Raw genomic sequence first — 144,179 nt, forward strand, 5'->3', positions numbered from 1 at the left:
CACCCCTTCAAACCTTCAGACAAAGTCACTTCTTCACCATGACCTTGAATGAGTGGGGTTTGGGGATAACAGATGTTGTTTCTTGTGAGTCCAGCCAGGGTGGAGGGCAGGGCACAGCTGCCAAGTAGTGAGATGAGGGAAGCAGAGTTTAGCACAATCGGCACTGCAGTGACAAGCAAGCCCCAGTGACTCCTTGAAGGTTGTAGGAAAGACTGGTTTTTCCCTTGTGTGTGAGAAGGCAGCGGGACCAGCTTATTTGGCAGGTGCATTAGGAATGCATCTTATTTGCCAAATAATCTGTTAGGAGTGACACTGAATAGGCTGGCGATTTTACTGATCTGCTAGGTCTTCCTAGTTTGACGGTCTTCATGAAATTTTTTCTCCGCACTTTCTCCCAATCTACTTTTGTCCTCTCCAGGGACAACAGTAAATGTTAAAAAGTTTTCCCTGGTGCTTTGTTTCAGTTTACAGATCCTTGGGAATCTGCATTTTCTGTATCTTGGCTTTCATCCTTCTTGCAGTTGATTCTCTGTGCTCTCAACCATCCTTTCAGTAAATTCCATTTCCACCTAAATGAGCCAATGACTTGCTCTGGTTTGTACTAAGAATGCCCCCCCCCCCCGCCCCCCTGCCACAGCCGTGGTTTCAGCATTAGGAAGCTAATGAAATATTCCAGGTAAAGTCACACCCCATCCTAGAACCAAAGGGGTAATTTTGGAGGAGGACAGAGTGGTGTGATGGGGGTGGGGTGGGGAGAGTATGAAAGAGCAAAAGTCGGATGCTAATAGTAGGGGAAACTGTAACCACTGGCATGTCTACTTGGACATGTTTATCTCCACAGGATGAAATTTTTTTCAACGTTTAAGAAAATGAGATACAAGTCACAACAAAAACTTCACCATTTTAAAGTACAATCCAGTGGTTTTCAGTAAATAGATGAGAGACGCAGTGTTTAGCAGAGTGTTGTTAAGTGTTGTGCTACAATTATCACACTGAGTTTTTAGAATATTTTCATTCCTTAAAAAACAACCCACAACCCAATTTTCCCCCTTGCCCTCCTTCTCAAGCCATAGGCAACCACCGATCTGCTTTCTGTCTGTATGGATCTGCCTGTTGTGGACATTTCATATAAGGGAAATAATATACAATGTGACCTTTTGTGACTGGCTTTCAATGAGCATGATGTTTTCAAGGTTCGTCCATTATCGCAGGTTATGGATACTTCATTCCTTTTAATTACCGAATAATACTCCATTTTACTCATATACACATCTTATCCATTCCTCTGTTGACAGACATTTGAGTTGTTTCCCTGTTTTGGGCTCTTGTGAATATGAATATTCATGTACAAGTTTTGTTGGCTGCTATAAGCTGCCCCAGAGAGGCATGTGGGAGGTTGCAAGTGGGTCCTTGCTCTCAAGGACTCCTGCCTGTGCCCAGTCCTCTGTGACAGAGGTGTTTAACTCTTTCCACCACCCTCACCTTCCCTGGGCTGTCTGCTCTTTGAGGACTGTTTGCAGAGTCCTCCAACAGGGACCTGCATCAATTGGGAAACTAAAGGAGAACACTCCTTAGTTGACTTATTGTATTGGCTACAAAGGATAAATGCCAATTTCTGGGAAGCTAATTTTGGGGTCTTGATACAAAGACTCCAAGAAACATTGGAGAGAATACCATTGTCCAGAATACCCAGGCTTAGGGAGTATGGGCTTCCCTCTTTATTATCTGCCAACCTGTACCTTGTTTTTTTTTTTTTAATATATATTTTTATTGATTTTTTACAGAGAGGAAGGGAGAGAGACAGAGAGTTAGAAACATCGATGAGAGAGAAACATCGATCAGCTGCCTCCTGCACATCTCCCACTGGGGATATGCCCGCAACCCAGGTACATGCCCCTGACCGGAATCGAACCCGGGACCCTTCAGTCCGCAGGCCGACGCTCTATCCACTGAGCCAAACCGGTTTCGGCCTGTACCTTGTTTTTACATCCCATTTGTTAAGTCAATGCTTAGAAGCTTTTAAAAAATAATGAGCCTTATTTCTCTCTGGTTCTAAGAAAGGATTAATATGTGGGATATGTTGAAACCTGTACTAACTGCCTGGAAAATGTGTTCTTCCGTTTCTCAATGGCTGCAGGTCCCTGGAACTTTGGAACTAAGTGGAAATGGATGTTGAGGGCTCTCTGCTAACAGCTGTCAAAGTGTGTTTTTAAAAAATCGATAATAATAAAAGCACAATATGCTAATTAGACTGGACATCCTTCCAGATGTCCTTCCAAATGAAGCCGGGCCTGCGAGGGAAGCCCAGGTCCTGGGTGCCAGATGGAAGCCAGTGCCAGCAGCTGGGGGAAAGAAGGCCTACTCTTGCACGGATTTCGTGCAGCGGGCCTCTAGTATGTAATAAAAACTCAAATATTCTTCTTGCCTCCTATGCTAGTTTACCACTTGATCAGGGTATAAAAAATGGCTACAAAAGCTCATCTTCTGGTTGATGTGGACAGGTTAGGGCTAACCTAGCCCTGAAGAGCAGTATAGCCTGACCCTGACAACCTGCTGTATTCTGAAATGAATTTATCATTGTTTCAGAACATTCTAGTGCCAGAGCAGCAGCCAGATGTCTAGAAAGAGAAGAGGAAAGGACCATACTTTTATTAATCCAGGGTGGTTTCCTGGCCTGTAAGACACCACCCTACAAGCCTTGTGGGTCTCAGGAGATAACCAACAGGCAGCAAAAGTACTTTGAACCTTATAAAAGCCTGTGCAAAGAACAGATGTCTTATGGAAGGATAGGGTAGATTGTAATAGCAACCTGCTGTGAATGGGAACTGGTGACTTCTTACCACATTTGTTTTCATTAGCAATGTAACTCAAATCTACATAAAGAAAAGAGAACTAGACATGGCAAATAAGGTTAATATAAATTAAAAACTACAAATATATATTTTCTCTTCACTTTTTTAAACAAGGTTATATAAAACAATATAACATTGTATTATTGGGTTTGCAACATAACAGACTAAAAGAGTAATAGTAACAAAAAAGAGAGGAGGGAATGGAGCTACATTGGAGCAGTTTCTCTATCTTACTAACTTTAGTATAAATCTGCAGTACTCATTCGGAAATTCCGAAAAAATGTATACTGTAATCCCTAGAGCAACCTTCCCTTATAACAAAAAAGTTTAAAATCATTAAAGGAATTAATGGTATACTAGAAAATATTCACTAAATACAAAATAAAAAAGTAAAGGATTAAAAAAAAGATGTGAGATATAGAAAATAGCAAAATGACGGGTAGGTTGACTGGCATTTCCATGAGTTACCTCATTTAATTCTCAAAACAACCCCGAGAGCGAGTTACTGCTATTACCCCATTTTACAGGCGTGCAAACCGAGGCCGAGTGACGGATGGTTCCCGCCTCACTCCTGTGTTCTCGGACACTTCTCGCCTCCGCACGTGTTTTCCTACCAAGCGGACATCATAGATGGCACCTACTTCCTCCGGGGACCGTAGTGAGACGAGTGGGCACGTGTTCTGTTACCATCATGGCTCTTAAAATCCAGCGCGCCAGGCAGGGACGCTTCGGGTACGGAGTTTCCGTTTGTGGGCACAGGGCGGACCTCGGAGCAGGCGGGGCCAGGCGGTCGGCCCCGCGCCTGCGCAGGCTCTGTGGACAGAGGGCGGGGCCCGCGGGGTAGAGGCGGGGCTTCAGAACGTGTGGGCGGGGCGGGGAATCGGCGCCGGTTCCAAGGTCGAGGGGCGAGGCCTTCCGGGGGCGGGGCTTCGGGCGGTGTCCGCGTCCGCGCAGACTCCGAGGGGCGGAGGGCGGGGCCTCCTGCTCGGGGGCGGGAGCCGCAGCGGCGGCTGGGCTGACGTGGAGGGTCACGGTTAGCGGGCACTACGAGTTGCGGGATTGGGGAGCGACGGCCCGGGCCGGGCCCTTGGGCCCTGGGCGGCGGCGGCGGCGGTATAAAGCTGGCGACGGGGAGCATGTAATGTCGGAATGCGGAGGCCGCGGCAGCGGCGGCGGCAGCAGCAGCAGCGACGACGCCGAGGAGGAGGGTGGCGGCGCCGGCCCAGCGGGCTCCTGCTCCCTCAGCCCGGCCCCGGCCCCGGCTGGACCGTCCTCGGCGGACCGGCTCCGTCGCCGACTGCGCGGCGCCTTCCTCATGGCGCGCCGGCGACCGGAGCTGCTCTGCGGGGCCGTGGCGCTCGGCTGCGCGCTGCTCTTCACCCTCAAGTTCACCTGCAGGTGAGGAGGCCCGCACCCCCGGGGCACCGGCCCGGCGCCTTCTCGGGCGGGCGAGCGGCGCGTGGCCAGGTCGTGGGTGGTAGCGGCTTCCGCGGCGTGAGGTCCGACCTGACTCCTCTCCCTCCCTCCCCCAGCCTGCGGCTTTGCCGGCCACCCAGCCATTTGGCGAGGTTTTCGGGTGCCGCCCGGCGGCGCCCCTTCATCCCATCTTGTGCCGACGGAGGTGGGCCAGGTTCCGAGGTGCTCAGTGGGGGTTTCTTGGGGGTGCACCTGTCACTTCTGCCTGAGCCGTAGGGCCCTCACTCATCGCTTAATTTGTGTCCTTTCTGCTTCGAATGTAGTAATGCAAAACCATTGGAGTCCCCCGACCCCTTTGAAAATTCATGCAGTCATTGACCTAACGATTAGTTATCCGCACCCACTGTGGAGCCCTCGGCCAGGAGAGCGGTGAAGATAAAATAAAAGCTCCTACTCGGGAGGGTGGGACAGGCAGTCAACACGGACGCTTCATTTTAAAGGGTGTCTGTCAGTGCTGTAGGGAGCGTGGGAGCAGCGAGGGTGGGGCAGAGAGGCTTTCTTTCCTAAGGAAGCCACACGGGACGCTTACACAAGAAGGGGAAGGGGCCAGCAGGGGACGATCTGGGGCAAGAAGAGAGTCCCACGTAGCGGGAACAACAAGTGCGACAGCCCGGAAGCTGGACGAGCCGGGTGTGTGCCTGGAACTAGGAGAGCCTGAGCAGGGAAGGTGAGAGTGGATGTGCCTCTCTTTGAGGAATGACCACAAATACAACGTTGACTTTACATTTCAGGAGCAGTGTGGGCCTCCCACACAGTGTATCTCTTGGGACTTAGTTTACGTCTGTGTTGCCACCGAGTGGCCTATTGGCCAAGAGGAAGGTTTCAGCTTGAAACATTGTTATTGAATGTGTTAAGTGCAGGGCCATCCTGTTCATTGTCGGATGTTTAGCATCCCCGACTTGTGCAGATGTGACACCGAAAAATGTCTCCAGACATTGCCAGATGTCCCCCCCGGGTAACAGAAGTGCCTGCTTGATAACTACAGCTTACAAGAATGCATTTATTAATATTAATATACTGCAGAATCTGAGGGCCTAGTGTGGATCATTTAAATTTCAATTCTCAGTAAAGTCTGGATCTGCTCTTTCTTGTCCTTCTAATTTATAGATAAAGGACTTGAGCCTTGGTCATGTTACAGAAACTTGCGCCAAATCACATCCACCAATTAAACCTTTATTGTCAGGTTCTAATCTAGGCTGTTAACCTTGCTCTTTATCAATAACTTCCTTCATCAAGGAAAATGTGGAAAATATTTTACAAGGTAGAATAATTGCAAGGTGGCATATGGGTTCAAATTGCCAAGAGTGGTATTTCCCCCCCCTCAAAGGCTGGGGAACTTAGTGACATTAGTTTATCTGTCTATAGAAATAATGACTTGCTAGGTAGGAAAGGCCTTTCAAATTTCAGGAAGAAGGAAGAGTGTAAATCCAGTTACTAGAGCAGACAGAACAAGATCCCTGCCTGCTTCAGCTAGGAGAGAGAGCCACAGCTTGTCTGTCCAGCTCCTTGCCGTGCCACTGGCAGATGTGACAGGCTTTTAATAGACTCAGATTGATATTTTTTAGAGTCCTATTTGATTTGATTGAATGGTGTCATGATACTATATTTTCACTGTACAACTGACCTGCATATTTCTGGCCCTCTTTTTCTATGTTACTTTTAAGATTTTTGTGTTAATGAAGACAGAGGCTTAATGAAGAGTAACATTTTTAAAATTTAATTGTTGTTAATAGCTCCAGACCTGAAATAAGGGAGAACCCTCTTCAGTGTCTGTTGCTTAGCTGAGTTCAAACCAGATAACATAAGAGAGGTTGATTTGGGGTTGAAACGCAACTAATAATTCTTTATTTCTGGGCATTTAACCTCTATCCTGTGTGCCTTTCTATGCATTGACTCTCCATGACTTCCTCCTGCTCACTTTCCTTTTACCCTGATTTGGAGGAAAATATTGTGTGTGTGTGTGTGTGTGTGTGTGTGTGTATATATATATATATATGTATATATATATATACTTATTTTTTATATATAATTGGGAGTTGCAACAGGCCTTGTTGTTTGCAATCAAGTCTTGAGTTTTTTGTACCTGAGACTTAGACTTGAAAGCTGCAGGAAATATTTGATCTATGTATAGTTTCTCAAAAAATGTTTAGCAAATTTAAGAGTTAAATAGAAACTTGTGAATGTGTCTGATGGAGCAGAAGCATATGTCTCTCTTCCCTGGTTAATGTTTGTTTTTTGATGTGCCACGTGTCTTATCTGGTGTGTTTACTCTGAACATGCAAAGCTGCAGTATTACGTTGATAATTATCCTTTGCTTGGCCATCATAGACATATAATTTCCCTCAGATTATGTTATTTAACACTTAACATGCAACTAAAATAGTAGAAAAATAATACCTCCAAAGAGCAGAATTTTGGAATTCTTGAAAATGTGTCACTGTTGAAACACAGCGCTTTTATGACTCTGCATGCTGTCTTATCATTCAGATCTCAGCTTAAAAAGATAACCACTTTTACTAGTTAAATTTCCCATATAGCAGTGATCATTTTGTGTTTTTATTGTTTGTTATTTACATATTTGATTGTTTGCTTGCCTTCCTCCCTGAGAAAAATAAGCCCCTGGAGGACATATCTTTACTCACTTTGGTATCTAGTCCAGTGCCTGCAGCACAATAAGGTTTGCTCAATGAACATTTTATTGAATTACAGTGGAAACTCAGAAGGCTGTTCAAAAATTGAGTCATTTTTTCTCATTAGAAACAATGTAAATTGAACTAATCCGTTTCAGACCCCCAAATGATTGCCTGTTTTAACCTTTCATATATATACTAGTGACCTGGTGCATGGATTCATGCACATTGAAAGGAAATTAATTAGAAGGTGGCCAGTGGGGTGGGACTGGGCAAGATGGGTTGGTCACACCCTGGAGCCAACCTCCTGCAGTCCCTCCTCCGCTGGCTTGAAGGGCATCTTTGGAGTGATTAGGGTCCCTCCAGCAGGTGGGTCCCTTGGCCTGGCCTGTGGGAATTGGCTGAAACTGGCTATCCAATATCCCCTAAGGGGTCCCTGGTGCGAGAGAGCACTCTGCAAAGTTGCTGTCGTACCGTGTGTAGAACACAAATGCAAGTGTGCAATAAACCAGATTTGGGGCCTAGAGTGCCCCAGCGCAGCCACATGAGGAGTCGGCTCCCTCCTCTCTGGTTCCAGGGTGTGTTACCCGAGAACTGCCGCTGCCAAGTCACAGCAGCTCGGCAGCTCCTGTGTTGAGTGTTTGCCTCCTGGTGGTCAGTGTGCATCATAGGTACTGACTGGATGGTCAGACGATCAGATGGTTGCTTAGCCTTTTATATCGCCATATATATAGAGAGTACATGTCTAATGTACTGTTTGATCCTATATAATAAAAGGCTAATATGCAAATAGACCAAACAGTGGAACATCCAGTCGCTGTGATGCACACTGATCACCAGGGGGTAGACACTCAATGCAGGAGGTGCCTCCTGGTGGTCAGTGTGCTCCCACAGTGGGAGTGCTGCTCAGCCAGAAGCCCTGAGCTGGGCTCATGGCTGACGAGTGCAGCAGTGGTAGCATTCCTGCCTCCGTAGCAGCGCTAAGGATGTCTGACTGCCGGCTGAGGCCCGCTCCTCTGAGGGGAGCGGGCCTCAGTCGGCAGTCGGACATCCCCTAAGGGCTCCTGGACTGTGAGAGGGCACAGGCCAGGCTGAGGGACCCCTGTGAGTGCACAAATTTCATGCACCGGGCCTCTATAAATGAACACTTTAAAAACAAAAAGGACTTGAAATATAAATGAAAATTGAACAAAAAGAAAAGGAAATGTGCAATAAAAAATGAAAATTTAGTAACAAGCAGCAACAAAAGCAAAAAAAACCCATGAAAATATTCACAGCACAGTATTCTGAGATTTTAACAGTAGTAAACTGACTCATACTCACACATTCTCTCCTTTGTTTGTTGCCTGAGAGCCTTGTGACATCATATAGCTATCAGCATGAAAAGGTTGTCAGGTTGAGAAGCAAATTGTTTGAGATGGGAGATGTTCGAGAATTGAGGTTTGACTGTATGTTGTGACTGAATTTTTTAGGTTATGAAGATATTTTACATAGACAAGCTCCCTGATTGCAAGGTTAAAATGTTAGTTTGAGTTAATAAATAGATTTGCTCTAACTTTTAACACATTTATGTTGTTAATAATTTTTTGTTAAAATAGTTAAGTGATGTATTTAAAACTGTCTTCTTAATTCAGGAAGTTAACACCTTTTAGATGCAAAGGAGAATGTGGGACTCTTTCCCTCATACTAAATGACCCAAGGCTCTTAGAGTAGCTTAGTTCTAGGTCTTGGGTGAAGATATGTTTCTTTTTTGCATCTGCTGCATATCTCAGACTTGTCAGCACCTTCCTTCACATTCCTCCTTCCTACTACAGTCTTCCTTTGGAATGTGCAGGGACTTGATTCCAGGACCCCCTTCGGATACCCAAGTCCTTGGATGCTCAAATCCTTTATGTAAAGTGGTGTAGTATTTGCATATAACCTACCTACATTCTTCCATATACTTTAAGTAACTTTAGATTACTTATAATATCTAATACGATGTAAATGCTATGTAAATAGTTGTTATACTGTTTTGTTAAGTAAATAACGATAAGGTAAAAAGTATATACATGTTCAGTACAGACACAACCATGGTAGGCCTAACTATGTAGTAAACATCAGTAACACTGTAATATTTTTTAAAAAGAATATTTTTGATCCAAGATTGATTAAATCCATGGATGTGGAACCCAGAGATACAGAGGACTGATTATACTTGACTATTTTCTGAGAAATCAGATTATCAAATTCATTTGCACACCTGTAAAGTTAGAGCGCAGTTAGGTGTCCTTTGGAATGATCCCTAGTAATGCATATGGGCCTTCTGACACTTTGATTCTTTCAGACTGTTCTTAATAATATATGTCTGTATGGATTTATGTTTCATTTCCTTTCACATATGTTCAGGTGAGGTAAGTAGGGGAGGTTTGTTCATTTCACAAGTTACTGAATTTCATAGTAACAGCAGCTACTAAACAATGAGGATCTAACAGTGTAAAAGATAGTGTCCTTGCCCTTATGGAGTTAATGATCTATCTTGTAGAGTAGATAAATAATAAAAAGGTAAAATAACTAACAGAGTTTGGTAAGAGCTATGAAGGCAACCAATAGGGAGCTGAGAGAAAAATTCCTCAGTACCTTTCTGTAGTTAGTTTCTACCCCACTCTCTACTCTAGATAACCACTGATGCTGATTATTTCATTATAGATTAGCTTTGTCTGTTTAGGGATTTCATATAAATGCATTCATATTATACAGGGTGGGCAAAAGTAGGTTTACATTTGTTTGCATGGAAAGTAATCCTATATATTAAAGAGCTAATATGCAAGTAGTCATCATGCCCTCATGCTGTCATGTGGTAATGGCTCAGACATTCAACACTGGGGGGAGAGGAATGGGGACCAGCCAGGCACAAATGAGCTCGTGAGAGAGGAATGGGGACCAGCCAGGCTGCGGCCCAGGAGGACAAGCTGCCCACCCTGTGGCCCAGGGTGCCAGCGGCTATGCCTGTGCCTGCGGCCCAGGAGAGGGACAAGCCACATGCCCCATGGTCTGGGACACAAGCGGCTGCGCCTGTGTCTGCGGCCTGGGAGAAGGACAAGCTGCGCGCCCTGCGGTCCGGGATGCCAGCGGCTGCACCTGCACATGTGGCCCGGGAGAAGGACAAGCTGCACACCCCACGGTCCGGGGAGCCTGTGGCTGCGGCCCCGGCGAAGCTGGCCCGGGTCCTGGGTGCCTGCGGCCAGCCAGAGGGAGGGAAGCCCGGGTCCCGGTGCCTGTGACCGGCCAAAGGAGGGAATCCTGGGTCCTGGGTGCAGGGTGAGGCAGAGGTGGTTAGGGGCGATCAGGCTGATAGGGGAGCAATTAGGGGCAATCAGGCAGGTGAGCGGTTAGGAGCCAGCGGTCCCGGATTGTGAGAGGCAGTCAGACATCCCCGAGGGGTCCCGGATTGGAGAGGGTACAGGCTGGGCTAAGAACCACCCCCCCCCCCCATGAATTTTGTGCACCAGGCCTTTAGTATAATCCTATCTAATAAAACAGAAACATGGTTATTAGCCATACATCTGCTACCCTTCCCATTGGCTAATCAGGGCAGTATGCAAATTAACTGCCAGCCAAGATAGCGGCCAGCAGCCAGGCAGCTTGAAGCGAACATGAGGCTTGCTTCAGTGACGGAGGACTCCAACATTCCCCGCCTGCCGCTGCCAGCCTCTGAGCTTGCAGTTTGAAACATTGTTACAAATATAGAAGCTAAACAAAACCCCAGAAACCTGCTTTCAGCCAGCCGGGATCTCAGAGCTGGAGTTGAAACAGTGTTTTGATTATAGAACCCAAACAAACCGGATACCTGCTTTCAGCAGCAGAGGCCTAAGAGCTGGAGCCAAGCCTCAGAGCTAAAGCTGGCCCAGAATAAAAAAAAAAGGAGCGGTTGGGAGCTTCAGTCACCCGTCAGCCTGAAAACAGCCCTCAGCCCCTCACCCAGACTGGCCAGGCACCCCAGTGGGGACCCCCACCCTGAAGCAAGTGTGACCAGCTGCAAACAGCCATCATCCCCTCACCCAGGCTGGCCAGGCACCCCAGTGGGGACCCCCACCCTGATCCGGGACACCCTTCAGGGCAAACCAGCTGGCCCCCACCCATCCATCAGGCCTCTATCCTATATAGTAAAAGGGTAAGATGCCTCCCAGCATCGGGATCTGCGGAGCCGCAAGGCCTCCCGGCATCGGGATCAGCGTGATGGGGCAGCGCCCAAACCCTCTGATCCCCCTGTGGCTCTGTGTGTGACAGGGGGCGGGGCCACAACCTCCCTATCTGCCCTGCTCTGTTCCTGACAGGGGAAGGCGCCCCAACCCCCTGATCACCCCTGCTCTGTGCCTGATAGGGGGGAGCTCCCTAACCCTCTGATCGCCCTGTGGCTCTGTGTGTGACAGGGGGCGGTGCTCCAACCCCCTGATCCGCCCTGCCCTGTGTGTGGCGGGGGCAGTGCCCCAACTCCCCTATCGGCCCTACTCTGTGAGTGACAGGGGGGAGCTCCTCAACCCCCTGATCAGCCCTGCTCTGTGGGTGATAGAGGGTGGCACCCCAACTGCCCCCCACGGGCCCTGCTCTGTGTGTGACGGGGTAGAGCCGTAACCTGCCCATCGGCCCTGCCCTGAGTGTGACAGGGTGCGGCGCCCCAACCCCCTGATCCGCCCTGCTGTGTGTGACGGGGCGGTGCCCCAACTCCCCTATCGGCCCTACTCCGTGAGTGACGGGGTGCTCCTCAACCCCTCCATCGGCCCTGCTCTGTGCATGACAGGGGGGAGCTCCCCAACCCCCTGTTGGGCCCTGCTCTGTGCGAGACGGGGGAGCTCCTCACTCCCTGATCGACCCTGCTCTGTTCGTGACAGGGTACGGAGCCCCAACCCCCCTGATGGGCCCTGCTCTGTGAGTGATGGGGCAGCGCCCCAACCCCCCTGATTGGCCCTGCTCTGTGCGTGACAGGGGGTGGCGCTGCAACCTCCCCATCGACCCTGCCTTGAGTGTGACGGGGCGGTGCCCCAGTCCCCCAATCGGCCCTACCCTGAGTGTGACTGAGGAGGTTGTGGCATCACAACCTCCCGATCCGCCCTGCTCTGTGCATGACAGGGGGTGGCGTCCCAACTCCCCAAACAGCCCTGCTCTGAGCCGGACCAGGGGCTGCACCTAGGGATTGGGCCTGCCCTCTGCCACCCAGGAGCAGGCCTAAGCCAGCAGGTCGTTACCTCCCGAGGGGTCCCAGACTGTGAGAGGGCACAGGCCGGGCTGAGGGACCCCCCCCCCCCGAGTGCACAAATTTTTGTGCACTGGGCCTCTAGTCCATATATATAAAAGGCTAATACACTAAGTGTCCTTCCCTCCATCCAGATAATGATGTCACATAGCAATGCCTGATTTCCTCTCCCTAGAGACTAGCCTCCTTGCAGTTTCTTCAGCCCAGGAACACAACTTGCTTTATAGCCAGGTGGAAACATTTTACAGTGTAAACAAATGTCTGTGAAGCATTTTCCCCTGCCTCATCTCATTTGATCCTCACAGAAGTCCTAGAATAGGTAGATAGGAGACTCGGTGGAATCCTATTTTCTTTTCATTAGCCGGAAAACAGAGATTTAGAAAGCTTAGAAACTTGACCCTACTGAAAAGAAGTAAGAAATGGTAGACCTTGAAAATGACTTGAGGTTTTCTCATTGCGTAGAATATAGTCAATTACTGCTGCAGTTAAATATTTTACCCTTTATTCTCCCTGTATGACCTATAATAATCTGCTTCGTGTTGATATTTACTGCTGTGTTACTGACAATTACGTGAAAGAGAAGTTGGGGTGCTTCACTGGACTCGAAAAAATTTAGCTAAATCAGAAAGCAGGTCTAATTAAGCAAGTTTGTCCTATATCTATAAAAAACTAAGTTGACTCACACATGCGCAATACATATAAAGCTCTTGCTGGCGCCAATTGCACGTGTGTTTCGATCTGTCATTGTCGATTGTGAATTTGGTTGACACTTATAGAGAAAGGACAAATAGCAATATTAAAATATTTCTTCTAATTAATTTCCTTTCAATGTGCATGAATTCGTGCACCAGGCCACTAGTAATAATATAAGAATAAAGTGATGTAGTCACAACTGTAAAGCTACTTTTGCTTAGCCTATATGTATTCTTTAGTTGTCTGATTTCTTTCATGCATTATCATTATTTTGAGACTCATCCAGTTATATATAGTACATATCATTTAATTGTAAGAGTATACCCCCGTTTGTTTATCCTTTCACCTAATTAGTTACTCCAGCTTTCTTTTTTTTTAAAAAATATATTTTATTGATTTTTTACAGAGAGGAAGGGAGAGGGATAGAGAGTTAGAAACATTGATGGGAGAGAAACATTGATCAGCTGCCTCCTGCACATCTCCTACTGGGGATGTGCCCGCAACCAAGGGACATGCCCTTGACCAAAATCGAACCTGGGACCCTTCAGTCCGCAGGCCGAAGCTCTATCCACTGAGCCAAACCGGTTAGGGCTACTCCAGCTTTCTTATGCTTACTATTTAGATGGACTGTTTTTCCCCCATCCTTACACTTTCATCCTATTTATGTCTTGATGTTTAAAATGTGTCTCTTTTAGATAGCTTCGTTATCCAGTCTGGCAATCTTCCCTCCCCCCCCCCCTTTTTTTTTTAACATATTTTTATTGATTTTAGAGAGGAAGGGAGAGGGATAGAGAGAGATAGAAACATCAATGATGAGAGAGAATCATCGATCAGCTGCCTCCTGCACGCCCCCTACTGGGGATCGAGCCCGCAACCCAGGCATGTTCCCTTGGCTGGAATCGAACCTGGGACCCTTTAGTCCGCAGGCCGACGCTCTATCCACTGAGCCAAACCGGCCAGGGCAATCTTTTCCTCTTAATTGGATGGTTTATATTTAATGTAATTGTTGATATGGTTGGGTTTAAGTCGACCTTCTGGCTATTTGTTTTCCATTTGTACTTTCTGGTTTTTGTCTTTTTCTTGATTCTTTTCTGCCTTCTTTTGGGTTATTACTTTTGCCTGAATGCCCTGGATAAGTGCAGGCCAACTCCAGCTAATACACTTTTAAGTTTTCTCAAAGTTGAGTTGATTGTAAGCATTTCCTATAGAAATCTTTTTTTAAAAAAAATATTTTTATTGATTTTAGAGAGGAAAAGAGAGGGAGAGAGAGAGATAGAAACATCAATGATGAGAGAGAATCATTGATCGGCTGCCTCCTGCACACCCCCTACTGGGGATCGAGCCCGCAACCGAGGTACATGCCCTTGACCGGAATCGAACCTGGGACCCTTCAATCCGCAGGCTGACCTCTATCCACTGAGCCAAACCAGCTAGGGCTCCTATAGAAATCTTATTAGCAGTAGCCACATGTGCTCCCTCCCCTTAATTCTGAGCAAGCTTACGTGGTGGCTCTGAAGCCCTGGAGATCAGTGGCTCCTGTGGAGAACAAGACTGCAGAGAGATGATGTGAATCTTGGGTGTGGAGGCAAGAATGTGGATTACTCAAAGACATTCTCCTCTGCTCTCCACTGCCCTCCCACTCCACATGTGGGAAGACAATATTATAGAATAATTTCCAGCATATATTTCATGTCTCTCATTTTCTCAGCCACATATTGCCTTATCGCAGAATATTTAAGTTTCATTCTCCTTCCACGTGAAGCTGTTGTTGGAAGAAAATAAACTCAGTGATCTTATTTGTGTTTACTCTTTTTTAGTCGAGCAAAAGATGTGATAATACCAGCAAAGCCACCTGTCAGCTTTTTCTCCTCGAGGTCTCCGGTTCTTGACCTCTTCCAGGGTCAGCTGGACTACGCAGAGGTTGTTCGCCGGCACTCAGAGGTGGTGCTTCTGTTCTTCTACGCCCCATGGTGTGGACAGTCCATTGCTGCCAGGGCAGAAGTTGAGCAAGCAGCGAGTCAGCTTTCAGACCAGGTAATGCTGACATTCGGCCTAAGAATCAAATGACTGTCAGTTCTGCTGCAGAGCAGATTGTCCCTATAGAGACATCTTACCAGCTGGCTGATTTTGCCAAGGTGAATACCAGGAGCACTTTTTTTTAAAAAAATATATTTTATTGATTTTTTACAGAGAGGAAAGGAGAGGGACAGAGAGTTAGAAACATTAATGAGCGAGAAACATCGATCAGCTGCCTCCTGCACAACCCCTACTGGGGATGTGCCCACAACCGAGGTACATGCCCTTGACCGGAATCGAACCTGGGACCCTTCAGTCCACAGGCCGACGCTCTATCCACTGAGCCAAACCGGTTAGGGCTACCAGGAGCACTTTTAAAATTCTAAAGCCTTCTATAAAGAAATAAAAGATTTCTGATTGTGATGATCCTAATCAGTTAGCAGCAGGATGGGGAACAGATTCTGTATCCTGTGACTAAGCCAGTGCTCATTCCCAGGTGCCATGCTGTTTAGTTTTCATGCTGAAGTAGGTGGGGGACTGAAAGTCCTAGTTGATTATCTCTTTGATATTTGCTAATTAGGTATTTTATTTAGGAGAAATTTATGCATCATGACTACAGTGTAGCTGATTGACGTTTTAAATACCCATACTTGGACCAGAACTGTATTTAACAACTATTTAATAAATGAATGCAACCTTTATGATAGGTAAGAGTGATATATAGGCAAATATTTGAGTTATCTGTGACAGTGGTTTTCAACCAGGTGGATCCTGATTGCTTTTTATAAAACAAGTATTTTATATTTATTCCTTTTTATGCCTTGAAAATGAATTCATAGATAAGGCAACCTTCCTACACATAAAATTTCAAAATAGTTCATCTAATGCACTATTTATAACAAAGGTAGAAGGGAGCAAAGTAATGTATAATTAAAAATCATATGTATTTCAGTTTGTAAATGCTTGGGCAAAATAGGTCCTTGTACCTTTATGTAGAGTTACTGTGGATGGAACAGTTACAAATGTAGATTGATAAAGGTATGTGTTGGACTTAGATACCGTGGGGGCATTGCACTCGGTGATTTGATTTTTCTAAACAATGAACAGGTCTTGGTAAAGTTTTAAACCAAACAAAGTACTTTTTGCCCTCAGTTGACACAGAAGTTGCCTTCCTGAGAAATTCAGTGTATAAAAAACCATGTTTTGGTTTCACATATAAAATGGAATTAGGTTCTGGGCTCTAATAATAACAAATGGATTTTCCTCAACATCAGTGTTGGGCAGGGCATTTAAAACTGCTCTGGGATGAATCTTCCCTTGCAGAGCAATTTTGAGCATTGCAAGATATCTACCACAGTCCCTGACCACCACCCACCACATGCCTTGTAGCCTCCCTGTCCCCACTGCCCCCTCCCTCCTTTCCCCAGTTATTGCAAGTCGCTCAAAAGCATCCACAGACTTCTAAGAGACTGCTGCTGGGACCTACTGATCTGACGTTACTTAAGCAGGCAGCTGAGTTTCAGAAGTTCATTTGGATCTCTCAGTTGGTTTTTCTTAGAAACAATGTTTTAAATGGTGACTAGGCTTCCTACTCAGCCTAGTAAAGCATTTTAAACCATTATATATCCCCGAATGTAGTACCAGTTACTGTTTAAATATAACTCTTCATTCCCTTAACACTGATTCTTTGGGGTGGGGTATGATTTTGTGTTCCAACTGTGGGTCAATAGATTTGATCTATTCCTGTCTTTCTTTTACACCCTCTCCTCCTTTCAAATGGCAAATAGTAACCACACTGGCAGATACTTCCAGGGAGGAAATAGGAAGTGTAATGGAGCACTGGAGGCAAGTAGTATATTAGCATAAAGGAAATCACCACTTTGCCAATCATTCCCCAAATTTTCTGAATTTAGAGAATAAGTAGAGAATAAGTAGAGTATATTAGGGTATCAATCACTTATTATCTTATTGTTAACTTAAGCAATATGCCCTTTAGAGTGGTTACATAGGAATAGTATTTGGGAGTGCCTGGCCCTATGCCAGTGATAGTGAACCTATGACATGCGTGTCAGAGGTGACACGCGAACTCACTTTTTGGGTTGATTTTTCTTTGTTAAATGGCATTTAAATATATAAAATAAATATCAAAAATATAAATCTTTGTTTTACTATGGTTGCAAATATCAAAAAATTTCTGTATGTGACACGGCACCAGATTTAAGTTAGGGTTTTTCAAAATGCTGACAGGCCGAGCTTAAAAGGTTCGCTATCACTGCCCTATGCTGTTCCTCACAACAGTTCTATAAGCTGATGCTGGTGTTCCTGTTCTTCTGAGGCAAGACCTCAGACTTAGAGGGCACAACAGTTGGTTAAACATCACAGGACAAATGATTGAGGTCATAGTGCCATAAACAATTGACCGGCACTGTTTTTTTCCCCCCAAAATTTTCCTAGCTCCTTTCCAAGTTCTCAGTAGGGAAAAGGAGCAGGCTTATTTTCAGAAACAGGCAAAAATCTTTTGAGCCACATTGCTTAATAAAATGAGGGACCATGGTAGATTCTGCCTTATATTTGGGTAAAAAAATGAGATGTCAACCTTACGTAAAGATATTTTTGCTTTTCTTTCTCATACATAGACTCCAAAAGGAGCTATAAAGAGCTTCCACTAAGTTTGAGCAATATTGCTATCTAGTAAGTATAAGGCATCTAAAAGTGACTTTTTATAGTCTTCATATTTTTTCAGTGTTATAAGTTTTTAAACATGTAGCAGAGGTGAAGGAATTTTCTGTATACCTACCACTTAAATTCTACTGTTAACATTTTATTATGTATTTACTCATCTTATCCCTCTAATCAGTGGTTCTCAACTAGTGGCAGTTTGGTCCCCCCCCCCCCCCCCCCCCCCCCCCGTCAGGGGACCTTTGGTGATGTACAGAGAGGGGTTTTTGGTACTTGAGAGGGGAACGCTAGTGGTATCGAGTGGGTGAAAGACTAGGGATACTGCTAAACGCTCTACACCATCCTGTGTTTACTTTTGTTGTAGGACAGCCCCCACAATAAAATCACACATAGCAACAAGGAAAAAAAGCCTCACAACAGTTTAATTCCAGAATTTCAATTCTGCCAAACTTGGAAAAATTTTGCTCCAATTTAACTATTAATCCATCTTATTTTTGGTACCTTTCAAAGTACATTGCAGACATAGGGACACTTCTTAAGTACATCCATCTATAAATATATACTTATATGTACTTAATCCATATTTTTGCTATTCAGTACTATATTTTAGAAAATAGCTTTAATCATCTGTTATTTTTATTAGTTTTTAATGTAATCATTTAAAATGGTCTTTTGAAATTTGTGATGTTTGATTTGTATATTTTTTCATTCTCAGATACTCAGTTTGACTGTCAAAAGACATATCTTTTTACCAAGTTTTCATGTTAATCATGCTTAGGAAAAGCTCTGATGCTCATTCACTTTAGAATTCAAAGGAAATCATTTTCCTCTTGGGCCAGACTCCAAATTATTTAGTCCTAGCTAGACACTATAGATAAGAGTCTTTTTTTTTTATTGTAGCAGTCAGTGATGACCTTCTTTGAACTCTTGAAACATTTTTTTTTACACTTTCTGTTTCAGAGAGGAATATTTCATATCTACAAGTTTATCTTTTAAGTCTTCGTAGTTTTTCAGTTGTTATTCATAGTCATTTGAAACCTTTTTTGACTCTGCAGGTGTTGTTTGTGGCAATTAACTGTTGGTGGAACCAGGGGAAATGCAGAAAACAGAAGCATTTCTTTTATTTTCCTGTAATATATCTATATCATCGGAGGTAAGACATTTTAAGTAATGTTTCTAATTCCAACTAAGTTTATCAATTTTGAAGTGATTTTTTTTCCATTTAAAATATTAGATAGATAAAGAAAACACGTGTAAGCAGAAATAAAAAAAGGATCTGCATATTTTATCAGCCATATGTAATCATTAAGTGTTTTGATTTATATTCTATACACACACACACACACACACACACACACACACGAGGCCTGATGCACGAAAATTCATGCAAGAGTAGGTCTTCCTTCCCCCGGCTGCCAGCACCAGCTCCCCTCCAGCACCCAGGACCCAGCTGCCTTCCCTCCAGCCCTGGCTTCGTCTGGAATGATGTCTGGTCTAATAGCATATTACCCTTTTATTATTATAAATACACCCTCTCCTTTAAAAATAAAAAAACATTACCCTGTAGTAATATTCTTTCCTAAACTTTTTGTTTTTCAATATATTTTTTATTGATTTCAGAGAGGAAGGGAGAGGGGGAGAGCTATAGAAACATCAGTGATGAGAGAGAATCATTGATTGGCTCCCTATTTTACGCCCCCTACTGGTAATTGAACTTGGAACCCGGGCATGTGCCCTGACTGGGAATCGAACCGTGACCTTCTGGTTCACGCTCAACCACTGAGCCACACAGATGGACTAAACTGGTTTTTCTTACTTTTCATGTCATTACATATATTCTAAAGCATTGTTTTTAATAGTACCAGTTACTCCATTGTGTGGCATACATTTCAAATATTCTAAAAGTGTTTTGTGGTATAAAAATACATAAAAGTCTTTATCCTGTTACTTGACAGGATAGCATAATCAAGAGGGTATCTTCCCATCTTTTCAACTGGGAAGAAAATTACTACAAGTACATAGTTTTGTATCCATAATTCTGAAATCCAAAGAGCTCCGGAAACCTAAAGACTTCATAAATTTTGTCCCCAAATACATTCATCTGGCCTAAAATAATAAGAGGTTGCCTATAGTCTTTATTTCACTTAAGGTGCCAGTTTATTCATTTTGCTGCAGAAAAATATTGTTGCTTGTTTTTGGAGTACTGCCTGACCATTGCTATGGGTGTTAAGTAATGTCTAAAATTTGACTTAAAGGATTTTGAAGACATTTGATGGGATTCTGGATTTTGTTCAATGTAGTTGTCTTAAAGTTTGTTAATGATGATAAATTGGGTAAAAATGATGTGATTAGTAAGTTTTACTTTTTAGATTTTATTTTTTCCCTCCTTCCAAACTTCTTGGACCTTAATCAATGGGGATTTATAATAAGCATCAACAAATTACCATTTGTGGATTATCTGTCATATTCCATTACATTTCCATGACTTTAACATAAAATGTTGTGTGGCACATAATTTTACTTCTTGGGAGCTAGTAAATAGCAAAAATATACTCTCCTACCCCATCTTCAACTTCAAATTTTCCTCTAGATATATGAATACTTTCTCTGAGGAACTTTCTCATAGTTCCTTCTTTTTTTTTTTTAAAAAAAATATATTTTTATTGATTTCAGAGAGGGAGAGAAAGATAGAAACATTAATGATGAGAGAGAATCATTGATTGGCTGCCTCCTACAAGCTCCACACTGGGGATTGAGCCCGCAACCTGGGCATGTGCCCTTGACCAGAATCAAACCCAGGACCCTTCAGTCCGCAGGCCGATGCTCTACCCACTGAGCCAAACCAGCTAGAGCAAACTCATGTTTTGCATGCGGCCCACAACGAATATGTTTGTGGCCCAGCCAATATAATGGTATGTAAGAAATGTTTTAACAAAAGTGTCGTAACAATTTTTACAGTATTCTGTTATACATAATTATTAATAAAGAACTACAGTGTTCGCTGGTGACTGATATCTATAATCACGCACCATTTCTCTCCACTAATACTCGCAGTGAATATTTTAGCAGCCAATTGCCATGTCATTAGTCTTGTACCAACTTGTTTGGTGTACACAACAGGAAATATTTTGCTTTCGAAGAACAAGAAAAATAGGTTTATTTGCATTATGCTTATTAATTTGTGCAGTTATTCAGTGTCTGGTAAGTTAATGTTCAAGAAAAATACTAATTTTTATTAAAATGTTCTATTATTTTATGTTAATGATTACTCATTTATTTTAGCCCTTTGTATTCAGCATGTCTCTATCAAAATAAACCTACGTTTCTATGAAAATTGAAGCTTTTGTTTTTTTGTGGCCCATATAAACTTAAGCCTTGTTTATTTGGCTTGTGTTAGCCTTTGAGTTTGACATGCTTGAGATAGGGCTCTCTTTTCTTTTTTTAAGGTAAGTATAAGGTGCTATTCTTGAAGGTTCTAAAACTCTGTGCTCTGTCAAATGGATAATGAGCTTGCCTCATGAAGGTCCCTGCGTTTCTTTTCTTGGAAATAGGAAATAGGACACAGATGCCTAGCAGGGAGTAAAAGACTTGCAACGATATATAACCAAGCCAGTTGCCCAGAGGTGGACTTAACTTGATTAAAATTAGAAGAATTCCCTTGAATAGAATACAAAATGTCATTTTGGTTTATGTGGAGTTGCAATGTTGTCTTACACTGCTTGTTTTCTTAGTTTTTTAGAAAGATTGAAAAGGCATGGAAGGAACTTTAGAAAAATCTAGTCCACTCCTCTCATTATATAGATGAGGACTTTGAGGTTAGTACTCATCTTGAAGTGCTTGCCCCTCATCTTTATCTGTTAAATTTTCACTTGGTAAGTCATTCCCAATGTCTCAAAAACAGAAGTAAGTGCTAAGGCACAGAAATATCTGAAAGGTAGCCTTTTCATATTCTATTTAAGAATCTTCAAGCCCTCTATTTTACATGAAACACATATGAATGAATGTGTTCCTCTAATTAAACTCTCTTCTGAGTATTTGGTAGTCTTGAGATTTTTTTGGCTAATGTGCTTGTAAATGTCATCCTTGAGTCTGTCTCATCACTGGATAGACTGTTGTGTGTGTTGTGTGTGTTTGTATAATGACTTACCTAGTTGTAGCTGCTTAAAGAAATTAATAGACTTCTGTTTTGTGAAACTAGATTCCACTTTTTTTAAAAGTATATGTGCGGCCAAAGGGAGCACAGATTCCACTTTTTTGGCTTGTATTAATACTAGTTATAAAGGCTCTGAGGCAGTAGTTTCTCAAAACACTATATAAAGTTCAGCAGCCTTAGGTCAGCTTGTCCTACAGCAATGACTATAGCATGTTGCTAAAATATGTCCCCCATCCTGCATTCTGGGATCTTCTCATTACAGGTCACTGGGACTCTATAACATCATGCCAGGAAATTCAGCAGAGTCTGTTTGCTTGAATAGATGAGGTTTCCAGATTGGTTGCCTCCTTTTTGCTGAATAAGTTATCAGATGATTTTTTATTTCTTCCTTTAAAAGTTATTTTTTGTTTTTTAAAAATATATTTTGATTGATTTCAGAGAGGGAGAGAGAGAGAGAGAGAAATATCAGTGATGAGAGAGAATCATTGATTGGCTACCTCCTGCACACCCCACACTGGGGATCAAGTCCGTGATCCAGGCATGTGCCCTGACTGGGTATCGAACTGTGATCTCCTGGTTCATAGGTCGATGCTTAACCACTGAGCTACACCAGCCAGGCCTTTAAAAATTGTTCATGGTTGCTGGAGTTGTTGATGGTTGTGAGTTTTATTTTTGTTTTATTTTTAATTTTTATTTTTTTTTGTTAATCCTCACCTGAGGATATTTTCCCATTGATTTTTAGGGAGAGCAGAAGAGAGGGAAAGACAGAGAGAAACATCGATGTGAGAGAAACACATCAATTGGTTGCCTCCTGCATGAGCCCTCACCAGAACCCAGGCTGGGGAGGAGGCTGTAACCAAGTTACATGCCCTTGACCGGAATCGAACCCGGCACCCTTTGGTCTACAGGCCAATGCTCTATACACAGCCATACTAGGTAGGGCTGATGGTGATTTTTTAAACTAACTGTTAAAATTAATTAATTAGTTGTAATAAGTCTTGAATTATAGAATTCTTAACTGTCTCCCAGTTGTGCACGTAGAATGCTATTTTTACTTTTTCATGCTAATATTTCTTTGCATCATTCTGCAGTGCACACTGAAGAATTGTGTTTATCGTATCACATTATATATTTGTGTTAATTTCTGTAATCAAATATTATATTATTATGACCATGGCATTTTTATAATTCTTAACTGTGCTCTGTCTATTCTTGCTATTAACAGTAAGCTTATGTCAATTTCTGTTTAGAGAGAAGAATGGTTATGGAGTTGCTGAATGCCATTCTATTTCCTATCCACTCCACATACCATCCAATTATATTTGAGCAGTATCTCTTGGTATTGGACAAAATCAAAGAAAGCCATTTGAGGATTCTTGATCAGCTTATTAGGAGATTAACCAAATATTAGTAGTATTCTTAGCAATACCAAATCAAATTCCTATGCATCCCCTAATACAGCTGGAATGGAAAATCATTTATACAGGCCCCTGACTTGTACCATCACATAATTTTTTGTTGTAATAAAGCTTTAACTGGGTTTAACGTTCAATTAATGATCCTTTGTGTAAGTGCCTATGTGAATATTTATTTATTTTTATTTAATACTAGTGGCCCAGTGCATGAATTTGTGCACATTGAAAGGAAAATAGTTAGAAGAAATATTTTAATATTCTCTTCATCCTTTCTTTATAATAGAAGTGTCAACCAAATTCACGATCGACAATGACAGATCGAAAGACACACGTGCGATTGGCACCAGCGAGAGCTTTATATGTATTGCGCATGCATGAGTCAACTTAGCCTTTTATAGATATAGAATAAACTTGCTTAATTAGACCTGCTTTCTGATTTAGCTAAACTTTTTCCAGCCCAGTGAAGCACCCCAACTTCTCTTTCAGGTAATTGTCAGCAACACAGCAGTAAATATCAACACAAAGCAGATTATTATTGTAGATCACGCAGGGAGAACAAAGGGTAAAATATTTAACTGCAGCAGTGTTTGACTATATTCTGCACAGTAAATCATTTTCAAGGTCCACCGTTTCTTCTTTTCAGTCGGGTCAAGTTTCTAAGCTTTCTAAATCTCTGTTTTCCGGCTAATGAAAAGAAAATAGGATTCCACTGAGTCTCCTATTTACCTATTCTAGGACTTCTGTGAGGATCAAATGAGATGAGGCAGGGGAAAATGCTTCACAGACATTTGTTTACACTGTAAAATGTTTCCACCTGGCTATAAAGCAAGTTGTGTTCCTGGGCTGAAGAAACTGCAAGGAGGCTAGTTGCTATGGAGAGGAAGCCGGGCATTGCTACATGATGTCATTACCCAAATGGACACTTAGCATATTAGCCTTTTATATATATAGATATTTTTATTGATTTCAGAGGAAGAGAGAGGGAAAGAGAAAGAGAAACATCAACGATGAGAGAGAATCATTGATCGGTTGCCTCCTGCACTGCCCCCACTGGGGATCGAGCCCACAACCCAGGCATGTGCCCTTGACCGGAATCAAACCTGTGACCCTTCAGTCCATAGGTCGATGCTCTATCCACTGAGCCAAAATGGCTAGGTTGGGGATATTTAATAACTGCTTTTTAGTAGGCCAAGGGCCAATTGCTCAGTGGAAAGCCTGCCCCTCTACATTGAATTGTGTGGTTCAGATCCTGAAATCCTTTAGCTTTTGGCCAGTTTCCAAGGTTGCCTTTCTGTTTGTTTTTTAAGGAAATATTGCGGGAATTAATTCGTTTTTCAGAGATTGCTTGTAATGGCTGCTGTATCTTTCCTCACATAAATGCTTCTTAATTGGCTCTCCAGTCACCTCCTGAGACAAAAAAGGCTGCTTAATGTGAACTAGTCAGGATCCTAAAGCAGGACATTTTCATTTATGTTGTTGATGATTTCAGTTACACATTACAGGTTTAATGCATGGTGTATTATTTTTATTTTTTATTTTTTGGTACTAGTTTTGGACCAATCGAATACAAAGGCCCCATGAGTGCTGTTTACATTGAGAAGTTTGTCCGCCGGGTGATGAAACCACTTCTGTACATCCCATCTCAATCAGAATTACTAGATTTTCTCTCAAACTACGAGGTACCTGTCTTTCATATCGCCTTATATTCCCAAGACTTCACCGGGTTGTATTGGATTGTGTGTATAGAAAAGTTTTTATACCTCCTGATTTTGTAGCAATTAAAAAGTTACGTTATAGATAAGCCCAAATTAAATGCTTTTTGAGATACTTGGTTATATAGATGGCTTGACCAAGTGAGTTTTAAGAAAATAGAATGCTTTGCAAAACCTTTATTTTTTATTTGGGAATTTTCAATAAACTTTCAATTTGCCTCACAATTAACTTAGAGTATGTAAGAATTAACTTACAATTTATATACAGCGGCAAATTTCTAAAAATTTTATTTGATGCTTTATGGCATCTTACTGATGAGGTATCTGGTTTTTCTTGTCAGTTGTAGTTTAGCCTTTCAAAGCAAAACAAAACTGAAAATACATTCCTTTATATTTTAAGTGTATAACTATTTTAAGGTCTTAACTGCTTTTCCATTGCCAATTTCAACACCTGATAAATTATTTTTATAGGATGTTCAGTGTATGTGCAGGACAGTTTATTATTGGGAGACCAGTATAAAGCTTAAAATAATCTCAATAAATTGTAAAAATAGTTTCACAAAAATTTATTGGAGCAAGTGTAAAGTCATATTTGGGTACTACAAGTGAAAGTGCTGAATCCACTAGACCCGTGGTCGGCCAACTGAGGCTCGGGAGCCACATGCGGCTCTTTGGCCCCTTGAGTGTGGCTCTTCCTAAGCCTTAGGAGTACCCTAATTAAGTTAATAACAATGTACCTACCTATATAGTTTGTTTAAAAAATTTGGCTCTCAAAAGAAATGTCAATCATTGTACTGTTGATATTTGGCTCTGTTGACTAATGAGTTTGCCGACCACTGCACTAAGACCAGTGGTTGGCAAACCGCGGCTTGCAAGCCACATGGGGCTTTTTGGCCCCGTGGCATGGGCCACGGAGTTTCAGTTGCACTGTACGTGCGCTCCCGCACGTGGTATTTTGTCGAAGAGCCACACTCAAGGGGCCAGTTTGCCGACCACTGTACTAGACCACCAGAGAACTAGCAAAAATGAAAAATGGTGCTTAGATACAACAAAATCAGGACCTTAAGTTATCAGATACAGATAAATACCATATGAAACCAGACCTCATAATTTAGAATTCAGTAATAGTGATGGATTGAATTTTTGTGCTATGTAGATTTTATGTAGATTGGATATTAATTTCTTTCACTAGAACATCATTAACAACTTTTTCAATCATGTTAGAAATACTATTTATATGTTAACTATGAGCAGATTCTCCAAGCAGCAGTATTAATATTTAGTTCTACTTGTAGTTCTCAGATATACATTAGAGCAAATTCTTTACTCTTAAGGTGGATAAAGAATGGATTTCCGTGGTCCTCACTATGTTGTCTCCCATTTTGCCTGGGTAGGCTGGTAGGCCCGAGCTACACTGGGAGGTAGGGCATTTGGGCCTAGTGTCTTTGGTAGCACTAACTAGGTCTGTTGATTTGATACTTGGAATCTTCTCTACTGTTGAATCTCTGTAAATTGTTATTTCTGTTAGTGTATGCTTAATTTCTGACTGGACCTTTTTCATATCTTTGACATTCTCACTAAGATCCTTGAAAGTTTCATGAAGATCCTTGAGTAACCTTATAACCAGTAGTTTGCTTGCTTCCATTTCTTTCATTTGTGACATTTCTTTGTCTCTGCATTTTGGCAGCTTCCCTGTGTTTGTTTCTATGTATTAGGTAGAACTACTATGTCTCCTGAAATTGGTAGAGTGGCCTTGTGTAATAGGTGTCCTGTAGGGCCCAGTGGCTCAGCCTCCTCAGTCACCTGAGTTGGGCACTCTAGGTGTGCTCCTGTGTGGGCTGTGTGCACAGTCTTGTAGTTGAGCCTTGATTGCTGTTGGCGTCTCTGGGAGGAGTTGGCCACCAGGCCAATTGGTTGTGAAGACCATCTGTGACTATAGTGAGAGAGCTGCTTTGTAGGAGGTGAGGCCCAGCTTAAAGCTAGGCAGGCTGGTACTAGTGCTTGGTCTTGGGCCTTTTATTGATAGGTTTGGGGCATGCTGTTACCTGCTGCAGCTTGTTTGATTGATTTTAGCAAAGCCTGAGCCAGGACAGGCCATTCATATGGAAAAGCTGCTGCAAACAGCTTGGGCAGGGCTGCACACTGGATGGGGCAGGGTCTCAGGGAATCCTCTGGTGGAGCAAATAGTGTGCTCCAGGCTGATTGAGACTTAGCTATGGCTGCCAGTCAGCCCTGCAACGGGGGAGGAGCATAGGAACAGTGACCCCTGTGAACATCCCTGTCTGCGAGAAAGCCACCCCTGAGTTTCTGCCCTGATGCCAGACAATCCAGTTGCTCCCCTTATGTGTCTGGGTCCCCCAGAGCTACCTGGTGCTGGAGCTCAGAGGTATCCAGTCTGAGTAAGTTTGTGCGCTGGCCCTTTAAAAGGAACAGCTGGGTCTCCAGCAGCCTTCGTGTTTCTTAGCCACAATCTCCGCTGGTTTTTACAGCCCGTAGACTTCTCCTCCCAGCTCTGGAACCCTGGGCTAAGGTCTGGTGTGGAGCTTGGACTCCTTGCTTCCCAGCCTCCGCAGGGACAATCTCCCTCCCAATTAAAAAATGGCACACATGGGTGTAGGACCAGCCTGTTCCGAGGCTCTGCCCCTGCTACCAGTCTCAATGTGCTTTCCTCTTTACTTCTCTAGTTGTAGGACTTCATTCAGCCAGCTTTCAGGTGGTTTGGAATGATGGTGGTTCTCTATTTTAGTTGTAATTTTGATGTGATTGTGGGAGGCGGCAAGTATAGACGTTTACTTATGCCACCATCTTGGTTCTCTCTCAACCTGCTATTTATTGGGTCATTAGCATTTATTCTGCAGAACTGGGAGTGTTCTATGTATGATAATCATAATATTGAGACAGAATCGGTTCTAGAATTTTCTTCCCAGATATGCACTAAAATCATAGCTACCTTATAAACAATGAATTTAGCGAAAACCTGAAGTGAACTTGCAATGCATACTACAGAGGGAGCTCAAGAGCTTTAAGTCATCTCATTGTAAACCATGTTAAGAAATTTTACTTCATTTATTCTAAATGTAGAATCCTTCTTCCCGGAGGTTCTTCTTGCCTATTTAAGATACAGACAGGAAAATGTGATTTATTACTTGTGGACAACATAGGGAAGCATATCCCAGTGTCATTTTTATTTTGGTGGATATGAAGTTTGGTGGAAAGGAGATAGGACTAAGTGATGGTAATGTCACTTTCAAAGTCATTAGTCTTATGGCTCTTCTAATTTTTTAAATTTATTGATTTTAGAGAGAGAGGAATCGAGAGAGAGAAACATCAGTTTGTTCATTTGTCTCTAATCCAGATATTTTGAACAGTTTAGAACATTTATGCATTCATTGATTGATTTTTGTATGTGCCCTGACCGGGGATCAAACCCACAACCTTGGTATATTGGGGATGATGCTCTAACCAACTGAGCCACCAGGTCAGGGCATAATTTTGGTATTTTTTTAGGTATCAATTGGTTATGGTAGCTTCTACATCAATAATGCTTCATTTTTTATTTTATTTATTTATAAATATTTTATTGATTTCAGAGAGGAAGGGAGAGGGAGAGAGATAGAAACATCAGTGATGAGAGAGAATCATCTATCGTCTACCTCCTGCACACCCCACACTGGGGATCAAGTCTGCAACCCTGGCATATGCCCTGACCAGGAATTGAACTGTGACCTCCTGGTTCATAGGTTGATGCTCAACCACTGAGCCATGCCAGCCGGGCTCTTTTTTATTTTTTTGTTAGAATCATCTGATTTGTATATTTTATTCTACCCACTAAGTGCCAACAATATTATTTAACTCTTATCTTACATATGCGGCCAAAATATTTTCTCTCTTTTCATGAATTTCTATAATTTATCCGTTTAAGAGTAGTGATTTTGCATGCGTCCATTCATTTATTCTTATCAGTTATGGTAAACCAAATTGTTTTACATTTAAACGGGATGGGAAAAGACTTGGGACTCTTTTGGAGGTGGAAGGATAGTGTTGAGTAAATTGCCAGGTGACAGAAAACCTGAGTATTTTGGAGAAACATCTAATAGAATGTCTGCTACCTGCTGTTATACTGTTATTTGTTAGTAAAAATATTCTGAATGTTGAGCAAATAAAGAGATATACTGTTTCTGTCAATTTATAGTTTTATAGCACCCTGGACTAAATAGTTTTAAGTATTCTAGGTGTGAGTTAACATTAGTGCAGAAATATTTCAATTGCCACTAATAAAAACACACCACTAGAGGTTGTATAAATCATTTGCTGAAATTTATGCCAAACTGCAAATAGTATTCACTTAGGAAATAAATATTTAATGCTCATGAGGATTTGCTGGCCTCCTATAGTCTATTTAACCTCATTTTAGCAGGTATTGAATATACTGTATATTATGGAATGGAATTAAAAACACAAAGGAGGTCAAATTATAATGTGGCATTCATTATGTTATGTTTTTTGCTAAATTGTAAACTTGATAAAAGAGTATTGTCTTATTCATGTTTTTGTCCCCATTCATTTATTAACAAATGTTTATTTTGTGTCTGCTCTGTGCTAGAAACATGGTGATGAACAAGAGAGAGCCTCTGTTTCATGGAGTTCTAAAGTGGAGATAGATAACAAAGGAAAACAGATAAACAAGGTGTAGGGGGTTGAGTAGTGTCCAGTTTGCAGTTGAGTTCCCGTGGCTGTTTACCTGATAGCTGTAAGAATCTGGGAGTGGATTAATAGAAACACTGCAGATGGAATCTGGTGTCAGGTGATCTTACACATGGTAAGCAGCAGAGTGAGGAGGGACAACTTTTGTACCAGCAGGGCTTGCACCCCAACTATATAACCCAGTGTCAGGCTGGCTTATGTGCTGAAAGAGAGCCTCAAAATATATTAGGCAGGGTTATAGTTGTGCTTTGAACCAGCCCCTGGTTTATTTGCAGCTGAGCAAACAAGGGACCTTGACCTAGAAAGATCTACATATGTCAATATGCATGGGTTATATTCCCCAAACTCCCCTTTTTCCAGATTTAAGAAAGAACTGTGGAAGGAACTCTGAGATATGTAATCACCTTTCAAATACAGCTTCTGTTAGGCAAGACTGAAACTTTGAGGAAATGGTTGCAAAATTTGTTTGATCTTAAGCAAAACCAGAGCCAGTTTAGTAACTTTTAAATGATAATTTGTAATAGAAATAAACAGATAATTAACACTTTATTCTTTTTATTATTTTGAAATATTAATTTTAAGTTACATTCTCAAACAGGCCAATTTTCAAAACTTATACAGATTGTCACAGCATGGTGAATATTTTAAAAATAATACTTAAAATATATTTTGTCTGGTTTTTTTTTTTTGGTATGTTTTAAAATAGCTGGTATACAGCTTTAAATTGTCTCATAGTTGTTGAATCTTATCTGCGTTTTTGACAATGAAAAGAAAATAATTTTGCATATGATATTACTTGCTTTGTATTGTTTATGAAATTTCTTTGGTCAAACTACTTGAAAAGTTCAATACCAGTTCTTCTGAAGATAGGCTCCTTTGTCCAAGCTCTGTAGCCCCTTGGAAAATTGCAGCAGTGATGCCGTCGACAAGAATAAACCTGTAGAAATGTCCACAAAGGACCCCTGCAAATGGTCCAACCTTTGTACATTTTTAAAAATATATATATTTTATTGAGTTTTTACAGAGAGGAAGGGAGAGGGATAGAGAGTTAGAAACATGGATGAGAGAGAAACATCGACCAGCCGCCTCCTGCACACCTCCTACTGGGGATGTGCCCGCAACCAAGGTACATGCCCTTGACCGGAATCGAACCTGGAACCCCCCAGTCCACAGGCCGACGCTCTATCCACTGAGCCAAACCATTTAGGGCTCTCTCTAATTTTTAAGTTTGTTATATTTTTAGTGTTCAGTATATTCACAGAGTTCTGCAAACATCATCATAATCAATGAATTTTCATGTACTGGGCCTCTAGTTTTATAAATAAATAAATAAATAAATAAATAAATAAAATTTTATGAGAGTAAGCATGTGATTTGGATTTGAAAGACAGTATGTTCCACTACAGATCAGAAATTTTCTTTTTTTATACAAATTACTGATTTAAAATTTTACCAACAGATGAAATTCCTACCTTATCTTTTGGGTCTGATTTTGCCCCAATGATCAAATCAGCTCCACAATTATTTATTAAGAGCATGATGTTGCATGCTTTAGGGCTAGAGAGAATGCTTTACATTTGCCTAGTGCTGTATAGTTCATCAAGCTCATTCTTCTCAGTAACCCTATGATGAATTGACCCATTTGCTATATAAGGAATCTGAGGTTTCTCTTTGAAGTGTTCACCCAAGATCATTTAGCTTTTGGACTTGAGCTTAAGTGTTCTGACTCCAAGCTCAGCACTCTTTCCTCAGGGATCTCAGTTTGGCTTTTAAGACAGATACAATCATTTCAGAACAAAACCAGAGAGAATGAGTGCCACAGGGCCTTTAGTGATGGAAGGAATTATTCTGAACAGGAAGGCAGGATGTATATGGAAGAGATAATTTATTGGTTCAGCAGAATGGAGGGGAATTCTGTCCTAAGCTTAGAGAAGTTGAATGAACAGGTGGAAATAAGTTTGTGGGGGAAGAGGAGCAAGAGAGTAGGAGATGGGCCCTTTGCAGACTGATCTGACAAGAGAGGAGGGTTTTTATGGTAGAATGCTGGGTTCTGAGTGTGGGGGAGAAAAGAGCCCCTCAAAGAACTACCTGGAACACAAGTGGAGCAAATCAGATTTAATCTGATTTCCAGTAAGTGGGATGCGAGAAAGCAATTTGAGGGAGAAATAAATCTAAGAAAGATTACGAGGAAATTGACAGCTTGTCTGGAGTTGCCAAACAGAAGTAAGTGAGTACTTGTACTTGATGGTGAGGTTTTGAACCAGGGACCTAGGAGAACTGTCAACAGAGAGTGGAAAGACCTGCTTAAGAAGAGGGAAGGAAGTTTCTGCTCTGAATTAATTCCCCCTGTAAAAGCTGCTGCAATTGTATCCCTTAACCCTGTTGTCTAAATGGAAGGAAAGGTCCACCCTAAACCCAAAATTTTTTCATGTGGTTAGGCTTTTAAAAAAAATGAAATGCAGCAAATGACAATTGTCAAATTATAATGCCATGTTCTTTCTTGTTTTAAAATGTCCCCATTGCACAATGATTAGTGATACCTCAGTCACCTAATTCTGCTCTTGTTCCTGCAGCCTGGAGTACTTGGGTACTTTGAGTTCAGTGGTTCACCCCAGCCACCTGGTTATTTGACCTTCTTCACATCAGCATTACATTCATTAAAGAAAGGTAAAAATCATTTATAGTAAGACATTAGAACTTTAACAAAAATGTATGTATATTGATAACTTCTTTTGCATGTGTTACCTTTATGATTACTTTCATTTTCTTGATTCCTTTTCTCTGTATTTGTATTAAATAATTGTATTGTTTTATGTTCTGTAGTGCCTTAAATGTTTAGCTTTTTAAAATGTAACTTGATTATACTGTCTGCAATTATAGGTTTTGCACTTTAAATTTTATTATGTCGTAATTTCTTTTTTGTGTTCACATTTATAAGTTCTGGTCCAACTTTGTAATGGTTATATTGTCAGTTGATGTACCATAATTAAGGAATACATTTCCTTTAAGAAGTGTTTGCAAGTATAAAAGTCATGTTATATTACACTATAAGCCTACTGCCAGTTGCATAATTCTCAAATGTATTTTTTTCACTTTAGCTAAATCATATATTATATGAGGTCCTACATTTTAAATTAAACATTGTATCATACCCCTTTTTTCATGTTGTTCCATGTTCTTTCTTTATATCAGTTATAGCATCATGTCCATTCTCTGTGGAATACATTTTCATCCGCTCTCTCGTCTCCATCTCCTTTGTTAGCACACTGGTCCAAGCCCCTTGCTCTTCCCTGGGCTAGACCAATGGTCACTTAACTAGTATTCATTCTAGTCCCTTTTCCCTCACACTTTGGCCTTTACATGTATTAAGTCTTTCTGCCTGTACTGTGCCCCCTGCCTCCCCGGTCCCTAGGGCTCAACTCCCCATTTGTCAAACCCCTATTCATACCTAAGAATCCCCTCAAATATCATTTCTGCAATCTCCAATCTCAGTTGGGTACCCTGTTGTTTTCTTTCATAGTACTTAACATGGTTAGTACTTATGTGTGTATTTATGAGATTTGTTTAATGTCTGCCTTCTTCCCCAGACTGTGAGACTTTGAGGGTAGGACCGTGTGTCTTCAGTTTAGCGTTCTTTCTCCAGTGTCTGGTACATAGCAGGGGCTCAATCACTATTTGCCAAGTGAGTGATCAGATTAACGGCCATACCATCTTTTCCCCAGTAGCTCAACCAAAAATATGTAACTATCCTTCTATTACTGGGTATTAGATTGCTTTATTATTATTTTTTGGTTATAATAGTATACTATTAATACATCAAACAATTATATGACTGGCCATTTTAATATATACATTATCTTAAAGTTTTATGCATAGAAAATCTACTGTATTCATGTTTTTGATCAGGGGACATTGGGAGAGGAGATCAAGCTGACACATAGTATGTCTTCTGCCCATTTTAAAGACTTTGAGCTACACAGCTTCAGATGATTAAGAAGACTTAGTTTGAATTTTGAAAACAAAATACTACCATTTTAAGCTTAAGAAGCAGATTTTCAAAAATCTTTGAAAAGTAAAGCCCTTTGAAGAAGATCTCAGCTGAAGATTACATATGAAAGGGAAATCTAGAGACATTCACTAAAGTGATGGTAATATTCAAGTTCTTAGTCAAAGCATATTTTAAGATTGTGGAAAGATATTTAGTTACCTAGTTAGTTTATATAATGTGCTATAATGATTCATCTTGTATTACTTTTCATTCAGAGGTTTCCAAAATATTGCTGCTTTTTGCAAAAACCTTTCAGTAGCCTTTCATCCCCATTTTTTTCTTTTCTGTTTTTAAGCAAAGGAAGGCGTTAAATGGGTAAAAACTACTTGAAGGTACAAAATGAAGCTCTTTGGGCAAAATTCACTAATTTTGACAAATGATTACATGAAATTTCTTAGAATAAATCTAGTCTGGCTTAGCTTTATTACATTTTTTTCCTATCTTGTGATTCTAGTTCAGTCTTGTAAAATCCTGTTGCATATGAACTTTGCAAGAAGTGAGATTCATTCTAATTAATCATTTTTCACCTAATTTTTTGTGGATAATCTGCCTCTTAGCTTAGTGAACCATTTTTAGAAGAAAAAGACAAATTTGGAATGATTTTCCATAATATGTGCTATGAAGAACTACCTAAAGTAAATCATGCTTTGGGCATCTAGGCTTTTTTTCCTCTTTTCTTTCTCTTACCCTGAAGTCAAATAGTTTTAACTTATTTATTAATAGCAGATGCTCAATAAGTGAAACATATGCACACTTCTTTTTTAATGGTACAGCTTGAAGTGTAAATTCTGGGTTAGTGTTGTGTTTAGATTGTATACACAAAATAAGGCCTGAGGAACATTTGACACACTTAACATTTGGCTATAGGCTTAACTGAAGAAGTGTTTTAGACTGTTGTAGAAAGCAGATGTTCTCATTCAACAAGCCACAAGCATTTACAAAATGCACGTCTTTCCATTGCCTTAGTAATTTTTTAAAAATTATCTTAGAAATAACCTGTGGCATTTGATCCTTGAGACTAGCTGGGCATTGGTCTACAAATATTTTGAGCATGTACCATATATGAAGCATCATGCCTAGGTGCTGGGGGGGGGTGCTAAGAGGGCAGGTAGCTCATTCCTGCCTTCAAGAATATTGTAAGATCTGTTTCCATGGGACTTTACCATTGCCATTCCTTTAATACTATTTATCTAATGTTTGATATTTTTGCACATTATAATAAGGAAATTAGGGAGATTTTTACTTACCACCTCAGCACTTAATGTTAACTGCTTTCTCTCTTTGTTGTTTTAACTATTTCATCTCAGTTACCCATGTCCTCTACCTGTTGATCTCAGTCTTGGTGTTGATTTGTCAGTTTATGTAGGCCTGCCAGTTAGGTGGTGTGGGCAGTAACCCTTTGTTATATTTCTGTTTATTGTTTTCCTAGCTGGTTTATTATCATTTTTTATATAGCAGTTCTATATTTTTGTGTAATTAAATCTGTGGTTCTTTTTCTTTTTAAAATATGTTTTCTTTATTGATTTGAGAGAGAGAGAGAGAGAGAGAGAGAGAGAGAGAGAGAGAGAGAGAGAAACATCAGTAGGTTGCCTCCCATATGCACCCTGAATGGGGACTGAGCCTTCAATCTGGGCATGTGCCCTAATCATGAATCCAACCTGTCACCTCTCAGTGCTCGGGATTGAGCCACCCCAGCCAAGGCTGTGGTTTCTTTTCTTTTTTTATAATATATTTTTATTGATTTCAGAGAGGAGGGGAAAGGGAGAGATAGAAACAACAATGATGAGAGAGAATCATTGATTGGCTGCCTCCTGCACTCCCCACACTGGGGATCGAGCCTGCAACCAGGCATGTGCCCTAACTGGGAATTGAATTGTGACCTCCTGGTTAATAGGTCCTTGCTCAACTGCGGAGTCACACTGGCCAGATTGTGGATTTTTTTCTTTCTTGATTAGAAAATATTTTTTTTTGCTGGATCAGTGTGACTCAGTGGTTGAGCATTGACACATACACCAAGAGGTCACTGGTTGGATTCCTGGTCAGGGCACAAGCCCAGGTTGCAGGCTCAATCCCCAGCAGGGGGCTTGCAGGAGGAAGCCAATCAATGTTGATGTTTCTCTCTCATTGATGTTTCTCCCTCCCCCTCCCCCTTCCCTTCCTCTCCCTCTCTCCCTGGTTGCTTACTTGATTTTTTTTTTTTCATCTTATTCCATTATTTGCTGTAAAAATGTTTTCTGGTAAAATGTTATATTCTGTGGTTAGTGACTTCTTTTAAAAAAGAAAATTTGCAATAAATTGAAGTACTCTTTTTTTCATTCAACCTACAATAGGGGTGCAGTGCTGTTGGGAGTACAGCACTAGCTCGAGAACTGGCAGTGCCTGATCCTTACCCTTTGTCTGCCCTGGACAGAATCTGGAAACTCAAACAAAATACTTCACTTTTCTGTGTTTGAGATTCTCTCTCAAATTAGAGAGGGTGGAGAGGGTGGAGTTAAATGCTGAGTGAAATACATTGGATTATGAATAAAGTAATAGTCTTAAAATAGCCTAATTAGAAAGCCACCTGGCTGAAAGCACTTTAAGCAAGTATTGTGTCTATTTTCTTAAAAACATCTACACCAGGTATTATGTAACGTGACCAACCAGTGGGCACAGGTGTTCCTCCTCCCTTTTCCTGTAGCACTCCATATCTGCTTCTCTGTACTTCATGGCGTCCTCACTATAGAACTGTCCACATCTCTAGGGTAGGTTGAATGAAAAGAATTTGTTCAGATAATATTTATTGAGTGCCTTAAAGCCAAAGTTTTGCCTTCTTACTCCTACAGCTTGATCAATGTTGTAACTGAGAGGTTGAAGGAATGGCTAATAAAGGGCATTTTATCCTGAAATTGCTCAAATGAGAATGATTTTAGTAGTGGTACGTTAAGTCATTTTGGGTCCCCTCGCACCACCACCACTCTCCTCATGCCTGGCCTTTCAGGTTCCATAGATCAATATGTAGGAATGATTTACAACAGAACTCTTTGGTACCCCTGCCTGGTTCATTCTTCTTACTTTTTTCACTGGCTTCTCAGTGTCCCCTGACACTAAAATCCTAATTAATTGAATTGAAATTCACATGATACTTAAGTGTCACCTTGAAAATAGACTATAACTGAACTAACAAGCAAAATAGAGACAGACTCATAGAGAACAGGCAGACAGCTTTGTGTGTGGGGGGGAGTTGGGATCAGGATTGAGCAAAAAAGGCAAAAGAGGAAGAACTCATGGACACAGACAATAGTGTGTTTTTTGGAGGAAGGGGAGTGGGTGGAGGTGAAAGAGGAGGGTGTAGGGGAGATAAATGGTGATGGAAAAAAAGAAATACACTAAACTATTAACTAAAGACAACATTTTCACTCCCTTCTAACGCCTTTACGAATTTCTAAACTTAGTTGCCAAGGGAACTTTGTGGCATCAGTTCTAAGGGACACCCTTTGGGAAATACTGTTGTAATGAATTTTTTAAAGAGGAATTTATTAGGGGGAAAACTTATAATTCCAGTGTAGGGTCCCTCTGTGCCACCAGGTGGCATCTGATAGTGCTGTGCTTTGCTGGTAGAATTGAGTCAGTATATATAAAATCGCCTTATTCATAAATAAAGCTTTTTATACAACATCAAGAGGTCTGAAGGGTAGGATTTTCTTACCCTGTAGGTGACATTCTTAAAGGCATTTAAAAAACAAAGAACTGCCGAAACCGGTTTGGCTCAGTGGATAGAGCATCGGCCTGCGGACTGAAAGGTCCCAGGTTCGATTCCGGTCAAGGGCATGTACCTGGGTTGCGGGCACATCCCCAGTAGGAGATGTGCAGGAGGCAGCTGATCGATGTTTCTCTCTCATTGATGTTTCTAGCTCTCTATCTCTCTCCCTTCCTCTCTGTAAAAAATCAATAAAATATATTTAAAAAAATAAAATAAAAACAAAGAACTTACATCTTAGGCAAGATTGATGCTGAAATTCATGGGCAATTGTTAAACCCAATGCGTGGTCCAAACTCTGAAGAGTTAGTCCCAGGGCCCTGGCAGGTTTGGCTTAGTGAATAGAGCATAGGCCCATGGACTGAAAAGTCATGGGTTCAATTCACGTACCTCGGTTACAGGCTCGAACCCTAGTTGGGGTGCATTGGGGAGGTAACCAATCGATGTGTCTCTCTAACATCAATGTTTCTCTCTGTCTCTCCCCCTGCCTTTCACTCTCTCTGAAAATCAATGGAAAAATATCCTCCGGTGAGGATTAACAACAACAACAACAACAAAAAAGGGACCCAGGAACCCAAGAAAATAAAGCAATAAAGAAAATAAAGCGATTTCAGCGTCAATCTTGCCTAAGATGTCAGTTTTCTTGGGCAACATAATTGAACCCATGACTCTTCAGTCCATGGGCCTATGCTCTATTTACTGAGCCCAACCTGCCAGGGCCCTGGGTTAACTCTTCAGAGTTTGGACCAGGCATTGGGTTTAACAATTGCCCATGAATGAAGATGGTTCTAGGATCCCTTGGTTTTCTCTGATAATCTCATAGTTGTCACTACACTTATTCATAGAAGGAAATCATTTTCTATCTGTCGTATCCTCTGGGTACTGATTAATGTACATTAGAATAAACATATTAGGAATTTCATACTTTTGGTACCCATACATAAAATTGACTTTTTAATATGTTGCTATTATTTTAGCAAGGTTGTCATCATATGTCATAAGAGATGCTTTTATTCCCATTATTACATATCTCTTAAGTCTTGTAAATGCTGCTACATAAGAACTAAGGCCAAAAGTGGATGATCTCACACTTTAAGTTAGACTCAGAAGCATGACTTAGTACTTCAACCAACATTTGAGGATCCACTATACTTACAGCTATAAAGATAAATAAAACTTGTCCCTGACATCAGTAGTGCCACTAGCTAGTGTGGCCAGTATGTAGGCTTTCCCATAGTATGAGTGTGGTGACAGCTCTATGACAAGCTTTGTTGGATCGTGGAGGTCAGTTGATTGGATTAGTTCAGGGAAGACTGCTCTGAGGAGTTGGCACTAGGGGTGTAGAGGGTTTCCCAGGAGAATGAGGGGTCAGCCTTCAGGTAAGTGTGTGAAGAACTAGAGAGAGAGGGATTGGAGAAAGCAAAAGTTGTGCAGGAAGCTCAGAACCAAATTTAGTGGTCTTTGTATATATTTTGATCCCTTGAATCCATGTATCTAAAAAAATCATACCATCTTGTGCAGCTGGCATGGTTCAGTAGTTGAACGTTGACCTATGAACCAGGAGATCACGGTTCCTGACCAGGGCACATGTTCAGGTTGTGGGCTCAATCCCCAGTGGAGGTTGTGCAGGAGGCAGCCGATAGATGATTCTCTCTCATCATTGATGTTTCTTTCTCTCCCTCTCCCTTTCTCTCTGAAATCAATAAAAATATGTTGTTGTTGTTTTTTAAATTGTACCATCTTTACTTTCTAATTGTTTTGTGATAATGTCTACCTTTTTAAGTTGTCCTGTTTTAGAGTGTGTGTGTTGATCCTATTTCTTCTAGGTTTTCTGTTTGTTTTGAAGCTGTGATAAGACTCATAGATGATGAACGACAAACGTTAAAAATCTTGAAACACTCTTATATAACAAGGTCACAAGCTTATAGTGAATAAACTGTGCAGACAGACCCAGTCCTGACCTCTGTCTGACCACTTTTTATGTAAAGTTGAACATGCTCAGCTGACTCTGGACTGAGCCCTTTCATGAGTCAAGCACTTTACCTGGATGATTCTGTCTTCACTGCCACTCTTTGCAGTAGGAACTGTTAGCTCAGTGTTATTATCTCAGGTGAGGAAACTGAGGCTCTGAGGAGATTGCTTATTGACTCATGGTGATTGTGGTAGGCAGAATAATAGCTCCTCAAAGATGTCCACATTCTAATCATCAGAACCTGTGAATATGTTATGTTACGTGGCAAGGGGGAATTTGAGGTTGCAAATGGAATTGGGTTGCTAGTCATCTCATCTTGAGAAAGGGAGTTTATCCTGGAGTATTCAATATAATCAGAAGGATGCTTAAAAGTGGAATCAAGAGCTAAAGCATAATGTCAAAGTGGTACACTGAGAAGAACTTGTCTGGCCATTATTGGCTTTGAAGATGGATGGGAGCCACAAACCAAGAAATGCAGGTAAACTCTAGAAGCTGGAAAAGGCAAGGAGATGGAGTCTCCTTAAAGGAACTTGCCCAGCTGACACCTTGATTTTATTTCAGTGAGGCCCCATTTTGGACTTTTAATCTCCTGAACTGTAGGATAAATTTATGGTGTTCTAAGCTACTAAGTTTGTGGTAATTTTTTATAGCAGAAATAGCAAATTAATATAGTCAGATACCATAAAAGAGGAGCTTAGATGAGCCCAGGACCAAGTTACTCCACTTACTGCTGTACTCCTGGGATGAGGCAGGTGGTACAATATGCTGATTTTTACCTCCTGGTCTTGCCCATGATACTGCTTTAAATATAGTGCCTTTCGCTAATATTTCCTGTCTACTTTTCAAAGTGTAACTGAAGGCCTATGGTATTGATAAATATTGTCTAGCTAGGATGATGTCGGGCACACTGTGGACATGAAATGAAGATTTCCATATCACTGGTCCCCTTCTTGGAACTTCTGCACTGGTTGGCTGTCTCCTACTTAGCACTTAGCATTGTTTTCTTATTTTCCCTTGGATTTCAGTGGTTCTTCCTAACAAGAAGTTCCAATAGGCAGTAAACAAATCATTTTAGTGGCAAGTATCCTGTGTGACCAGGACCCACTCAGTCACCCCTTCTCACTTCAGATCCCATCTGTAAGATAAGGGAGTCTTGCCCTAGTTGCCTCTGAAGGACACTTCAACTTGAAAAATGCATTGGCTCTTGGCTTGTTTTTGTAGGCCTGCAAGCTAAGAATTGTTTTTATATTTGTAAAGGGTTGTTTTGAGGTGAACATGTGACTCCATGCTGGACGATAAAGAACAGCCTAAAAGGGAGTGTAGGAGGCATTTCTAAGCAGATATGTTTCTTTTATGAAATCATTCCTTCAACAAGGCTGTTAAAGAAAGGAATTTAATTGAAATACATACAAGGGATGTATTCTAACTGATCATTTTAATATTGTGCTTTGGTTAAATGGGACTGGCTGGTGTGAGGGTATTTAGTTTACTTTCATATTAGTATATGTGCCAGTGCATATTTGTCTCTCTAGTCTATGTTCCCCTAAGATAATGTAGTTGGAACTGATTTCTCTTCCCCTCCTCCCTAACTCATAAGAAATAAAAAAATCACAACTAAGGACTTACATGTTTACCTAGGGGTTAGCAGTATTTTGGCAAGCATCAGAATATGCATATTGTATTTATGGTGCCCAAATGCCAGATTTTTTCCCCAGGTAATTGCTTTGTGCTTTATATTAAGAATTTTGAAAATATACACATCCCAAAGCTGAATTTCTAGGGGAAAATGCAAGTAATCCGATAGTTCATTTATTAAAAACAAACATCTCTGTAATCTATTACATTTCTTTCAAGGCTTTTTAATTTTGGTAATGTATTTATCATTGGAAATGCGTGAGTCATTATCCACTGAGTGACTGAGTCACTATGTAAGTGCTAAGTAACATTGGAGAGGTTGTTGTTACCTGTTATATAATCCTATCATTTTCTTTTTTCTTCCTTGTCCAAAACCTTGGAAAGAAGAGTGGGAAAGCAGAAGTTAATAAAATGGCAGAGTATAGAGTAAAATGAGGACTCTTTCCAGGATGGAAGGTACCATATTACAGGTTTGCCTTTTGGAATGTCACTATTTCCCAGAGTAAAGAAGTGAGAGAAATTCCCCCAGGAAATATATAACTTCCTAGCCATACTGATTAAAAGCCATGTGATGTAATCCAGTGGTATTTAGCTTTGAAGTATATCATGATTTATTTGTTAGTAGTTATTTTCATGAGGGTTTTTCCTGATCTGATATTCCATTTCACTTCAATGATCATGGAGAGACTGGCTCACACAGAAGTCTTCTAGAGAGCAGATGGCCAGTCCTGATGTGAAAATTTCCATATTGTTCACTCAGGCATTCTGTTTATTCTTTCAGTGTCCTTAGGTACCTTACTTCGTGGTACAGCAAGTACTGCTTACTTTAGGCCTCTAAGAGAGAATTTATTTCAGAAGCTAAGCACTTTATACCTAGAGCCACCAGGTCTGGAGGGCCCCCTCCCCCTTTATCTGAAGAGAGAGAGGGTTGCAGGGGTTTTCTCCCTCCAAATTTGAGAAATATTGTCTTATGTATCCTTCTTAGATAATTGCCCATTATTCAGACTTACTGGCTACTGGATTAATTATTTCAGCCTAATTTTCTTCCTGAGTTAAATGAATCTTGCTTTTTCATCATTACTACCCTCGCATTGTCCAAATATAGCATGAACCATGTAGATATTTTAAATTTTTCTGGTGGCTGAATTAAAATTTAAGGAAAAATAGGTGAAACTAATTTAATAATATAGTTTATTTAACCCAGTGTGTCCCAATTATTATTTCAACATGTATTAATACGAAAACTATTGAGTTACTTTATTTTTTTTTTTAACCAAGTCTTTTATACTTTTACACTTAACAACACATATCAATTCAGATGCTAAATTTTTATCGGAAATACTTGATCTGTATTTAGATGTCATGAAATTTATAGTTGAAAAAGTCATTTGCATACCCAAGTGTTTATAAACATACATAAAATTTTCCAGTGACTGTGTTGAATATCACTTTAAAATTAAAATAATTAAAATCAGCCCTGGCCAGTATGTCTCCGTTGATTGGAGCATCTTCCTGTACACCGAAAGGTTTCAGGTTCGATTCCCGGTTAGGGCACATACTTGGGTTGTGGGTTCAGTTCCTGGTCAGGCTTGTACAGGAGGCAACTGGTTGTTGATGTTTCTCTCCCTCTCTCTCTCTGCCTTCCTCTCTCAAACCAGTAAACATATCCTTGTTGTTAAAAAAAAAAAAAAGCTAAAAATTTAGTTTCCAGGTTGCTCACATTTCAAGTGCTCACTAGCCACATTTAGCTAGTGGCTACCAAGATAGGATGGTGCAGCTGTGGCACAGGCCTTATTATCCAAGTGTCCAGGGAAAAGCAATTGTTTCATAAGATACTGAGTCTACTGCAGGCATTTTCTTGTGTTGTTAGCATTTCAGAGTGTCTGGTAGTCTGTTACTTGCTGAGTGTGAGTTGTGTAGCTTTGCCTCTGGCAGGACCCTTCATTGTTAATTTTAAAGCACAGTCAAAAACATATTCTCTTTCCTAATAGAAGAAACTAATTTTATTCTTCCTGGAATGTTTGAAAATTTTAATATCTTGTCTCACCGAGGTAGTTCTTGCCTCAGAGTGTTTGTGCTTTACCCTAATACTAAACTGAAGTTTTATTATTAAAAAATTGAGTTAAAAAATTGAATTTGAGGCAAGTGGTTTTAAGCAGAATATAGTAGTCTGATGATAATGTATTATATAGAAAGCCAAAAACAAAAAACCTTGATGCAAACCAGAGAGATCACAAGTGAGCCAGGTGAATTTGAGTGGAAAACAGATGGAATTTCAACTCAAGGTAAATGGTGACAGTGGAATATGAAAGGCACAAAAAGGTCAGTGGAATCTCTGCCTAGGGGAGTGTGGGAAGAGGGATGGAGCATTCTGTTAGTGGCAGAGAAGAACCCCAACCTCATAAAAGATAGCAAAGGGTAAACCTGCAGAAGCGCCAAAGTAGAGATTTAATGGATAAAGCAAGGCCATTTGTTACTCAAAGCACACAATGAATCGGCATGAGTAGTGTTGGTTCTCTTGCCTGTATCCCCACCCGGTATCCCTGGGATGTGATGCAGTAGGCCTACATGGTGGCTAGGTGGGAAGTGGACATGGGCCCAAGGGCTCCACCTTTCCCAGCAAGCAGCAGGCAAGCCAGTCTTCATGCTGAAGTCACCTTGACCTACTTAGTTGCCTGTATGACCAGCTGCAGATACTGCTCAGAATCTAGTAATTTTACCCAGATGTTTTTTTAAGATCCCATTATATCTTGCAGTGGTCTTTCTGACACCTTTCACTGGATGTTTAATAGAGACTTTAAACTGGCCAATTACCTGGCTGAGTTTATTGAGATTTTTATTTTATTATTTTTGACTACTTGAATAGAGTTATGCCACTGCTGGACCTTTTTTGTGAAAGGATGGGAGAGCATTTTTCTGAATAAATATATATATATAATTTTTTAAAAAAATATATTTTATTGATTTTTTACAGAGAGGAAGGGAGAGAGAGAGCTAGAAACATCAATGAGAGAGAAACATCCATCAGCTGCCTCCTGTACATCCCCCACCGGGGAAGTGCCCACAACCCAGGTACATTCCCTTGACCGGAATCGAACCTGGGACCTTTCAGTCCGCAGGCCGACGCTCTATCTACTGAGCCAAACCGGTTTCGGCCTGAATATATTTTTTAAAAAATTATTTTAATCCCCACCCAAGGATATATTTATTGATTTGAGAGAGAGAGAGAGAAACGTCAATGTGGAAGAGAAACATTGGTTGCCTCCTGTACGCCCCCTCCTGAGTGGGGATCAAACCCGAACCCTTTTTTGGTGTACCAGCTGATGCTCTAACCAACCAAGCCACCCTGCCAGACCTGAATTTATTTTTAATCAACAAATTCAGAGTCCTTAACTGAAATATTGAAGCTTCATTCCTTTTCGGACAATATTATTCAATTTTATAAATAACAAAAGACCCCTATTGTAAAAAGCCATGAGCTCTGCTTAACAGAGAATGTTCTGGCTATGGAGATGAGAAGTGTTATTTTCTTGCATCATACTTACACTGTGAACTTCCTCTGCTAATTCAGTTACTCCTTGTACATATGAAATGGCAAATTTAAGCTGCTTTTCCAGCAAGATGTCCCTGATATGCAGAGACTTAAATAGATGTGCGATTTTTATAAATTTCTCAATGTGAAAAAAAATAAAGTTTTGAAATTGTAGTATGTTTGGGCATGATAAAATCTGTTTCGTTCTGTGCAGGCAAGCTCTCCATTCTTATTAATTAAATGGATTATTGAATGACCTTTCAACTTTCGGGTTGAGCTGTCACTTCTTATTCTTCTGATCCAATAAATCATGTTGGTGACTTTGGCAGACTATCAAGTGAATTTCCTTACTGGCTGCTTTTTTCCTTTTCTCTTTTTAGCTTTGGCTGTCCACCAAGATTCAGTCCCCTCCTGGAGAGTGGTGTCCATTGGTTCTGCCAATTCATGTCCTATCTTAAGTCTTGCTTTTTCTTCTAACAGCTTTGGGATCTGAACTTTGATGACATGCTTTTTTAAATTTTTATTTAAATTTTGAAATAATTTTATACTTGCAGGAAAGTTGCCTAAATAGAGAGTTCCCTAATTCCCTACCGTTACCTAGCCTCCCCCAATGTTAACATGTTATATAACCACTAGTGGCCCAGTGCACAAAATTTGTGCACAGGGGGTCGGGCGGGGGGGGGTGACGGGGAGATGTCCCTCAGCCTGGCCTGCACCCTCTCCAATCTGGGACCCATTGGGGGGGATGTCTGACTGCTGGCAGTCGGACATCCCTCTCTCAATCTGGGACCGCTGGTTCCTAACTGCTCACCTGCCTGCCTGCCTGATTGCCCCTAACCACTCTGCCTGCCAGCCTTCTCACCCCCAATTGCCCCCCCCACTAGCCTTCTCACCCCCAACTGCCCCCCCTTGCTGGCATGATTGCCCCCAAATGCCCCCTCGCCATCCTGATCACCCCCAACTGTCCCCCCACTGGCCTCCTCACCCCCAACTGCCCCCCTGCCAGCCTGCTCACCCCCAATTGCCCCCCTGCCAGTCTGTTCACCACCTACTGCCCCCCCGCTGGCCTGCTTGCCCCATACTGTCCCCCCCACTGGCCTGCTCAGCCCAAACTGCCCCCCCCACTTGCCTGCTTGCCCCCAACTGTCCCCCCTGCCAGCATGCTTGCCCCAAACTGCTCCTCCCACTGGCCTGATCATGCCCAACTGACCCCGCTGCCGGCCTGCTTGCCCCCAACTGTCCCCCCTGCCAGCCTCTTTGCCCCCAACTGGATCCCCCTGCTCATCCCCTTTTCCCCCCACACCAGCCTGATTGCCCCCAACTGGCGCCCCCTGCCAGCCTGCTCGCTCCCAACTTCCCTCACCGCCAGCCTGATTACTCCTAGCCTCATTCCTTGGTTGCTGGGGTGACCCAGGAAGCCAAGCCTTCCTGCCCACTCTCCCACTCTCTGGCCAGGCTTGGCTTCTCGCCCGCTCTCCGGCCAGCTCCATGGCTCTGGCTGGTGCCGCCATCTTTGTTGCATCAATTTGCATATTCCCTCCTTATTGGCTGTGGGTGCCACCATCTTTATTGCAAAGTGATGGTTAATTTGCATATTACTCTTTTATTAGATAGGATTTGTGAAAACCAAGAAATTAACATTGGTACAGTATTATTAACTAAACTGCAGACCTTATTTGAATTTTGCCAGTGTTTTCATTAATGTCTGTTCTCTGTTCCCAAATCCAGTCTGGAATCCCACATCACATTTAATTATTTTTTCTTCCTAGTCTTCTGCACCCTGTGACAATTCCTTTCTTTCCTTATCTTTTATGACCTTGATACTTTTGCAAAATAGTGGTGATTGTTTATTTTATTGTTCAGATTGTTTCAGCTTTGGCCTTTAGGAACATCTTGGGTTAGTTCCCATGTCCTTTGAATAAGTCCCTATCCTTTCATGTATTTATATCCACGCATATGCATATATCTATAGTTGTGTGTGTTAAAAGCCATAGTTTATACTGATTTCCTCTGGTTCCAGTATGATACTACAGGGTTCATTTTAGGGGTCCCTTCTTAATACTAGTATATAACTTCTTTCTCTCTGCCTGAGAGTCCTAGCTCTGATGGTCTTTAGTTTTACAGTATCCAGTTAAGATACTGTTTCTGGTCACTCAGTTTTTTATCCCTAAGCCTTCACCCCTTCATTGTAGTTTGGTACATTTGTGATAAAGTTAAGTGTAATTTCTCGTGTTTGTATTCCACATTAGGTTTCCCCACATATGGGTTGGTTTAATGATTTGTTTCGTTTTTGAGCACGTGAAGGGTGTGAAACAAGAGTCTGATACAAAAATGGTCTGCTCAGAGGAGGGTCAGGCCACCTCATCCTTGTTCTCCAGTTTCTATTCTTACTTCTTTGCCCCCCATCATATAAGGAACCAATCTCTGTACTTTCTGGTTTATTCTTCCTGTGTTTCTTTGGGTTTGTGCCATTTTAAACTCATCAGGTTTGTATTAAAGATTGTCCAGCATGGTATTAGGGACATAGTCATTTCTACTTCATTCTTGACAGCCACTCCTCTGAAAGAAAAGACATCACTGCTGGGAGGTAGACACCACTGCTTGTGCAGAAACCTCCTGTGTTTAGTACCGTAGTACTTTATATTTTAGCTACTTAGGTATAATTTGGTAACTTTAAAATATAACCAATATCGTATTGCTAATAAAGCAGAAAGTGGATAGGAAAAAAAAATGTATCTTTTCCTACACCATCTTATTCATCATCTAAATATTTAAGTCCATTTCTAATCATACAAGTCTTACATATACTCCTTGGGGAAAGAAAGAACGCTTCACATATAAGGATAAAGTCCCTTTTGCTCTTCATCTTATATTCTTTGAGATACTTTTGTACATTTCTGAACATGTGTGCCAGTAGGAAAAAAATACTGTTTTATAAATGTGAGGGGTTTTTTTTTGTTTGTTTTGGGTATTATTTTTAAAGAAAAGGTAAACTATCCTCCCTCAGCTTTTTCACTCACGTATGCCTTTAAACCTGTGCATGTTTTATAGGTAGCCCTGCCCCATTGCTTTTAACATCTGCAGAGTGTTTCTTGGTGCCTCTCCTCACCCGACTCTTAGTGCACATATGTGGATACTAAGAAGTGGAATTGTGGGGCTGTAGGCTATGTCCATGTGTCATTGTGATCAGTACAGCGTGTGTCATTGCTTTCCCTCGTGGTTGCCATTTTACCTTTTCTATCAGCATCCTATCAGAGTACTCATTTCTTTATTGATCATCAATACTTGATATTTCCTATCTCAAGTTCTGGACAATCTGAGGATAAAAGGTGTTATTTTGTTTTAATTTGCTTTCCTTTGAAATAGTGAGGTTGAATGTATTTTCATGTAATTATTAGCCTTTAACATTTTATTCTCTGTGATTTGCTCATTTTTTTTTAAAAAAAATATGTTATTGATTTTTTACAGAGAGGAAGGGAGAGGGATAGAGAGTTAGAAGCATCGATGAGAGAGAGAAACATCGATCAGCTGCCTCCTGCACACCCCCCACCAGGGACGTGCCCGCAACCAAGGTACATGCCCTTGACCGGAATCGAACCTGGGACCCTTCAGTCTGCAGGCCGACACTCTATCCACTGAGCCAAACCGGCCAGGGCGATTTGCTCATTTTTAACTGTTTTTTTCTTACTAATTTGTATGAGATTTTGTATGTGCTAGACTCATTCACTTATTGATCTCTTATAATATGCCCAAACACTGTTGTAGGTTCTGGGGTAACAGCAATAAACCAGGTTTCTAATTTCACAGAACTTAAGAAGTTAGATTTTAAAAAAATCTAAGTCAGTAAAATTATATAGATGTTAGTAAGTGCTATTAAAAATAGGGTAATGGTAGAGAGAGTGCCTGAGTAAGGAAGGAGCCCAGTTTTCCCATACAGACTTTATCCTCTGATTATTTGCCCTGAGGTGGGATGGTCAGAGAAGGCTTCTCAAAGAAGGTGCAGTCGGAACTGAAACCTAAATGAGAAGAAGGGGCTAGCCATGGAAGTGTCCAGACAGAGAGAGAGCAGCATATGCCTGGGCTCTAAGGTGGGGCTGGTGAGTGAGGGGCAGCATAAAATGAAGTCAGATCAGCACAGATGGACAGAAGCAGTGGAGGTGATTGTCAGAGTGTTACTCAGGAGTAGGCGAGAGGTCTGTGTCAGGAGGAGGTTTCTTAGCTCCTCCTCCATTCCTGTCAGGCTAGGTGACCACAAAGGGCTTTGCTCTGGGGAATTTGTGCGTCTAGACTTGATCATTGGGTTTTGTGGTTGTTTTAAGGCATAGGCCTTTTCTTTAATAAAGGAAAATTTTCTGTTTCAGATTACCTAGGAACAGTACGATTTGGGGTTATCACAAATAAACATCTTGCGAAACTGGTATCCTTAGTACACTCTGGAAGTGTGTATTTACATAGACATTTCAACACATCACTTGTAAGTATTTTGAAATCACGTTTCTATTAGTGCAGTGGTTCTTAACCTTATTTAGGTCACAGACTTCTTTGAGAATTGGATAAAATCTGTGGACACTCTCCCTAGGAAAGTGCACATGATTTTATATGCAAATTGAGAGTTCTTACAATCCCACTCTAGGGCCCATGCCCCTGGTTAAGAACCCATGCATTAGAGGGCTCTTGAATTTAAAATCTAGAAATTCTTTGTTTATATTCTTAGGTTTTGGGACAGCCTTGTTAGTTTTCCTTCTTGGATGAAATTACAGAACTATTCCTGAAATTACAGAACTGTTGGGGAATTGTTACTCTGGGCCCATGTTCTCAGAGGTTAAGCTTCCATTGGGTGATGTTCTTTGTTCATTGGTTCCATTTATCGATAAAGAGTAGCAATATGGCATGCTTTTCTCCTTAGCTGATACAATGAATTTTGAAGTTCTTGTCAAGTCACAGTGAGAAGCTGATGACTTCTCACCTCCATTGTTGTCTTTGTTTCCTGATTTCATTTGCTTTTGGTGGACCAACCTCAACTCAGCGATTTCTGAACTTTTGACCTGTATCCTGCTAGTCCTGTGCTTCTGCTCTATTTATTGTTGCTTCCTTGGTCCCAATATTGAGAGTTTACTTCTCTTAAATATTTTCTATTTCTTACTTCATTGACAGTATCAGTGACTTAAAGGTCGAGTGAAGACCAATAGTCTCTCTGTACCCGCCTTGGCTCAGCAGACAAATCTTGTGCCTTGTAGGTATAGGTCGGCAGCACTCTCCAGGGGACCCCTTCTTGGTTGCCAGTCACCCCAGCTTCTGCATATTTCTAGTAGACCACATATTGTGCTTTCCTTCTTGCAATTTATATCCCAAAAAATAAAATGTATTTTCTAAATAAAATGTTTATTCTGATGTTTATGTTATTTTAAACTCTCATCGTCCTACTTTGAGAATCACTGCTTGTGATTATCTTTCCTCCACACACCCAGTCTTCTTGCGCCCCTGTCTAAGCTTCTTTTAACTCCAACTGCTTTTGCTATCATTTTTCTTCATCTGTTTTTCATAACATGCTATATAACCAACATATATCATATTTATAATAAAGAGTACTGAGGAAGAAATTAAAATAGATGGAGAAAAGAAAATAGGACTATGAGAATGACACTGAAAAATACATTGGGCTTTCTGCATCCATTTCATAGATTAAAGTTGGTTGGTTGATTTACCAGCAGAATTCCTTTTATCAAATGAAATATTGTCACGATACTAGTATTTTAAAAAATAAATGCAATGGACATCTTTGTTATGAATCTATTTAAGTCTGTTGTTTTGGGGGTGGCAGGGTATAAAATACCTCATTGTGTGGAATCCTCCAAAGCACTTCTGTGTAAGTTTTGTTTCAAACTTACTGATATATATTATTGGAATTTCAAAAATAATTATATATTGACTCACTTGGGTTGTTGTAGGAAAACAAAGCAAAAAATCTAAGCATCTCTTTCCTTCATTCTGTACACATAAAGTGTGATTCGTGGCCTTATGCAAGTTCTAGGTCATTTATGGATTCATTCAAATATTTGTTGAATTTCAGCTCTGTGTCAGTGTTCTTCTTAGCCACTTGGGCTATAGATGAGCAAAACAGATACAGATTGTGTCCTAATGGAAGGTTCATTCCTGCCCTTATGAGCCAGCCTTTGAGGGGCAAGGCGAAAATTTAAATGAACCATGACTCCATAATTTCTGTTCCCTTAGATATTCACTGATCCTTTTATAAAATAGCCCAATAACACTAATAGCTCCCCTTTATAAGGTGGTAGAGGTCCCTGTTGCCAGCAGCAGGCAGGGAGAATTATTTATTGATCGATGAATCTGTCTAATGGGAAAAAGATAAATCACACGATATGAAAGTCACCCCTTGCAACTGCTTTTGCTTTTTCCAGCCACTTGTGAGGAAATCCTCTGCCTAGAGAAGTAGAGCCAGGTTCTAACTGCATGGGCCGGGGCAGGTCGTGTGGCAGCTCTAGGCCTCATTTTCCTCACCTGTGAAGTGGTAGGGTTAATTGGTTCTCTTGAGGACAGTGCTGCTGTGCTTTGATCCTGCCCTGCCTTTTATCCCGTGTTTGTCCTTCACAGGTCTTTCCCAGGGAGGTCATCAACTACACAGCTGAGAACATCTGCAAGTGGGCCTTAGAAAACCAAGAGACACTCCTTCGATGGCTGCGGCCACATGGTGGAAAGAGTCTCCTGTTGAATAATGAACTGAAGAAAGGACCAGCCCTTTTTTTATTTATTCCTTTTAATCCCTTAGCCGAAAGTCATCCTTTAATAGATGAGGTAAGAGTCCTAATGTTAAAAGGTATCTCATAAGGAGTAGGAAAATCTCCATCCCTGGGACTTCTTTCATTGCATGTTCAGAATAATTTCCATGAGTAGCTGAGTGGTTGCCAGGAGTGGATGTTGTGTTCCTACAGTTACTCCTTTCTCTTGTAAAGGGGCAGGAGAGCCATGCCTAGGATAGGATCCACCAAAGCCTCTCTGGCCACATTTACTGACAGCTGCTCAGGTCTGGGTGAGTTGGAGGGGACAGGGAAACCAAACCATGCCTCCCCAGAGAAGGACCATATGTCCCTCTTTGATGACTAATGTCAGGGAGTGGGATGGACAGCAACACAGGCAGGGTTTAGTATGGCCTAGGACAGTGGTTCTCAACCTTCCTAATGCCGCGACCCTTTAATACAGTTCCTCATGATTGTGGTGACCCGCAATTTCATTGTTACAAATTGAACATAATTAAAGCATAGTGATTAATCACAAAAACAATATGAAATTATATATGTGTTTTCCGATGGTCTTAGGTGACCCCTGTGAAAGGGTCGCTTGATCCCCAAAGGGGTCGTGACCTGCAGGTTGAGAACCGCTGGCCTAGGAGATGCTATTGTCATGGGGGCCAGCCAGACTGCTGGCCCTCGCCATCTTCAGCTCAAGAGCCAGGAGCAATAGTGCTGACATTGGGATCCCTTATTTTTCTAAACCTTTTTCTTACGCAGATAGCCAGTCTGCCCCTCCCCCCTGCCTTTCTGCTTCATCTGGTGTACTCACTTTGGGTGTGAGTTTATTTCATACATGGATCATTTGGAGCCACTTAGAGAGCAATAACAATCAGCAAAGAGCACCTGGGATTGCTAAATTGGATTTACTGGGGGTTTTATTTTTTTCTTCCCTCAAGGATCCCTTAATTTGGTCAAAACCAATTTCAGACAGCCAGTTTACCACTGGCCAGGTTAACCAGACACTGCCTGTCCGCAGCCTGTCCGTGTGAGCCTAATGGTGTGCCTAGAGGGAATGGGAGGCAGGGTTCTTGTCCAGCCAGACCCTTCACTTTGTTTAAGTTTTTATCCCTGCAGGGGGACATTCTGAATGTTCGCTGCTATCCTGGTTTAGAGGAAGAAAGGAGAAAGGAAGTAGCTTTGTTTCTGCTTTGATTAAGGAGGATTTGAAGTCTTAAGACTTAATTTCTTTAGAAAATCTTCACTACACATTTTACTAGTATGACCTGAGACACTCTTCTGAGTTATTAGGCCTTTACTGCATCTAATATTAAGAGCTTTAAAACTTTGTAGAAAAGGAGGGGTTTTCAAGCAAGATGTGGGTTTTTACTTTAATTTTTAAACTTTCCTTCTGGAGAATTTTATTTTGACTAGTTTGGGCATGCCAGGGTCCTGGGTGGGTGGTATTTTGTAGAGCCTACTTCTCGGTTTAGGAGGTTGTGGTTGGATTTAGACACCTGGTGTAAGGACTCTTCCCTTCCAGCCCTTTGTTCCTGGCTGAATGTCTCTCCCCATCTCCGCTCACTCCTTTGTCTATGGCTAGGCCGTCTGTTTATTACACTTTTGCCTATGGCTCCTTTCCGCAGGGTTCATAGTGTCCCTGCAAGGTGAATGGATTCCCTTAACCGGTGTGGTTAAAGTTGCTGAAAACCAAGTGGCATCTTAGCAGTATTGGGAATTACTTAGCAAGTAAAATTTAGGAGATGTTTACTGAGCACCATGTCAGGGAGCCACAGGGGAGAAAGTTGGAAAAGATACAGGTTTAGTCTCATGGTCTCAGGCGCTTGTCCAATAGGGGAGCAAGAGCCTGCTTATAATTCAAGGCAGAGGAAGATCTGCCCCAGGAATTGAAGGATAGAAGGCTGTGTTCCAGGAAGCTGGGGACTGGGCAAAGGAGAGGTTGGGAGAGGTTGTGGGAGGGGCAAGTATTTGAGACAGACCTTCATTAGCGGCCAGGGTCTTAATGGATTGAGAGAAATTTATGGGAAGGAACAGCTTGAGCAAAGGCACAGGGCTGGGGAAGTTGCAGCAGTTTTAGGTTTTAGAAAATACTATAAGTTGCCTGGCTTTCATAAATGGCTGGTTGGAGAAGACCCCAAAAAAACCTTTGGAAGAGGGCCCTTAGGTGCTTCTTGGAGGACTTTAGCATTCATCATAGCTATCAGAGTCTCACTGACAGTGTAGAAATGTCAGGAGAGCTGTGTGTTACTATTATTAAAGTTTTCCTGGTAGCAGTGTTCCATAAAAGAGAAGAATAGTAAGATCCTGAACTTGGATGCTGGTGGTGGGATGGGAAGGGGGCAATGCCAGGGAAATAGTGACACATTGACCAGAAGTAGGAAGGGTGGGAGGAATGAACACACTTCACAGGGTGAGTTCTAAACTCATTGGCTCCTCAAACACAAAATAGTTTAAGCCTTAATCCTTATTTTTCCATTACCACCTTTAGGCCTAATTTTGGGCAGACAGCTGAGGAAGCTTACATTGTGAGAAGAATGAGGTAATCGTGGAATGAGGGTAGTAGAGTTGGGGGCTTGCCAAGCAAGGAAGGTTGGAGCAGCTGTGGTGGGCAACGTGATGGGGGTCAGTGAGATGGCCATGTGGTGGCCACACTGTGAGGCCCAGTCCAGGACCAGGCAGCTGCTCCCACACACAGATCCACTCTCCCCACAGGAGAGCACAGCCTGTACTGCATACAGCATCAGGCCATGACCCCTGGGTCACTAGAGTCTAGAGAGGTCATAAGACATCTCAGTGTGCTTATCAAGAGATGATTCCCGCAGCCAGCAGAGTCTCTGTGACTTGTTTTCAGCTCTCACAGCCCTGCTTTGAAGCATTCATAGTCTGTGAGTTTGGTGAGCAGAGGTGGTCATGTTGTTCAGATTTACCAATTTCTCTGATTAAAGAAATGGAATGAAGCAGTTACAGTGCAAACAAACTTATTTGCCAAAATTTCCTTATTAGTTCACGTGATAAATATGGCATCAAGTGATTTACATATGGGATGTAACTTGAGCTACAGTTTTCAAAACTGCCTGTTATATAAAAGGAATATAGGCCTGGTTGGTGTAGCTCAGTGATCAGAGTGTTGCTCCCCCCCCCCCCCACACACACACCGAAGGGTCTTGAATTCGATTCCCAGTCAAGGGCATGTACCTGAGTTGCAGGTTTGATCTTTGGCCTGGGTCTGGGCGAAAGTGGAAGGCAACCAATCGATGTCTTCCTCCCTCCCTCCCTCCCTCCCTCCCTCCCTCCCTCCCTCTGTCTCTAAAAATCAATGGGAAAAATATCCTAGGGTCAAGAATATAAAAAAAAGGAATATAAAAGTAAAAACTGGCTCACTTTACAGGAGAAAAATAAAAATTCCTCATTCTTCAAGAGCGTTACTCTATACAGAATAGTTTCTTCAATTAAAAATATTCTTGATATGGCTGCTTTGTGAGAAAAAGAATGAAAGATGAGAGAAAAAAGACTTTTTAAGGAATTTTGCTGTACTTAATATACTCCTACTTGGACCTTTTGTAAAAAACTGCAGTAAATACTTGAGGTGGGGGGGGGGGCATGGGTAGGAGTGGTAATGTACTATTGTGTCTTTGAATATTAAGCAGTACCAAGATGAGGCCAGAGGGCAGCTGGGCTCTTTATGGATTGTAGAGGCCTGACCTTACTAGTATAATATACTGTCAGAGTCTTATCCAAAAAGGGCTGAGAGGCTTATGTTTTGTTATGGGAAAGAAACAAAACACTGGATATCATCTAAAATGACCTTTCTTTTGTGCCCAAGAACTATTCAGACTATTTTTCTGTACAAATGCATATGTCTTGGATTAACTCTCTCTGTAAGTATATGTTATTAAATTTGGAGGTTTTTTGAAATTGGAACAGCACTCATTAAATGGCCTTCACACACATTTAATGAAAAATAATCCTGAGTGGCATATCCTTTTAACTGACTGGCAAGATTTGATCGAACTTAGCATATGATTCTATTTTAGAGAGTAAATACATTTTGGAATATGACTTGCTCGTCTTTCTTTTGAAACTGGGGTGAGTGATGGGTGGTGAAAGTTACTTAGTTTGGAAATGGAAGAGTCTTGGAATGAAATGTAAATCTAAATGGCTAATACCTGAGGGCTAACAGTTAATCTTACTAGGAAATGGGAGCATGTAAGTGCCACTTGTTCAACAGGTATTTATTGAGCATTGTTTTGTGCCTGGCTCTGTACTAGGCTCTGCAGATAGCAGGATAAATCAAATGTGGTTTGTGCCCATGAGGATTCATAGCTTGGGAAGAGGGGCATCTCAGCAGACACTTATGAGATACTTTGGAAAGGGCTCTGGAACCCTGAAGATGCAGAGCCCAACTCTTCTGGGGTGGGGATGGGGATAGCTTTACTGAAGCAGCCACCCTGTCCTGGGTCTTGGGGACAGCATTGAGGTTTGTCAGATGGAGTAGGTCCCAACCAGGACTCTAAAGGCATGGCATTGTGAATGGGCCTGGCATGGTTTAAAGAGGGTGGGGTGACACTTGAAAGGCATACGCAGGCCAGATTGTATTAGATTTTTTGCTACAGGTAATAGGAGCCATTGAATGCCATTTTCCAGAGGAGTCTCATGCTTAAGGCGGTTATTTTTAAAAATAAGTGGTGCCCCCAGCGGCTCAGGTGACCCCAGGCCTCAGGCGTGCTCCTCTGTCCCGCTAGGCACCATGAAGTTTGGTGAGGTCGCCCTGCAGCCCCCTGAGTTGATCGCCAAGCCCAGGAAGAGCATGAGCACGGGCCAGCCTGGCAAGAAATCACTGATGTGATGCTTTGGAGCCCTGGCGGTGTGTCCTGGCCTCCATCCACCTCCATGATCCACCTCCATGACCCGGATCATGGCGGAGGAGAGAGAGCGGGCTGTGCAGGCCTACAGGGCGATAAAGAAGCTGCAGTGGCAGTAGCAGGGGCCTCAGTCAGCCCACCTCCCTCCCAGGAAGAAGACCTGCCTTTGAGAGACTACCTGCACTGGGTGGGGGTGAGGGGCAGAGGGTCCCAGATCAAAGTCCTTTCCTTGGACGCACCCCCAGGCACAGTCTGGTGCACCAGCTCCCGAGTTCGGGAAAGGGCTCCAGTCTGCTCTAATTTTTTCCTCCCTAAAGACCACTCTTTCAAGCGAGACCATGGGCCAGGCCCATCCCACCGTACATCATCTGTGCTGAGCCCCTATAGAAGGGGCCAGCGCCTGGTTGAGTCATAGTCAGTTACCCTGGCACTGTTCCCGAGCCTAGCATCGCCCTCAGCTGTTCTGCACACACAGGTCCAGGCTGAGACAACCGCAGGCCAACCCCATGATCTAATCCCTAAGTGCCAATTGATTGTAGACACTGTGAACTCAGGTCAACCGAATCCATCACAGGCTCCCGAGATTCACTGAGCAGCACAGCCGGATTTGAGGCAGGTGGTGGCCAGTGCGGGGAGGGGTGGGGACAGGACCCATGAGAGGTGGTCGGCATCTACACCGCCAGCTCCCAGTGCCAGTTAAGTCCCCACAGGGGCAGCTGGAGTCCGTGCAAGCCTTGGTTCTGATGTGGAGACCAATGACAGCACCACACCAAGGGGCGTGGGCCTCGGGAAGCATTTCTTACTGGGGAGCCGTCCTTGGGGGAGAGCCGCCTGGGCAGTTGTCAGTCCTCCAAACAAAACCTGACTTGGGTTCCCAGCTCTCAGATGCAAGTTGCTCTCTCGCTGCCTGTGATACGGAGTCATTTCTGTCAGAGACCACTGTTCCCTCTGGTGGGGGTGTGGTACTTAGAGACCAACATCTGGGTTCTAGGAATTCTCACTGATGCTGAGATGTCATTGTTTCTAGACCATTTTTGCAGACAGGCCTTAGGAATATACTTTTTAAAATGTATATATGTGTAACTTTAAAGTTCTGAATTTGTATTGATATTTGCTATTAAATTTTAATATTAAAAACAAAATAAGTGGTGCCCTAGCCAGTTTGGCTCAGTGGATAGAGTATCAGCTTTCAGACAAAAGGGGCCTAGGTTCGACTCTGGTCAAGGGGACGTACCTCAGTTGCAGGCTCAATCCCCGGCCCCGGTCAGGGTGCTTGTGGGAGGCAACTAATCGATGTGTCTCTCTTACATTGATTTTTCTCTCTCTTTGTATCTCCCCCTCCCTTCTACTCTCTCTCAAAATCAATGGAAAAAATCCTTGGGTGTGAAGATTAACAAAACAAAACAAAAAAAGTACTCACAGTGTGGAAGCTTAAAGTAGGGGCCAAAAAAATGGTGGTCTGTGACAGCTGAGGGCCTGAATTGAGGCAGCGGCCATGGGGATGCAAATGAGGGACCTGCTTTCCCAAGCTGAATTCAGAACTGACTGGATTTGAGGCCTGCAGTGAAGCAGAGGAGAAAGTGAGGATTAACTGATTTTTCCAGTCTGATGATGCCCTTTTCCTGAGGAGGGTGGGTACAGGAGGAAAAAGAGATTATGGGGGAAGGCAAGATGGATGGGTATGTTTTAAAAAACGTTGAATTTGCAGCCTGTGAGGCATGAATTCATTTGGAAATATATATGGCGTGAAATGCTTTGATTCAACTCATTAGTTATTTGGGAAGTTTTTTACTATTAGTTTAGACGAAGAAAGACGTATGGAGGAGTTTTCCAGGTGTAAAGGAAATTTACTGGGAATTGAGATTTAAATTCTGTTTCTGGTTTTTCATCAACAACCTGGATGTATATTGTGGGGTGAACCCTTCACCCCTCCATGCTTTGTTCTTGTCATATGATAGGCCAAAACATCTATCCTAAGACCCCTTTCGTCTCTAAACAGTTGGTTCACTATTTGTTAATAGAATTACATGTTCTGAAAAATAACCCTAGCCTCCTTATTAATAGATTTTGGTGTGACAGCTTTTGATTTGACACAGTGCTTCCAGCCAGGGTTCCTACTTGTGAATCAGATTCGGATGATTTGTAGGCCTCTGTCATCGCATGCCTCATGCAGCCCACCCTGTGTTGCAGATCACCGAGGTGGCCTTGGAGTACAACAACTGTCACGGGGACCAGGTGGTGGAGCGGCTCCTTCAGCACTTGCGGCGAGTGGATGCCCCGGTGGTCAAGTCTCTGGCATCTGAGCCCCCAATCCAACTGCTGGACCCGCCGCTGATAACGGCGTCCCCCTGCTGCAACACTGTGGTGCTGCCCCAGTGGCACTCCATCTCCAGGACCCACAATGTCTGTGAACTATGTGTCAACCAGACAGCTGTGGGCATTAGGCTGAGCTCCGTTAGTGTGCCACAGTGCAGCTTTCTCGAGATGGCAGCAGCTTTGGATTCTTTCTACCTCAAGGAACAGGCCTTTTATCATGTGGTGTCGGACAGCATGGAGTGTAGCAATTTTCTGAGTTCCTACAGCCCTTTCAGCTACTACACTGCATGTTGCAGGACTATGAACAGGGGTGTGGCAGGCTTCATTGATTCTGAACCAGATGTCTTCAAATCCCCAAACATTGCGTTTTCTTCCCTCGAGAAAGAATGTGAGGTTGATACCCCAAGCTCCGTTCCTCACATTGAGGAGAACAGGCATGTCTTTCCTGAAGTGGACATGAATAGCACAAACTTCACAGGCCTGAGCTGCAGAACCAATAAGACCCTGAACCTCTACCTGTTGGATTCAAATTTGTTTTGGTTATATGCAGAAAGGCTAGGTGCTCCTAGCACCGCTCAGGTGAAAGAATTTGCTGCAATTGTTGATGTGAAAGAAGAATCTCACTATATCTTGGATCCAAAACAAGCTCTTATGAAGTTCACCCTAGGTACTGTAGGCACTTTACTTCCCCAAGCACAATAAGTTTGCATAACTTGATATAGGTAACTTTTATCTAGGGATCTCGTTACATTTGGTCATGGGGGTGATGTCAGCTCTTTAACTCATTTGAAATATTTAGGCTACACTGGTCATAATTTATAAGAAGCTAATTTTGTCTATTAAATGGAACAGAAACTTTCTAACTCAAAATTTTTGGTAAGTTTGTCATTTAGCCCTTAAGGGTAAGAGTCAAACATTCCAGATTGGCAGTACCTGTCACATTTCTAAGATAGGGAGAGCTGCAGTGGTAGAAACCTGGCCGCTGTGATGGAGCCCTTTTGGTGTGAATGTCCCATGGGGCTGAGTGTGAGTCCTAATAACAACTTCATTCTCAAGGAACTTAAACAGAAATCAGTGAACAATAGAACCGCCTGTCCTCCCTGTTTGTCTCAAAGCTTTAAATGTATAAGTGTTAAGGCCTAATTTGTGCTGCTCTTTTATAAGGGTTGGGAAATGCTGCTATGACCTTGGGTGCCTAGATTGTAATAAATAAGTGTCAGGTTGCAAACCACCTTTTGTGGGGTAAGACCCAGTCATTATAGGAGAGCTTGCCCTTGGGACTGCTAGGGGCTTGACAGCTGCAGTATCTAACCCACACTGCCCTGTTCCCAGGACCATGCTGACATCCTTGATAAACACACAAGGAAGTGAGAATTCAAAAGCCATGTTAGTTCAGCCTCATTGGAAACACCAGGGAAAGTCAATGTTTGCCAAATGGAGACAGGAGGAATTTGGTAGGGAAAGAAGCCTTTTGTTTTCAAGTTTTAGAGAGTATTATAAAAATAAAGTTAGAGCTCTGAGTAACAGTCCTTTTAGCTGTCGTTTTTAGAGTCCAGGTGAAGCTTATTTCTTCCATTAGACACATTTGCAAAGGCTTATGTCAATATGATTTTGTTCTATATCAAATTATATGTTACTAGAGGCCCAGTGCATGACATTTATGCACTGGAGGCAGCAGGGGGGTGGGGGTGTCCCTCAGTCTGGCCTGCACCCTCTCGCAGTCTGGGACCCCTCACTCTTTACCACCCGCCTGCAGTGGAGGCAGGAGTGGCTCCCGTCACTGCTGCTGCACTCACCAGCCTGTGAGTGGCTCTCTGGCTGAGCAGCACTCCCCCTGTGGGAGGGCACTAACCACCAGGGGGCAGCTCCTGCACTGAGCGTCTGCCCCCTGGTGGTTAGTGCGTGTCATAGCGATCTGTCATTTTACTGTTTGGTCTATTTGCATATTAGGGTTTCATTATATAGGATAAATAGGAAGGCACCTGATTGTTTAAAGGACCCTGTGACCTGTCACTTTGTGTATTCTTATTAATTTTTCAAATTGCTTCCAATTCATGTTTTTTTAAGTTACATTTTGGTGTACTGAGTTTTCTTAAAATGAAATAAGCCTGTATTTTTTTAAGTAAGTGTTTATTGAATTTTCCTGAATTCTGTTCAGTTATATCAGTGGTTCTCAACCTTCTGGCCCTTTAAATACAGTTCCTCATGTGGTGACCCAACCATAAAATTATTTTCGTTGCTACTTCATAACTGTAATGTTGCTACTGTTATGAATCGTAATGTAAATATCTGATATGCAGGATGATCTTAGGCGACCCCTGTGAAAGGGTCGTTCAACCGCCAAAGGGGTCGTGACCCACAGGTTGAGAACCGCTGAGTTATACCCAAGTACTCAATGAGCTCATAATGTAGTCACTTTGAATTTAAGGGTAATTTGAAAGAAGCCTTCTTAAGATTCCTTTTCATCTTCTGTATCTATTCTGGAACATTGAGCTCAGTAGTTCTTTGCCCTGTAGTTGGTGTCAAAAATAAGGGTCCTTGTAAAAAAAAAAAACCCCACATATACTAGGAGTCATGGTCAGTTAGGAGAGTTGACTCTTTAAGTCAGCTGTTTCTGGGGCAATCTCAGAATTTAGGGTTCATACAGAATAGGAAATAATTCTTAGTTTTATGTTTCAAACACATATCCAAGTAAGTGTTATTCAGTGTTGGTAATGAATTCTCTTTAGCATTCATGTGACATTCTTCACTTCCTCTCCCTCTGCAGAACATTGCATTGCTCTTTAAGACCTCAAAATGGAGAGAGTTAGATGAAAGAAAAGGAAGTGAAACTCAGATTAGTGCTGCTTTAGATGATACAGTGGCCTTTTCGGGGAGGGTAAAACTGTTGGTTCAAGTTAGGTTTTTGGATTATTTATGTGTGTTTTTTAACGTGCTTTTCTGCTAAGTATATTTGGGTTTATTTTTCTTAACCTTTTAAGAAAGAAACTTGAAGAACTTCAATAAATGAAACAAAAAACATAGCTCCTTGTCCTCAAATTAATGAGTGCTAAACAACTAATACATTGCAGTAGACTGGTGCAATTATTGCATGTGTAGTTATACTTAAAGGTCTTAGTATTGTAGATTGAAATCTCTTAAAAGATGTGGCATGTTGATGATTTATGCAATCTCAGGTGTCTTGTTAGGAAAAAAACAGGATATTAGAGCATCTAACAATGCATGGTGTTTTGTTATTTAAATTACTGTCTGCTGAGTTAATATCACCAAAATTAAACCTGGTGCCACTCTGGGCAGCTATGTTCAGGGTTTTGCATGTAGCTGAAGTGTTAAAAATGTGAGCCTGTGAAGTCATCCCAATTTTTAAAATGTAGAGTTTAAAGTAGGCCAAATACTCTCCTTGTACTTAGAGAAAAGTTGATCTCATTTTCTCTTTATTTTTAGAGTCTTTTATTCAAAACTTCAGTGTTCTCTACAGTCCCTTGAAAAGACATCTTATTGGAAGTGACTCCGCCCAGTTCCCTTCTCAGCATTTAATCACTGAAGTGACAACTGATACCTTCTGGGAAATAGTCCTTCAAAAGCAGGTACGGGTCTGGTTAGTGTGGCTCAGTGGTTGAGCATTGACATATGAACCAGGGGGTCACGGTTCGATCCCCAGACAGGGCACATGCCCAGGTTGTGGGCTCGATCCCCAGTGGGGGGCATGCAGGAGGCAGCCTATCAATGATTGTCTCTCAGCATTGATGTTTCTATCTCCTCCCTTCCTCTCTGAAATCAGTAAAAAATGTATTTAAAAAAAAGCAGGTACGGAAGCATGAGAGAGGCAGAAATCAGGCCATCTATCTTATTAAAATTATTTCTAGTCCTGGCCAGTTGCTCAATGGTTAGAGCATCGACCCAAAGGTTCTTGGGATCGATTCCTAGTCAAGGGCATGTACCTTGGTTGCAGGTTCAATCCCCAGCCCCTGTCAGGGTGTGAACAGGAGCCAAACAATTGATGTGTCTTTCTCATGTCGGTGTTTTTCTCTCCCCCCCCCACCCCCCACTGTCTCTAAAAATCAATGGAAAAAATATCCTCTCTCCTTGAGTAAGGATTTAAAAAAAAATTATTTCTAAAGCTGGAGTGAGTGGTTGGTTTTGATGTACAGAAGATTAACAGGACAAACGTATGAATTACGTGTGGTTTTCTAGTTGCAAAAGTTCTTAAGAAAGCACATAATCAGAAAAATCTGAAGATTAATTTTTTCACTGTAATATATACACAAGCAGCATTTATTGAATGCCTGCAGGGTTCTAAGAATGAGGGCCTGAGGATCCCAGTCACAGCCATCTCCCCTTTCCCACAGGATGTTTTGCTGCTTTATTATGCACAGTGGTGTGGCTTCTGTCCTTCCCTCAATCATGTCTTCATCCAGCTAGCTCGCCTCCTGCCAACGGATACATTTACTGTGGCAAGGTAAGGAAGCCTGTTCTGCAGCACCTTTGGCTGTGTTCACCTTCACTCTTCCTTACAGCTTAGCCATATGGTTTGCAAGGGTCTGCCCGTTTTTCACTAACTTTGGGAAAGACTTGGTTGAATTTAATTATCAACTTAAAGTCATGAGCAAAACCTCATTGAAACCAAAGATTTCCAGAAGAATTCTGAGTGAGTGTTTTTTCTGATGTTGAGTGTATTTAGCCCTGATTGAATTCATAAGAGGGTGAATGAGTGCAGTTCTGTGGGAGCAGTGCTGCCTGGTGGTTAGGACAGCCCCCTGGAGAGGCCAGCTTCCTGGAATTCCACAGGAGGGGTGCCCTGGAGTTGCATAGCACTAGGGCCTCGGCCCACTGAAAGGAGGCCAGTCCCTGGTTTGCTGCCCGCCAGCCCTGGGACCTGGAGTAAATCTCTCTACCAGGCCTTGTTTTTCTCCTCATTTGTAAAATTGAAAGGAAAGATTGGTCGATAGCCACAAGTTCTAGTTTTGTGATTCTGTGGAAACCTTATGTGATCTCCTCAGTAAACAAAAAATTTAAAATTGTGTTTTGTAAAAACAGGGCTCAAATAAAGAGGTTTTGGATAAGGAAAAAGCAGTTTTTGGGGAAAATTACTTAGATATAAGGTATATCTTCTCTCCCTCTCCTCCAGATAGATTACAATTAAATATGAAATATCAAATCACAGAAATAAAATAGAAGATAGACTATTGGATTGGCTAGCTCCTTTGAGAAATGAAAACTTTCCAAAGTGAAGCAGTTTAAAAAATAATGAAAGAAAATGAACAAATTCCACTAGAAAAATTGAGCAGTGAAAATAAATAAGGAAAACAGACTAAAAAAAAAAGTAATAGTTGTATTTTATGTCATATATATTTTACCTATTATATATTCTGTAAGTGATGATGAGAGCCAAATTTGAGGAGTTACATTGCTGAGATATATAGATATAGATATAGATATAGATATAGATATAGATATAGATATAGATATACATACTAGAGGCCTGGTGCACAAAAATTTGTGCACTCGGTGGGGGGGGGGGTGGGCGTCCCTCAGCCCGGCCTGTGCCCTCTCACAGTCTGGGACCCCTCGGGAGATAACGACCTGCTGGCTTAGGCCTGCTCCCGGGTGGCAGAGGGCAGGCCTAATCCCTAGGTGCAGCCCCTGGTCGGGCTCAGAGCAGGGCTGATTGGGGAGTTGGGGTGCCGCCCCCTGTCATGCACAGAGCAGGGCGGATTGGGAGGTTGCGATGCCACCCTCAGTCACGCTCAGGGTAGGGCCAATTGGGGGGTTGGGGCACCGCCCCCTGTCACACTCAAGGCAGGGTCGATGGGGAGGTTGCGGCGCCACCCCCTGTCACGCACAGAGCAGGGCCAATCAGGGGGTTGGGGTGCTGCTCCCTGTCACGCACAGAGCAGGGCCGATCAGGGGGTTGGGGAGCTCCCCCCTGTCACGCACAGAGCAGGGCCCATCAGGGGGTTGGGGAGCTCCCCCCTGTCATGCACAGAGCAGGGCCGATCAGGGGGTTGGGGCGCCGCCACTGTCACACTCAGGGCAGGGCCGATGGGGAGGTTATGGCTCTACTCCAGCACACACAGAGCGGGGCCCATGGGGTGGGGGGGTTGGGGCGCCGCTCTCTATCACCCACAGAGCAGGGCCGATCAGGGGGTTGGGGCGCCGCCACTCTCACACTCAGGGCAGGGCCGATGGGGAGGTTATGGCTCTACCCCGTCACACACAGAGCAGGGCCCGTGGGGTGGGGGGGTTGGGGCGCCGCACCCTGTCACACACAGAGCCGCAGGGCGATCAGGAGGTTGGGGAGCTCCCCCCTATCAGGCACAGAGCAGGGCCGATCAGGGGGTTGGGACGCCTTCCCCTGTCACGAACAGAGCTGGGCCGATAGGGAGGTTGTGGCCCCGCCCCCTGTCACACACAGAGCCACAGGGCGATCAGGGGGTTTGGGCGCTGCCCCCTGTCATGCTGATCCTGGTGTCGGGAGACCTCGCGGCTCCGCTGATCCCGGTGCTGGGAGGCATATTACCCTTTTACTATATAGAATAGAGGCCTGGTTCATGGGTGGGGGCTGGCTGGTTTGCCCTGAAGGGTGTCCCGGATCAGGGTGGGGGTCCCCACTGGGGTGCCTGGCCAGCCTGGATGAGGGGATGATGGCTGTTTGCAGCTGGTCACACACCCTTCAGGGTGGGGGTCGCCACTGGGGTGCCTGGCTAGTCTGGGTGAGGTGCTGAGGACTGTTTTCAGGCTGGGACTGAAGCTCCCAACTGCTCCTTTTTTTCTTTTTTTTCTTTTTTATTCTGAGCCAGCTTTAGCTCTGAGGCTCCAGCTCTTAGGCCTCCGCTCCTGAAAGCAGGTATCTGGTTTGTTTAGGTTCTACAATCGAAACTCTGTATCAACTCCAGGTCTGAGATCCCGGCTAGCTGAAAGCTGGTTTCTGGGGTTTTGTTTAGCTTCTATTTTTGTAACTATGTTTCAAACTGCCAGCTCAGAGGCCTGCAGCGGCAGGCGGGGGAACGTTGGAGTCCTCCGTCACTGAAGCAAGCAAGCCTCATGTTAGTTTCAAGCTGCCTGGCTGCTGGCTGCCATCTTGGCTGACAGTTAATTTGCATATCACCCTGATTAGCCAGTGGGAAGGGTAGCGGTTGTATGCCAATTACCATGTTTCTCTTTTATTAGATAGGATATACGCTAGGAGCCCGGTGCACGAAATTCGTCCGGGGTGGCGGACGAAGGGAGGGGAGTCCCTTCACCTCAATGTGCACCCTCTGTCATGTTCTGGGACCCTGGCTGCTCTGGGCTTAGGCGCGGGCCTACAGGCTCGGGGTGGCCTGGCTTTTGAGGATACCTATCCCGGGGACACAGGCCTTTTGGCACTGGCGTGCACGTACTCCAGTGGGGTGGGAGCTTCCCCTGCATCTCCAGGCCCTGCCCCCAACTTCTGTGCGCACCACCCTAACCCTGGCTTCCCAGCACCTACGCGTGTGCGCCAGCCAGGCAGAAGCTTCCCTGGCGTCCTCGTGCGTCGCCCCGCGCCCCTGCTCCCCGGTGCCTGTGCTTGCCGCCCCAGCCCCGGCTCCCCGATGTCCACGCGCACCACCCTCCCCCCAGCTCCCCGGTGCTAGTGCGTGTGCAAGCGGCCACAGGCCCAGAACTTCCCCCACATCTGCCCTGCCCCGGCTGCCTGGTGCCTGTGTATGCAAATTAACCCGCCATCTTTGTCAGATTAATTTGCATACTCTGCTTGGCTGGTGAGCATAGCAGAGGACGGTTAATTTACATGCTTCTCTTTTATTATATAGGATATATATATATATATATGTATGTATGTATGTATGTATTATGACTTAATCCCAGAACATTCAGTGAAACAGGCATGAGTATCACTTTCTTTTTACTGAGGAGGAAACTGAGGCACAGAAAGATTAGGTAACTTGCCCAGAGTCACACAACCTGTGAGGGACCAGGATTCAGAAGCAACTGTTTGTGCTCCAGACCCTGAAAAATTAAAATGGTTTAAGAACTGCTAAGAGGAAACGGGTTCATACAATGGAGTACAGCTTTAAAATGGAAGGGAATCCTGACACCCACTACAACATGAATGAATCTTGAAGACATAATGTTAGGTGAAATAAGACACAAAAGGACAAATACTGTATGGTTCTTGAGGCACCAAGAGTAGTCTGATTCATAAAGACAGAAAGTAGGATGGTGGTTGTCAGGATTTGCAGGGAGGGTAGAATGGGAAGTTGTTTAATGGGTACAGAGTTTTGTTTTGTAAGATGATGGTTACACAGCATTATGGATGTACTAAATACCACTGAACTGTACGTTTAGAAATGGTTAAGATAATAAGTTTTGTGTTACATATTATTTATCACAATAAAAGACAATGGTGAGGGGGTGTGGAGAAACAGCTAAGGATTCCAGTGTGAAGAAAGGACACGAACCCTGGCTGGTGTTACATCAGCCCATGCACCAAAGGGTCATGGGTTAAATTCCCAGTCAAGGGCACGTACCTGGGTTGCAGGTTCGATCCCCAGCCCCAGTCAAGGTGCATGCAGGAGGCAACTGAACAATATGTGTGTGTGTCTCTCTCTCTTCCCCTTCCCTCCTCCCTCCCACTCTCTCTAAAAGTCAATGGAAAAAATATCCTTGGGTGAGGATTAACGAGAAAAGAAAAGAGAAAAGAAAAGGCATGAACAGATTTTTCATGTAAGAGGAGAGAGTAAATAAACAAGTGGGGAAATTATAATAAATGTAAATTAAAGCAATAAGTTTCATTTATGCATATTAAATTAACATGTTTTTAAGTGACAGAACCTTGCTTTGATAAAATAAAGTGAAATTAGCATAGTTAGATGTAGCTAACAGAATAAATAAATTGATGTAACTTTTTGGAAAGCATTTTAGCAACACTGTAAGAAATCAAAGAATAGTTGTGCATTGTTGACCTAGTTAATTTCACTTTGGGGAATTAAGGAAATAGAACTTCCATAGATGCATGAGCTAGGCATGGTAACATTACTTATTAGTATACAGCAGTAGATTAATGATTGGGAATTTGTTGGAATTCTGACCCACTCAGAACAATGCTTTGCATACAATTAATTGAAAAGAATAGAGGATAAAATACATGATTACTGCTCTTAACAATATGTAGGCATCTATAGCAAGCCTAAATGAGAATCCCAGAAAGAAGGTCCTGATTAGTCCGATGGAATTCTGAGTGGATGTTTACAAATGATTTTCTTTTAATTTTACAGTTTGGTCTTTCTTTGAAGCCAAAATCAGGAGGAAAAAAGCATTTGATTATAGAACAAAGTATTCATCACCATTTGTTTAAAAAATGGAACTCAAATGTTTTAGGTAGGCAGGAATGCTGTTTTAATAGTAAAGCTGTTTAAACATTATAATTTGGTTATGTCATTTTTTAAAGTGAATTTTATCCTTTTGGACAAATGGCACTAATCCCATCCCACCAATACTTTTTGAAAATTTCTGTCAAGTTAATGAATCAAAACATTTCCATCTTTTGTATGCACTATTTGCAAGCATAGGGTTGAGCGATCGGTTCCCTCTAGAACAGTGGCTCTCAACCTTCCTAATACCGCAACCCTTTAATACAGTTCCTCATGTTGTGGTGCCCCCAACCATAAAATTATTTTCATTGCTACTTCATAACTGTAATTTTGTTACTGTTATGAATCGTAATGTAAATATCTGATATGCTATATGTGTTTTCCGATGGTCGCGACCCACAGGTTCAGAACCGCTGCCCTAGAATGTTCTTTTCGTGCTGAGCCCTAGTATGTCCCACTTATAGCTAGCTGCAGGAGGGGCTACCACCTAGTTTAATAGTAATTAATTAAACACAGGTAGGTGGGGTAATTTAGCACAGATGTCATTTTCTGTATTAGAAAATTAATTTTAAATCTGCTTAGAAAATACACCTTTTGGTTCCTCTGTCCAGATTTACAAAATATAAAATATAGCATTTCTTTTCCAATTTACTTTTTTTTTTTGGTACCCTCTTTGAATTTCTTTTCCAATTTACTTATTTATTTATTTATTTATTTTTGGTGCCCTCTCTGAGGCTTTTTTCTAGTTTTCTTGCATCTTCAGAGAGGCTTGATGTATTTTGCACAATGATTTCCTTTGTTTTTCCTGAGCTAATTTAGGAATTAAAGTATTTGCCCAGATCTTGTCAGGTAGGTGGGACTATTCCAGGGTTGTCAGTGAGGCATTTTTTGGGAAGTTCATTTTTACTTTCACAACTTCACATTTCCACTCAGTAAGTAAAGTGGAAAGATTCATGTTCTGGAAGTATCAGTGCATCTGGCATGAACTGTGCCCAACTTAAAACCTAATGGTACACTCACTGAGAAGGGGCTGGTCGAAGAAAATGCTCTAGGAACTTCAGTTATTTGACAAGGTTCTTTCATGTCAGAGTAATTTTTCCCAGGTCTTTTACTTTTTCTTTTCTTTCCCTTTTCTAGGATTGATGTATCTCAGAATGATCTTCCTTGGGAATTTATGGTTGACCGACTTCCTACTGTCTTATTTTTTCCCTGTAACAGGTAATGCAGAATTTTTTCAATATTTGGGCAGATGGGATTCTTTTGCTGAAAATAAATTTGGTTTAAGATACTTAATGGAAGTGATATGTAAATCATTAGTTATTACTAAATTACTTTGAATAAAATATATTGTGCAAAAAATGTGCTATTAGGGAAAAAGGTAAAACAGCTTTGGGGTCACATTATGGTGGTGGTGATGGTGTGTGTTTTTTTAAGAAGATTGCCCCTCCCTGAGTGTGTGTTTTACACCAGCAAAGATGTCACCATCAAAACTCATTTGCTTTCTTGGCCTTATGAGCATACAATGGATGCCAAGATTGACAGCAGAGAGCCCCACATTCCTCTGGGGCAAAACAACAGGCACCTATTGAGCCTTACAAGGTGTGTTGGGCCCGCCTGTCCTAGATTTCATGCGTATCATTTCTTCTCATTGAGTCCTGGCCATGACTACCTTGTTCCTCCAATGCAAAGAGGAAATAGCAGTCAAGGAGCCTTTTCTCCAAGTGTGCAGACTTCTGTGAACATCTACCACAGGGCTGTCACCTGGATCTGCTCATATTTGTCTGAGTGCTACTCCAAGTTCATTGATTACTGCTGCTATTCTGAAAGCCCGGCAAGTAGGGGTGAAGGTTAGCAAAAGGGATACGACTTAGCATATGTGGATGTGGATGTTTTGGTAGGAAGGGAAATTAACTCTTGGCCTTTCAAAGCCAATAAACCAGATGTTCTCTCCCTTTTTACAGATTTCCCTTTTGTTATTAAAAGGATGGGTCCTTGGGGACCCAGTCACATGGCTTTACTGGGGAAAAGCATTTGCTGAGTTATTTCAGTGAGGTCCCTAACTCATATATGACATTTATTGTTTTAATTTCCTGCGCTCACTTTTACCATTTATTGTAGCCACTGCCTTGCTTTTTGTGTTTTTTCCAGGAGAGTGCTTCCTTCATACATACTGAATCATTTCCTTGTTTTTTCCTCTTTATCTCAAAGAATTTTTTCTGAAATACTTCCTGTGGTAGTAGAGTCTTGTCAAATCACACACTAAAAACAGAGCATGACTCACCCTATTATACTACTGACGTGTCGTGATGACCCTTTTCTTTCTAAGGAGCTTTAAAGAGCCACACAGCCACAGAATCATGGACAATAACACTAGCAATTCCTTCTATGGGTCAGAGGCTGGGCATGAAATTTAATGAAACATAATTTTAGAATTCCAAACGCAGTTTACAAAAGTATTAAAGCCATAACATCCAGCTCTGGCCTTTGCATAAAGAAGTTCTCAGCAGCTAGAGTCCATGAATGTATAGTAGGAGACCGGGAAAGCACCCAGAGACTTGGGGGCAGGGAGCTGTGTGTTTGGGGGCCTGAGTCTGGCTTGGGTAGCTTTCATTCTAAAGTTGTCTGATGTAGTCAGCATGGAGGTGAGATTGTTTTCCACACCCTCGTTGGGATCACTGCAGCCCCTTAGTATATTCCTTGAATTGAAAAATCAAGAAGGTAAATATTAAACATGAAAAGACTGTCCAGTTCTATTTTAATGGTAAGAGCTTCCTTGATAAACTAAAGCATTACTGCTTTGGAATGGAATTGTACTTATTTCCTCAAAATAAATTATAATCAGAAGTAAGTGCCTCATTACCTCGTCCAAAGTGAGTGTTCAGTTTACTCAGGAAGTAAATGGGCAAAGGATATGAGCTGACAGCTCACAAAAGAGGAAATAAAAAAGACTGTTTGATAACATGTAACAAGACCTTTTTCACAGTATACATACTTATGTTATTTTTAGTGAAAAGAATATAAAATGTGTTTTGATAAAATGCAAAGTTGCACTGGTTAAAATGTGTACATAAGGGAAGAAAAGATGTCAAGATGTTGACAATGATTGTTTTGGAGGAGTGAGGGTTACGGGTGATCTGGTGGTGTCTCTTGTGTGCTTTTTGCATCCTTTGCAAATTGTCTACAGTGAGCACATCTTATTTTATAGTCATTAAAGGAAAACTATATGAAAGAGCTTGTCCTCTGACACAGTATGCCACCTGGGCCCCTCCTGCTCCTGGCTGGGCCAGCCTTCCTGTTCAGGGGCATCTTAGAACTACCTTCCTTCCACCACTCTGTGTGACATTTCATAATATAGGGCGGTGATGGCGAACCTTTTGAGCTCGGCGTGTCAGCATTTTGAAAAACCCTAACTTAATTCTGGTGCCATGTCACATATAGAAATTTTTTGATATTTGCAACCATAGTAAAACAAAGATTTATATTTTTGATATTTAGTTTATATTTTTAAATGCCATTTAACAAAGAAAAATCAACCAAAAAGAGTTCGCGTGTCACCTCTGACACGCATGTCATAGGTTCGCCATCACTGGGATGGGATATCAGAAGTGTGGCAGGGTTCACCCTAATGTATCCCGTGGGAAGGACCTCACTGCTTCAGAGGAGCAGGCCCACCCTCCCTCAGTATGATAGCCCCTTCTTGGGAGTAGAGCCTTAGACCCCATTTGTTATTTTTTTATCTGGCCTTTTACGTGCCAGAGGTGCATAATAAACATGCTCCTAGTGAACTTAGAGGAGAGTCAGGTAAATAGTGAGACCTTTACCACCACACTTTCAAAGTGATTATTTTTGGGGGAGCAGTTTGTTGACACTCTGTCCTTGCTACTTATAAAAAGGCTGGAAGCATTTTAGCATATCCATCAGGTAGATTCATGAAGATTGCGCCAGGAACTCTAAAATGACATGCTTAGAAATGTCGTTTTCTGTCCTGTAACTGTCTCCAGGTACATAAACTGGTCTCTCAGCAGCTCTCTGCCCAGGTTTGTGCTGCAGATCAGCCTCTGCTTGTTGTTCCTCACCTGCAGAGGCCAGGTGAGAATGGCTGGGAGGCCCCACTTAAAGACAGCTTGCGTGTTTAGAAAACTATGCTTTAAGGAGGGCGTGGTTATATACTTATCCCCAAAATGTTTGAAATTAATCCATTTACCTGAAAGTTTCCATTAAGATTGTATAAAAATAGGGCATATCTGATTTTAATTTCCCTGTGATTTTTATTTCCTAGGGCAAGTACTTACCCATTAAGAGAACACCTTTTATCTTTTCTTAGGTATTTGGCCACTGGCTCTGTGTTTGGAGAGGGTGTGCAAGTTTTTAATGAATGGTTTCAGGTTTTTCTAAGGAACAATTTTTTTAAGCTGACACTCATTGAGCATTTGGGTAACTAGTGTAATCCTTACAGCAGTCCTGTGAGGGAGATGGTACTCTTGTTAACCTTTTACAGATGAGGCAATGGAGGGACACAGAGAAGCCACTTGTCTGGGAGCTCCTGACAGTGAGCATTAGCCCTGTGAGTTGGCCCCTGACAGGCAGCTTCTGGAGGCCTTGCTCTTAACCTCCATTTCTTTAATACTCAAAGGTGACGATAACCATTGTTTGTTCAGCTCATACATAAAACTAGTGGTTTTGATGTATTGTGGCCAGGTTCTGTATATACAGGGAAATATATCTGTGGTAGAAACTTGTTCATCAGACAATTAAATGACAAGTTCTAAAGAGGAATTTTCTACAAATGGACTTGGAGTTAAGCTTTGGACAAACCCCCTTCATATGTCACCCTCCCTCCTTATCCTGTGCTCTCAGGACCAGGCAGCTTCAGTTCCTCTATTTGTCAAGGGTCAGGGCTCCAGTAACATCTTCCCCCATCATGGCTATCAAAATGTCTCCAGATGTTGTCAAATGTCCTTTGGGGGGTACAGTCACCTCCAGTTAAGAACTCCTGCCTTGGATAATATGGAATAAATGCTTGCTGAAGAAACTGAGCTGAGTTTGTCAGGTTTTTCCTATTTTACCAAGCACTGTTGATGGCCACAGGAGTGATGGGGGACAGCTCTGCCCCAGGACATGCCCCTGGGCCTCTCGGAACATACAGAGGCCACTCTGCCCCTCGGTTCCTAGGGCCCTGATCACTGGCTTTAGGCTTAGGTCTGGGAGCTCTTGTCTTCTTGGACGGCTGTGAATAGAAACAGCTCTTTCTCCTCAGGAATAGACACGTTTGAGATAAGCCACCTTAATTACAGAATGAGCATGTGGCACATCCTCAGCTTTGTATAAATTTTTTCCCCCAGACAACATTTTCCTTGCTGATTTCAGTTAAGTCCAATCCTCGGAATGTCTTTTGTAGGAAATAAATGGCCTGATCTTCAGTAGCAGTCTGGTTTTGGACTAAACATGTTGGTGTGACTCTCATCTTTGACTCTCCCCTTTCCCTTCAGAAAGGACCTAAGTGTGAAATACCCCGAAGATCTTCCCATCACCCTTCCAAACCTGCTGAGGTTCATTTTGCATCACTCAGACCCTGCTTCTGTCCCCCAGAACTTGGCTAACCCTTCTACCAAAGAGTGTCTTCAGAGCGAGGCAGTCTTACAGCAGGGGCACATCTCCCATTTGGAGAGAGAGATACAGAAGCTGAGGGCTGAAATCAGCACCCTTCAGCGAGCGCAAATGCAGGTGGAGGCTCAGCTTTCCAGCGCGCGCAGGGATGAGCACCAGCTGCTGCAGCAACAGCAGACCTTGAAGAAGCAGCACAGCTTGCTCCAGCTGCACAGTGAGCAGCTGCAGGCCCTGTATGAGCAGAAAACCAGGGAGCTGGAGGAGGTGGCCCGAAAGCTCCAGGAGCTGGCCGACGCCTCAGAAACCCTGCTCACGGAGAACACATGGCTCAAGATCTTGGTGGCGACCATGGAGCGGAAACTGGAGAGCAAGGACGGAGCTGAAAATCTCTCTCCCCCAGAAGAGGGGCACACTGACTACCCTGAGCCCTCAGGGTCCCCCCGGTTACCTGGCAGCACCCCTCCACCTGCCAATATCAGCTCCTCGCTGGCGGCTGAAAGGAGCAATGAGAATAGGACAGACTAACTTTTTAAACGACATGAAGAAATCAGAGGTGAAATCTGTACATTGGGAATATATTTATGCAAATTTTATTGAAATTTATTGTAAATAAAGATTTTCTCAGTGGTCTAGAAAATCAATGTGAATGTCATTCAGCTTTTATTGAACAGGGATGGCATCCCTTCCACTTATTGCACAAACTTGGTAACTGAGACAAAAACAGTAGCACAGTCCATTTGAAGATTTGTCTGAAAAATTAGTCCATATTTTAGTGGCTGCGTCAGAGTTCCCTCCCCATTCTCCTATTGTTGCTTCTGTGATGACATACAGAATGAGATGTTAATTTCTTGACTGACTAGTCAGAAAACTTGGACACAACAGTGGTCAATTCAGAATGAACTTAATGAGAGTCATAACTTACTAAGCCAGTTGAGTGTGTGGCTCTGGTCTCTGTACTAAAAAAAGTAGCTATTGACAAATAAGAACAGTGAGAGCTATTGTGTGGTTGTTCACCAGTTCTACAGGCACTTTCACTTTCCTCCCAGAGACCCCCACGAGTGCCCCACCATGCTGATGGGATGGGTCTGATTCAAGCTGCAAAGATGTCATCCCTGGCAACCAAGGAGTGGAATAAAGAACTTCCAGACGTGAAACTAAGGAGAAAGCGACATTTCAACATTTCAAAACTCAAACTTCACTGGCACGTCTGACCTCAAGGGCAAGTCTGACAGTCAAGTGATGGTCATTTTCAGAGACTGAAAATGCAAGTCCCAGGTGCCTCCTGGGTTACTAGGGTGAAAGACAGCCTAGGTGTAAGCTGCTGGCTGCAGAAAGTTAGAGGTAGAAAGCTTGGAGGTTCTGGAATGCGAGGGGAATGGATCAAATGCCCCTACACCTTCCATTTTTCTTGAGCATCCTTCATTAGAAAGTAAATCTCCCTGATTTCTAAGTCGGCACCTTTGGAACTTGTCTCCACTCCCAGCCCAAAGGGCCTCTGCTGATCTCCAGCTTAACTCTCATGGTTGGCCATCCTCGGTTAAGGGCCAGGGACATTTCTTCTTGCCTTTAGCTCAAATTGCCTAACTGCCCTTACCCCCCCCTCTAAGCTATTAATGTTTGGTCCCCAATTTAGACATACGCTGCTAAAGTAAATGCTCCCTAAGCTCCCTCCTTGGGGTTCTAGAAAGTAGATTAGTTCAACATGCTTTCTAGAGGAGACTTGAATGAAGCCATAAGTAAGCTGCCTTCAGCCTGACCAGGAAGCCAGGGCTCTGATGGTGGTGGGAGCTGACGAGCGAGGCTGAGGGCCTCCTGGGAGCTCCATGCCCATGCTGCTGGCAGGCTACTCAAGTGCTAAAGGCCAGTGCACCAAGGTTAAAACAAGGCTGGCCTCCAGTTTATTACCCAGGATGCCGATACAAGTCCTAGTTAATTGTGACCGTTAATGTGTTTACAGTGGTGGAATTAAAAATCCAAGTGATTTCATACAAGGGACACCTTGGAGATGCAGGCTGTGGAGGCACTGGCCCGATCCAAGAGCCACTAACTCATCTTTTTGAAAACTAAGTGCAGAACCTGAAACTCACTCTCCCCTGCCCCCTGTCCCCCCAGGTGCTCACTAAGCACAGGCAGTCAGGGCACATCTGGGGGCTCCTATGTACATATGCACATAAGAAATGTCCTTCCACTGCACTTGGTGCTCTCTTAGTGGAGTCAGGGGTGGGGAACCCTTTTTCTGCCAAGGGCCATTTGGATATTGACATCATCATTTACGGGCCATACACAATTATCTACTTAAAAATTAGCCTGCTACATTTGGTCAAACATTCAATTAACTCACACCTAATGCCTTGGCAGGGCCAGACCAAATGATTTCATGGGCCTTATATGGCCTGTGGGCTGGACGTTTCCTACCCCTGTTCTAGGTGATCTGCTGAGGAAAGTAAAATCCAGTATCCAGCAGGTGAGTGGTAATTTAAGAAAGGAAACTAATTTGTGAAAAGGGAAGGAGTGAGGAAACCCCAGTTCCCTCCTCTCCCCTCCAGTGCAGAAAATATTAAATACAACAAATAAAAACCTCAATTTTCTTTCCTGGGCCAATTGGGTTCCAGATAAAAGCCACTGCCTGCTTGCTAAGCCTGTGCTAAGTAATGCCCGGTGGGGGTGGGGGTGGGGGTGGGGGTGGGCTTGGATAGGGGACGGAGTGCTCAGCATGCTCAAGACCAGGGGGGCAAGAAACTGCTCTGCCACTGGGATGCCTGGCAGCCCTCAGGACGTGTGCCTGACTCGTCCTTCACTGGCTCCCAAGCAGCTGCAGTAGCTTCCTTGCAATATCAACAGCAACTGGTATTTAACGACCGAACCTACATAGAAAGACAGTGGTGTGGTTCTCCCATCTATTGCTAACCAAGCAGAAATCACCACAGCACCCCAACCGGTCAGCTCTGAAACTTAAAACACGTTACATCCTCTATGAACACACACATATATTAGAGGCCCCTGCCAAGTGCAACTTGGGCCTTACATGTCCAAGACCCTCCCCCACAGCCTTGACTCAGCTTATTAGTATGGTCAATCCCATGTACACTATGCAGTATTTTTTAAAATCAGCAAAAAAGGTTTAAGCACGTGCTTCTGGGTCCTATTTACAGTTCACAGGTTTGTGAGTTCACGCGTTACAGTAGTAGCGCCATCAAAACAGGCTCAGCTAAACATTCAAGTAACAAAAGCAAGGTCAGGTCTGCCCACTGCCTGCAATGGGCAGCTCCACCAGGAGGCAGAGGGAATGCCCAGGGCCACCAAGTCCTGGCTTAGGACAGCTGGGACCCCAGGAGTCAGTGCATGCGATAATGAAGCCCGGCGAGGCCATGCCAGCGTCAACCCCTCTCAAACGGCAGCATGTCTGTGGTTTTCCCCTCCCACGCCTCTTGGCTGGCTGCAAACAGGCCCAGGAGCCTTCGCATCCCAGCTCAGCCGTGCACTTCTGGGCCATTGGGGGTCAGCTTGGCCTTCCTCTCCACACATGGTCCCTTGGCTGAGTACTGCACCAGCAGGAAGGGCTCCTTGGTGTCGCCATCCCCCACGATGCTCTCCTCGTCCTCTGACTGGCTGATGCGCTGCAGCCGCAGGTAGCACCAGCAGCCCAGGATCAAGGCCCCCAGGGCAGCGATGGCGATGAGGATGACAATGACTGTGACCACACCCGTGGTGGGGCTGTGGTCCATAATAGACATGGTCAGCGCTGGGGGAGGCTTCCTCCGCAGGAAGGTCTTGGGGGTAACCGGCTCAGTGAGGCTGGAACTCAGGCTGTACACGAGAGCCCTGAAAGAGAAAGCGACATGAGGCTCCACTGGGGACTCTGCAAGGTACCGACCTGGACAGATCGCAAGCTCATGTTGGCTCTTCCACAGGATCTGTTTTTAATCAGTTCTGAAGCCTGACCATCCTGTCCTCATCCTAGTGAAAACATGCTGGTTGGCTTTTGTTGTTTCTTTGTGGTGTTACCAGCCTTCTCACTCACCCTGGCCCACTTCCATTCACTACCTTTGGAGCTTCTGCTACCAGACAGGCAGCCACCCTGGCCCAGCCACAGAGCCTGAGATGTGGGGGAGAAGGGTATCTACAACCTGCAACTCCACAATAGCGTAGGCTCAAAAGAGGGTCTGTTTAAGGTGAATGTTCTGGAAGCCCAGCACCACTGGGTGTTCACAGCAATTCAGGGACGAAAGCCAGTGCTTCGTGATGGCCAAAGATGAGTGATTTGACAGCGGGGAAGTGGCATCGGCCCCTCATGAACAGGTGGTAGCTCAACTAAGTCTTCAGGAAATCCTGTGAGAGGGGGCAGGAGATGACAGCCTTTGCCCATACGGGAACAGCAGCTGCCTGGGAAGAGCCCTGATCCACCACACCAGCTGAGAGGGAAGCCAGGCAGCAAAGTCCTGGAAGATGGAGGCACTCAAGACAGACGGCCCTGCCCTCCTCAAGCTCAGCTTCTGGTGTAGGAGCCAGACTACAGACAGGTCAATATACCAACCACTTGTCACTACAAATGCAGGAATGCCAAGCCAGCACAATAGGGGACCAGGTCCCACGATGCTAGACTCGGTGGGGCAGGACATACTTAGGGAGGCAATGCTGATGCTAAGATGTGCAGGAAAAGCCAGCCGTTGGGAACAGCATCTGCTAAGGCTCTGAAGGCAAGAGAGGGTCTGCAGACAAGTGCAAGGAGCTGAGGGTGCTGGTCGCTGAAGATGGAGCACCAGCTGATTTGGGTGAAGGTGGGAGGGGGTGTACATGTACTGGACCACCATTTCCTGGCCTCCTAACCTCAGACAACTCCATTTCACAGAGGCCCTGTTAATGGGGCTGGTGAGAGGCTAAGGAGAGCGCAGCTGCGGAAAGTGCATAAGACTCACTATAGGTGAGGCCACTAGCAGCCTGCTGAGATTCAAGTGCTGAAGCTAGCAGGCTCCCCTGGGTCCCAAGTCCCTGCACTTTTTTTTCTCGCGTCTCACCATAAGCAGAGCGAATAACAGTAACTAACACCCAGGTGGTGTGGTTACAAGGATGTGGAAAAGCACCAAGTTGTCACTCAGTAAGAGTGACTTGTTTGAATTCGGTTTTTTGAGAAGACTGACACCAACGCAGGTAGACAGCGTTGGAAGGGGAAGGTTTTCCCTCCCAACAAGATGGAATTTGCCATCCTTGAGCAATAACAGCCTTAATTAGAAATGATTTTTATCCTGAAGGTCAACACTCTGGCATCTGTTTGGGGACCAGGCCCTGGAAAACTGCAGACCCGAGTTCCACCTGCCACCATGCCCACACTTGCAGAAGGATCCTGGGCAGCTGGGGGCGATATCCCTGGAGTCTGCCTCCTTCTTACCACCTCTAGGGTTAAGCCACTGCCATCACTCTCAACAGGCTTCCAGCTAACTGGTCTACCATGTGGGCCCACTGCAGCCAGTGCCCTTGTGACCCAGAGGAAAAGCCCACAAGTCCTTACAGTGACTTACAGAACCTTTCATGATGCATCTGCAAGCCCTGCTGCCCAGACCGGTCCCTCTGCCCAAACACTCTGCTCCCCTTACCCTTGTTTAAGGGTTCTTTATGGGGCAACTGTGTCCCCCCAGGGGACATTTGGCGATATCTGGAGACATTTCTGGTTGTCACAACAGGTGTGTGTGTGGGTGCTACTGCTACTGAGTGGGTAGAGAGCAGGGATGCTGCTCAAGACCCCACAGAGCATGGGACAGCTCCCCAACCCCAACAAAGACCAACAGTGTGCAGACGGAGACACCCTGACCTAGTTAACTCCAGCTCAGGCAGGGAAGCTCCTGATCCTACAGTCCAGGAGGGTCTCTTGGTTTTGAGTCCTCCCTCCAGGGCACTAGCCTCAGCTTGCAACCCTGCTTTTGTAGCACAGCCATCTGATTAGCACCCACCTACCCATCAGACTGTGTGCTCCATGAGTGGCCCTGCACACCTCTGTATCCCAAGTGTACAGGCCACCCTGGACTCTCCCCTGCCACCATCAGGGCTGCTGTATTCTCCCACAATCCTGCTTGCCCTGTCCTCTCAGCCCTCCGGATGGGACAGGTGACTACCCCCCCACCCCACCCTGACCTCCATTTTCTCTTCCTGCTGGGGAGACCACCTGCCTGCCTTGTCCCTGTCCACCTCCCTCTCCCCACTGGACCTCTCTGTTGGCTGGGGTGCCTGCATTCCCACAGCGCTCGTGGACAGGAAGTCAGTTATCAATTCAGAAGGGGAAGTCTGTGTGTGTGTGTGGGAGGGGAGTGGGGGTGGTTTGGGAAATCAAACAATGGCAGCAGGACCTGGGGATGGGGGGAACCCAAGGGCCAATCCCATTGAAGCCAGAAGTCCCAAACTAATGAGGAAACTAAAGCAGAGGCAGCCCCCTGGCTCAAAGGGACTTTCTGGAGGTGTGGTAACCTCAGAAGACACTACCAAGTGCCTGCTGCCCCTGACCAGGCCAGGAGTGGGCACAGCCAGGTCTGGGCCCCTCACCCCCATGAGCACAGAGCCAGGTGACCAGGCCATAGTCACGCCTGGCCTGTGTCTCTGGCCCTCCCCTGAGTGTATTTGTTCCTTCATTTACTCAGCAAGTATTTCCTGAGAACTCACCTTTTAAAAAATCTGATCATCCCCTGTTCAGAATCTCCCCAGTATCAGCAAAGAATCTAAATTCCTTGCCTCCCGAAGCTTCTGCACACTCTCTACCCTCCCACCTCAAGGCCTCTGCATTTCCTGTTCCTTCTGCCTGGAATGTTCTTCCCTGATTGTCCCATATCTGGTTCCTTCCTGTTTGGGGGGACTTTCTTAGAAGGTACCTCCTGGGGGATGCCCTCCCAGACCACCCTGGCTCGATACCCCTCCACCCCACACTTGCCACTACCTTGCACTACTTCATTTTATTTCCCAGCACTCTCTGCTACCTGACATCCTCTTGGGTCAGGGAACACGTTTCCCTAGCTACTGTCTCCTTCCTGCAGTGGACTGAGCCAGAAAGAGGAGGGCACTGACCATCTTGTCCACTGCGGGATCCCTAACCCCACAACAGATGCTCAATAAATGTCTGCTGAGTGCTCCAAGCCCAGGGATATAGTGATGAGTCACAGGAGACCCTGTTGTCATGGGGATCCCGGTTGGCAGTTACCCGTCCCTGAGCCAGCTCCCTCACTCCAAAGCCACCCCCAGGACCCTGGTCATGGGTCCCCCTGTCTGTCTGAACAGACTCAGGAAGCCAGCAGCCTGCAGGGGAGGACAGGCTGCAGCCTGAGTGTGGGGGTGGGAGCAACGTGTGCAGGTGGAGGCCGGGCAGGCCTGAGCCCATGGAAGGGCAGCTGTCATTGCGAGTACTGAGCAGTGGGGAGGGGAGGAGGCCTCCAAGAAGCAGAGCCCAGAGGAGACATGAAGCATGAGGGAGGCTGGCTGGCTTGCTTGAGTGAGACCCCCACCCTACTTGTGTTGTCTCTACTGGGGCCTTCCCTATCCCCCACCTCTGTGCCCCTCTGAGCCAAGGTGTCTTCTGCAAGTTAGCTGTCCCCTCACTCTAATCCAGGAAAGCCCCCAGGTGAGATAGGGAGGGCCATGGCTTGGGCTGAGTAGACACCCGGATGGCACCTTGGAAACCTGACCCCCTCAGGACAGTCACCAAACGCTAAAGCCCAGTCTCTCCAATCTGCAGAGGCCACTCCTCTGAGCTCCCCACCCCATGCCCCCTCTGCCCACCAATGGGCTCAAAAGGATAGTCCTCTCCACAGCCAACACCTCTCACTGTCCTGCTGCCCCTAAGAGGCCCATTATTAGGTGGGGTTTCTTTCAGTTACCCCTGACACTTCATGGAACCCCCAAACTGAGCCTTAACCCCACTCCATGGGTCACTGCTCACACTCAAGGCCCATGTGGGGCCACAGCCAGCTAAAAGCAGATTTGAGACCCCTTGTTCACCCACCCTACTTCTTCCTTGACTTGCTATTTTGAGCTGTTTTGACCCAGCCAAGCAAGCTGCTCCTAATAACCTGTTTCTCAGTGTGCAAAATGGGAATGAGGCCCTGACCTCACCCATCAAATTGTGTGGAGGATGAGAAGTGATAAGAAATGTGAAAACGCAAGGGCCACAGAGAGCACAGTGAGCCCTTAGGATCCCTTTTCTCCAAAGATTTGTCTCCCAGGAGGGTACAGAGTCTGGCCCAAGCCCAATGCCACAAACAGTCCCTTCCTCAGGGACACTCTGCTGCTGCCTTCTCACTTAACTGAGCATATCACGAGTGTCACCCAGCCCAGCTGGACACTACCTCACCACCCCCGCCTTCTGGGGTTGCCCTGCTTAGAGGGGGCCAACCACCCTAACCCAGGGGCTTCCAGCACTGCCCCTAGGGGTTAAGCCACACCCTTCCCCTAACAAAGCCATCTGCTAGGTATGCCAACAAACCCAGCCCCGCCTCTTCATGGGACCCCAGTTCACAAATCAGAAACATTTCCTGCCTGGTTTCTGATTAGGAACAATGAATAGTAGAGAGGATAAGACACTGCTGGGCATAGTGGGGGTGCAGGTGGAACATCTGCTCTGTGCCAAGCCCCAGCTGTCCTTGGAACCCAAGGACACATCACACAAGGCCCCTGTCCTCTAAATGCCAGGACCAAGAACAGTGGGGATCCTCATGGGAGACTAACAATTACAGGGCTGTGCCCAGCTCTGGCCAGTGTCGTCTCATCCTCTACCCCCACCCTCCTGAAGAGGAAACTCGCACCAGAACCCCCTAGGTTCCCCTGAGCAGAAGAGGAAGCTGGCCTGGGGCAGAGCCTGGGGACTGTACCAAGGTCAGACTGGGTCTCCTGCAGACCCAGGTCTGAAGAAGCTCATGCCCCCACCCTATGAATCAGCCACTGGTAATTCTCACAGGCTGCCCCAGGGTCAGCCTACTTGGCTAAACAAGTTTGGTAATAACAGATGCCTGACAAAAGTTGGCGATGATTACTATGTGCCAGACACCGGGCTAAACACTTGACAGAATCATCTCCTTTCAGCCTCAAAACAGCCCAGAGAAGAGTTATTACTATGCCCACTTTGCAGATAAAGAATCTGTGGCTCAGAGAAGTCAATTGCCCAAGGTCACACAGCTCGAAATTTGCTGCACAGGGATTCACATCCAGCCAGCCTGAATCCAGAATCCCAGATTTCAACCTTGACTCTAAAGTGATTCTATTTTATTATGATACTCTTGACCCACACCTCCCCAATCCCGTGCTTGAAGGGCCAGGGGACAGGTAAACCCCAGTCAGCCTCCCTCCCCCCCATCCCCAACCCAGCAGGAGCAGGCTGGGTGACGGGGGCTGAGGCCTCGATGCGGGGTACACAGGGATGACAAGCGCCCCAGCAGCTCCCGCGTGCTAAGCGCGGGCGACGTGTAGGCGCGGTGCCAGGCGCGCTCCAGGCATCCTCTCATTTAACCCTCCCAGCCAAAGCCGTCGTCTCTCCCATTCTAACTAAGGAGCTATGCGAGGCTGGAGGAAGGGGCTTGGCCCAGGGGGCGACAGCTGGAGCGGGTAGGACAACTGCAGAGATAACTCCCTCGGCCACACTGGGGGGAGGGGGGGGCGGCAGGGGGATCTGGGACCACGAGACCCAGTCATGCCCACGCCGCGCAGTCACCACCGAGGGAACCCGGCACCAAACACTGGGGACCGTCGTCAGTTTCTCCACCTGCCAAATGGGTGCCAGACCTCGCCAGGACCCCATCCCTGCCACCCGGAACCCTCCTGACCACCCTGGGGGCTGCCAGGATCCGCGCCTCCTCCGTTATTTAAAAAAAACCCGAAGTATCGGGAGAAGCCCGGCGGCCGGCCAGGGCTCTAAACTGCGGGCCGCAGTAGGGGGCATGCGCCGCGTAGGGGGGAACACCCGCTCCCCGCAAAGCGGCCGCCGCCCCCCGCCGCCTCCTTTGTCCCGATCTCGCCGCAGCGCAGCGGACAAAGAACCCCCGCCCGCGGGCGCGGCCCCCCGGAACAGACCCTCCCCCGAAGCTGCGTCCCCGCCCGGGCTGCCCCTCCCCCGCCGCAGGGACACCCCCTCCCTCCGGCCCACGGCCAAGCCGCCCAGCGCGCGCCCCAACCCCATCCAGGGTCGCCCCTTCCCCTCCTGTAAGCCCCCATACGGCCGATCACCCAGCCCGTTCGGACCCGCTCACCATGGCGCCGCCTGCAGCCTGGCTCGATCGCCCCGCAGCAGCCCTGCGGGCCCGCCTCTGCCCGCTTGCCAGCCCAGTCCGGCCGCTGAGCTCCGTCGGGACGCAGGAGCCCCAGCTCGGCGGCGGGCGGGGCATTTTAGGCACCGCCCTGGAAGGGGGCGGGGCCCTCGTGGCTAGGCCAATGGGATCTCGCGCTGGGACGGCGGGGCGGGGTCACGTGCGCGCGGGGCCGGTCTGCTAAGGCGGGGCGGGAGCTGCGCGCAGCTGGCAGAAAGGGGGACGGGGAGGGGGGTGAGGGGGGGACACTTTTAGCCTCAGCGCGCGAGGATTGGGCACCCGGGGCTGCGGGTCCGGGCCAGGAAACCTCCCTCTGACCTTAGAGGCTGCTCGTATTCACCCCAATCCCGTACGGAGGGGGAAACTGAGGCTGACTGCAGATGCGTGCTGCCCGGAAGCGGGAGCGGCGGGATTCCGGGCCCGGAGCTGGAGAGAAGCAGGATCCCTTAGCTGAAAGTCCTTGCTTGGGGCGGGGAACTGGTTATTCTCTTATTTGTTAGTTCATTTATTTATTTTAATTCATTCAACATTTATGGAACACCAACCCTGTGCCTGGGCAACCGCTAACAAGGAGACAAACAAGATCCCGGCCACTCTCACGGAGCTCTCATGCTGCTGAAGGCTGAGGCTGCCAGGAGTTTGCCGCCCCTTGGCTTCGTATAATCATGGTTATTTAACGTAATAACCTTGATTAGGCCCCCACCAAGGGCCACGCCCTGTACTAACCACTCAACACGTTTCTCAAGGTGACTCGGAAAGGAGAACTGCCCCATTTTACATGGGGATGAGGAACCCGAGGGCTGCAGGACACAAGTACCGCAGCTCTCTTGTGATGGAGGCAGGATTTGAGGCCAGGCCTGCACCCAAGAAGGGAATCCAGTGAGAAGACACCGGGCCCTGTGGCCAGCTAGAGCCTGCAAGAAGGTGAGATGGGTCCGTCAAGACCTCTGTGGCCCAAGTCTCCTGGGTCACTGCCTCTGGCTTGGAAGATAGGAAGGGACAGGGGAAGCCTCTCATTCTGAGAGCTGGGGGGCTTGCCAGCTGGAAACATCTCTCCCAGCCTCAAGCAGACCCTCTGAGAGAAGATGGAGTACTCAACTCAGAATGCCATGGGGGCCAGGCTCTCCTTACTCCCTCCAGGGCAGACTGGCTGGTTGGTCTCTTTCCTGCTTCAGATACACTAAGCTGCTTCCCATCTCGGGGCCTTTGCCCGTGCTGTGTCCTCTAGCTGCACTATTCTTCCACTTCATCTTTCAGATCTCAGCTTAAATGTACTTCCTCAGGAGGGCCCTCCCTGATCTCCACCTAAGTGATTCTTTTGTTATTTTGTTATTGTCCGCCTGGTGCATTGTGAAATTGTACATTTTTGAGGGTGTGTGATTAAATTTGGTCTGTCTCTTCCCTAGGAGTAGGGCAGTTTCATTCATTGCCACGTCTGCAGAACAGTACCTGGCACACAGTAGGTGCTGAATATATACTCCGACTGGCCAGATTATTATGACCACCTGACGTTTGTAGGCAAATTAGCCATGCACTGCATCGTATGGGATATGGAAGCCGAAGGCCTGTTCGAACACCTTTGCTGTCTGCAGTTACCAAGATAAAACGTCTCCAATTTGCACAGGAACACAAGGATTGGATAGTCGAGCATTGGAAAAAAGTCATGTGGTCTGCAGATGGCAGAGTGAGAATTTGGTGGAAACAGCATGAAAGCATGCACCCCACATGCATGAGTACAACCCTTCAAGCTGGTGGGGGTAGTGTTATGGTTTGGGACATGTTTTCCTGGCATGTTTTGGGCCCTTTAATTCGTGTGGAACAATGTCTGAATAGCACAACATACCTAAGTATCGTTGCTGATCAAGTTCATCCTATCATGTTGATGGCATATCCCAATGGAGATGGCTTCTTCCAACAAGATAATGCGCCATGCCACGGTGCTCGAATTGTGCAGGAGTGGTTTCAAGAACATGAGGGAGACTTTACCTTGCTGAGGTGGCCCCCACAATCACCAGATCTCAATCCAATTGAGTATTTGTGGGACGAAGTTAAAAGAGCCATCAGGCAGCTGGTTCCACAACCATCAAATCTCCCAGAACTGGACAGTGCTATTCATCAGGAATGGTGTCAGATTCCTCGCATCACCTTTCAACATTTTGTGGAGTCAATGCCAAGAAGAATCGCCGCAGTATTGAAGGCAAAAGGTGGCCCAACGAAGTACTGAAGGGGTGGTCATAATAATCTGGCCACTCAGTGTATATGTTGAATGAATGAATGAATGAATGAATGATTAGTCTGCAGAGCTCCAGGCCTGGCCCAGCTGCATCCTTGCCAAGAGGCCAGGCCCAGATGGTGAACTGGTGGTTGAATGGGAATAGGGGACAGAGCCTGAGGGAAGCCCGGCTCCAGGCCAGCTGCCCCAGAGGCCGGAGCCAAACGTCTCAAACAACCTCCGTCTGTCCAGCGCTGCCTTCAAAGGCTCCTGTCACATCTGGGAGCCCAGAACAGAGGGAAACAGGTTCTTCCCGCAGACCCAGTTCCAGTGGCCTCTGTGGTCCCAGCCTGAAGTTGGCAAAGACCTCATAAATGGGGAGGATATGGGAGGGGCAGTCTCAGAGCCCCAGAGCCAGAGCTGGCAAAGTGGTGACAGAGGAGGCAGGGACACGTGAGGAAAAGATTCTGGGAGAAACAAATGGTAAGGTGGAATGCAACATGGCATAGAAGTTGAGAGTCAGACTTCCTGGGTCCAAATCCAGCTTTTCCTTTGGAAAAGCAGCCTAACCTCTCTGTGCCTCAGTTTCCTCATCTGAAAAATAGGGGAGACAGTAAGATTGACTTTACAGAGTGGTTGTGAGCACTTCAAGAGCTTGGTGCAGAGGCAGCAATTCCACCTACCTGGTATTTAATGTTAACATTAGTAGCAGGGTCTGACAGGTGGGGTGAACTTGGACTTCCCCATTTGGAACTTGGGCAAGTTACTGCACTTCTCTGAGCCTCAGGCTCCTCATCTTCATTTGGGTCTCATGTAAGTCCCTTTGGGGTGCTGAGAGATGGGGGCCTGAGAGTAGCCCACCTGGGCTCAGCCATCATCTTGCCCAAATTGAGTTGCTTCAAGAATAACGATAAATAATAATAATAATGGCAGTAAACACTGTTCAAATCACTCCATGTGCATAAACTCATTTTAATCCCCATTTTACAAATGGGGATACTGAGGCACAGAGTGGCACATGTATACAGAAATTACCTGGGGGTCTTGTTAAAATGCAGGTTTGCTCAGTGGCGAGCGTCAGTCCGTGGGTTTGATTCCTGGTTAAGGGCATGTACCATGGTTGCAGGTTCCCCAGCCTCGGTAGGAGGGCACGTGGGTAGCAATCAATCAATGTGTCTTTCTCAGGTCAATGTTTCTCTGTCTCTCTCTCCCTTCCTCCCTTCCTTCCATCTCTTTCTAGAAATCAATGGAAAAAATATCCTAGGGTGATGATTAAAAACAAACAAACATGCCGATTCTGGCTCAGTAGGTCTAGGTGTGAGATTCTGCGTTTCTTATAAGCTCCCAGGTGGTGCTGATATTTGGGGAACCACACTCTGAGCAGTGAGGGGCTAAAGCCCTTGCTTAAGGCCGCGTAGATGATGAGCAGTGAGCCTGGACTCAAGCTCACACGGTAGGCTTCAGAGTCCTGTGCTTAACTGCCACCCTGCCTGCCCCAGCCCCAGCCCCAGCTTTCTCCCCTACAAAGAAGAGGCAGGAAGTAGAGCTCCCCTCCCCAAGCTCATTTCCTCTCCCGGGGCTTCTTCCTCCATGCTGACATTTGGCCCATAGTACCCCCCTGCCTCCAGTGTCCCAGGGGTCCTCCCTGGCGATTGCAAAGAGGTTCTCAGATGCTTATTAGCCTGGAAGATAACTAAGGGCAAGGGATGAGCTCATCCTGGCTCCCTGGGGATTGCCATGGCTCAGCTGAGTCTGCCTTGTGCCAGTCTGGCCCTGTGCCTGCTCCCCTTTGCTGGAGAGGTGGGACAAGAGAGGGACTTGCTAGGGAGTAGGGAGGTCTCAGCCAGCCTCGTGGGAGACTCCCTCCAGCTGGGCCTTTCTGCCTCGCCACCAGCCACCAGGCTGCACAGGCCTCTGTTTCCAGGGCATCCCCATGAGGGTTCCAGACCTAAAATGAAATGAAAACTGCTTGGCCAGAGGGGAGTTTCCCAAAAGGTGAGAGGTGACCCCCTAGTGAGTTCTGCAGGGTTAGGTCAGGTGGGACAGCTAGCAATGAATCAGACAACAATTCTCATTCAAGGGGAGAAGGCCTCACTTGCTTTAACATCTCTCCACCTGGCTTCCCTCATAACCAGGAGGTTGCAAACCTCAGGCTCAACGTGTGGGCAATCCACATTCTTGAGCTAGAGGTTAGTAATGTGTCATTTTCTGCATATTTATGTTTACAGTTATCTTCTATTTTGGGCTCAGGTATTGCTTTTCCATTTGTGATAATGACATCCTTTAAAAATCCGTCCATTAAGGGGGAAAAGTGAGTTAAAGCAAAGTATTAATGGAAGTAACTAGAGGTGGTACAGGGAGATGAAAGCAGTAGGGACAGTGGCAAATGGAGGGCTGAAGTGGGGAACCTGCTCGAGGTGAACCAGGGGGCTGCTCACAGCCTAGGCACCCCACAGACTTCTTACTGCAGGGCCCAGCAGACCACCAGCCCGAGGCAGAGACATCCCACAGGCTCTGTGTCTGCCAGAAAAGTCCATTTATGTTTTCCTGGGTTGAGTGGGGCCTAGGTTGACTCTGGGCTTTATTCCTGAGGTCTGTGGTCAGTGTCAGTGTGATGAGGAGCAGACTAAGGGAGCGGGGTTGGCAGGCCCAGCCTGAGATGCTCCCCACCCCCAGCCTGCCCTGCTTTCCATCTGTAGCACCAACACCGCCAAACACACACACACACACACACACACACACACACACACAACACACATACACACAAGCGCTAGAGCCTGTTAATCATACATTCATTCAGTTATTCATTCATTCAACCAGTCTTTATTGAGCACCTACTATGTGCCAAGCACTGTGTTAGGGGCTGGGGAGACAACCATGAGCCAGTTAGGCAAATCTTAGCCCTCATGAAGTTTACAGTCTTCTAGAACAGCGGTTCTCAACCTGTGGGTCGCGACCCCTTTGGCGGTCGAACGACCCTTTCACAGGGGTCGCCTAAGACTATCCTGCATATCAGTTATTTATATTATGATTCATAACAGTAGCAACATTATAGTTATGAAGTAGCAACGAAAATAATTTTATGGTTGGGTCACCACATGAGGAACTGTATTTAAAGGGCCAGAAGGTTGAGAACCACTGTTCTAGGAGAAGGCAGATGATAAACACAGAAACAAGTACAATATATGGCATGTCAGACAGTGTATGTGCTATGGAAAAAGAGAAAGAGAGTAAAATAAGAGGTGTGAGGGCATGGCGGGGTAGAGGTGGAGGGCCTTTCTGAGAAGGTGTGTCAGGCACTGGGACGGATGGAGCCTTGTCTTGACACCAGAGAAACTCACAGATGTGGAAGCAGGCAGATAATGAGCCAGCACCAGGCAGGGATCTCTCTTATTTTTATTTTTAAGTAATTTTTTAGTGAACTTCGGGTGCACAGAATGATGGATAGATTATACTCCAGATCATGGTGTATTCCTCTTTCATCCTTGTATGACCTGCTTTTATTTAAAATTTCATAGTTATTTTATTGTTATTATTATTATTTTTTTAAATATATTTTATTGATTTTTTACAGAGAGGAAGGGAGAGAGATAGAGAGTTAGAAACATCGATGAGAGAGAAACATCGATCAGCTGCCTCCTGCACATCTCCTACTGGGGATGTGCCTGCAACCCAGGTACATGCCCTTGACCGGAATCGAACCCGGGACCCTTCAGTCCGCAGGCGGACGCTCTATCCACTGAGCCAAACCGGTTTCGGCAATTGTTATTATTTTTAACCTGGTGATTTTTCATTGTTGTTCTTGTTTTTAATTGATTTAAGGGAGAGTGGAAGGGAGAGGGAGAAAGAGAGAGAAATATTGATGTGAGAGAGAAACATTGATCCCTTGCCTCCCATTCATGGCTCCAATGGTGATCAAACCCAAAACCTGGGTATATGCCCTGAACAGGAATCATACCTTTTGGTGCACAGGACGATGCTCTAACCGACTGAGGCACACTGGCCAGGACACATAGTTATTTTAATCATGTAATAAACACCAGGTAGCCCATCAATGAAAACAAAAGCTAGGACCCTAACAATGGCTAACATTGAGTCCTGAGATTCCCCCATTTCATCCCCTGCCTGGGGTCCCTGTCACTTTGAATCCTGTCTTCATCACTCCTTAATTTCCTGGACAGTTTTATTATACCTACATCCTACCTTACTAACTTTATTAAAAGGGTATACATATTAGTTTCATAGGGCTTCTGGGACAGATTACTATAAACTGGATGGTTTAAAACCATTGAAATTTATTCTCTCACTGTTCTGGAGACTAGAAGGCCAAAAGGTGTCAGCAGGACCACACTCCTTCTGAAGGTTCTGGAAAAAGATCTGTTCCCCGCCTCTCCTGATTTCTGCTGGTTGCCAGCAATCCTTGACAATCCTTGTCTTCTACATGCATCACTCCAGTCTTCACATGCATTCTCCTCCGTGTATCATTGCGTCTTTTTTCCTCCCAACATTATTGAAGAATAATTGACACATATAATTGTATATATTTTAAAAATATACAACATGGTGCTTTTATATACATACAAATAATTACTCAGATCAAGATAATTGACATATCTGCCACTTCACATGGCTACCTCGTGTGTGTGTGTGTGTGTGTGTGTGTGTGTGTGTGTGTGGTGAGAATGCTTACAATCCACTGTCAGCAACTTTCAAGTATACAATAACAAATTATTAACTATAGTCACCATGCTGTACATTAGATTCTCAGAACTTATTCTTCTTATAGTTTAAAGTTTGTACCCTTTGACCTACATCTCCTCATGTTCCCCTCACCCAGCCCCTCTACTTTATGTTTCTACAAATTCAGTTTTCTTTTCTTTGTTTCTTATTCCACATTTAAGTGATAACCACACAGTATTTGTCTTTCTCTGTCTGGCTCATTTTGCTTAACCTAATGCCCTCCATGTTTATCCATTGTTGTTGTAAGTGGCAGGATTTTCTTTTTTATGGCTGAATAAAAAATTGTGTATGTACAGGGTATCCCCAAAAATGTATAAATATTTAATAGCTGGTAGCTCAATTGATTTTTTTTCCTTTTCATATTTAACCCATTGGAATTAATAATTATTCAAAGTGTGTATACATTTTTGGGGGACATCCTGAATATACACAATGGAATATTATATGTGTGTGTGTGTTTTCCATTATCTATATCTATCTATCTATACACACACACACACACACACACACACACAATATATATATATATATATATATATATATATATATATATATATATATTCAATATATTCATCTGTTGAAGGACATTTAGGTTGTTTCCATATCTTCGCTATTGTGAATAATGCTTCAATGAATATGAAAGAGTAGATATCTCTTCAAAATACTGATTTAATTTCTTTCACATATATACCCAAGAGTGAGATTGCTGAATCATATGGTAATTCTATTTTTAATTCTTTGAGCAACCTCCATACCGTTTTCCATAATGGCTGCACCAATTTACATTCCCACCAACAATACACAAGGGTTCCCTTTTCTTCACAACCTCACCAACATTTTCTATCTTTTGTCTTTTTGATAATAATCATTCTAACAAATGTGAGGTGATATCTCATTGGGGTTTTGATTTACATTTCCCTGATGATTAGTGATGTTGAGCACCTTTTCATGTACCTATTGGCTATTTGAATGTTTTCTTTGGGAAAATATCTATTAAGATCCTTTGTTCATTTTTTAAAAATATTTTATTGATTTTTTACAGAGAGGAAGGGAGAGGGATAGAGAGTTAGAAACATCGATGAGAGAGAAACATCGATCAGCTGCCTCCTGCACACTCCCTACTGGGGATGTGCCCGCAACCAAGGTTCATGCCCATGACCGGTATCAAACCTGGGACCTTTCAGTCCACAGTCCGATGCTCTATCCATTGAGTCAAACCAGTTAGGGCTTTAAATTAGATTATTTGCTTTTATTGCTATTGAGTTCTAGGAATCCTTTTGGATATTAACCCCTTATCAGATATATGGTTTGCAAATATTTTCTCAAATTCTGTAGGTTGCCTTGTCAATTTATTGTTTCCTTTGTTGTGCAGAAGCTCTTTAGTTTGATGTAGTCCCACTTATTTATTTTAGCTTTTGTTGCCTGAGCTTTTGGTGTCTTATCCAAGAAATCATTGCCAAGACCAATGTCAAGACTCTTTTTCCATATGTTTTCTTCTAGTAGTTTTATGGTTTCAGGCTTTACATTTAAATTTTTGACCCATTTTGAGTTAATTTTTGTGAGTGATCTAAGACAGGGGTCCAGTTTCATTTTTGTGCACGTGGGTATCCAGTTTTCCCAGCACCCTTTATTAAAAAGACTGTTCTTTCTCCATTGTGTGCTCATTAACCATATATGCATGGGATTGTGCCTGGGCTTGTTATTCTGTTCCATTAGTCTATGTGTTTTTTTGTTATGTCAGTACCATGCTACTTTGATTAGTACAGCTTTGTAATATAGCTTGAAAACAGTAAGTGTGATGCCTCCAGCTTTGTTCTTCTTTCTCAAGATTGCCTTGGCTATTTGGAGTCTTTTGTGGTTCCATACATATTTTTGGATAGTTTTTTTTTTTTTCTATGCCTGTGAAAAATACCATTGGAATTTTGAGAGGAATTTCACTGAATCTATAAATCGCTTTGGGCAGTATGGACATTTTCACAATATTAATTCTTCCAATCCAAGAACACGGTATAGCTTTCCGTTCTTGTGTGTCTTCTTTAGTTTCTTTCATCAATGTCTTATAGTGTTCAGTGTCTTTCGCTTCCTTGGTTAAATTTATCCCTAAGAATTTTATTGTTTCTGATGCTATTAAAAATGGGATTGTCTTATTAAATTCTTTTTCAGATAGTTTGTTGTTAGTGTATAGAAACACAAATAACTTTTGTTGATTTTATATCCTGCAACTTTACTGAATTTATTTATTAATTCTATCAGTCTTTGGGTGGAATTGGGTTTTCTGTATATAAGATCGTGTCATTGCAAACAGAGATAATTTTACTTCTCCCTTTCTAATTTGGATGCCTTTTATTTCTTTTTCTTGCCTAATTGCTATGGCTAGAATGTTCTCCTTTTCTTTTTTTTTTTTTTATTTAAAAATATATTTTATTGATTTTTTACAGAGAGGAAGGGAGAGAGATAGAGAGTTAGAAACATCGATGAGAGAGAAACATCGATCAGCTGCCTCCTGCACATCTCCTACTGGGGAGGTGCCCCCAACCCAGGTACATGCCCTTGACCGGAATCGAACCTGGGACCTTTCAGTCCATAAGCCGACGCTCTATCCACTGAGCCAAACCGGTTTTGGCGTTCTCCTTTTCTTATAAGGATACCAGTCATTGGATTTAGGGCCCACCCTAACCCAGTATGACAGTGGTTCTCAACCTTCCTAATGCCGCGACCCTTTATACAGTTCCTCATGTGGTGACCCCCAATTTTATGGTTACAAATTGAACATAATTAAAGCATAGTGATTAATCACAAAAACAATATGTAATTATATATGTGTTTTCCGATGGTCTTAGGCAACCCCTGTGAAAGGGTCGTTCGACTCCCAAAGGTGTCGCGACCCACAGGTTGAGAACCACTGCAGTATGACTTCTAAACTTAACTAATCACATCGGCAAAGACCCTATATCCAAATAAGATCACATTTATAGTTCCTGAGGATTAGGACTCCAGCATAGTTCCTTGGGGACACTATTTAATCTGCAACAAAGAGAATCCAGACAACTAAAAATGAGTATACGCTGTATGAATCTTATACTCATTCTGGGACTTCATTTCTTCATGGAATAGTATATAGTCAAGACTGACCCATACTGTGCTTCACTTGTTTTAACTGTTGTGTCATATTCTTTTTTTTTTTTTTTAATATATTTTATTGATTTTTTACAGAGAGGAAGGGAGAGAGATAGAGAGTCAGAAACATCGATGAGAGAGAAACATCGACCAACCGCCTCCTGCACATCCCCCCCCGGGGATGTGCCTGCAACCCAGGTACATGCCCTTGATCGGAATCGAACCTGGGACCTTTCAGTCTGCAGGCCGACGCTCTATCCACTGAGCCAAACCGGTTTCGGCTTTTTTTTTTTTATGTTGTGTCATATTCTACCAGGTCATTGCACCACAGTTGTACCATCTACTCTCATATAGATGGCCTCTGGGTGGTGTCCCGGTGTCTGCTAAAATGAACATTCGGTAAGTGGCTCTTGCTGCATGCGTGCAAGGGTTGCTCTAGAGCAGGGTGGGGAACTCCCAGCCTGCGGGCCATAGAAGGCCCATGAAATCATTTGGCCTGGCCCTGCCAAGGCCTTAGGGGTGAGTTTATTCAATGTTTGACCAAATATAGCAGGCTAATTCTTAAGTTGATAATTTTGTATGGCCTGTGAATGATGTTATAAATATCCAAATTTTCCTTGACAGAGAAAAGCTTCCCTACCCCTGCTCTAGAGTGTTTACCTAGATGTGGAATCACTGGGACTCAGAATATGTGAATGTTCACTTTTAGGAGATAATAGCAAGCTGCTTTCCAAAGTGGCTGTACTAATTACACTGCCACCAACAACGTGTAAGATCCATGCCCTCTCCTTTATTTGGTATAATTAAATTTTAAAATGTTTGCCAGTTGAATGTAAAATTATTACTGGTAGAGATCTTAATCTGCACTTACTTGATCATAATGATGCTGAACAACTTTCGCAACCCTAAGGTCTAAATTGTATTCACCTATATTTTCTGAAGCTTTGCTTTTGACTTTAAGTTCATAATCTGCCATCTTTCCCAACATTAAGGCCTAAAAGATATTTACCTATACTTTCCACTAAAGATTTTTAAGTGTTTTTTTTTATTTGTTTGTTAGGGCATGTAAGTTCTTAATCTGGAGTTGATATTTGTGTAATGAGTGATTGGTTGTATAATCTTAGGAGCTTTTATAGGGGACAAATATGTTTTGAGGATGGTGGGACAGGATAATTGACTAGAACTCTTGGTGTACTGGAAGTTGCTCACTGGATTTGAGTTTAAATCCTCAGTGGACTGTCTAAGATCTTAACTTTATCTCTGAGAGCCTCAGTTTTCTCGTCTGTAAAATGGGAATTATACTAGATACTGCCTTGGGTTGCCATGAGGATTACATGAAATAAGTCATGCAGAATGCTTCCCGCATCGCCAGATCCACAGCATAAGAATACTAACGAGCATTTACACTTACTATGTGCCAGGTGATGTGCTAAGCACTTTACATATGTTATTAACTCAACCCCTGACAACAGTGTGAAGTAGATGGAATTTTCTACACTTTACAGATGCATCTCATATAGGATGAATAGGTCCCTCACCCATCACCACCACACATCAAAACCATTTCCCTTCCCTTCCTCCATCCTCTGGAGTCCAGTCCCCTGGGCTGGGGGGAGAAATGGCTGCTTCTCCAGGAGGAAGGGCTTGGAAGTTGAAATTGGGGGAGTGGTAGGCAGTGGGGTTGACCCCCAATTCCCTTGTGGGCCCTGCCTTTGACTCTGAGGCTGGAGCGAGGCTGGGGAGGAAAGGAGGATGTTGGTCTGGTGGGGAAGTCCATTCATCCTCCCTCTCCACAGGTAGTTGGCCAGGCACTGTGGAGATGAATCACTGGCCACAATAGTTCCTTCCCCTACCCCCCCCCCCCCCCTCCTGGTGTCATCCATTATTCACAGCTGCCATCTTGGGCCTGAGGTTGCTTTGTGGTCAGGCAGGCATTATTCCTAGGCCCAGCTCTCAGGGGCTTTTATCAACAGCTGAGCCTGAGCACAAGCAGCCCTCTTCTCTAGATCTGAGGGCTGTGGCTTCCCACTGCAGGGCGACTCGGACAAAGGGCTTTGAGCTGCATTGGAGTCCAGCTCTGCCACTTCCCAGTTACCTTCTCTGAGCCTCAATGTCCTTATCTATAAAATGGGAATAACTGGCCTGGCCTTGCTAAAAGATTTAGAAATAACCCACATAAGAGACGTGAGTAGCCCAAGTGGCCTTGATCATGGAGTCGCTGTTATCACATTTGCTCTTTCAATGATTGTCTCCCAAGGCCCTGCTGGGAATATGGAGATTGTGTGACCCCGCAGCGAGTTTGTAGCCCCCTGGGAGAGACAGACCCCTGCAAAAATGGCTTTTAATAAGACAATATATCCCCCCATAAAAGCGGGTTAAAGGTGATTATTCGTGGAACAACTTTTTAATGAACACCTACTATGTGTCCAGCCACCTGCAGTGGTGATCAGGTCAGTCTGGCATCCATAACACCTACAGTCTCAGGTCCCCGGGAAAAACAGAGACCTCCCAGGATCAGGCTGGTGCACAGGTTGGGGGCAGAGGACTCCCCAGGTCTGCCCATGGCTGGGGTGGAGGCTCATGCACCCCCATGCCAGAAACTGAACAAAGCTCATATCTCTTTTTTGCCTGTTAGAAGGCCCTGACGAAGGGCAGGGGTAAGAGTGGAGCCCCTGGAATCACAGACCCGAGTTTGAATTATGGGCTGTATTCGTTTCTGTTGCTGCATAATGAATTACCCCAACACTTTGCAGACATTGATTTTTCTTATAGATTCTGTTGGTCAGCAATTCAGAAGCAGCTCAGCTGGGTGGTTCTGGTTCAGGGTCTGTCATGCAATTGCATTCAGGATGCCAGCCAGAGCTGCAGTCACATGAAGGCTTGGCAGGCTGGAGGATCTACGCCCCCGAGGCTCACTCGCATGGCTACAGGCAGGAGGCCTCCCCAACAAGTGGCACAGCACAGTCGTTGGCTTCCCCTAGCCTGAGCGGGTCTACATAGAGAGCAAGAAGAATGCCTTTCATGGCCTAGTCACAGAAGTCATCATCTGTCACTGCACCATATGCTGTTCATCAGAAGTGGGTCACTAAGTCTAGTCCACATTCCAGGTGAGACTCCACTTTTTAAAAAAAATCTGTGTTTATTGATTTCAGAGAGAGGAGAGGGGAGAAAGAGAGAGATAGAAACATCAATGAAGAGAGCAAATCATTGATCGGCTGCCTCCTGCACACTCCCTACTAGGGATTGAGACCGCAACCCGGGCATGTTCTCTGACCGAAATTGAACTGTAACCTTCTGGTTCATGGGTCGACAAGGTGCCTTGTTGGAGAGACCTGCATGGCAAGGAACCAAATGCTGCCCACATATACTGAGTGAGCTTGGAAGCAGATCCTTTCCCCATTACCCTGCAGGCAAGACCACTGCCCTGCCAGCACCTAGATTGCAGCTGGTGTGGGACCCTGAACTGGAGGAAGTCAGCCCAGATTCCTGCCTCACAAAAACTGAGATAACAAGTATTTGTTGTTTTAAGTCACTAAGTTTTGTGGTAATTCATTATGCAGCAAATAGATAACTAATAGGATGGATATTGGCAGAAGGGGGAGAGACAGGTTAGGGCAGGGGTGGGCAAACTTTTTGACTCGAGGGCCACAATGGGTTCTTAAACTGGACTGGAGGGCCGGAACAAAAGCATGGATGGAGTGTTTGTGTGAACTAATATAAATTCAAAGTAAACATCGTTACATAAAAGGGTATGGTCTTTTTTTTTTTTTTTTAGTTTTATTCATTTCAAATGGGCCGGATCCGGCCCGCGGGCCGTAGTTTGCCCACAGCTGGGTTAGGGGGATAGAGGGACCTACTAGATGGGAGTAATTTAGAGTCTACATTAAAAGATATTTAAGACCTGACTGGTATGGCTGAGATTGAGTGTCAAACCAGGAAGCTGTTGGTTCAATTCCCGGTCAGGGCACATGCCTGAGTTGTGGCCTAGGTCCTTAGTGTGGGGCATGCAGGAGGCAGCCCTGATCAACGATGTTCCTCTCTCATCGATGTTTCTATCTCTCTATCCCTCTTCCTTCCTGTCTCTCTAAAAAACAACAACAACAACAAAAAACAATAAAGACATATTTTTAAAAAAAGACATTTAAAGAATATATAAACCGATTTTAATGTGAGACCTTGTTTGGATCCTGAATTGAAAATGCTAACTCTTTGTTTGTTTTTAAAGTTGACCTTTGGGAAATGTAAACCCCAAGGGGACCCTGCTATTATTCACTTTTATTTGGGGTGCTAATGGTATTGTGGCTATGTTTTAATAAAGAGGCTTTATCTTTTAAGAGAAACATATTGAACTACTTACAGCCACAGTGATATGCTGTTGGGGATTTGCTTTAAAATCAGCAGGGCGGGGAGGGTTACGTGTGGAACAGAGTGATTGGCCGTGAGCTGATGGTTGTTGAGGGGAGGGGCAGTGTGCGTGAAGGCTCCCTTTACTGTTCTCTCTGCTTTTGTATATGTTTGAAAATTTCCAGAGTGGGAAGTGGAGTGAGCCCAGTGTGCTGTTTTACAGACGAACAAAGCAAGCCCAGCCCCAGGGAGGAGGGCTGGAGGGAGCAGGGGCCTTAGTGCACTGACAGTGAAATCCCCGAGCAGCCCTGTTTTGTTCATCCTGGGAAAGGGGCTTGTGCAGGGGACTCTGGGCGAGGGTGAGGTGGGGGTGGGGGGCTGTTTCCCTGACTGAGCCTGGGGTGTGAAGAGGAAGCCCTCCTGTCAGCTGAGAGTCACAGCTTTTGGGCTGTTCCTGGCTGACAGTCATCCATCTGAGGGCCCCTGGTGGCCCACTGTTATGTCCATACATGTAAGAAACATCTCTTAGTATATGATGCAGCTGTTATCTTATCTAATATATCGCCATCACAATGGGCTGTGTTTATTATACTTCACTGTAGACCTCTTATTTTTAAAGGAGATACTCATTCCTGGCAAGCCAAAGGGAATATAGCGAAAAGCCAGTCTTCCTCCCTCCTTTTCTCCAGTCAGTTCTCAAGGACAGCTATTTAATTTATTTATCCAACAGCTATTTGTTGAGCACCTACTGTGGGCCAGGCACCATGCTAGGCTAATAGAAATATGGCACAAGCCAGGAGCCATATCTAAAAAGTAGAAAGAAACAAAAAATAAATTTGAATAATATATTTCTTTAACCCAGCTTATCCAAACCCAGCATATGGAATCAATATAAAAATTATTAATGAGATACTAGTGATTTTTTATAGTGTACTAGTTTGCTAGGATGGCCACAACAAAATACCACAGACTGGGCTTAAACAACAGATGCTAATTTTCTCACAGTTCTTGAGGCCATAAGTCCAAGATCAGGGTGGGCAGTGCTGATTTCTCCTGAGGCCTCTCTCCTTGGCTTACAGATGGCTACCTTCTTGCTCTGTCCTCACATGGTCTTATCTCTGTGTGTATGTCTCTGGTTCCTCTCCCTGTGTCCTCATCTTTTCTTGTAAGGACACTGGTCAGGTTGGATTAGGGCCCACGCAAATGGCCTTATTTTACCTTATTCACCTCTGTAAAGGCCCTGTCTCCAAATACAGTCCTATTCTGAGGAACTAGGGGTTAGGGCTTCAACACATGAATTTTGAGAGGAACACAATTCAGTCTATAGCACACATTGTCTTCAAAACCCGAAGTGTGTTTGACTCCCACACCACATCTCAGTTCCAGCCAGCCCCATTTCAAGTGCTCAGTCACCACTCATGGTTGGTGGTTACAGTGTAGGATAACGCTTACTGGTGTGGGAATCACAGTGGCAAACACAGCAGACAAACATCTCTGCCCTTATGGGACTTCCAGTTTATTGGAGGAGATGGACAATAAATAAAGATGTGAAGTGAATAATAGGCCATATACATTCTAGGGAGTAAAACAAAGGAGAGGGAAGCATAAGGGGGTAGGGTCCAGGGGTACTTTAAAAAATAGATATTTTTTATTGATTTCAGAGAGGAAGGGAGAGGGAGAGAGAGATAGAAACATCAGTGATGAGAGGGAATCATTGATTTGCTGCCTCCTGCATGTCCCACACTGGGGATCCAGTTAGCAATCTGAGCATGTGGCCTTGATTGGAATTGAACCCAGGAACCTTCAGTACGCAAGCTGACACTCCATTCCCTGAGCCAAACCAACTAGGGCAAGGGATATTCTTGTCTCTTCTGTGTCCTTCCAGAGATATTCTGTACAAACACAGGACATGGATGGATGGATGGATGGATGGATGGACGGACAGGTAGATGGATGGAGAGATATATAAATATACCCCTATTTTTTCAGCCTTTTTAAAAGATATGATTGGCATGTAACTATATTAATTTCAGGTGTACAACATAATGATTTGATATTTGTATATATTGTGAAATGATCACCACAATAAGTCTAGTTAATATCTATCACCCTACATAGTCACAAAAATTTTTTTTCTTGTGATGAGAACTTTTAGGATCTTCACTCTTAGCAACTTTCAAATCTACAGCACAGTATTATTAACTGTAGTCATCATGAAATACACTACATCCCCATGACTTTATTTTATAACTGGAAGTTAGCACCTTTTGATCACCTTCACCCATTTCATCCACCACCCACCCTCCCCTCTGGCAACCACCAATCTGTACTCAGTATCTACTAGTATAAGCTCAGGGGTTGTTTTTTTGTTTTGTTTTGTTTTTTGTTTTTAAGATTCCACATATAAGTGAGATTACATGGTATTTGTCTTTTTCCATCTGGTTTATCTCACTTAACATAATGCCCTCCATGTTTAGCCATTTTGTTGCAAATGGCAAGATTTCCTTCTTTCTATGGCTGAATAATAATCTATTGTGTATGTGTACATATACACATTGTGTGTATATATATATATACACATATACACTCTCCACACACATACACATATATACCATATTTTCTCAATCCATTCATCCATCAATGGGCAATTAAGTTGCTTCCATGTCTTGTCTATCTATATATATAAAAGCCTAAGCGACTGTTCAACCATTCGACCGGTTGCTATGATGCTCACTGACCACCAGGGGGCAGATGCTCAGTGCATGGAAACATGGAACAGACCCATCAATCTCAGAGGGAAGGGAGGGGGGAGGGCGGGAAGAGATTAACTAAAGATCTTATATGTATACTAGAGGCCTGCAGGGATTGGGCCGAAACTGGCAGTCCGACATCCCCTGAGGGGTCCCAGATTGCGAGAGGGCGCAGGCCAGGCTGCTGGACCCCACTGGTGCATGAATCCTAGTTGTAAATAATGCTGCAATGAACATTGGTGGCGGGGGTGGGGATGCTACAGATATCATTTCAAGTTAGTGTTTTCATTTCCTTTGGATAAATACCCAGAAGTGGAATTGTTGGATCATATGGTAATTCCATTTTTAATTTCGTAAGGAACTTCCATAATAGCTGCATCACTTTACATTCTCACCAACATTGCACAAGGATTCCAATTTCTCCACATCTTCACCAACATTTATTTCTTGTCTCTTTTATAGTAGCCATTATACAGGTGTGAGGTGATATCTCATTGTGTGTTTATTATAATTTTTTAAAAAATTATCTTTATTGTTGAAAGTATTACAGATGCCCGCCCCCCCCATAACCCCCTCCACTCTGCTCCCCAGGCCTTCACTGCACTATTGTTAGTGTCCATGGGTTATGTATATATACCAGTACATATAAGTTCTTTCATTAATCTCTTCCTGCCCTACCCCCTACCTCTGAAATACATCAATCTGTTGCATGCGTCAATGTCTCTGGTTCTATTTTGTTCATCAGTTTCATTGTGGTATTGATTTGCATTTCTCTGATGATTAGTGATGTTGAACATCTTTTCATGTATCTATTGGCCAGTGTCTATTCAGATCCTCTGCCTATTTTAAAATCAGATTGTTTGTTTTTGCTGTTGAGTGTGTGAGTGCTATATCCCAATTTTAAAAAGCATAGGTGGTACTATTGCAAACATGCAATGGCTGTTCTTTGCTTTCCTCACTTGAAAATATATATTGAGCCCAGTGTTTGAACATCAACCTATGAACCAGGATGGAATCAAGATGGAACCCATCTGCTAGTGGGTTCACATGTGAGGAGAGAGGTGGGTAGAGGGCACATTGGCACCTCAGCCCACCCCCAGCTCCAAGACTCTCTGTGCCCTGATCAGCTGCTCCCTCCTTTCCTGGGGACCCCGAGCCAGTGAGCTCTGCCAGGGCACGCATGGGGCCTCTGTAAACGCTGGGGCTCCAGGTGGTGTGCCCGCCCTGTTGAGAACCCCCATGAGTCTGGAATGGGCTGATGTGGTGGTGGGGGGCGGGGGCGGCGAATAGTCCCTGCCTCTGAGGCTGTGGTGAGACAGGTCGTTTGTATGTGCAGAGTGCTCAACGGGGCCCGGAAGCACTGTATGTGGTAGCTGATGCTGGTGAGATAGTCCTGAACCCTGACGGGCCCTGCAGCTCCGGGAGGGGCCTTTGCCCCACCTGGAACGGGTTCTACAGGAAATGAGACAGGGAACATTGTTCTGGGCTCTGCGCCATACAAGCTGTGGGTTCAGGCCTGCCTTTGCCCCATCACAGCTCTGAGACCCCACTTCTCCGAGGCTCCGTTTCCCCGTCTGTGGCATGGGCTTGGTACATGGGTAGCCAGGGCACTTGTTAAGAACTCTGGCTGAGAGGGGTGTGCAAGGAAATGAGACGCGTTTCTTAGCAGAGCTGGTGCCTCCCAGGGCTCCCTGATTCTTGATGCACTGACAGAAAACCACCCACACTGCCCTGGCACCGGCCAGGCCCTGTCCCTGCTGCTCTGGCCAGAGGGGAGGGACTGGAGCTGGTGAGCTGTCTCCTGCAGGCCCTGACCTGTCCTGGCTGAGACTGGAGGGGAGTGAGAGGCTGGGGCAGGGAGACAGCTCAGGTCCTGAGTTCTTGTTCAGGCTCTGGGGCCTCAGCCTTTCCATCTGTCATATCCTCCGCTCACTTCCTCCCTCCCTACATTGCATCCACGCTCAGCCACAGCACTTCCCTGGCACCTTGTGTCTTCTCCCACCTCCAGGCCTTGGCACAGGCTGTTCCCATGGCCTGGGGTTCCCTTCCCCGCTTTGAACACTTCTACCCACTGTTTAAGACTCGGCCCCAGGATGCCTTCCCTGAAGTCCTGCTCTGTGGCCCAGCCCAGCCCAGGTCTCACTGTAGCTTCTGTGGTCCCCAACAAGCTGAAACCCCTGAGGGCCTGGATCCGATCTGTGCCAACTTTGTAGCCAGCGACAGTGGATTCTCAGTAGTAAATGCTTATTGAGAGCAAAGGAATGAATGTAGGAAGGAAGTAACACGTCTCCCCCCGCCCCCAAACTTTGATGTCCCAGCTGCTATGCTAGCTGAGGCCCGGAAGAGCGGGTTCCTGCCTCCGGGGCATTTGAAGTCCAAGGGTAGGCAGATGTGAAACAAGTGATTATATAACTACCTCATATGGTCCCTGAAGGCAAACATGGCACCGTGGGAGTGTGTAGCAGAGGGAATGTGTCCTGACCAAGGGTCTGAGGACGTTTACTGGAAGAAGCGATGTTTCGGAAAGAACAACTGGGCAGAGAGAGGCAGAAGGATCTTTCCAGGCGGAGGAAAGATCCAGGGGTTAAAGGTCACCGGGGTCAGGGAACACAGGCAGAGCCACAGAGGCTGGGGTGGGAGGGTGGCTGAGCTTTATCCTCAGAGCAGTCTGAGGCCATCGAAGGGTTTTGGCATCCTGGGAAGATGGCTGTGTCTGCCTGTGGAGAACAATTCAGAGGGGCTGGAGAGCAGGAGGAGGCTCTGCAGCTTCTGAGTGACTTGGACTCAGAGGCACCGTGTCCGGAGGAGTTGGTGGACTTTGAGCAAAGAGCCCGTGGCAGGCCCAGCCATGGACTGGTCTGCAGACAGAGGAAAGGAAGGACCCAGGTGTCCGACCTGAGCTGGTCCGGGCCAGCAGGGAGCAGCTTGCTCTCAGGAGCAAGGTCCAAGAAGCCGCCAGGTCCCTGGCCACCCACCAGCCACCGACCAGCGCAGAGCCAGAGCCATGGGCCTGGGACACCAGGGGTGCTGATCCTGTCCCCACAGAAAACTCAGGAGCCAGACCCTTCTCCCTCTGGACACAGACGTCTGGGACCCGCCCCCCTGGAGCTGCTGGGCGACCACCTCTGGGAGCTCCCTGCCTTCTGGGCTGAGCGCCCAGGGCCCTCCCCGGGCTTCCTTGGGGACCCAGGGCTCCCTGAGGCTCCTCCCAGGAAGCCCCTGCCCACTGTCCCTTCAGCCACTCAGGATGTGCATGGCGGTCCTGGGGCTGGGCTGTCAACAAGACCCCTGCCCTCATGGGGCTGATGTTCTAGAGGGGGAGACGGGAAGACAAAAGAACGTTAATAACAGCTTGTGCAACAGAATTTCAGAGAGGGACAAACGCTCTCACAAGTGACGTGATGGCACTAAGAGGGAGGGTGGGCTGGGGTGCATCTAGAGGGCTTCAGGGTGGGCCCCCCTGAGGAGGCAAAGAAACCAGTCTTGGAAAGAACATGGCAGGGGGGAACAGCTCCAGGACAAAGGCAGGGGCCTGGGAGGGGAGGAAGTGGTGGAAAGGGCCAGAGAAGGGGTAGACCAGGCTGGGGGAGGGGGTTGAGATGACACCGTGGAGACATGGCAGGTTTCAGACAGGGAGTGATGGATTCCATTCCCTCACCCTCGGAATCTCCCTTCTCCTCCAGCCTAGAAACCCCGTCACGGTAGTTCCCTGTTTCAGCCCTTTTCTCAGGGTCTTTCCAGCGTCTGTCTCCCTCCCCCGTGACAGGTATTCGCTGGGCTGGACTTTCCCCAGGATCTATAGCCAGAGAGGGAACTAGCCTTTCCCCCTCCCGCACCCCCTTTCACCCCCCGACTGTAAAAACACTGGGCGTGGGCCTCTGCTGTGGGCCAGCCCCCAGGACCCCAGGACCCTCATACAGACCCTTCAGATCGCACAGACTCCAGTTTACAGAGCAGGAGACCAGGCACAGGGTGACTCACTCAAGGCCGTGGGGCTCTCAAATCAGGACCCAGCTCAGCCTCATCCCCAAGTTACCCTTCGCCCCTTTTCTTCCTGCCTCTCTTCACTTCCCTCATTTTGGTGAATGTCACCACCAGCTCCCTAGCTGCTGAGCTGCACACCCTAGAGCCATTCTCCATCTTTCCTTCAGGGGCCGGTCATTACATGCCCCTTGGTGGGCCCTCTACCAACTTTGACACCCTCCACGTCAGTAGAGGTGATCGCTCCCTCCCTCTTGAGAAAAAGGAAATTAAGTTGTGTCAGGTTTTGATGGATCTAGAGAAGCGGTACTGAGGTCTGTGGGCACCTTTCTCTAAAGATACTAGTATACTGTACTTCACGCGATCGCAGGAAATGCATTGCATCTGGAAGCTGGGCCAGCCGGCAAGAACACCACAGCACCTGCCATTGGCCCCACCGGAGAGAAGCCCCAGGGAGGTGGTGGCCCCCACAGCCCACCCCTCTGTCCTAAGGGAAGTCAGAGGGCTCCCAGTCACTACCCCACCTTTCTTGAAGCGGTGCCCTGTTTTGGGGTAATGTTCTAAAACGGATTGGGGTGATGGTGCATAACTCACTCCATGGAGGCAATAAAAACCACAGAACTGTACACTTTAAATAGGTGGATTCTGTGTAATGTGTGTGAATTCTCTCTCTCTCTCTCTCTCTCTCTCTCTCTCTCTCTCTCCATATATATATATATATATATATATATATATATATATATATATATATATTTTAAACCTCAGCCCGGCCAGCATGGCTCAGTGGTTGAGCATTGACCTATGAACCAGGAGGTCACAGTTCGATTCCTGGCCAGGCAGGGCACATGCCCAGGTTCTGGGCTCAATCCCCAGTAGGAGGCGTGCGGGAGGCAGCTGATCAATGATTCTCATCATTGATGTTTCTATCTCTCCCTCTCCCTTCCTCTCTGAAATAAATCGATATTTAAAACAAACAAACAAACAAACAAACAAACAAAAAACCCTCAGGTATTCTGTGGGTGGGGATCCAGATCTCAGACAAGTGAAAAATAAAAATTAAAAAAAATCATGAGAAGACTCAAATATTGCCTCATAGCAATAATCAGAACTAACTTTCCTTGGTGCTGGTGATGTGCTGGACCATGTTCTAGGTGTCCACGCCTGTGACTCTCACAGCAGCCCTATCAGGCGGACATTATTACCCCCCATTTGGCAGATGGGGAAACTGAGGCACACAGCAGGAATGTGACCCACCAAGGTCACAAGCACAAAAAGCGTCCGAGGCAGGGTCTGAACCGTGCAGCCTCGCTCCAAAGCCCTCACTGCCTCACCCCAATATACTCAGAAATAAAGAGGATGACTGTATGATAAACAAGTGCCAGTGCCTCTCAGTGGACCAACCGCAGGTCCCCTCCTGTTCTTTTCTAAAATATATTTTTATTGATTTCAGAGAGGAAGGGAGAGGGAGATAGAAACATCAATGATGAGAAAGAATCTTTGCTTGGCTGCCTCCTGAACGCCCCCTACTGGCGATCGAGCCCGAAACCCGGGTATGTGCCCTTGATCAGAATCGAACCCGGGCCCCTTCAGTCCTCAGGCCAAGGCTCTAGCCACTGAGCCGAACTGACTAGGGCTCCCTTCATGTTCTTATCAGCACCAGTAAACTGCAGGCTGGCCCAGTTTCCAGACAAACTGCTTTTACTGCAATCATGTGAAGCATGCGTTTTGAGAAAGGTGCAACTTCCTCTAGATAAGCTTGTCTCTGCTCTCCCCTTCCCGGCCCCCTGCTGGATTATTCTATTGCAAATCATATATTTCATATTACTTCATTCATAAATTCTTCAGAATGTATCTCTACGTGATAAGAACTCCTTTAAATCACTACATGTTTATTTAGTTACCATCTTCAAACCTAGAAGAAATCCATGATTCTATAATATCCCCTAAAATCCCATTTCCCCCATTGTTTCCTAGATATGTTTTTATGGGTAGTGGTTTAAATCAAGCAACAGAGTTCATACATTGGATTTGGCTGGTTTATCTCTTAAATTCCTTTTAAGCTATAATGATTCTCTTTTTAAAAATATATATATATATTTTTTTATTGATTTAAAAGAGAGAGGAAGAAAGGGAGGGAGAGAGAGAGAATATGTGAGAGAAACATTGATTGGCTGCCTCCTGCACACCCCCTACTGGGGATCGAGCCCACAACCCAGGCATGTGCCCTGACCCGGAATCGAGTCCACAACCTTTTGGTGTATGGGATGATGCTCAACCAACTGAGCCATACCAGCCAGGGGAAAAATTCTCTTTTTAAAATCTCCTTGTTTTTTAGTCATTGCAGAAAGTGCGATATCCTTGCTTGTAATTGATTTCTTGCCTCTAAGTGGCCTCCAGCAGGAAGTGGAGTGGAAGGGTGTGGGGTGCAGGGACTTGGCCCAGCCTTCAGGCCTGTGGAGAGCCTGGTATTTCCACCATACTGGTTATCTGAAAAGAAATACAATGAGGCCTAGGAAGGCACATTGATGTTGGCAGCAGCTACTAGTAAATATGCTCATTTGTCCATTTTGTCACAAGTGTGTTATTCCCACCTTCAAAGCATATGAGGAATCTGCCCGCTTCTCTTTGGCAGAAAGCAGATTGAGGGAGCGAGGAAGGGAGCAGGAAGACTGATGGAAGCTCCCACAGTCCAGGCGAGAGAGGATGGGGGCCTGGCCCAGGATGCTGTCTTTGATGAAGAGGGAACAGGTTCCAGGATATTCTGGAGGTAAATGGGTCAGACACATTGGCTGTATGGACACGGAGGGCAGGAGATGTCCAGGGTGCTTGGACAGCAGGCTCCTTTCTCACTGGGAAAACAGCCTTCCTGCCTCTAGTTCATATTTGCAGACCCCAGTTCCCAGCTGCTGCTGGGGAGATGACACACACAAAATGAGGGTGACTCAGTCCTTGGCATGGGCCACCAGCACCCCATGACCAGGCTTCCCAGGAGGATGAGCCAACAAGAGGAAAGTGTGGGGGTAGGACAAGGGCACAGATGCCAGAATCAGCTGCTTCACAGTGGCATAAGCTCAGGCAACTCAATACCTCTCAGCCTGTTTTTCCATCTGGGCAGTGGGAAGGCCCATTCCCACCTGGTTGGGCATTGTGAGGAGTTAAATGCTGATTCCTGCTCTTCATGATGGTCTTGAGGAAGAGAGCATAGGTGGCCTCAAGCAGACCAGGAGGATGTGAGGAGTGGCTAGTAGGGAGGCTGGGCATGATGGGGGCTTGCTCAGTAGCTGACCAAGATATGGGGACAAACAGATCTCAAGTGGTCCTTGATCCCCTGTGGGGTCAGCCTCTGAGCGCCCCAGTTATAGGCACAACTGAACAAAAAGATGGAAGAAGTGATTGGGAGTGCTGTCTACGGTTCTAAACATGCCCAGGCTGCCCTCGGCAGAGCCTCAGGGTGACTCCTTCCTTCCTTCCTTTTCTTCCTTTCCTTCCTTCCTTCCTTCCTTCCTTCCTTCCTTCCTTCCTTTCCTTCCTTTCTTCCTTCCTTCCTTCCTTCCTTTTTAAATATATTTTTATTGATTTCAGAGAGGAAGGGAGAGGGAGGGAGAAAGAGATAAAAACATCAATGATGGAGAAACTAAGATGGCGGCATAGATAAACACTGGGAAATTGCTACCTCCCACAACAATTGAAAAATCTTCTAGGAACACAAAACAGACATCATCCAGAACTACAGGAAGGCTGGCTGAGTGTAAATTCTACAACTAGAAGGAAAGAAAAGCACACTGAGAGCCAGAGGAGCTGCGGAAGTAAAGTGCAGAGGTACGGGGGTTCGCACGCGCGGAAAGGGGCTGGCACCTGAGGACGCGGCTGTCTTTTTGAATCGGGAGGGAGACACAAGCTCCCCACGGCTCTGAACTCCGGTTCTGGGAAGTCTCTGGGGACCCAGGACTCATACGGGGAGAAACTGGACTGTCTGGCAGCGGGCGAACTTGAGGGCGGCTTTCCCTCAGAGGTGCTTGCAGCCATTACCGGGACACTGAGACGAGCGACTCCTTAGGGCAGGGCTAAGGATCCGCCATAGCTGCTTGCTCCGCCCTTTGATTCCTTGAGACCTCGCCCCACCCAGGCTGTGGCAGAGGCTTTTGCATATGAATGCCCCGGCCCTTTGCAACCTGATAATTACCTAACTGCAGCCGGGCCAAACAGACCCAGAACTTCCAAGAGAAGGCCCAAGGCCCCACAGCAGCTTGCATTGCTTCACAGCTGAGCCTCATCAGGGCACCTCCAAACTCCAAAAAAGGAAGGGGAATCTGCAGTTCTCTTCGTAGCTCCTGCTGTGTAACCTCAGGCAGAGGCTGAATTAGCACCTCCTTAGATCCAAGAGCCACTGTACCCAGTGGTCAGAGGGGGACCATCCCGATCACAACTCCTCAGATCCATAAGGGACACACTCAGGGTGCAGACTCAGTGAGCACCAAAACCCCACTGAAGCAAGTCTTTCCCCAGAAGGGTGTCTCCAGCACAGAAGTTCTCCCACTGCAGACACAGCTGATTCTCACTGCCAATTGGCCTGGAGGTCAATTCCTCCCAGTGATCCTACAACAACCAAGGCTTAACTACAACAAGACTGTGCACAAAGCCCACAAGGGGGTGCACCAAGAGTGTCCACCTCAGGTAACTGGGGAGGCTGAGACACTGGGCCCTACAGGACACCTAGCACACAAAGCCACTCTATCAACACAGGGAAGCAGCCAAAATGCGGAGACAAAGAAACAGGTCACAAATGGCAGAAATGGAGGAAAGCAAACGACTGGATATAGAGTTCAAGGCCACGTTTATAAAGTTTTTCAAGAATTTTATGGAAACCGCCGATAAATTTAGTGAGTCCCTCAATAAGTATAGTGAGACTCTGGAGGACATGAAAAAGGACCAACTAGAAATTAAGCATACACTGACTGAAATAAAGAATAATTTACAGAGATCCAACAGCAGACAAGAGGATCCCAAGAATCAAGTCAAAGATTTGAAATACAAAGAAACAAAAAATACCCAACCAAAAAAGAAAAAAGAAAAGTGATTCCAAAAATATGAAGATAGTGTAAGGAGCCTCTGGGACAACTTCAAGCGTACCAACATCTGAATTATAGGGGTACCAGAAGGAGAGAGAGGGCAAGATATTGAAAACCTTTTTGAAGAAATAATGACAGAAAACTTCCCCTACCTACCTGGTGAAAGAAATAGACTTACAAGTCCAGGAAGCACAGAGAACCCCAAACAAAAGGAATCCAAAGAGGACCACACCAAGACACATCATAATTAAAATGCCAAGAGCAAAAGACAAAGAGAGAATCTTAAAAGCAGCAAGAGAAAGACAGTCAGTTACCTACAAGGGAGTACCCATACGACTGTCAGCTGATTTCTCAACAGAAACCATGCAGGCCAGAAGAGAGTGGCAAGAAATATTGAAAGAGATGAATAGCAGGAACCTGCAACCAAGATTACTTTATCCAGCAAAGCTATCATTCAGAATGGAAGGTCAGATAAAGAGCTTCACGGATAAGAAAAAGCTAAAGGAGTTCATCACCACCAAACCAGTATTATATGAAATGCTGAAAGGTATTCTTTAAGAAGAGGAAGAAGAAAAAGGAACTCTTACCATTTGCCACAGCATCGATGGAACTGGAGAGCGGATAAATACCACAGGATCTCACTCATTTGTGGAATATAATGAACAACATAAATTGATGAACAAGGACTGATCCAGAGATGGAGAGGCTTGGATTGGTCTGTCGGGCCTTGGAGGGAAGGTAGGGGAGGGTGGGTGTAAGGGGGAAAGATCAACCAAAGGACTTACATGCAAGCATATAGGCCTAACCAATGGACACGGACAACGGGGGGTGAGGGCATGGGGGGGGGGTAGAGGGTAACGTGGGGACAAGGACACATATGTAATATCTTAATCAATAAAAAATATATTTAAAAAAAATCAATGATGAGAGAGAATCAAGCCCGCAACCCAGGCATGTGCCCTGACCAGGACTCGAACCATGGCCTCCTGGTTCATAAGTCGATGCTCACAGAGCCACACGTGCTGGGCTGCCTTCTCTTTCAACAGAGCAATATTAGAATGGTGGTGGAAATGACAGTATTGAGGATGCAGAATGGATGAGGCTGGAGGGCCATAAGTCCCTGGGCAAATGTTACCACCGAGAGCAAAGATGTGTTGGTCACTGGTTTATCTAGCCATTTGTTCTACATTACTCAGCGTGGGTTACAAAGACAGCTCTGAGGAAAGGACTCTCTGCCACTTGACTAGAGTGGGGGGAGCAGAAGAGAAAAGGATACCAGAGCCCATGTATGAGCACTTTCCTACACATCACCCGCATCTAACCTCTATCACAATTCTATGAGAAAGGCATACGCTGTATGCATTACATGCAGTGTTAGAATGTAGGCTAATGGCCACATCTGGGGAAGAAGAAGGGAGCAGTGACTAGGGTGGGCAGTGTAAGTTTTCTGGGATGCCGATAATGCTTCAGTTCTTGCCCTGGGTCCCTCACCAGTGTGGTTTAAAAAAAAAAAAGATTTGTAACTGATTTTGAGAGAGAGAGAGGAAGGTAGAGGGAGAGAAAGAGAAACATTTATGTGAGAGCAAAACACCCATTGGCTGCCTCCTGTACACCCCTGAGCAGGGATCTAGCCCACAACCCTGGCATGTATCCTGACCAGGAATCGAACCGGCAGCCTTTCAGTGCATGGGACAGTGCCCAACCAATTGAGGCTCACTGGCCAGGGCAGGAGTGTACTTAAGATGTGTACCTTTTTTATTTTATGTAAGGGCTTTACACCTCAACCAAAAATATAAAAAAATATGTTATATGTTATATGCACTTTACAAATGACAACGCATTGGGCTAAGTTTTGAGGGGTTCGGTGGCACACTTAGGTTCCATTAGTAGGTGGTAGAGCAGAGATGGTAACCCAGAGAGCCCAAGTCTAGAAACCCAGCTCTGGTGGCTTCCAACCAAATTGCCCTTCCCAGAATGACCTGCAGGGGGAGGCAAAGAGCAGGGGAGGCACCAGGGAGGCCAGAGGAGGATGTCACTGTCACTGGCTGCAGGTGCGGGGAAGCTGGGTGAATGGCGCCCGGGAGTGAGTCAGGACTGGGCAGCCTCCAGGCAGCCTCCGGGGAGTCAGCTCTTTTTTAAAAAAGATTTTTAACTTGATCGTTAGAGAGAGGAAGGAAGAGAAAGAGAGAGAAACATCGATGTGAGAGCGAAACATCTATCAGCTAGGCTTCCTGCACATCGAACTGCAACCTGGGCACATGCTCTGATGGGAATTGAACTGGCAACCTTTCGGTGCACGGGATGATGCCCAGCCAACTGAGCCACACTGGCCAGGGCAGGGAATCAGCTCTTAACCCTGAGCCCAGAGAGCAGAAAGGGCTCCCCCAAGGGGGTGAATCAGCATCTTAGGTCCCCTAATCCTGTGTTCCTGCCCAGGAACCTGAGCTGCATCTCCCAGGTATGAGGACACTACAGAGACCTTAGGGGTCAAGAGTGGGGTCCAGGACCCCCAGTTTCACCAATGCCCAGCCCAGCCCAGCTGGGAGGCAGGGGACTGATGGAGATTACCCTCAGGGCTGTGGTCCAGGAATAAGTCCAGACACCCGAATGCAGTGTCTAGGCTTCTCCCTGTGGGTAGGTGCCCAGCACGCCTTGTGTAAAGGGTGGTGAGGGAGGGCCAAAGCCAGGTGGCACCCGTCAGGCCAGAGCACCATGTAGCCCATCTCCTGACCTTTTTAATTGTCTAACTGGAGATTTCCGGAGCAACAGTGGGAGCCCTCTGAAGTTCCACCCTGTGGGATTTCTCCCTGAGGGTTGGTGGTGCACCCTGCATAGAGGGTGGAGGATCCAGGCTGGTATAATTTCCCAGCTTCCTGGTCAGCAGTTATCTTTAGCAAGCGCAGCTCAGTGTGGTGGTGGGGTGCGGTGGGGAGGTGGGTGGGAAGCCGGTGGATTCAAACCCTGGAGCTCATCACTGTGCCTCTCTGAGCCTCAGAAATTGGCCTCCCGGATGAAATGCGCCCCACACAGAGGGGGCTCTCTCTCCTCTAGCAGACCCATTCCGTCATCTGGAGTCTGCAGTGATGACAGCCAGAATTTAGGGCTTTGCTGATAGTACATTTTTAACTGGGGGAGGGGTAAATCTCCTAGGCAGAAGAATTCCAAATAATTCACCTTGATGAGCCAGGTGTTCAAGGTCAACACCAACAGTGATAGGGCATCTTGAGAGCACATACCCTTGCTGTGATTGTGATGAAAATGGCCTTTTGCCTCTGTGGTCTTTCTCCTAAAACACCCCACCCCACTCTAACCATCAGAAAGACATCAGACAAATCCCACTTGAGGGACATTCTACAAAATATATGACGAATACTTCTTAAAACGGTCAAGGTCATCAAAGACAAGGAAGTCTGAGAAACTGTCACAGTTCGGAGGAGCCTAAGGACACATGAAACTAAATGTAACGTGGTCTCGCTGGGCCTTGCGCGTGGCCACTTTCTATAATTGCTCTGGAGTTTACTGGTGTGGGAACCACCAGGAGGAGCGGGGAATGTTGGGTGCTGTACCCAGAGGGGGGTCTTCAGGAAAACTGGAGTGCCGCCAACCGAATCGTGCGCTGCAGACAGAGTGGTGCACATGCTTATGAAATTGTTTATTCAGTTTCATACTCGAGTTTCAGAAAAAAGAAGTCCTCAAACTCACATTCACTCCCAAAGCATGAGACAGAGATCTGTGTCTCAAGTCTGAGTAGCTACAGGACGGCAAGGAATGTGGCCGTAAGGTAAGTGATACTGGGCTCATCACATTTTCTGGACCAGTCTTCACAGAGCTTGAAAAACTCAACCTAGAGACGTCTCCCAAGGCTTTCTACTTAGGAAATAAGTTTTACGTCTCGCTGGAAAGGCTCCTTGCTCATCCCAAGGTGAGCCGCTGATGTGATCACGCAGACATGATGAAAGGCTTGTTGCTGACACAGGAAGAGTGAAGTGAGCAGGGAGGGCTCTGCCCTGAGGCTGGCCTGCACGAGGGAGCCAGTGAGCTGGCTGTCCTGAAACTCAGGGTCTCAGCAAGAGGTGGGCTCACTTATAAACTTTTTGTGTAGTTATAATTCAAGCAACGTTTAAAAAAATATATCTTTATTGATTCCAGAGAGGAAGGGAGAGGGAGAGAGAGAGAAACATCAATGATGAGAGAGAATCATTGATTGGTTGCCTCCTGCACACCTCCTACTGGGGATCGAGCCTGCAACCTGGGCATGTGCCCTGACCCAGATTCAAACTGTGACTTCCTGATTCAATGCTCAACCACTGAGCCTCGTCGGCTGGGCAATAATTCAAGTAACTTTTAATTTCAAAATTACTTGACTTGTTCTTGTTCTTTTTTTTTTTTTTTTTTTTAAAGTCAGCTTATTTTGTTTGGGGGTGTGTAGAGAGTTCCTGATATGCTTGTTTGTTTTGTTGGAGTCATATGTTGACATTAAACATTTTTAAAGGAATAAATAAATAATAAATGTAATGTCTCCTGGCTGGGATCCTGGAACATAACATGGACATTAGGAAAAAACTAAGGAAATGGGAACAAAGCACAGACGTGAGTTAGTAATAATGTATTGATGTTGGTTCACTAACTGTGACAAATGCATGACTCACATAAGATGCTAATAATAGGTGATATCGTATATGGAAGTCTGCACTACTTTCACAATGTTCCCCTAAATCTAAAACTATTCTAAAATTTAAAGTTTATTAAAACATTTTGAGGGTGGACATAAGATAGTTAACATTTTATTTAAACTAATGAAGACATTAAAAACCTCACCAAGCCACCTCCCCTCACTTCCTCCCTCCCTCTCTATCTATCTATCTATCTATCTATCTATCTATCTATCTATCTAAAAGTCTAAGTGACTGACCGTCCGTCCTTCTGACTCTCTGACCGACTGACTGGCAGGTATATATGATGCGCACTGGTGATTTAAAAATAAATGTTGACTCGCACATGTGTGATACATATTAATATAATATAGTACTATATTATCTATAATATATAAAAGCCTAAGTGACTAAATGACCAAATGACCAGTCAACTGGTCACTATGATGCCCACTGACCACCAGAGGGCAGACGCTCAATGCAGGAGCTGCCCCCTGGTGGTCAGTGTGCTCTCACAGCAGGAGCACCACTCAGCTGACCAGTAGGTTCTAGACGCAGGGCTCATGGCTGGTGAGCGCTGCTGTGGCGGTGTGAGACTCTCCCGATTGGGACTGCCTGGGTGCGAGTCCGTGGCAGGTGTAGTGGGGCCAGGATGAGTGGGAGCGGCAGGCAGTGTTGGACTGCCAGTTTTGGCCCAATCACCTCAGGCCACACCGAGGGACCCTGCCGGTGCATCGGGCCTCTAGTATATATTATTTTGACATAATTTTTTGCAGTAACATAATTAACACACGAATCTTTCTTCTAATTAATTTCCTTTCAATGTGCACGAATCCGTGCACCAGGCCACTAGTTGTTTGATAAAAGGAAGGATGTTCGGAACAGCAGGAAGGCCTCCATCTCAGAATGGAGTAAGTCTAGGTCAGTGGTCAGAAACTGTGTCTTGCAAGCCACATGCGGCTCTTTGGCCCCTTGAGTGTGGCTCTTCCTAAGCCTTAGGAGTACCCTAATTAAGTTAATAACAATGTACCTACCTATATAGTTTAAGTTCAAAAAATTTAGCTCTCAAAAGAAATTTCAATCGTCGTACTGTTGATATTTGGCTCTGTTGACTAATGAGTTTGCCGACTACTGGTCTAGGTCAACGAAGAATTCAGACTCAATTTTTCTCATCTTGACAAGGACCCATGAGAAGTTTAGGGATGTCTTTAGCCCTGGGAAATATGGGCAGAGTGAGAAATGGTTAAAGATCATGCCCAAGAGCACAGGACATTCGACAAAAGCTGGAGGGTGATTGTGCAGTGAAAGGTGCTGGGGAGCAGTGGTGGGTGGCAGGGGTGGCAGGCGACGAGGCTTCAGGGCCAGTAGGATGACCAAACATCCTGGTTTGCCTGGAACAAAGGACTTTCTGGGCACTGGACCTTCCGTTTGCAAACTCAGACAGACCGGGCAAGCTGGGGTGTTCATCCTAACCAAGCAGGTGGGCCTGTCCGAAGGTGACGCACCCGCCTGCAGGAGCTGTCACCAACCTTCTGGAAAGGGAAAGGCAGGCCCTGTGGGGCCAGATCTTGTGTTTTTCAATATTTTTTCATGAGAAGCTAGAAATCGATTTGCTGTGTTTGTTTGTTTATTTTTAAACACAACTCCCAAGTTTCAAATGTGGGCAGCTAATACAAACAACTGTGAAATGCTTTTCACTCCAAACCACACACAGCGTGTCCTCTGTGGCCCTCAGGCTGCCAGTTTGAGATCTCTGGGGTAGCTCTGACTTGGGTCCTTGAGCTGGTCCCTTAGCTCCTGTGAGCCTGTTCCCCTGACTGTGAATAGACTAAAAGCCATTGGATTGTGCACTGTAAGTGGGTGAATTATATGGTATGTGAATTATATTTCAATAAAGTTGTTAAAAGAAGAGCAAATAAGCAACAAGCACAGCTAGTTCTCCTTCCAGCTCTGCCCCAGCTCCCTGTGCAGCCGTATACAGGGTGCTCCCCCTCTCTGACCCTCAGTCTCCCACTTGGAGAACACAGGTGTTGAATCAGGTACATTCTGGCCCCAACAGCTTATGATTTTATTGTGACAGATGGTCACGTACCCACCAGGGCCACCTGCCCACCGAGACCCGGGATAATATGGGCCAAAGGTGGCCCATCAACCAGAGCCTGTAATTCTGCCCACAGCTGACAGGCCGCAGGAACTGGCAAGAGCCAAGCGGATTCCAGCGCAAACACACAGATGTTTGCAGTTGACAGTAGACGTGTCAACCGACATAAGGAAAGAATTTGCCAGCATTTGTTGTCTGTTGACAAAAACTTCCTCAGTGAGGTTCATCTTCAGCTCACAGAGGAGGTCGCCTGGGCTCTGATGTCCACTTCCCTGCTGTGTGGCCCAGGCAAGTCCCTTGACCTTTCTGAGCTTCATATTCAGCTTGCTTGTGAGGGAGGCAATGACAGTGGTGGCGGGGATTCGAGCTGGCTCTGATTCCTTCACCTCGTTAGGCCTTCATTTCCTCATCTGTAATTCGACAGGATTTATCCAGATCAGTGGTTCTCAACAGATTTTACCCCCCAGATGACACTTTTGATGGTCACAACTCAGGAGAGGGGGGAGTGCTACTGCCATCTAGTGGTAGAGCCCAGAGGTGCTACTAAGTGTCCTATGGTGCACAGGACAGCCCCCAGAGCAAGGAATTACCCAACCCCAAATGTCAGCATGGCTGAGGCAGAGAAATCCTGAACTAAGATAACCTCTAGATAGCCCTCAAGATCTCTGAACTTGATCTGCCTTGCCTTGTGCTGGGAAAGGCAGTCTGGAGCGTGCAGTTTTTCCACCCCCTTTCGGCTGCAGAAGAATACGCCTTGGGGCTGGAACACTTCCCTCCCAGGCGATAAAGAGCCCGCTCAGTCTCCGCTGGCTTATCGCCTTGTGTGGGTATATCTTCCCCTGTTTCAGACTTAATGTGTGCTCCTTTGTTCTGCTTAAGTATGTGATTCATATGGCACCTGGCCAACCCCACCCATATATCTGTCCCCCATGGGGAGGGGACGAGGTCCTTCCTGTGACACAGGGGTGTTTGTGCATGCAGGCCAATGGCCCTGGCTGGCTGCCGGGAGGGAGCCTCAGGCCATGGGGGACGGATGCCCACTGCCGAAGCTGACTTGTCCTGTCTCTTCTCGATGTGACTGGAGCCTTGGTCCACTCAGCGCCTGACCAAGCTGTATTTTTCCAGGTGACAGACCAAGAAGCAGTGGGCACAAAGTGTTCAGACTTCTACTCTGGTGATAGGCAGACTTGAATAGTGCACATCATGCTTTTCTCAGCCCCCTGAGGCAACTTCCACAAAGCTGTTATCTGATGACTCTTCAGTTCCCCAAAGTGCACAGCTCTGCAGGCTCTGTATGGCCTTTCCTCCCTCGCTTTCCTCCCCTGCAGAATGGGGGTCATGCGTGCCTCCCAGCACGGCTCTGCTGACCGTGGAGGCTGGAGTCATAATAGTAATCAACAATAAGTAACACTTGGTATAACTTACCATGGGCCAGGCATTGTGCTAAGTGTTTTGTACATATGAACTCATCTAGTCTTATAAGCACATCTGAGGCAAGTTTGATTATTTCTCCTACTTTTAGATGAAAAAACTGAGAGACTAAGTTAGTTGTATAGATCATACATTTTCAGCTCACAGTAATTTTCCATGTAGCAGTCCCCTCCCTTGGGCACTAATCCTTGCTACTCTACTCCTTTGGGATATAGTGATTGGTCCAGTAATGCACACATGTGACCCAAGAAGGGCCAATTAGAAGCCTTCCCTGGGGTTTTTGCTACTTGGAGTTGGCACAGTAGTGGGAAGATGTGAGCCCAGGTGGGGCTGCCAGTGGTACAAGATGGCTTGCCTGTGTGGAGCCAATATACAGAGAGAAACACGTGAAAAGTGAGAGAGTTCCGGTGGCTTTGATGACTGATTCTGGACCCCACCATCGATCTCTAAAACATGAGCCGGCAGATTCCCTATATGCCTGCATTGTTTCGTGTTGCATTTTTGTTTCTTGCAGCTTAGAGTCCTGACTGATCCCTTTCCTACCCCTGCATGATCCTGTTCACATGTAAACGTGTTCCCATGTGCACACATGTATATATGCTCAGCTTGTACGGATGTGTGCACACATGTGTGTCTACATGAGTTTGCGCACACAGGCCAATGACCCAGGTGGTCTGTTCCTGGTCCCATATTCTGCCCTGGCCTTAAAATTGACCTTCCCCACCTGGACTGATGATCTCAGAGGATTAGAACCTGAAATTCTGGGCTGACAGTCCTCTAGGCTAGGGCAAACCTCTTCCCTGGAGACCTGGGCAGCATCTTGGAAGGGTGATGGGGACAATCCTAGAGCCCCAGTACATCTGAGCTGGCAGGCAGGGCCCTACAGTGGGTGTCACATTGCTTTACCTGCCCAGGGTCATTCCCCAACCCCGTCTGGGACCAGCACCCAAATTGCATGATCCCATTTACATGAAATGTCCAGAATAGGTGAATGCATGGAGACAGAAAATCAGACTAATGGCTGCTTAAGGCTTAGGGGGGTGGGGATGAAGGCTAGGGACACGATAGCTAAAGCGTTTCTTTTTGAGATGATGAAAATATTCTAAAATGGACTGGTGAGGGTTACACCTATCTGTGACTTTACTTAAAACCATTGAAATGTGCACTCAAAATGGGTGAATTCTGTGGCATTGACTTATATCTTGATAAAGCTGTTTTTTTAAAAAGGTTCCAAGGCTCCCAGCTGAGCCAGGCCCTTTTCAGGGTATTTCTTTAAAAGTCACACACTTGGCCTCTAGGGGGCATGTTTGATTGATGAGAAATCAGGACATTTTTATTTCTGCTCTGTGCTCTGCAGCTACACAGATCCCTGTATCTGCCTTGCTTACACTGGAGCGAACATTTTGCATGCGCAACGCCTGCTTTCTTTTGCTCGGCATAGTTGTCTGTGTCCCCATCTGCCTCTAGGCTGTCCGTTCATCTGTCCATCCCTCAGCCTTGGCCCCTCGTTCCAGCTCCGTTCACACTCTGACAGGGGCTCCTGTGGCTGGGTGGGTAGCATGGCCAAGGCAGGAGATGTACCTGTGAATAGAGGGGCTTCGACCTGGGGACCAGTTACACCAGTGCTGGGAGAGCCCGAGGCCTGGACTGGAACCCAGAGGGGATGCAAGAGAGCGGGGCAGGTGGGAGACACAGCCAGCTTCTCCTTTCCTCCAAGGGGTCTGAGAAAAGAGGTGGGCTCAGTGGACGGAGGGCAGGGTCCAGAAGACAGGAATAGCCGGAGGGCCCAGGTGGTCGGATGGCCTCTCAGGGGCAGTGAGAGGTGCGCTTCACTGGAAGCCGTCCCACCCACCAGCATGTGACAGGGTGAGCCACCAACTTTTCTGTCCCAGCTCCTAAATGGGAGGGCAGCCAACCCTCAGCCCCTCCCCAGCCACAACTTCCCAGGGGTGTCACTCACAAAAGTCCTTTGTGTCCCATTCCTGCTCTAGTGCATGCAGACATGGGTCACTTTTGTTGGGGCTTATCTAATAGAGGGGCCCAGGAGTAGGAGGGAGGTGGAGACTCCCTGTGGCCGGGGCAGGGGTGGCTGCAGCCCGGTGTTCCTGGCCTGGAGGTCACTTCACCTGCTCTCTGCCCAACTGTACAGAAGCCAAGAATCTGGCCGGCGATCTGACATGACAAAGGAGGCACTGGGTGCGGAGGGAAGCGCATGGGCACTGGAGATACACTGGGTTCTAATTCTGCCTCTGCCAGCCCCTGACTACAGATTCTGGGCAAATTTCCTTATTCAAGCCTCGATTTTCTCATCTGTAAAATGGGGCCCAACACAGCATGTAGTTCCTAAGTTTGTGGTAAAAAATTGTTCTAAGCGCTTGACATTGTGGCCAAAGGTAGTTTACAACCAGCTGTTGGGGAGGCTCTGGAGTTCTAACCCTGAGGTAGCTGTGGCCAGCTGTGTGACCCGGGCAAAACCCTCAACCTTTCTGAGCCCTGTTTCCTCATCTGTGAAATGGAGATAACAGCTCTGACCGTTTCGCAGGGGTGTGGGCAAGGATTAACTAAGCACCTTGTGGGCCTGGTTATTCTTGGAATCGTGACGCAGTTCTCTCCCCGACACACAGGACATGGGTCCAGGCCGCCCACCACAAACCAGCGCCCACTCTCTTTGGGCTTGCTCGCTTCCTTCCTCCTCGGCAGTGTCTTGCCAGGAAGCAGACTTGAATACAGCTGAGCTGTGTGGGGAGGGGAAAGCCGGGCTGGGACTGAGTTTGGAATGAACAGTGTTTGTCATGACCCAGCCTACCCCTTGGCTGTGTGTGACTCAGCAGTTAGGATGAGATTTCCCATCCAACGGAGCAGAGCTCCCTGTGACCTGCCAGAGGGGTCCTCATGACCCCATCCTAGCGGGTATGGGTAGCTGTGGCTGTGACGAAGGGCTGTGACCGGGGGAGCCTTCGGCTGCCTGAGCTACCAGGGCTGGTGGCAAATCAAAGAGGGAGCCTTCTAGAGCTCTGTCTGCATTGCATGTGTCCCTCTGTTCTTACAAAATATTTCATAATAATAACCTCAGATGTGTAGGTGGCTCCACCTACTTGATGTATGTGACCTGGGAAGTCACCTCATCTCGGCTTCGGTTTCCCAGGCACAAAACAAACATCGGGACGAGACCCCCATTTGCTCACTTGTTCACTCACTGATTCATGCCTTTGGTCATCCCACAAACATTTGTGGAGCACCTTCCAGGCGTCGAGTGCTGTGTTAAGTCCTGGGGATCCAGCCAGGAGCACCCCCACGAGGTCCCGGCCCTCAGAGAGCAGACACTCTAGTGAGGGGACAGTCAAAACAAGCAAATCTAAATTGACAGAATGTGGTCTGTGCCAGGAAGGAGAGGAGCCACATGCTGGCCCTTGGGCGGGGGAGGCAGGGACCCCGGGTGAGGAATTACATGTGGTACCTGTGGGCTGAGACTGAAGCATGGGAGGAGCAGCTGTGCCAGGTATTGGAGGAAGAACATCCTGAGCAGGGAAGCAGCGGTGCAAAGGGCCTGAGGCAGGACAGGGTCATGGCTTCGGAGTTCACTGGAGGATGAGGGAGCCCAGTGGGCAGGAGGAGGGGGTGGGGGACATTAGCACCAGCTCCTAAGACAACTTGAGGCGTTTGTGCCTCACCTTTGGCTGGGAGGGACATGACTGGATCTACCTGTGAAACCATCTGAAGCCTGCTAGACCTTTGCTGTGAGGCTTCCGGTGTCCCATCCACTCTGCTGGCTCTGGAAGCAGATGATAGTTATGGTAGTGAAATAACATTGAGCACGGACTCTGTGCCAGGCCCACGGTAAGCCCTGGTATATTCATATGGGTGTGTATTTTAATTAAAAAACTCGCTTTGATCTTATGATGACTCTAGGAAATGGGCCTGTCATTACCCCCATTTTACAGATGGGAAAACTGAGGCACGGGGAAGTGACTTGCCCCCGGCCACTCGGCTGGTAAAGAGGGGAGGAGTTCAAGGGAACGGGATTGAGGCTGGAGACACTTATGCCTGTGGAGGAAGCATTGCCAGGTTTAGGGGTGGCTCGGGGAGACTCCTAGGTGTCTGGTCGGGTGACTTGTGGGTGGGAATGGCCTCAGGCTGCGGAATACATGGTGGAGGAGCAGCTCTTCCTGGCAAAGGATCTGGCTAGCGGCATAGTGTCTCTCAGGCAGGCATGGGTAATTGGGATTCATCGGGGTCCATTTGGGTTCTGGCCCATCCTCAAGGAGGCGGGATGGGGTGGTTGTCAAGAATATGGCCCTGTGCTGTGTGGCTTTGGGCCAGTCACTCGCCTGTCTGCTTTTGCTTCCTTGCTGGTGGAGTAGGGAAAGTAACGATCGCTCTTCTTTCAGGGTGTGTAGGTACGAAATGAGATAATGTTTGTGTGGTGCCAGCACCTGGAACAAGCCTGAAATGTGTTAGCAAGGCTCAGGGCTGGGGAGGTGGGCAGCAAAAAGGCCCTCATCTAGGAAATGCCTCCCAGTAAGTTGCTGACAACAGCCTGGCCCCACCTCCCAGAATTCAGGTATCCCCACTGCCCTAGGGGGGCTCAGGGCTCTGACTTAGCTCCATGCCAGGCTCTGGCAGGACGGGGGAGCACTGTCACTTGGCCAGATTCCTCCCAAGGTCTCCTTGCTCTGAAGCAAGGACCAGAGGGACAAAGCGCGTGCCTGCCCAGTCAGGGCCAGGGCCACTGCCCACAGAGGGTCAGGCGACTGTCACATGGTGCCTCATGTTTTCATGACGACTATCTTTTCATGGCAGTCATCTAAAAACAGGGAAGGAAACCCCAACCAGAGTCCACGTGGTTCTCAAAGGGCAGGTGGACCGGGGACCAGCTGGGACACCTTGATTCCTGGGGACCCCTCTGGCAAAGCCCATGGACTCCTTCCAAAATAATATTTTGTTTGATTCTTGAAGATGAACTGGGGTTTTATTTTTGTTGATTTAGCACTGGATATTTTTTAAAAAATATATTTATCATAAAAATTTTATTTTCTTTCTAAATATCTTTTTTGAAAATATGTTTTTTATTGATTTTAGGGAGAGGGAGAGACATCAATGAGGTGGCTGCCTCCTGCGCAGCCCCTAATGGGGATCAAAGAATCAAACTGGTGATCTCTTGGTGCGTGGGACGATGCTCAGCCGCCTGAGCCACACAGGCCAGGGCTCTTTCTGAATATCTTGAGCACGAGTTTGGCAGCATCTCCCAGATTACTGATCACAGGAAGAAGGAATAAAGTCTGTACCCCCAAAGGTAACCGGAGGACAGCAATTCTGCCTTTTCCGGCACAGCCACAGCTGGCCTGCCACTCAAAGGACAAGAATAATTCCAAAAGCATGCATTTTGGTAAACTTCTCAATTTTCACACGTCATGAATCTTCTCCCTTTGCCCATACTGTGAATGCCGTCTTACTTCTCAGTTTTATCCTTTTCTCTCTTTTAGAAATCATTTCTCCCAACATTTTATTGTGAAGATGTTCAAACATGCAGAAAAGTTGAAAGAATTGTACAGTGAACAATCATGTTCCCAGCACCCAGGTAACATTTCATTTTGCTTTGTCTCTTTTTTATCCCTTTGTCATCCATCCATCCATTCATCCATCCATCCATCCATCTATCTCTCCTTCCATCCATCCATAACTCTATCTAGGCATCTTATTTTTTTAAATGTACTTCAAAGTAAATTGCTAACAACAACAGTACCAATCCCTTTAAACACTTTGGCATGCATTGTAATAACCAGAATTGAATATTTAGAATAATATTTTTCAATGCAGAAAATTATACACAGGTTACAAAGAAAACTAGCTATATATATCTGCAACGGTCATAGAATATAAAAATACCTGTGATTCCTGCCTGACTGGTGTGGCTCAGTTGGTTGGAGCATCATCCCATGCACTGAAGGATTGTGGGTTTGATTCCCGGTCAGGGCACACACCCAGGTTGCAGGTTCAATCCCCCAGTCAGGGAGTGTATAGGAGGCAACCGATCGATATTTCTCTCTCACATCAATACTTCTCTCTCCCTCTTCCTTTTTCTCTCTCTCTCTATAATCAATAAAAACATATCCTCAGGTGAGGATTAAAAAAATACCTGTGATTCATGCTGGTGACAAAGTCACAAGTCCTGCTAACACTACTGTGGGTGTGTTGCTGCATTAGGAATTGAAGTTCTATGCTAAATTTTAGTTGCAGACAAGTGAAAACAAAGCTGTATTTTTTCTCTATCTAAATCCACCATCCTTTGTATTTGAGGACCCCTACTCGGTTCTTATTTGATAAAATCCAAATAAATTATGCTGTTACCAAGTTAAGGCAAATGTTACCAATGGGAAATACTTCCTGGCCATTTGTTATGTGTGTTATCTCATTGGATCCTCACAACCACCCTCTGGGGATAAAAGACAACTGTTTCTCTACTCACAACTGTTTCTCTTCTGACCCCAAATGTGGGGGTCATCTGTGTCTCATCCCCCCTTTTCCCCAGACCAACCAATTCTGTAACTCTCTGGACATCAACGGGTGTCCTATAAATTAATTCAATTCTGACCTAACTACCTGGAGTTAGGGTCAGACCCCACAGGTCAAGGGCTCAGACCTACAAGACTGAGCTCACTTTAGACACCCATAAGGACGGGGTCCCATGGTACCCCCAATTCCGTCTGACTTGCCTACAGTGTCAGCAGTTCTTACAACCTCCACCGAACATTCAGTGATGTGCTAGAGCAGCTCACAAAACTCAGAAACACTTACTTATGTTTGCCAGTTTATTGTAAAGGATGTGATGAAGGATCAGATGTACAGACAAATGAAGAGATACACAGAGTGGGAGGTCTGGAAGGGTCCTGGGCTCAGGAGCTTTCTTCCCGTGGAGTCGGGGTGCACCACCCACCTGGCATGTGGGTGTGTTGGACCCCAGAGCTCTCTGAACCCCATAGTTTGGGGATTTTTATGGAGGCATCCTCATGTAGGCACTATTGATTACTAACTCAGTTTCCAGCCCCTCTCCCTCCCTGAGGATGGGGCGGGGTGGGGAGGGGGGTGGAACTGAAAGTTTCAAGCTTCTGGTCACAACTTGGTCTTTCTGGTGACCAGCCCCCACCCAGGAGCCCACCCAGAGTCACCTCATTAGAACAAAAGACACTCCTGTCATCCAGGAGATCCTAGGGGACTTAGGAGCTCTGTGTCAGGAACTGGGGGCAGAGACCAAATATCTATTTCCTATGATGTCACAGGGGGATGAACTAGTATAAGCCCATCTTACAGCTGAGAAGACAGGCGCAGAGGGGTGGCGTGATATGCCCAGTTCCTGGGCTAATAACATGTCAATAGCAGGCTCGCCACAGGATTTGAGTCCTCCAGTGGATGACTGCACTCGCTCCTCACAGCTGAGGTACAGCGGGTGGATGAGCCCTGGACCCAGCTGCCCGCAGCAGAAACAGACCCGGCTGGTGTCCTAAGAAAAGAAATCTCCAGGAAGAACACTGGAGGAGTCAGCCCCCGGTTGACTATGGTTTGCAAAGTGGGCAGCAAATTCATGCCTGGAGCCTTCAGGTGGGTGTCCCGGCCGCCTGCGGGGGAGCCCCCCATTCCTACTTCTTTGTGGCACCAGTGCCCACTCTGTCTGGGGCCCGTGAATGTGATTCCTCAGCCGGGGACACATGCCCGCATCCTAACTGCCAGGGGCTGGCGATAGGCAAGGCTGCCATCTTCAGTTTTCCCTGTGAGGAGCAGGGCTTTCTCCCACTGAGACTCCAAGCGTGGGAAGGGGCAGCCTTGGGCCGCCCCAAACAGTGCCCATCGCCCACACAGGTGCTGCTCCTCTTACCCTCTTCATAGGTGAGCAGACGGAGGCCCAGGGAGGAACGGTCCCCCAGCAGCCTTGTTCCTCCTGCCCTCCTGCCTCTCCATATCCATAAAGGCCCCGGGTCTCTGTATGCCCAGCACTGCTCTTACCCCCGCGTGGTGCTGGCGGGGAGACCCACATGCAGGCCCCCGAGGAGCTAAAATGCTAGAGTCCTGGGTCAGAAATGCCCTTTGTCCGACAGACAAGAAGTTTCAACCCACAGGGTCGGGTGGGGCACTGAGGACAAAAGGGGTCCTTGTGGGAGTCCTGGTCCTTCCGGAGGCGGGAGGACCTGTTGCAGTTGGGTTTTTGTTCATTTCCACCTTTGAAACCCAGCATGGGGGAGAGGCCCCAAGCAGTGCCCTCTGAGGTTCCCACTCCTGGTGCCAGACCCCAGGCAGAGCAGGAACAGTGGTGCCTTGGGGTGTCTGTGGTCAGACAGACAGAAACCAGCCTATGTGTGATGGTGTGTTGTAACCTGCGAGATGTCACAGGTGCTTCTTGGAGGACAGGGGAGGCTCTGGTCCCCATGGCCACTCCCAGATGTGTCCTGTCCACAGCTGGGCAGTGGGGGAGGAGAGGGAGAGCAAGCACTGAAAAGAGTGAGCCAGCCGCAAGGGCTGCTGGAGGTTCCCTGTGCTGGCTGGTGTCTGCATGCAGGCATGTGGGTATATGTGAACATCACTGTGCATACATGCTGCATGTGGCATATGTGCGTCATGTAAATATTCTGAACGTGTATCTGTGTGGACCCGTGTGTACGCGTGCCTCTGTGTGCGCAAACATGTGTCTGTATTTGCATGTGAGCTTTCATTAGGGCTTACTTATGTCTTTCTACATGTTTCTGTGTATAGGTAGGTGGCCTCATACATACCTGTGTGCTTATGCTAATGATCGTAGCAAACACTTATACTGCACTTGCTGTGTACCAGGCTGCCGAGTGCTTGCGTGCATTAGCTCAGTTGACCCTCTCAACAACCTTTTGAAATGGGTACTAACATATCTTGATTTTCAATGAGGAAACTGAGGCACAGAGCGGTTGAGTGCCTGGGCCGAGGGTGCAGAGGTGGGACTGAACCCAGGCTGGCTTGCTCTCCTCAGCCCTCAGGCTACACCAGCTCCCCCTCATACGGTCCTGGGTTGCCCGTGTCCACCTATGTTCCGCCCTAGCGTGATGTACAAGTCGGGGAAAGGCGCCACACACCTGCGTGTGTGGTCAGGCCTTATGTGGGTGTGTCTGTGGCCCCTGTGTGCACGTGTGTGTTGGGGAATACATATAGGTGCATGCAGGTGTGATGGGGTCCAAGAGGCCTCCCTCACCAGGCCCTGTACTGGCAGCTCCAGACCTGGGCTATCTTTTCTCTCTCAGGCAATGGAAGCGCTAGCTGCGCTCCCTACCCCCCTCCCAGTCCCAGAGCCAGCCTTTGTTCCTTTACTGGGGGCCAAAGGCTGGGGGTAGGAGCGAGGAGGGGGAGGCACTGTGGGAATTCACATGGAATTCTAGGCACTCGGCCTTTCAAGGGCCTGGGAGGCGCCTAAAAAAACTCCACCCAGCGGGGGGCTGAGGGCACAGTGGGGGGTTGTGTGCAAATGGGGGCTGGACTCTCTGTGCTTGGAGGGAGCGGGGCGGGTGGCATTTGCAGAACGGAAAATAGAGCCTGGGGGGCATCTCCCTTGGGCTTGGAGTCTGGCCAGGAGCCTGGTCTGGCTCTGCCAGGCCTCCCCCAGGATGGGCCTGGCCAAGGGACCCCAGGCACCAGGACACCGGCCAGAGGGCCAGAGGTGTGGGCGGGGCATCGAGGGTCTCTGGAGAGTCAACCACAGCTGTGAGTCCTGAGCTGGGACCGGTGGGAGCCTCGGAGCCTTCCTGAACTGCTTCCTCTGTACACGGTTTGGAGCAGGGAATGAAGCCTGGTGGCTCCCTGTCCCCGCTCAGCCCCTGTGGAGCTTAACCCTGCTCTCTCACCACCCCTGCAGTGGCTGGAGTAGCAGCCCCCTGACAGTGATGTCCGCGTCCTGACCCCCAGTCCTCATGAATGTGATCGTACTTGGAAATAGGGTCTCTGCAGGGGGCCTCGGTTAAGGATCGAGAGATGAGATACTCCTGGATTTAGGGAGGGCCCTAAACTCAACGACTGGTGTCCTTATAAGAGAAAGGAGGGGAGAGCTGGGACAGGAGATGCAGAGGAAAAAGCTGGAGGCAGAGATTGGGGTCATGAAGCCGCCAGACAGGTAGTGCTTGGAGCCGCTGGAGGCTGGAAGAGGCAAGAAGAATTCACCCCTCAGGCCTCCAGAGGGAGCCTGGCCTTGCTGAGGCCTTGATTTCAAACTTCTAGCCTCCGGAACTGTGAGAGAATACTTTCTGGGTTTTATTGTTGTTGTTGACAGTGTTACAGATATCGCCCATTTTCTCCCCTTTGCCCCTCTCTACCCAGCCTCCATCCCACCCCAGGCCTTCCCCACTCCACCAGTTTTGGTAATTTGTTACAGCCCCTCCCCTGCAGTGCCTGCTGGAGTCTGGTTATTTATTTTCTGCAGGCCTGGGCTCAAGTCACCACTCCACCACCTGCCCTGGGCTGGTGACTTTAACCCGGTTAAACCTCAGTTTCTATAAATGTGAAACAGACAATTCTTTCTTTCTTTCTTTCTTTCTTTCTTTCTTTCTTTCTTTCTTTCTTTCTTTCTTTCTTTCATTGTTGTCAGTATTACAGATGTTCCCCATGGTCTCCCTTTTTGCCCCCCTCCACCTAACCCCCACCCCACCCCAATATGTTCTTTGGTTAATTTCTTCCTGCACCCCCCCCCCCCGCTCCTCTGACATCTATCAGTCTGTTCCATGCATCCATGTCTCTAGATCTATTTTGTTCATCAATTTATTTTGTTCATTAGATTCCACATGTAAGTGAGATCATGTGATATTTGTCTTTCTCTAACTGGCTTATTTTGCTTAGCATAATAGTCTCCAGGTCCCCCCATGCCAGAGACAGTAATTTAAAAACACGTGGACAGGCTTAGCTGAGCCTGCAGCGGCGGTCACTATTGTCATGGCTATTGCCACTCACGGGGTGGGACCTGTGGTCCACGCATTGAAGGCAAACGGAGAATTTTAATTTGATGGGGAAGGTGTACATTATAAATAAATGTATCTTGCAATCTTTGGCCATCTAAAACCATGGTCAAAATTAGCTGGCAGTACTGGCTTAGCTTGTTGTTTGGTGCAATGTAAGTGGATATAATTAGTGGTGGCATCTGATTGGCCACTGGCAGAAGGGGCTGTCCACCCCACTCACCAGCTTCCATTCATTCATGCCACACCCATTGCCTGAGCATCTATACTGTAGATATCAAATCAGTCAAACCCAGATGCACTCAGTCTTGTTTCGGAGGCAAGTGAGGAAGGAGAGTGATTGCAGGGGGAGGAGGTGGGCAAGGAATGGGAGGAGGACCCCATCCAAAGGGGCCTGGGTCAGGGAAGGCTTCCTGGAATCAGGGAAGGCTTGAGGTCAGAGCAGAAGGACAAGTAGGCCCCAACAAGGTAGGGGAAGGCCTTCTGGAAAGAGAGAACAGCATATGCAAAGGCCCGGGGGCAGGAGCACGTGGGACTCGCCCATAGTTTGAGCGGCCAGGACACAGGAAGTGGCTTAGGGTGAACAATGAGTCCTAAGAGGTCTCCCCCCAGCATAGTTTGTGGGGCTGGCACTTGTCCTCAAGGCCTTCGTGGTCATTGAAGCATTTGAGCAACTCCAGTTCAAGGCCAAGCTTCCTGCATTTCTTACTGAGTCACTCTCCGTTTGGACTTGAGCTTTGTGCCCCAGACCTGATTCTCATGCCAATTGAGGTACTTTTCCACCAGATGGACTGAGAATGGGAAGGAAAGTGGGAGCTAGGACTTCCCAACACAGAGAGGTTTGGACACCCCAAGGATCAGGGGTCTGGTGACACCTGGCACACAGTATCTGTGGGTGCTGGGAAGGGTCCAAGAAGGCCCCTACTCAGGCCCCCACGGCCTCCAGGCCTAGGACACTGGAGATATGTGCAAAACTGAGACTTTGGGGGACCCCCCCCACACATACATTGGTCTCTGGGTGAAGGAGCATCTAACACACGATCATCTTTCATCGGCACCATGTCCTGCGAGCTGTGTACCACTGCAGCTCCAGGCAGGAGCCTGAGCATCTCAGAGGCAGGATTTGAGCCCAGCTCTGTCTGCCCCCAAAGCCCTGGGCGCTCAACCACTGAGCTATACCCTCCCATGGATCCCTCCCATCCCACCTGCAACCAGTCGAGGAGTCTCTTCCCGGAAAGCAGGTATGTGGTCCCAAGGAAGGAGGACAGGCTGCCCAGACCCTCTTTACCAGGCTGCTGTGTGCCAGCTGCTGTGAGTGTTGGCCAGCAGCTCACAGCTATCTCCCCCACCGCCTTAGCCACGCCTCCCCCAGGGAGCATTCTCCTCAACAAGCCTCACGCACCCAGAGCCCCATCTCAGGCTCTGCTTCTAGGGAGCTAAGCTAAGATGAGGTCATGTCTGATTTCCCCAGCGGAGACTCTTCCCCCTATATCCCCAGTCCTTCCAGAAAATCTCACTTCCTTGGCTCAGCCTTCGAAGCCTTTCCTCATCTGGCCCCTGCAGACCCCTCCCCCTTGCTTCTGAGGACCCTTGCTAGCCCACCAGTCAGCAAGAAGGGGCAAGGCCAGCTGCTTTGATCACATCCTGTAGAGGCGGGATTTCCGGAGGCCTCCTTGTGCACTGCAAGCATTTGTTGGGTGTTGATTTGGCTGGACATTCTATACGGTGTTTTATTGGAGCTGGAGAAAACCCAACTACCAGGACTTGGAGCTGAAGGAGCAAAGAATAAAGACACAGACATTCTTCTCACATGACCATGGAAAATCTGGGGAGGCTCTGAGTGTAGCAGGCTCTCGGGACTGGTTGGAGCTGGGATGAGTAATAGTTGTAAGGCAGAATGACCTGCTTGAGAAACAAACTAGGTCTTATTTTGGCTATTGATTCATTACAAAAGAATGAGGAGTATTTTTTCCTCCCTCCATGTCCTTCAAAGAGCAACTGTGTCTTTATGTTCTGAGGGGCTGTGTTTGGCCTGGGCCAATTAAAGCCTAGTTAGTATGTTAGGACGCATCCAGCTACAAATAAACAGGATGCCACTGACGTTAGCTATGCCAAAGCAGAATATATTGTTTCATGTCGCTGGACAGTCAGGAGTGTGACAGCTTCAGGAACAGCTGGATCCAGGGCTGAGCAGTGTTGTGGGGCATCTGTCTCCATCTCTTGACTTTGCTTTCCTGTGTTGGCTTCGTTCTCAGGTGGGCGCTCTCCACCTTGCAGCCCCAGGGTTTCATCTCACCAGCCTAGTGGAGAGTTCCTCTTACTCAATAACTCCAGCAAGAGTCTTGGGGTTGAGTCTCAGGGGCTCAGCCTGGGTCACATGACCATGACTGAAGCAATGGCTATGATCAGCCTGGTCATGTGCATGACTCAGTCCCAAGAGGCTGGGGTGGGGCTAGGAAGAAGGAAAGCTTTGGCTGCAAAGGTAAGAGGCGCTGTCTACATGAGGGAAACTTGGGGAATGGGACCTGGCTGCCTCGGAGAGGCTTAGTGAGGGTCTCTGGGGAGGCTTCTGAGTTGCCAAGGCTTGCCCCCCTGGCAAGGGGCATCAGATCCCAATTTCATCAGACTTAGAAAAGGAAAGTAACAAGATTTTTCTCACAAGTATTTATGGAGCTAATCATACCATTTATGGGAGCAAGTTCTACATTCTGGGACTTCCCTCACTTAGCCCAGAACTCCTGCAGAAGTGGCTAAGAATGTGGGATCTGGGGCCGACTCCTGGGTTCGACTCCTGGCTCTGGCATGCCATGCCTAGTTATGTGACCTTGGGGAAGTCACTCAACCTCTCTGTGCCTCTTTTCCATCATCTGAAAATGGGAACCATGACATTCCTGCCTCAGAAGACCACTGTGAGGACTAAATGCAGCTCGGAGGTTGGGGGACTTGCCCCTGTCTCAGGCTGGGGTTAGCTCCAGCGTGGCTGACTCTGAGTTCTGGGCTCTTTTTATCCCCAGATAAGGAGCTCGTTGACTATTTGTTGAATGAATGAATGAATGAATGATTAGAAGGAAAGGTTTATCTCTTTCTGCTTGGAGCTGTCACTGGGCTCCTCCTTCAGCACACAACACAGGGGCACTTGGGGTCCCCTGAGAAGCCTGTCTTAGATGCAGTTCCCCCAGAAGCAGCGGCAGAGACAGGATTGGGTTCGAGTGGTTTGTTCAGGAGGTCATCCAGGAGACAGTCACTGCATTGACCATGTTGACCTTTTTTTTTTATATATATATTTTTTTATTGATTAAGATATTACATAGGTGTACCCTCTACCCTCCCCCCCGCCCCCGCTCATCCCCTCACCCCCCCGTTGTCCGTGTCCATTGGTTAGGCCTATATGCTTGCATATAAGTCCTTTGGTTGATCCTTCCCCCTTGCCCCCACCCTCCCCTACCTTCCCTCCAAGGCCCGACAGTCCAATCCAAGCCTCTCCGTCTCTGGATCAGTCCTTGTTCATCAGTTTATGTTGTTCATTATATTCCACAAATAAGTGAGATCTTGTGGTATTTATCCGCTCTCCAGTTCCATCGATGCTGTGGCAAATGGTAAGAGTTCCTTTTTCTTCTTCCTCTTCTTAAAGAATACCTTTCAGCATTTCATATAATGCTGGTTTGGTGGTGATGAACTCCTTTAGCTTTTTCTTATCCGTGAAGCTCTTTATCTGACCTTCCATTCTGAATGATAGCTTTGCTGGATAAAGTAATCTTGGTTGCAGGTTCCTGCTATTCATCTCTTTGAATATTTCTTGCCACTCTCTTCTGGCCTGCATGGTTTCTGTTGAGAAATCAGCTGACAGTCGGATGGGTACTCCCTTGTAGGTAACTGACTGTCTTTCTCTTGCTGCTTTTAAGATTCTCTCTTTATCTTTTGCTCTTGGCATTTAAATTATGATGTGTCTTGGTGTGGTCCTCTTTGGATTCCTTTTGTTTGGGGTTCTCTGCGCTTCCTGGACTTGTAAGTCCATTTCTTTCACCAGGTGGGGGAAGTTTTCTGTCATTATTTCTTCAAAAAGGTTTTCAATATCTTGCCCTCTCTCTCCTTCTGGTACCCCTATAATTCTGATGTTGGTACGCTTGAAGTTGTCCCAGAGGTTCCTTACACTAGCTTCATATTTTTTGAATCTCTTTTCTTTTTTCTTTTTCGGTTGGGTATTTTTTGTTTCTTTGTATTTCAAATCTTTGACTTGATTCTTGGGATCCTCTTGTCTGCTGTTGGATCTCTGTAAATTATTCTTTATTTCAGTCAGTGTATGCTTAATTTCTAGTTGGTCCTTTTTCATGTCCTCCATGGTCTCACTATACTCCTTGAGGGACTCACTAAATTTATCGGCGGTTTCCATAAAATTCTTGACAAACCTTATAAACGTGGCCTTGAACTCTATATCCAGTCGTCTGCCCTCCTCTGTTTCTGCCAATTGTGACCTGTTTCTTTGTCTCCGCATTTTGGCTGCTTCCCTGTGTTGATAGAGTGGCCCTGTGCGCCAGGTGTCCTGTAGGGCCCAGTGGCTCAGCCTCCCCAGTTACCTGAGGTGGACACTCTTGATGCACTCTTGGTGCCTTGGTTGTTGTAGGATCACTGGGAGGAATTGACCTCCAGGCCAATTGGCTGTGGGAAGCAGCTGTGTCTGAAGTGGGAGAATGGTCCCCCTCTGACCACTGGGTACAGTGGCTCCTGGATCTAAGGAGGTGCTAATTCAGCCCCTGCCTGAGGCCACACAGCCGGAGCCACGGAGAGGCTCAGCTGTGAAGCAATGCAAGCCGCTGCGGGGCCTTGGGCCTTCTCTTGGAAGTTCTGGGTCTGCTTGGCTGGGCTGTAGTTAGGTACATTCACATGCAAAAGCCTCTGCCGCAGCCTGGGTGGGGCGGGGTCTCAGGGAGTCAAAAGGGCGGAGAAAGAAGCTATGGCTGATTCTCCGCGCCCGGAGTTGCGCGTCTCAGTGTCCCGGTAACGGCCGCAAGCACCTCTGAGGGAAATCCGCCCTCAAGTTCGCCCGCTGCCGCCTGACAGAGCAGCCTCTCCCCGTATGTGTCCTGGGTCCCCAGAGACTTCCCGGAACCGGAGATCAGAGCAGTCGGGAGCTTGCGATCCAAAAAGACAGCCGCGTCCTCAGGTGCCACCCCCTTTCCGCGCGCGCGAGCCGCCGCCGTACCTCTGCACTCAGCCTCCGCAGCTCCTCTGGCTCTCAGCGTGCTTTTCTTTTCTTCTAGTTGTAGAAATTACACTCAGCCAGCCTTCCTGTTTTTCTGGACGATGTTTGCTCCGTCCTTTGGGATAATGTTCAATTGTTGTGTGAGGCGACTATTTCCTGGTGTTTATCTATGCCGCCATCTTAGTTTCTCCCCGACCATGTTGACCTTTATGTAGTTTCATCCACTGTTCTGTTCTCACCCTCAAATGTTGCTAAAGTTCCTCTTTTGGCTAACTCTAACCTGGAACCACGTGGGGAAGTGGTTCTGGGAAACTGGCTTCCCAGTTTACGTGAGTTAAATCCACCCTAAATGGTTCACCCCAGAAGTTTGTGCCAGCTCCTGGGGTCCTTCAGTCCAGAGCGAGGCGGCTGGGTACCTTGGCTCTCCCTCAGGTGACTCTCATCCCCCAGAAGCTATTCCCTTCCTGGCATGCCGGTCTCAGGTGGCATTTCAAGAGGGCGAGAGTGGAAGCCTGGCCTCCTAAGGCCCAGCCTTCTAATTTACAGCGTCACTTCCACTGCATTCTGTTGGTCAGAGCAAGTCACAAGGCCAGCCCAGATTTACAGGGTGAGGACATAGATCCTTGATGGTAAGAGTTACAAAACACTGTGGCCATGTTTTTCAATAATTATTTTTCAGTCATAAGACACTTACCAGTACAATGACAGTGCATGTAAATGGAGTTCCTTCAGAATGTGCAATGCACAACCTGTGCAATGGTCACGGATACCCTGCAGGTGCCATGGGACTCATCCATTCTGTTCATATGCCTCCCTGTGGTAGGCACCTGTTATTTCTGAATGCCCAGTGTTCAGCCCAAATTCTGGTACTGTCACTCCCACCCCCACCTGTATTTCAGTAAGGTTGACCCTCTCAAACTCCAGGGGTGAAGATGTGGTCCGGAATCTATCACCCTAACCACAGTCATTGGTCAAAGGATGGACACATGACCCAAGCTGCACCAATGAGATTCAGTCATGGGACTTTGGCCAAAACTTTCAGGAAAGGGGTGTGTTCTTTTTCCACTGGGGTTGCTAGGCTGGTTGGAAGCCTGGACCTGCTGGGGGCCATCTTTACAAGCATAAGAAAAGGGCATAAGAAAAGCATAAGCGGAGAGCAGAGTCAAGAGGTGAAGAGGGAGATTCCTCACGACATCATTCAAGCTTTTGGATTCATCCTGCCTGAAGCCCTTACCATGGACTTTCCAGTGATGCAAGCCAGTCACTTCCCTTTGCTCTAGGTTTCTGTCCCTTACAACCAAAAGGTACCTTAAGAATACAGCCCTATGCAGCTATTTGAGTCACGAGGAGAATTAAATGCGCTAACAACATATGAACTATGTGGCCCATCGGTGGCCCATTAAAGGCCAACTCTCAGGAATTCCTCTTCTCCCTCCCCTCCCCCAGGGAATACAGTTCCAACTTAAAATCTACTAAATCCATGAAACCATTTGGAACAGGCATGGATGGGTTGGGCTGGCTGCAGGACAACAAACAGAACCAACATTTTGCATCGCCCGCTTATGCGCTTGACACCTGTATTCTTAATTTAAACTCTGAGGAGGCAGCTGAAAAGGCAGGCTTTAAATAACCATGTGAAATGGTGCAAAAAGAATCTCAGGAGGCACCCTTTTGTTTTCTCTGCAAGAGGAGAGAAGGGGCAGCGCAGGGAGATGGAAATCTGTAAAGACAGCCTCCTCCATCTGCACAGAATTAAAAAGAAGTTCAGCAGTGTGGGGTCTGGAAGTGGCTCTCACGGCTGCCTCCTCCTCGGCGCTCTGGCCCCCTCGAGTTTGTTTTTCCTGGGCCTGAGTTTGGATGTCAGGCGGTGGAAGGGTCCTGGGATTTCTCCCCACCCCGGGAGCGGGGGGAGGCAGCCGGCGGCTCAGGGTCTGCATGTTTGAAAAGCACGCAGGCTGATTGTTTACTCTGGGACTGTTGCTGGCTCAGGGGGACCACGCCAGGCCCTCCAGATGCTTCCAGCTGGGATCCCACAAACACTCCATGCAGCCCGGCCTACCACCGGCCTCCTCGGCCTGTCCCCACTCAGGCCACTAGGGTGAGTTGAAAGCACCCCTCTGACCACATCCCGCTGCCTGCAGCTTTCTGTGCCCCTCCCCCCACCACCAATAGCTCTGAACTGACAGGTCTGTGAAGGACCAGCGTGGGCCCTTAGACACGTTTTGTTTTGTTTTGTTTCTGTATTATTTGGTTCTGTATTGTTTGATTTGAGCTGGCCATGGAAACTCAGATGGTTTCATAGGAAACTCTGGATTCTGGTTTCTTTGTAAAAGTTGGCAGACCTTGCAATACTGGACCTGCCTTTCCATCCGGCAAAAATTGGCTGTAGTTAAGGAGCAGTTTGTTGGTCCCTTATCTTAGTTGTGGTCGCCTCAGAAGCAGATTCTGAGACCGGAATGCACGCAGTTTATTAGGGAGGGGGTCCCAGGAAGCACAGCTGGGAGATGGGGGAGTGGGGCGGGGAAGGGAAGGGGCCCACACACTACTGGGCGTCAGTGAGCGGTTACAGCTGTGGGCAGCTGGTGCTCAGTCCCACGGAGGACATGGGAGACTGCATTGAACGTGCCTCAGAGTCCACTGCCTGAGGGGCGAGGGAACTGGATATTTCCCGCCAACTCCTGCCTGTCGTTGGTGGCGGGCTACGTCTGGGGTTTGAATTCCCTGGCACTGCCAGTTTGTCCAAGAGAAAAACCTCAGGTAGACAGTCACAGATGGCGAGTGACCACTCACACTGTTGACACGTACTCGAATGGCAGCTGCCAAAGCATGTGGGCAGGATCATGGCAGTGCTTGTGGGGCCTTGCTCTCCAGTTTGCCACAGTCCCTACCACTCCCTATTGTATGCCTCCCTGACGAAGGCTGAGGATTAGTTCTTCCCATCACCATTCTTGTACTGATGATTTCCTTACAGAATCGAAACATCCTTTGCCCACATCATCTTCAAAAATAGGAAAGTGAAATATTAGCTAAGAATGTCCTGTGGTTATAATCCCACTCTGCTCCCTTCTCCTATTGCTGTTGCTGGCCTGGCCCCTGAAGGGGACTGAGTTGGCAGCCTCTCACCCACAGAGTGAAGTGCCCCATTGTTCACGTGACATTTAGGGCCCATGGGATGCCAGCTTTCAGCGATCATACCTCAGGGAGTGTCTTCCTTTGAGCCCATGGTGGAGTGTCTTCCTCTCAGCCCACATCTTCCCATCCATCCTTAAGACGGGCCTGTGCACCCCCTGCAATACTCCACCCACCAGGCAGCAAGGGCATTACCCAAGTTCATTACCAGAAAGAAAACTGTCTCACTGTTAGCCCATCCCACACAACAGAAGCCCACAGGAGCCCGTCAGACACACGCTCTGATTCTCTGACACCACCTGGGTGTCCTACTATCCAATGCTGACACTAACCAGAGTTAGCGCGGGCCCACTTCGGACGCCAGCCATGAGAGGTGTCCCCAGGCTACTGCTCTTCTGCCCGGCCAAGTACAAGTTCAAAGATGTGCTAGAACTGGAGGAAGTGCCATCCTTACTATGACAGCTTATTATAAAAGATACAGGTGAAGACCAGCACAGGGCAAGGTCTGGAAGGGCCCTGAGCACAGGGGTCTGCCCCGTGCAGTTGGAGTGGGCCATCCTCTGGCACGTGGATGTATTCACCAACCTGGATGTCCCCCGAGCTCCATCATTTAGGGGTTTTTATTGAAGTTTCATTACACAGGCACAATTGATTAAATCATCGTCCCTTAGTGCTTAAGCTCTGGCCCCTCTCCCTTCCCTGGAGGTCAGGGGATGGGGCTGAAAGTTCCTACCCTAATCACTTGGTTAGGTGTTCTGGTGACCAGCCCCCTTGAGTCATCTCACCATGCAAAAGACACTCTTGCCCGGCTGGTGTGGCTCAGTAGTTGAGCCTTGGCCCATGCACCAAGCGGTCACTGGTTCGATTCCCCATCAGGGCACATACCTGGGTTTCAGGCTCCATCCCCAGTAGGGGGTGTGCAGGAGGCAGCTGATCGATGTTTCTCTCTCATTGATGTTTCTGTCTCTCTCTCCCTCTCCCTTCCTCTCTCTCTAAAATCAATAAAAACATTTTTAAGAAACCACTCGGATAAAAAAGCTGTGGTACATATATACCATGGGATACTATGCAGCAGTAAATAGGGAGAATCTCTTACCCTTTGAGACAGCATGGAAGGACCTGGAGATCATGCTAAATAAGTCCGTCAGAGAAAGACAAGTATCACATGATCGCACTCATATGTGGAATCTAAGTCACAATATAAATTGATGAACAAAGTGGATCCAGAGACATAGAACAGAGTGCAGGTTCTCAGAGGGAAGGCAGGGGAGGGTGGGTGGGTGGAGGTAACCAACCAAAGACCTGTATGCATATATGCATGGCCCATGGATGCAGACAGTGGGGTGGTGAGGGCCTGGGGCTGGAGGTGGGGATGGGCTGGAGGAGGTTGATGGGGGAACAAGGGGACACACATATGTAATATTTTCAACAATAAAAATTAAAAAATAAAACACACTCACCGGGAAATTCCAAAGGTTTTAGGGCTCTGTGCTAGGAACCCGGGACAAAGACCAGATACATATTTTTATTCACCCGCATCTTTACTTTTCCACTGAGTTGCCACCTAGGCCATTCGGACCAAAGGGCAGATGAACTCCAGGAACCACTTCTCTTTCTAGAATCCCCCTTCTCTCCTCCCCAGCATCCCCGTCACCCTGAACTTTCCTGCCCTGATTTCCCTCAGAGTCACAGTGTAAGCCTTCCTCCCTTCCTCCCTTTCTCCTGTCAACCTCCCTCCCTCCTTTGAGTCCTTCCTTCTCCCACTGCACATGTTTCGGGAGCATCCACTCTGTGCTGGGGGCTGTGCTGGGTGCTAGAGGAACAGCTTTGCGTGAGGCACACAGATCTGGCTCAGGTGGGTTTGCGGCTGGCCTATCTAGCAGCACTCCACGTGTTCCTGGAAGCCAGGTTTTCCCTGGCACCAAGGGGCCGCTGAACTCCTGGCGGTCTTGTCTAGGATAGAGCTAATCCAACTGACATATAACGCATGCTGCACAGGCAACCTAAACTTCTCTAATAGGCACATTTTAAAAAGTAAGAAAATACAATAACCAAATGTCCATCAATGTTTCTGAATGGATAAACAAAAGGTGGTCTATTCATACAGTGGAATATTATTAAGCCTTAACAAAGAATGCATTTCTAATACATGCTACAACGTGGATGAGCCTTCTGCTGAGTAAAACAAGCCAGGCACAAAGGGACAAATGTTGTGTGATTCTACGTACATGAAACATCCAGAGCAAATGAATCCGTAGAGACTGAAGGCAGCCATGGTGGCCGGGCTGTGGAGAGAGGGGCGTGACTGCTCTGGGCCGGTTTCCACCTGGGGCGACGGGAATGTCTGGGAGCTCGATCAGGGCGAGGGCGGCACAACCTTGTGAATGTACTAAATGCCACCACACTGTTCACTTTAAAGCAGTTCATTTATGTGAATTTTACTACAATTGAAAACATAAAAGTAAAGGGGTGAACTTCATTGGAACAACCTTTTTTAACCCGACCTATCCAAAATGTCGTTGTTTCGGCATGTAATTGATACGAGAAGTTAGGAATGGGGATTTTACATTCTTTTTTCCTTTCTTTGAAATCCGCGTGTGTTGGATACGGGCACCGCGGTCCCGCTCTGACCAGCCACATTTCGGGTTCTCAGCAGCCTGTGCGGTTGGCAACTCCCGCACCGGACAGCTCGGCACTAGGAGGCGGCGAGGGCTTCTGGTTTCTTCAGAGGAGCCACCGGGGAGTAAACCTTTTCCTGGGAAGCCCCTCCCTTGCCGAACTCCCTGGTGCTGATTTGTTCAGAGCCTGTCTGGGGTCCTGTCCCCTCTGGCGAGCCCTCTCTCCCAGAGATGAGTGCAGTGGGTTGAATGGAGCCTACCCCCTGCCCCCCGGCCCCCCCCCCCCCCCCCCCCCCCCCCGCTGCCAAAGATGTGTCTGCCCAGAACCTGTGCACGTGACCCTCTTGGGAAAAAGGGTCGTTGCAGATGTGATTAAGTTAAGAATCTCCGCATGAGATCGTCTTGGATGATGTAGGGGAGCCCCGAATCCAGCAGGTGTCCTTATAAGGAGAGGAGGGGCACAGACGGAGAAGGCCGCGTGTTGGTGGAGGCAGAGACTGGGATTAGACACGAGCCAGGGAACTCCCGGGATTGCCCTGTGGGAGGAGAAAATTTTCCTTGACCTTCCCAAGCCAGGCCAACTGGGGAGAAGGACACACACTTGATGGAATTTTACATGCTCATGGGAGCCGTCTCAGGAGAATGAAGGCCCCAAGAGTGACCAGAGCCGGGAGCTTTTGTACCTTTGGGACAAAGAAGCAATACATTTGTGAAGAGTGACAAGACAAGGGGACTCGGGGAGTACGTGGTGAAGAAATAACTAGAAGGCAAGGCTGAGTTGTTCAGGGTTCTCAGCCCCAGTCCCCCATCCTGGTGACGGGAGGGTCTCATTTCCTCCTGGTGCAGGGAAGGGACCTGTCACATGGAGATTTTATTCACCTGTTTGAGGGAAGACGGGCTAGCGGCAAAGGTCGGAGTGACCTTTCTGCTTCTGCCGTTTTCTCAAACTCCTTCAGCTGGAGGTATGCAATATGTCCAGGTGCTTTATTTGGGGGTACCATGTCCTGAACCCCAGAAGCTGGAAGAAGCTGGGAGAAAGGCATGGCCCAGATTCTTCCTCAGAACCTCTGGAAGGTACCTTGATTTCGAACTTTCGGTCTCCAGAATTGAGAGAAAATACATTTCTGTTGTTTCAAGCCATTCAAGCCACCTGATGTGTGATCATTTGATATGGCCACCCCGGGAAGGAAAAAGGAGAGTGAAAGACAACTGTGCCCACATCCCAAAGGGGTACCACCCCCCACACCCATCTGTGGAGCAGTTAGAACCTAGGCCTTGCATTGCTGGACCTGGGTTCAAAGCTTGCTCACCTTGAGACCTGGGCTGTCTTTCTGAACCTGCATGGGCCTCTACTGCCCCATCTGTACAATGGGACAACAGTGCCACCTGCTTACTAGTGGTGCTGTGGGAATGCATGAGATGTGCAGGTGATGGGTAAATGTGCAAATCCAGGGCCTGTCAAGGACCGCACAGAGCAGCGATGTTCATCCCTATCATTGCTCCGATCTTAGGGATGGGGAAGCAGGTTCAGGGAGTAAAGTGGCTCGCCCGGAGTTATCCGTCATCGTGCAGCATGTGGCAGGGTGAGGCCTGCTGTCTGAGTTCAGAGCTTGGTTTCCAGGATGCCCATTCTGTTCAGCCTTTTCTCTGCCCACCACCCTCCACCCCCGGCCATGTTCTCAAGTCCACCAGCCTGAACTGCCTAGGGGTTACCTGCGTGCTGAGTCTGCGTATGCGCCCCACCTTCGACCTTACTGTCCCCCTGTGACAATGCCCTTACCACTCCTCCCACAGCAAATGCTGGCTTCCACCAGAGCTGCTTCTTCCTGGAAGCCTTCCCTGACTGTCCTCTCTCTGAGGCTTTCCCAGAAGCCTTGCCTGAATCAGCAGGGTCGCTGCCTTCCCGGAGTTGGCAGTCAGAGGGGAGGATGTGAATCACTTATGCTCAGAGCGGGCAGGTCTTTCTGAAGAGGCAGAACAGCAGGGTCTGATACTTTGAACCCTGTTGTTACCGAATTATCCCGATAATGAGGAGAAAGCAGACTAGGGACCTGACGTCTGGTTGCATTGCATGTTCCCCCAAGTGGTGCAGGAGTTCTGGTCTCTGTCCATATGGGTGTCCTTCCCTCTCCCCATAACACAGGGATGAGAAGTAGATCATTCACTCAGTTGGCTGGCCCTCTGGTGAGAAGAGGGCACCTCCGGCCTCCAGTTATGTCCCACATGGGGCAGCTTTTGCAGTGACCAAGTGCCCCTGTGCCTCTCCAGGGAACAGGAATCTGTTCCCGTGATGGGAGGGACCCACAGTGCTCGGGAGCCCAATCGCCACTGGTCTAGCAGAGTGGAATTGTGCCTAAAGGGCTGGCTCATCCCTGAAGCATGTCATTTTAGTCCCTCCTCGCCTGGCCACCTGCCTTGCCAGGGGCACAGAAGAACAGGGACGTGGCGAGGAGTGGGGGCATCGGTGGCCAGTTCTGAGCTGAGGTGAGGGAGTGGGGAGCAGGGCCCTTCCAGGGGCTCAGGATCCAGGCCCGGCCTGCCTGGGCCCTGGGTGACTTTCTGTCCAGGCTCCCTGTGCACGTGGGTGTCCCGCCAGCTGGGCTGGCTATAGGCCACCTGCAGTTTGCTGAGGCTGCAGGTGGCCCCACAAAAAGTCAGCCAGCTGTTCTCATGGAAACCACCTGGGAGTTGCCTCGGGTACTTCCTCATTCTCTATCTGCCTCCCAGAAAGCCCAGGACAGCCTGGGAGGGGTCATAGCACCACCCTTCCAGACTGCCCCTCCCACCCCCCCTCCTATCTCAGATGAAGGAGAGGACTCTGGAGCCCAAGGCCACCAAGGCTCCCAGGGGTCGCCATGTCACTGTCTCGGGAAGCCACCTGCTCTAACGTACTGGAGAGGCCTGATCTCACATGGGCCAGCTGATCGTAAATCGGGGCCAAGCGAGCAAGCGAGTGAGCAGGCCTTGCACAAGAATCTCCAGTTTCAGGGGCGTGGGCAGTGCCCAGCGATCCTGAGGCTCAATGACTGTGCTTCCACCCTCCCCCAGGGCCACGTGGCCCTGCCCGGCTCCCACATGCAGATAGACAGCCTCTCAGCCAGGCCAGGTGGTGGTTTCAGAGCCCCCAGGGGAGGAAGGAGGCCTCTGTGATGACGTTTGTGTGCGGGGTGGGGAGTGCTCTCATGCCTCCTATCCTGCCTCTGCGCTGCAGCCAGAAGACCTGGGGGGACATGCTCCCAATTTGCTGCTGGTTGAATAGCTATTTCCAGGCAATGGTGGGCGGGAAAGAGTTTTCATAAGCATGTGCTCTGGGGGCAGGGTTGCTAGATTTCGCAAATAAAAACAGAGAAAGCCTAGTTAAATTTGAACGCCAGAGAACCAAGAGATAATTTCTAGGGTAAGCATATCCCATGCAGCATTTGGGACATGCTTATGCTAAATATTATTCGTTGTTTATCTGACATTCAAATTTAATGGGGCGTTCTCTATTTTTTCTGGCAACCAAACCGGTGTGGTAGGACAGCCCACAGATTTTGAGGCCCTTATGCCCTTGACTTTTCCTTCTTTCCCCTCCCTCCTAGACGTAGTTTTTTGTGGAGTCGGGTGCCTAACTATTTCAATCAGGATTGACATTTGTGATGAGGTCTTGCTGTCCCCCACATACAGACCGGCTATTCGTTCACAGCCCCCCAGCTCCCACCACGAGTGAGGCCCCGGCCACGTGGCCAGCTGGTCCTCCTGGTACGTGACAGGCCACCTGGAACGGGGGTCAGGCTTCCAGCGCGACTCCGTGATCGGGAAGAGCGCCCTCTGCTGCTGTGCAGCGCGCCTGCACATCTGGATTTTGACTACCAGGACTTTTCTTTCTCTCATTTACTCCTCAGACTGGGCTGCCCACGGACGGACACCCAACTCCCATTCCCCCAACCCCCTAGATCCAAGGAAAATTCGAGCCATTCGGAAGGCACCGCCGCCCGGTTGAAAACAGTTGAGTGCCCAGGCTGTGCACAAAAGGGCTTTTGATTCCTGGGGGCGGGCCTGACATCTGCTGGAGGGGCACTCCCTTCCCACTGCCCAGCGCGCAGGCTGGGGCACAAGGAGCAGGATTAAAGGTTTCCTGCCCGGCCGGCCGCTACATCCTCTCCTGCTCCTCGCCCCGGCCAAACCGCCCGCCACCCCCCGACTAGGCATAATTTTAGAAACGTAATAGTGGCC

The 144,179-nt window shown here is 46.1% G+C and overlaps 2 protein-coding genes across 3 annotated transcripts; one reads left to right on the plus strand and one right to left on the minus strand.

Annotated features, from left to right (window-relative positions):
* The first annotated feature begins 3,855 nt into the window (after window positions 1–3,855).
* On the plus strand, window positions 3,856–74,031 carry TXNDC11 (thioredoxin domain containing 11). Of its 2 annotated transcripts, XM_081089511.1 has the most exons (12): window positions 3,856–4,250; window positions 14,702–14,918; window positions 18,635–18,732; window positions 24,697–24,826; window positions 32,137–32,230; window positions 48,851–48,963; window positions 51,102–51,302; window positions 58,309–59,101; window positions 61,879–62,021; window positions 62,784–62,893; window positions 68,925–69,005; window positions 73,277–74,031. In XM_081089511.1, exons 1-12 carry the CDS (start codon window positions 3,994–3,996, stop codon window positions 73,917–73,919), a joined length of 2,880 nt encoding a protein of 959 aa, XP_080945637.1. In that variant the 5' UTR covers window positions 3,856–3,993; the 3' UTR covers window positions 73,920–74,031. The 2 variants fall into 2 exon arrangements, with proteins under 2 accessions (XP_080945637.1, XP_080945638.1); XM_081089512.1 differs by lacking the exons at window positions 3,856–4,250; window positions 14,702–14,918; window positions 18,635–18,732; window positions 24,697–24,826; window positions 32,137–32,230 and adding an exon at window positions 41,345–41,413.
* On the minus strand, window positions 73,958–83,706 carry SNN (stannin). The gene is made up of 2 exons (XM_081089513.1): window positions 83,609–83,706; window positions 73,958–77,216 (listed from the first exon to the last, which is right to left on the minus strand). The coding sequence occupies exon 2, from the start codon at window positions 77,126–77,128 to the stop codon at window positions 76,865–76,867; it is 264 nt and encodes an 87-aa protein (XP_080945639.1). The 5' UTR covers window positions 77,129–77,216; window positions 83,609–83,706; the 3' UTR covers window positions 73,958–76,864.
* Window positions 83,707–144,179: the final 60,473 nt, after the last annotated feature.

The sequence above is a fragment of the Myotis nattereri genome (assembly GCF_964212035.1).
Source record: "Myotis nattereri genome assembly, chromosome: 4".
Lineage (NCBI taxonomy): Eukaryota > Metazoa > Chordata > Mammalia > Chiroptera > Vespertilionidae > Myotis > Myotis nattereri.

What these genes read in the sequence shown, in the direction of transcription:
- SNN (XM_081089513.1), bottom strand. Translation starts at nt 77,128, where the DNA reads ATGTCTATTATGGACCACAGCCCCACCACGGGTGTGGTCACAGTCATT.
- TXNDC11 (XM_081089511.1), top strand. Translation starts at nt 3,994, where the DNA reads ATGTCGGAATGCGGAGGCCGCGGCAGCGGCGGCGGCAGCAGCAGCAGC. An exon ending in ATTTTCTCTCAAACTACGAG is followed by an intron (nt 24,827 to 32,136) that starts GTACCTGTCTTT and finishes TTGTTCCTGCAG; the next exon opens with CCTGGAGTACTTGGGTACTT. An exon ending in ATTACATTCATTAAAGAAAG is followed by an intron (nt 32,231 to 48,850) that starts GTAAAAATCATT and finishes TTTCTGTTTCAG; the next exon opens with ATTACCTAGGAACAGTACGA.